The sequence below is a fragment of the Crinia signifera genome, chromosome 19, assembly GCF_055691185.1.
Source record: "Crinia signifera chromosome 19, ASM5569118v1, whole genome shotgun sequence".
NCBI lineage: Eukaryota > Metazoa > Chordata > Amphibia > Anura > Myobatrachidae > Crinia > Crinia signifera.
In genome coordinates this window covers 143,857,611-143,992,610 of record NC_139226.1, presented here as the reverse complement: position 1 = coordinate 143,992,610, position 135,000 = coordinate 143,857,611, and the positions used below count along the sequence as shown (strand labels likewise).

General features: G+C 48.1%; 2 protein-coding genes across 2 annotated transcripts in view; one reads left to right on the top strand and one right to left on the bottom strand.

Moving 5' to 3' along the window:
- The window catches only part of BSX (brain specific homeobox), a 20,162-nt gene extending 1,836 nt beyond the window's left edge, over positions 1–18,326 (top strand). Inside the window, exons 2-3 of the mRNA XM_083162140.1 lie at positions 15,516–15,706; positions 17,768–18,326. Of these exons, the coding sequence (XP_083018266.1) occupies positions 15,516–15,706; positions 17,768–18,004 (428 nt within the window). The 3' untranslated portion in view covers positions 18,005–18,326. The remainder of the gene's footprint in view (positions 1–15,515; positions 15,707–17,767) is intronic.
- A 46,068-nt stretch (positions 18,327–64,394) lies between these two features.
- JHY (junctional cadherin complex regulator) lies at positions 64,395–110,053 on the bottom strand. Its single transcript, XM_083161587.1, has 7 exons — positions 109,950–110,053; positions 103,388–103,832; positions 87,604–88,016; positions 80,450–80,705; positions 71,022–71,096; positions 66,624–66,749; positions 64,395–65,645 (listed from the first exon to the last, which is right to left on the bottom strand). Exons 1-7 carry the CDS (start codon positions 110,051–110,053, stop codon positions 65,445–65,447), a joined length of 1,620 nt encoding a protein of 539 aa, XP_083017713.1. The 3' UTR covers positions 64,395–65,444.
- Between the last annotated feature and the right edge of the window lie 24,947 nt (positions 110,054–135,000).

Below are 135,000 nucleotides of genomic sequence, written 5' to 3'. Positions count from 1 at the left end.
GCTGCTGCTGTTGTTATTATTATTATTATTATTATTATTATTATTATTATGCTGTATGTACTGTATATTACTACACTTCTATGTATTATTATTATTATTATTATTATTATTATTATTATACTGTATGTACTGTATATTACTACACTTCTATGTATTACTACACTTCTATGTATTATTATTATTATTATTATTATTATTATTATACTGTATGTACTGTATATTACTACACTTCTGTGTATTGTGTGCATGGTTTAGCTGTGTGCATAATAGTTTTGAAGTGCATCATTTTTAAAGTGCGGCATAATTTAAATATAACTGTGGCGTTATACTGGCGTTACACTGAAGTGAAACAGAAGGACAGAAGCAACAACTGAGAAAACCAAAGACTGCTTTGAGTGAGTTTAATTTATTCTCACAACATACTACCTGTGGCTGCTTAATCTGGCAATTCAACCATAATATCATCATTTTTACATCTGCAAACAACGTTTACTATCACTGTTAATGCTTGTATTTGCACTGTCAGTTTTGAAAATGCCAAGCTGTACCTCTAATGACCTCACCTCTCCTGCTCTTCCATTGATTTTAGGTGTCCCCCAAAATTTTATTCTTGGCCCTCTTCTTCTCTTTCTCTATACGTCCTCTCTGGGTGAGCTTATGTGCTCACTCGACTTCCACTATCACATCTATGCTGATAACACTGAAATCTACCACTCCTTTCCTCATCGCTCTCCCTCTATCCTCACTCATATCTCAAACTGTCTCTCTGCTGTCTACTCTTGGATGACCCAGCTCTTTTTTAGACTTAAAATATCAAGGACTAAGCTGACCCCTTCCCACCCTCCTGCATAAAACCTGACCATCTCTCATACTAACTTGTTTATGCCCACTTCTTTCCCTTCTGTGTCACCCCTGTCTGTCTAACCCTCCCCTTTAGAATGTAAGCTCTCACGGGCAGGGCCCTCTCTCCTCATGTGCCTTTCTTAGAATATATAAACCTCTGTCACCCTGATGATTGCTTCAGTGTCCTGTCCCCTGATGCAACTATCCATATTAACCATGTACTTGTCCTAAATGGTCTTGTGCTGTAATTTGTTATGTGTTTTTGCTAATAACTATGCTCTGTAAAGCGCTGCGGAATTTGTGTGCGCTATATAAGAAACTGTTAATAAATAAATAAATAATAAATATTATTATTATTATTATTATTATTATACTGTATGTACTGTATATTACTACACTTCTATGTATTATTATTATTATTATACTGTATGTACTGTATATTACTACACTTCTATGTATTATTGTTATTATTATTATTATTATACTGTATGTACTGTATATTACTACACTTCTATGTATTATTATTATTATTATTATTATTATTATTATTATTATTATTATTATTATTATTATGATTATTATTATTATACTGTATGTACTGTATATTACTACACTTCTGTGTATTATTATTATTATTATTATTATTATTATTATTATACTGTATGTACTGTATATTACTACACTTCTATGTATTATTATTATTATTATTATTATTATTATTATTATTATTATTATACTGTATGTACTGTATATTACTACACTTCTATGTATTATTATTATTATATAATTATTATTATTATTATTATTATTATTATTATTATTATTATTATACTGTATGTACTGTATATTACTACACTTCTATGTATTATTATTATTATTATTATTATTATTTTTATACTGTATGTACTGTATATTACTACACTTCTATGTATTATTATTATTATATAATTATTATTATTATTATACTGTATGTACTGTATATTACTACACTTCTATGTATTATTATTATTATTATATAATTATTATTATTATTATACTGTATGTACTGTATATTACTACACTTCTATGTATTATTATTATTATTATTATTATTATTATTATTATTATTATACTGTATGTACTGTATATTACTACACTTCTATGTATTATTATTATTATTATTATTATTATTATTATTATTATACTGTATGTACTGTATATTACTACACTTCTATGTATTATTATTATTATTAGATTAGATTAGATTAGATTAGATACAACTTTATTGTCATTATCCTAATTTAGGACAACAAAATTCAATTTAGCATCTATCCGTATACAGCCATATTATGAAAACCAAAGTCCATACAATTTATACAATGAATACTAAAAACCCAATAACCCCCCACCCAAGCTACGTTCCCTATTTAAATTAACAATAGCCCTTGGGAAAAAGCTATTCTTCATCCTAGTCGTCCTATTCCGTAGGCACCTAAACCGCCTACCTGACGGTAGTAATACAAATAATCCGTTTGCTGGATGAGTTAAATCTTTTAAAATGTTGTGTGCTCTACGTAAGCAGCGTTTACTCTGAATCTCCTCAGCAGACGGGAGTGTAGTGCTCATTATACGTTGGGCCGATTTAATCACCCTCTGTATAAGTTTCTTTTCTGCAGTGGTACAATTTCCATACCAAACAGAAATGCAGCTGGTCAATATGCTCTCAACTGCACATTGGTAAAAATTTAACAGTATACAATGTGACAGTTGATGTTTTTTCAACATTCTAAGGAAAAAAAGGCGTTGATGAGCCTTTTTCACCAAGCATTTAATATTAGTAGACCAGGTTAGGTCCTCAGAGATCTGAGTTCCTAAAAATTTAAAACTGGAAACACGTTCCACCCATACTCCATTAATTTGTATTGGCATGATTGGGGTAGATTTTTTCTTATGAAAATCCACCACAATCTCTTTGGTCTTACTAGCATTAAGGAAGAGATTATTTACTCCGCACCAGTCCGCCAGATGCTGGATCTCATTCCTATATGCTATTTCATTATTATTATCAATTAGCCCAATCAATGTCGTATCGTCATATAATTATTCATTATATTATATCGTTATTATTATATCGTTATATAATTATTATTATTATTATTATTATTATTATTATTATTATACTGTATGTACTGTATATTACTACACTTCTATGTATTATTATTATTATTATTATTATTATTATTATTATACTGTATGTACTGTATATTACTACACTTCTATGTATTATTATTATTATTATTATTATTATTATTATTATTATTATTATTATACTGTATGTACTGTATATTACTACACTTCTATGTATTATTATTATCATTATTATACTGTATGTACTGTATATTACTACACTTCTGTGTATTTTTATTATTACAGTATTTGCTAAATATTACTGATTGCTAATAGAATTGTTTCTGTAATTTCTGTACTATATTATTATAATTGCTAGTAATATTATTGTGCCGTATATTACTATCATTGCTAATAGTAGTAATAATATATATTATTATCATAGCTAGTATTATTACTCACTGTAATGTATGGACTGTACATTACTATAATTGCTAGTAGTGATACTACTGTACTGTACCGTGTTTCTCCTATATTATTGCTAATAGTATTATTACTGTACTGTATGTACTATATATTACTATCATGCATAATAGGATTAGTAATGTATATTAATGCTAATTTTATAAATGTACTGTATATTACTATTAGTGCTAGTAGTATTATTACAATACTGTATATTACGATAATTGCTAGTAGTGTTATTACTGTACTGTATATTATTATAATTGCTAGTACTATTACTGTACTATGCGTACTCTATATTACTATAATTTCTAGTATTATTACTGTACTTTATGTACTATATATTACTATCATGGCTTATAGTAGTGTTACTTTAAATCACTGCCACTATTATTATTGTACTGTATATTACTATAATTGCTATTATTACTGCACTGTATGTACTGTATATTACTATCATGGCTAATAGTATTATTACTGTAAATCACTGCTACTATTATTACTGTACTTTATATTACTATCATGGGTTATAGTGGTATTACTGTGTATTACTGCTAGCTACTATTGTTACTGTACTGCATATTACTATTATGGTTTATAGTGGTATTACTGTGTATTACTGCTAGCTACTATTGTTACTGTACTGTATATTACTATCATGGGTTATAGTGGTATTACTGTGTATTACTGCTAGCTACTATTGTTACTGTACTGCATATTGCTATTATGGTTTATAGTAGTAATACTGTGTATAGGACTGAGTATATCACTATCAGTAATACCAGTAGGCGTCGGATGTTACTTATCCTATATGTTTCTGCGCTGGATATAGCGGGATACTTCAGCGGACAGATTTATGTCCGTATTTACTGATAAGCCGGTGCCGGAGATAACGGCGTAGTGGGTAGTAAGAGGATAATAATACTCGCAAATCTGATGTGGCGATGTGTTAGGATGATAAAAGCAGAGGTGTGAGCGCATGTTACACACTGTATATACAATGGATACACCCTGTACTGTATATACCTGTTACACACTGTACTGTATATACCTGTTACACACTGTACTGTATATACTATGGACACACTGTACTTTATCTACAATGGACACACACTGTACTGTATATACTATGGACACACTGTACTGTATATACTATGGACACACACACTGTACTGTATATACTATGGACACACTGTACTGTATATACTATGGACACACTGTACTTTATCTACAATGGACACACACTGTACTGCATATACTATGGACACACTGTATTGTATATACTATGGACACACACTGTACTGTATATATTATGGACACACTGTACTGTATATACTATGGACACACACTGTACTGTATATACAATGGACACACTGTACTGCATATACCTGTTGCACACAACTTTATATACAATGGATACACACTGTACTGTATATACTATGGACACACACTGTACTGTATATACTATGGACACACTGTACTTTATATACAATGGACACACACTGTACTGTATATACAATGGACACACACTGTACTGTATATACAATGGACACACACTGTACTGTATATACAATGGACACACACTGTACTGTATATACAATGAATACACACTGTACTGTATATACTATGGAAACACTGTACTTTATATACTATGGACACACACTGTACTGTATATACTATGGACACACTGTACTGTATATACTATGGACACACTGTACTGTATATACAATGGACACACACTGTACTGTATATACTATGGACACACTGTACTGTATATACTATGGACACACACTGTACTGTATATACTATGGACACACTGTACTGTATATACTATGGACACACTGTACTTTATATACAATGGACACACACTGTACTGTATATACAATGGACACACACTGTACTTTATATACAATGGACACACACTGTACTGTATATACAATGGACACACACTGTACTTTATATACAATGGACACACACTGTACTGTATATACAATGGACACACACTGTACTGTATATACAATGGACACACACTGTACTGTATATACAATGGACACACACTGTACTGTATATACTATGGACACACTGTACTTTATATACAATGGACACACACTGTACTGTATATACAATGGACACACACTGTACTGTATATACAATGGACACACACTGTACTGTATATACAATGGATACACACTGTACTGTATATACTATGGACACACTGTACTTTATATACAATGGACACACACTGTACTGTATATACAATGGATACACACTGTACTGTATATACTATGGACACACTGTACTGTATATACAATGGATACACACTGTACTGTATATACTATGGACACACTGTACTTTATATACAATGGACACACACTGTACTGTATATACAATGGACACACACTGTACTGTATATACAATGGACACACACTGTACTGTATATACAATGGACACACACTGTACTGTATATACAATGGATACACACTGTACTGTATATACTATGGAAACACTGTACTTTATATACAATGGACACACACTGTACTGTATATACTATGGACACACTGTACTGTATATACTATGGACACACACTGTACTGTATATACTATGGACACACTGTACTGTATATACTATGGACACACACTGTACTGTATATACTATGGACACACTGTACTTTATATACAATGGACACACACTGTACTGTATATACTATGGACACACACTGTACTGTATATACTATGGACACACTGTACTGTATATACTATGGACACACACACTGTACTGTATATACTATGGACACACTGTACTGTATATACTATGGACACACTGTACTTTATATACAATGGACACACACTGTACTGCATATACCTGTTGCACACTACTTTACATACAATGGACAAACACTGTACTGTATATACTATGGACACACTGTACTTTATATACAATGGACAAACACTGTACTGTATATACTTGTTACACATTGTACTTTATATACAATGGACACACACTGTACTGCATATACCTGTTGCACACAACTTTATATACAATGGATACACACTGTACTGTATATACTATGGACACACTGTACTTTATATACAATGGACACACACTGTACTGTATATACTTGTTACACACTGTACTATGTATACAATGGACACACACTGTACTGTATATACTTGTTACACACTGTACTATGTATACAATGGGCACACCTTGTACTGTATATATTTGTTACACACTATACTGTACTGTATATACAATGAACACGCACTGTACTGTACATACAATGGACACACTGTACTGTACATACAATGGGCACACGCTGTACTGTATATACAATGGACACACACTGTATATACTTGTTAAACATTGTATATACCTATTACACACTGTACTGTATATATTTGTTACACACTGTACTGTATATACAATGGACACGAACCGTACTGTACATACAATGGGCACACACTACTGTACATACTTCTTACACACTGTACTGTATATACAATGGACACACACTGTACTGTATATACCTATTACACACTGTAGTGTACATTCAGAGAAATAGCGGCACCTTATTCGGTGCAAATATCATTAATAGCGAGTATTACAATTACTGTTCTGTATGACCTGAGATGCATATCAGTCACCCGTCAGTGTATGGCTAATACTGTACTGTGATGCCATACACCGGAGATACACATCATTAGGGTGCATTAATAGTACTGTACTGTATGACTATATACTTCAGGTACATATCAGTCACCCGTCAGTGTATGGCTAATACTGTACTGTGAGACCATACACCGGAGATACACATCATTAGGGTGCATTAATAGTACTGTACTGTATGACTATATACTTCAGGTACATATCAGTCACCCGTCAGTGTATGGCTAATACTGTACTGTGAGACCATACACCGGAGATACACATCATTAGAGTGCATTAATAGTACTGTACTGTATGACTATATACTTCAGGTACATATCAGTCACCCGTCAGTGTATGGCTAATACTGTACTGTGAGACCATACACCGGAGATACACATCATTAGGGTGCATTAATAGTACTGTACTGTATGACTATATACTTCAGGTACATATCAGTCACCCGTCAGTGTATGGCTAATACTGTACTGTGAGACCATACACCGGAGATACACATCATTAGGGTGCATTAATAGTACTGTACTGTATGACTATATACTTCAGGTACATATCAGTCACCCGTCAGTGTATGGATAATACTGTACTGTGAGACCATACACCGGAGATACACATCATTAGGGTGCATTATTAGTACTGTACTGTATGACCATATACTTCAGGTACATATCAGTCACCCGTCAGTGTATGGATAATACTGTACTGTGAGACCATACAGCGGAGATACACATCATTAGGGTGCATTAATAGTACTGTACTGTATGACTATATACTTCAGATACATATCAGTCACCCGTCAGTGTATGGCTAATACTGTACTGTGAGACCATACACCAGAGATACACATCATTAGGGTGCATTAATAGTACTGTACTGTATGACCATATACTTCAGGTACATATCAGTCACCCGTCAGTGTATGGCTAATACTGTACTGTGAGACCATACACCAGAGATACACATCATTAGGGTGCATTAATAGTACTGTACTGTATGACTATATACTTCAGGTACATATCAGTCACCCGTCAGTGTATGGCTAATACTGTACTGTGAGACCATACACCGGAGATACACATCATTAGGGTGCATTAATAGTACTGTACTGTATGACTATATACTTCAGGTACATATCAGTCACCCGTCAGTGTATGGCTAATACTGTACTGTGAGACCATACACCAGAGATACACATCATTAGGGTGCATTAATAGTACTGTACTGTATGACTATATACTTCAGGTACATATCAGTCACCCGTCAGTGTATGGCTAATACTGTACTGTGAGACCATACACCGGAGATACACATCATTAGGGTGCATTAATAGTACTGTACTGTATGACTATATACTTCAGGTACATATCAGTCACCCGTCAGTGTATGGCTAATACTGTACTGTGAGACCATACACCGGAGATACACATCATTAGGGTGCATTAATAGTACTGTACTGTATGACTATATACTTCAGGTACATATCAGTCACCCGTCAGTGTATGGCTAATACTGTACTGTGAGACCATACACCAGAGATACACATCATTAGGGTGCATTAATAGTACTGTACTGTATGACTATATACTTCAGGTACATATCAGTCACCCGTCAGTGTATGGCTAATACTGTACTGTGAGACCATACACCGGAGATACACATCATTAGGGTGCATTAATAGTACTGTACTGTATGACTATATACTTCAGGTACATATCAGTCACCCGTCAGTGTATGGCTAATACTGTACTGTGAGACCATACACCGGAGATACACATCATTAGGGTGCATTAATAGTACTGTACTGTATGACCATATACTTCAGGTACATATCAGTCACCCGTCAGTGTATGGCTAATACTGTACTGTGAGACCATACACCGGAGATACACATCATTAGGGTGCATTAATAGTACTGTACTGTATGACTATATACTTCAGGTACATATCAGTCACCCGTCAGTGTATGGCTAATACTGTACTGTGAGACCATACACCGGAGATACACATCATTAGGGTGCATTAATAGTACTGTACTATATGACTATATACTTCAGGTACATATCAGTCACCCGTCAGTGTATGGCTAATACTGTACTGTGAGGCCATACACTGGAGATACATATCATTAGGGTGCATTGATAGTACTGTACTGTATGACCATATACTTCAGATACATATCAGTCATCCCTCAGTGTATGGATAATACTGTACTGTGAGGCCATACACCGGAGATACACATCATTAGGGTGCATTAATAGTACTGTACTGTATGACTATATACTTCAGGTACATATCAGTCACCCGTCAGTGTATGGCTAATACTGTACTGTGAGACCATACACCGGAGATACACATCATTAGGGTGCATTAATAGTACTGTACTGTATGACTATATACTTCAGGTACATATCAGTCACCCGTCAGTGTATGGCTAATACTGTACTGTGAGACCATACACCGGAGATACACATCATTAGGGTGCATTAATAGTACTGTACTGTATGACTATATACTTCAGGTACATATCAGTCACCCGTCAGTGTATGGATAATACTGTACTGTGAGACCATACACCGGAGATACACATCATTAGGGTGCATTAATAGTACTGTACTGTATGACCATATACTTCAGATACATATCAGTCACCCGTCAGTGTATGGCTAATACTGTACTGTGAGACCATACACCGGAGATACACATCATTAGGGTGCATTAATAGTACTGTACTGTATGACTATATACTTCAGGTACATATCAGTCACCCGTCAGTGTATGGATAATACTGTACTGTGAGACCATACACCGGAGATACACATCATTAGGGTGCATTAATAGTACTGTACTGTATGACTATATACTTCAGGTACATATCAGTCACCCGTCAGTGTATGGCTAATACTGTACTGTGAGACCATACACCGGAGATACACATCATTAGGGTGCATTGATAGTACTGTACTATATGACTATATACTTCAGGTACATATCAGTCACCCGTCAGTGTAAGGCTAATACTGTACTGTGAGACCATACACCGGAGATACACATCATTAGGGTGCATTAATAGTACTGTACTGTATGACTATATACTTCAGGTACATATCAGTCAACCGTCAGTGTATGGCTAATACTGTACTGTGAGACCATACACCGGAGATACACATCATTAGGGTGCATTGATAGTACTGTACTGTATGACTATATACTTCAGGTACATATCAGTCACCCGTCAGTGTATGGCTAATACTGTACTGTGAGACCATACACCGGAGATACATATCATTAGGGTGCATTGATAGTACTGTACTGTATGACCATATACTTCAGATACATATCAGACACCCGTCAGTGTATGGCTAATACTGTACTGTGAGACCATACACCGGAGATACATATCATTAGGGTGCATTAATAGTACTGTACTGTATGACCATATACTTCAGATACATATCAGTCATCCCTCAGTGTATGTTTAATACTGTACTGTGAGACCATACACCAGAGATACACATCATTAGGGTGCATTAATAGTACTGTACTGTATGACTATATACTTCAGGTACATATCAGTCACCCGTCAGTGTATGGCTAATACTGTACTGTGAGACCATACACCGGAGATACATATCATTAGGGTGCATTGATAGTACTGTACTGTATGACTATATACTTCAGATACATATCAGTCATCCCTCAGTGTATGGATAATACTGTACTGTGAGGCCATACACCGGAGATACACATCATTAGGGTGCATTAATAGTACTGTACTGTATGACCATATACTTCAGGTACATATCAGTCACCCGTCAGTGTATGGCTAATACTGTACTGTGAGACCATACACCGGAGATACACATCATTAGGGTGCATTAATAGTACTGTACTGTATGACCATATACTTCAGGTACATATCAGTCACCCGTCAGTGTATGGCTAATACTGTACTGTGAGACCATACACCGGAGATACACATCATTAGGGTGCATTAATAGTACTGTACTGTATGACCATATACTTCAGATACATATCAGTCACCCGTCAGTGTATGGCTAATACTGTACTGTGAGGCCATACACCGGAGATACACATCATTAGGGTGCATTAATAGTACTGTACTGTATGACCATATACTTCAGGTACATATCAGTCACCCGTCAGTGTATGGCTAATACTGTACTGTGAGACCATACACCGGAGATACACATCATTAGGGTGCATTAATAGTACTGTACTGTATGACCATATACTTCAGGTACATATCAGTCACCCGTCAGTGTATGGCTAATACTGTACTGTGAGACCATACACCGGAGATACACATCATTAGGGTGCATTAATAGTACTGTACTGTAGGACTATATACTTCAGGTACATACCAGTCACCCGTCAGTGTATGGATAATACTGTACTGTGAGACCATACACCGGAGATACACATCATTAGGGTGCATTAATAGTACTGTACTGTATGACTATATACTTCAGATACATATCAGTCACCCGTCAGTGTATGGCTAATACTGTACTGTGAGACCATACACCGGAGATACACATCATTAGGGTGCATTAATAGTACTGTACTGTATGACTATATACTTTAGGTACATATCAGTCACCCGTCAGTGTATGGCTAATACTGTACTGTGAGACCATACACCGGAGATACACATCATTAGGGTGCGTTAATAGTACTGTACTGTATGACTATATACTTCAGGTACATATCAGTCACCCGTCAGTGTATGGCTAATACTGTACTGTGAGACCATACACCGGAGATACACATCATTAGGGTGCGTTAATAGTACTGTACTGTATGACCATATACTTCAGATACATATCAGTCACCCGTCAGTGTATGGCTAATACTGTACTGTGAGACCATACACCGGAGATACACATCATTAGGGTGCATTAATAGTACTGTACTGTATGACTATATACTTCAGGTACATATCAGTCACCCGTCAGTGTATGGCTAATACTGTACTGTGAGACCATACACCGGAGATACACATCATTAGGGTGCATTAATAGTACTGTACTGTATGACTATATACTTCAGGTACATATCAGTCACCCGTCAGTGTATGGCTAATACTGTACTGTGAGACCATACACCGGAGATACATATCATTAGGGTGCATTGATAGTACTGTACTGTATGACCATATACTTCAGATACATATCAGACACCCGTCAGTGTATGGCTAATACTGTACTGTGAGACCATACACCGGAGATACATATCATTAGGGTGCATTAATAGTACTGTACTGTATGACCATATACTTCAGATACATATCAGTCATCCCTCAGTGTATGTTTAATACTGTACTGTGAGACCATACACCAGAGATACACATCATTAGGGTGCATTAATAGTACTGTACTGTATGACTATATACTTCAGGTACATATCAGTCACCCGTCAGTGTATGGCTAATACTGTACTGTGAGACCATACACCGGAGATACACATCATTAGGGTGCATTAATAGTACTGTACTGTATGACTATATACTTCAGGTACATATCAGTCACCCGTCAGTGTATGGCTAATACTGTACTGTGAGACCATACACCGGAGATACATATCATTAGGGTGCATTGATAGTACTGTACTGTATGACTATATACTTCAGATACATATCAGTCATCCCTCAGTGTATGGATAATACTGTACTGTGAGGCCATACACCGGAGATACACATCATTAGGGTGCATTAATAGTACTGTACTGTATGACCATATACTTCAGGTACATATCAGTCACCCGTCAGTGTATGGCTAATACTGTACTGTGAGACCATACACCGGAGATACACATCATTAGGGTGCATTAATAGTACTGTACTGTATGACCATATACTTCAGGTACATATCAGTCACCCGTCAGTGTATGGCTAATACTGTACTGTGAGACCATACACCGGAGATACACATCATTAGGGTGCATTAATAGTACTGTACTGTATGACTATATACTTCAGGTACATATCAGTCACCCGTCAGTGTATGGCTAATACTGTACTGTGAGACCATACACCGGAGATACACATCATTAGGGTGCATTAATAGTACTGTACTATATGACTATATACTTCAGGTACATATCAGTCACCCGTCAGTGTATGGCTAATACTGTACTGTGAGGCCATACACTGGAGATACATATCATTAGGGTGCATTGATAGTACTGTACTGTATGACCATATACTTCAGATACATATCAGTCATCCCTCAGTGTATGGATAATACTGTACTGTGAGGCCATACACCGGAGATACACATCATTAGGGTGCATTAATAGTACTGTACTGTATGACCATATACTTCAGGTACATATCAGTCACCCGTCAGTGTATGGCTAATACTGTACTGTGAGACCATACACCGGAGATACATATCATTAGGGTGCATTAATAGTACTGTACTGTATGACTATATACTTCAGGTACATATCAGTCACCCGTCAGTGTATGGCTAATACTGTACTGTGAGACCATACACCGGAGATACACATCATTAGGGTGCATTAATAGTACTGTACTGTATGACTATATACCTCAGGTACATATCAGTCACCCGTCAGTGTATGGCTAATACTGTACTGTGAGACCATACACCGGAGATACACATCATTAGGGTGCATTAATAGTACTGTACTGTATGACCATATACTTCAGGTACATATCAGTCACCCGTCAGTGTATGGCTAATACTGTACTGTGAGACCATACACCGGAGATACACATCATTAGGGTGCATTAATAGTACTGTACTGTATGACCATATACTTCAGGTACATATCAGTCACCCGTCAGTGTATGGCTAATACTGTACTGTGAGACCATACACCGGAGATACACATCATTAGGGTTCATTAATAGTACTGTACTGTATGACCATATACTTCAGGTACATATCAGTCACCCGTCAGTGTATGGATAATACTGTACTGTGAGACCATACACCGGAGATACACATCATTAGGGTGCATTAATAGTACTGTACTGTATGACTATATACTTCAGATACATATCAGTCACCCGTCAGTGTATGGCTAATACTGTACTGTGAGACCATACACCGGAGATACACATCATTAGGGTGCATTGATAGTACTGTACTGTATGACTATATACTTCAGATACATATCAGTCATCCCTCAGTGTATGGATAATACTGTACTGTGAGGCCATACACCGGAGATACACATCATTAGGGTGCATTAATAGTACTGTACTGTATGACTATATACTTCAGATACATATCAGTCACCCGTCAGTGTATGGCTAATACTGTACTGTGAGACCATACACCGGAGATACACATCATTAGGGTGCATTGATAGTACTGTACTGTATGACTATATACTTCAGATACATATCAGTCATCCCTCAGTGTATGGATAATACTGTACTGTGAGGCCATACACCAGAGATACACATCATTAGGGTGCATTAATAGTACTGTACTGTATGACCATATACTTCAGGTACATATCAGTCATCCGTCAGTGTATGGCTAATACTGTACTGTGAGACCATACACCGGAGATACACATCATTAGGGTGCATTAATAGTACTGTACTGTATGACCATATACTTCAGGTACATATCAGTCACCCGTCAGTGTATGGCTAATACTGTACTGTGAGACCATACACCGGAGATACACATCATTAGGGTTCATTAATAGTACTGTACTGTATGACTATATACTTCAGGTACATACCAGTCACCCGTCAGTGTATGGCTAATACTGTACTGTGAGACCATACACCGGAGATAAACATCATTAGGGTGCATTAATAGTACTGTACTATATGACTATATACTTCAGGTACATATCAGTCACCCGTCAGTGTATGGCTAATACTGTACTGTGAGGCCATACACTGGAGATACATATCATTAGGGTGCATTGATAGTACTGTACTGTATGACTATATACTTCAGATACATATCAGTCACCCCTCAGTGTATGGCTAATACTGTACTGTGAGATCATACACCGGAGATACATATCATTAGGGTGCATTGATAGTACTGTACTGTATGACTATATACTTCAGATACATATCAGTCACCCCTCAGTGTATGGATAATACTGTACTGTGAGACCATACACTGGAGATACACATCATTAGGGTGCATTAATAGTACTGTACTGTATGACTATATACTTCAGATACATATCAGTCACCCCTCAGTGTATGGATAATACTGTACTGTGAGACCATACACCAGATATATACATCATTCAGGGTGCATTGATAGTTCTGTACTGTATGACCATATACCTGAGATACATAGATAATACTGTACTGTGAGACCATACACCGGACTGGAGATACATTTCATTCATGGAGTATTGAGAATACTTTGTCGCCATATAAATAAGGTTGTCATGCTCTTGGTCCCCAGGTTTGCCGATGCCAGCCCTGTTCCCCCATCACACAGACCTGCCCGGGAAGCACTGTCGGAGGAGGAAAGCCCGGACTGTGTTCTCGGACTCTCAGCTCTCAGGACTGGAGAAACGATTCGAGTTACAGCGCTATCTGTCCACCCCCGAGAGGGTAGAGCTAGCCACTGCCCTCAGTCTGTCAGAGACACAGGTAACGGGGACCCCTAAACTGAGAGTGCACCCTTACCAACCGAACCTGCACAGAACTGAGCACCCCAATAACAAACCCTACACAGGACTGACCACCCCAATACCCAAACCATACACAGGACTGTGAACCTCCATCAGCCAAACCTTACACAGGACTGAGCACCCCAACACCCAACACATTACTGATCACCTCTATAAAAAACCCTACACAGGACTGAGCACCCCAACACCCAAATCCTACACAGGACTGTGAACCTCCATCAGCCAAACCCTACACATTACTGATCACCCCAATAACAAACCCTACACAGGAATGACCACCCCAATACCCAAACCCTACACTGGACTGTGAACCCCAACACCCTACACAGGAGTGATCACCCCAATAAAAAACCCTACACAGGACTGAGCACCTCAATATCCAAACCCTACACAGGAAAGAGCAACCCCAACATCCAAACCATACACAGGACTGAGCCCCTTAACAGCTAAACACTACACAGGACACAGCACCCCAATACCCAAACTCTGCAATGGACTGTGTACCCCAACACCAAAACCCTACACAGGACACAGCACCCCAACATCCAAACCCTACACAAGACTGAGCCCCTTAACACCCAAACCCTACACAGGACTAAGCACCACAACACCAAAACCCTACACAGGACTAAGCACCCCAACATCCAAACCCTACACAGGACACAGCACCCCAATACCCAAACTCTGCAATGGACTGTGTACCCCAACACCCAAACCCTACACAGGACTGTACACACCCAGCATCTAAACCCTGCACAGGGTTGAGCCCCTTAACACCCAAACTCTGCAATGGACTGTGTACCCCAACACCCAAACCCTACACAGGACTGGTCACCCCCAACACCCAAACCCTGCAATGGACTGTGCACCCCAACACCCAAACTCTACACAGGACTGGTCACCCCCAAAACCAAAACCCTACAAAAGACTGAGCACCCCAATAACTAATGCTACACAGGACAGAGCACCCCAACACCCAAACCATACACAGGACAGAGCACCCCAATATCCAAACCCTACAAAGAACTGTGCACCCTCAACACCCAAACCCTACACAGTACTGATCATCCCCCAAAACCAAAACTCTATACAGGACTGATCACCCCAAAAACGTAAACCCTACAAAGGACTGAGCACCACAACACTCAAACCCTACATAAGACTGAGCCCCTTAACACCCAAACACTACACAGGACACAGCACCCCAATACCCAAACTCTGCAATGGACTGTGTACCCCAACACCCAAACCCTACAAAGGACTGAGCACCACAATACCCAAAACCTACACAGGACTGTGGACTGTACCCTGTTAGCGGTACTGACCCGCTCTCCTGTACCCTGTTAGCAGTACTGACCCGTTCTTCTGTACCCCTTTAGCAGTACTGACCCGCTCTCCTGTACCCTGTTAGCAGTACTGACCCGCTCTCCTGTACCCTGTTAGCAGTACTGACCCGCTCTCCTGTACCCTGTTAGCAGTACTGACCCGCTCTCCTGTACCCTGTTAGCAGTACTGACCCGCTCTCCTGTACCCTGTTAGCAGTACTGACCCGTTCTCCTGTACCCTGTTAGCAGTACTGACCCGCTCTCCTGTACTCTGTTAGCAGTACTGACCCGCTCTCCTGTACCCTGTTAGCAGTACTGACCCGCTCTCCTGTACCCTGTTAGCAGTACTGACCCGCTCTCCTGTACCCTGTTAGCAGTACTGACCCGTTCTCCTGTACCCTGTTAGCAGTACTGACCCGCTCTCCTGTACCCTGTTAGCAGTACTGACCCGCTCTCCTGTACCCTGATAGCAGTACTGACCCGCTCTCCTGTACCCTGTTAGCAGTCCTGACCCGTTCTCCTGTACCCTGTTAGCAGTACTGACCCGCTCTCCTGTACCCTGTTAGCAGTACTGACCCGCTCTCCTGTACCCTGTTAGCAGTACTGACCCGCTCTCCTGTACCCTGTTAGCAGTACTGACCCGTTCTCCTGTACCCTGTTAGCAGTACTGACCCGTTCTCCTGTACCCTGTGTAGGTAAAGACCTGGTTCCAAAACCGGAGGATGAAGCACAAGAAGCAGCTGAGGAAGAGCCAGGATGATAAGACCCCCAGTGAGGGCCACATGGACCCGGGCTCCAGTGACACGGACCCAGGGGACCCGACTGGGGCTGATCTGGAGAAGGGGGTCGGCCAGGGGCTGTACCTGCCGGAGGAGCAGGAGGATGATGTGGATATAATTGAGGATGACATTTGCCCCCCACACCTGGTATAGCCCCCGCTGGCCTCAACATTGCGAGACACTTCCACGGCCACGGCCACTTCTGCGTGGGCGGCCTCCTCTGTGACATATGGGGCCGTGTGATGAAAGTGGGGGGAGATCCACCATCTACTCCATTATGTGACAATGCTCTCAATCCCTCCTCAGACAATTATCATGAAATGTAATCGTCCCGACCAGATCGGATGTGGACAAAAGACGGACTTGGAGATTTTATTCTACTCCCATCCTGTGCTGCACTGTACTCCTATACACCCCACCCTGCCAGTGCTGCACTGTACTCCTATACACCCTACCCTGCCAGTGCTGCACTGTACTCCTATACACCCCACCCTGCCAGTGCTGCACTGTACTCCTATACACCCCACCCTGCCAGTGCTGCACTGTACTCCTATACACCCCACCCTGCCAGTGCTGCACTGTACTCCTATACACCCCACCCTGCCAGTGCTGCACTGTACTCCTATACACCCCACCCTGCCAGTGCTGCACTGTACTCCTATACACCCCACCCTGCCAGTGCTGCACTGTACGCCTATACAGCCCACCCTGCCAGTGCTGCACTGTACTCCTATACACCCCACCCTGCCAGTGCTGCACTGTACTCCTATACACCCCACCCTGCCAGTGCTGCACTGTACTCCTATACAGCCCACCCTGCCAGTGCTGCACTGTACTCCTATACAGCCCACCCTGCCAGTGCTGCACTGTACTCCTATACACCCCACCCTGCCAGTGCTGCACTGTACTACTATACACCCCACCCTGCCAGTGCTGCACTGTACTCCTATACACCCCTCCCTGCCAGTGCTGCACTGTACTCCTATACACCCCACCCTGCCAGTGTTTTACTGTACTCCTATACACCCTACCCTGCCAGTGCTGCACTGTACTCCTATACACCCCACTCTGGCAATGCTGCACTGTACTCCTATACACCCCACCCTGCCAGTGCTGCACTGTACTCCTATACACCCCACCCTGCCAGTGCTGCACTGTACTCCTATACACCCCACCCTGCCAGTGCTGCACTGTACTCCTATACACCCCACCCTGCCAGTGCTGCACTGTACTCCTATACACCCCACCCTGCCAGTGCTGCACTGTACTCCTATACACCCCACCCTGCCAGTGCTGCACTGTACTCCTATACACCCCACCCTGCCAGTGCTGCACTGTGCTCCTATACACCCCACCCTGCCAGTGCTGAACTGTACTCCTATACACCCCACCCTGCCAGTGCTGCACTGTACTCCTATACAGCCCACCCTGCCAGTGCTGCACTGTACTCCTATACACCCCACCCTGCCAGTGCTGCACTGTACTCCTATACACCCCACCCTGCCAGTGCTGCACTGTACTCCTATACACCCCACCCTGCCAGTGCTGCACTGTACTCCTATACACCCCACCCTGCCAGTGCTGCACTGTACTCCTATACACCCCACCCTGCCAGTGCTGCACTGTACTCCTATACACCCCACCCTGCCAGTGCTGCACTGTACTCCTATACACCCCACCCTGCCAGTGCTGCACTGTACTCCAATACACCCCACCCTGCCAGTGTTTTACTGTACTCCTATACACCCTACCCTGCCAGTGCTGCACTGTACTCCTATACACCCCACTCTGGCAATGCTGCACTGTACTCCTATACACCCCACCCTGCCAGTGCTGCACTGTACTCCTATACACCCCACCCTGCCAGTGCTGCACTGTACTCCTATACACCCACCCTGCCAGTGCTGCACTGTACTCCTATACACCCCACCCTGCCAGTGCTGCACTGTACTCCTATACACCCCACCCTGCCAGTGCTGCACCTCTCACCCGGGAGACTACAGATAACCATGTATTCATATGTACAGATATTCCTGGCAGGATATTGCTGTGGGCCGTATATACATGAATATATACATCATATAACGTGTCTCTATTACAGATCCTGGCGATAACTGGGGCATTTAGTGCAGCCCCCCTCTGGTGGGTGGGGGGGGGGGGGAGAAAGGGGGGCTATCTACAGTGACCGGATCATTGTGTGATTTTCCCACGGAGGGATTTTCCTTCACGGTGATTTGTATAAGAGGATTTCTCCATCTGGGACAAGGCAACTGAGTACCGGACACACGGTGATATATGGTAATGGCAGTGTATAACTAAGAGGATGTATTTCATCTCAATACATCGTTTTATTGGAATAAATCTATTTTGAAGTGATGGCTGTCTCCGTCTGCTCAGCTCAGTCATGATTTCGCAGGTTTGAAAAATATAAAGTAATATTATCGCGATATTAATAAATTACTGTGGTAGAACATTTCCCTTGTGACATGTAGACGAGGACACGGTGCGTGTGCCCTTGTGTAATGTGTGAGTGACAACAGAGGACACAAGATGCGAGATTACATTATATTCAGTATTATATACCATAATAGCAGCATATTCCTAACGCCGGCGGTCTCTGCCTCCCATAAAGAAACACCAGCAAATACTCAAATAATGTCAAATGTACAGCATAAGATCAGATACAAGAAGGATACAATACACGGATACAATACACGGATACAATATGCGATAAGTGTCAGGTATCATGAAATGCGTTCTAAACTAAATACATTAATACAATTGTATTATAGTGCAAAGAAGCAGCACAACACTTGTTACACAATACAGTATAATATAAACACGCTTTATATAATAATAATAAAACATAATAGCAACAATGCGAAACTACTAATAAAGCACAATAAAATACATTCCACATTACAAGAATATATATATATATATATATATATATATATATCCATTTACTATACAGTAATATAGTATATGATACACTGATAACGTTAATTCCAAAATTTAATAAATCTTAAATACACAATATACAGTGAAATGAAATACATAACATAAAAGTAAGATGAAATATAAATGATGCAATACGATATACAGTAATACAATACAAGAATGCACCAAAACAAAATACACAAGAAATGTGCAAAAAATGTACAACACAAAATACAATAATAATATTCCGAGTATACATTTCAATAAAATATAATACACACAATGAAATAAAATATACTGTTAGACCGTATATAAGGATATATATGCACTGAAATACCCAGTAATATAATAACTCCTACCATAAATATACAGTAATATAATAACTCCTACCAGAAATATACAGTAATATAATAACTCCTACCATAAATATACAGTAATATAACTCCTACCAGAAATATACAGTAACATAATAACTCCTACCAGAAATATACAGTAATATAATAACTCCTACCATAAATATACAGTAATATAATAACTCCTACCATAAATATACAGTAACATAATAGCTCCTACCAGAAATATACAGTAATATAATAACTCCTACCATAAATATACAGTAACATAATAACTCCTACCAGAAATATACAGTAATATAATAACTCCTACCATAAATATACAGTAATATAATAACTCCTACCATAAATATACAGTAACATAATAGCTCCTACCAGAAATATACAGTAATATAATAACTCCTACCAGAAATATCCAGTAACATAATAACTCCTACCATAAATATACAGTAACATAATAACTCCTACCAGAAATATACAGTAACATAATAACTCCTACCATAAATATACAGTAATATAATAACTCCTACCAGAAATATACAGTAACATAATAACTCCTACCAGAAATATACAGTAATATAATAACTCCTACCAGAAATATACAGTAATATAATAACTCCTACCAGAAATATACTGTAATGCAGTTTACAATAAAATAAACAAATTTACAACAGCAAATACAACTATACTATTTCAAGTATAAAATGAAATACAATATAATAAACAAAATATAATAAGAGATATCTATATAATTACGAATATACAAATCACAGTATGCAATAAGGTATATAAAACATTTTAGAATATCCAATAAATATACTGTAATATAATATGCAACAAAATACAATAATAATAGTAGTAATAATAATAATAATAATAATAATAATAATAATAATAATAAACAATATATATAAAATACACAGTAATTTTTTCCTTCTATACAGGAAGCAGAATTTTACACAATAATTATACACCACCACTATAATACAATAAAATAAAATGATCAGTGTACGGTAAAATACGGAGAGCGTGTGTGTGTGTGTCTGTGTGTGTGTGTGTGTGTGTGTGTGTCTGTGTGTGTTTGTCTGTGTGTGTGTGTGTCTGTGTGTGTGTCTGACTGTGTGTGTCTGTGTGTGTGTGTGTGTGTCTGTGTGTGTGTGTGTATGTGTGTCTGTGTGTGTGTGTGTGTGTGTCTGTCTGTCTGTGTGTCTGTATGTGTGTCTGTCTGTGTCTGTGTGTGTGTGTGTGTGTGTCTGTCTGTGTGTGTGTGTGTCTCTGTGTGTGTGTGTGTGTGTCTGTCTGTGTGTGTGTGTGTGTCTGTGTGTGTTTGTCTGTGTGTGTGTGTCTGTGTGTGTCTGACTGTGTCTGTCTGTGTGTGTGTGTGTGTGTCTGTCTGTGTGTGTGTGTCTGTGTGTGTGTCTGTGTGTGTGTGTGTGTGTGTCTGTCTGTCTGTGTGTGTGTGTGTGTGTGTGTCTGTCTGTGTGTGTCTCTGTGTGTGTGTGTGTGTGTGTCTGTCTGTGTGTCTGTGTGTCTGTCTGTGTGTGTGTGTGTGTGTCTGTATGTATGTGTGTGTGGGTGTGTCTGTCTGTCTGTGTGTGTGTGTGTGTGTCTCTGTGTGTGTGTGTGTCTGTGTGTGTCTCTGTGTGTGTATATCTGTGTGTGTGTGTCTCTGTGTGTGTGTGTCTGTCTGTGTGTCTCTGTGTGTGTCTGTGTGTGTGTGTGTGTGTCTGTCTGTCTGTGTGTGTCTGTGTGTGTGTGTGTGTGTGTGTGTCTGTGTGTGTGTGTGTGTGTGTCTGTGTGTGTGTGTCTCGGTGTGTCTGTGTGTCTGTGTGTGTGTGTCTGTGTGTGTGTCTGTGTGTGTGTGTGTCTGTGTGTCTGTGTCTGTGTGTGTCTCTGTGTGTGTGTGTGCATCTGTGTGTGTGTGTCTGTCTGTCTGTGTGTGTCTGTCTGTGTGTCTGTGTGTGTGTGTGTGTGTGTGTGTATGTGTGTGTGTCTGTGTGTCTGTGTGTGTGTCTGTCTGTGTGTGTGTGTGTGTGTTTCTGTGTGTCTGTGTGTGTGTGTCTGTGTGTGTGTGTGTGTGTGTGTGTCTGTGTGTGTGTGTATAGACAGATGATAGTTTATAGGCTGCAGAATGATATATTTAATGGTACTATGTTTAATGCCTATAATATATTATTTCTGTGCGATAGTTCCATCCCAGGAAGGGCCGTCACTGATTGTTGCCTGTAATACACACAATGAGAATTCCTGTAATTAGGGTATATACGTCTGTAATGTATCTCTATGTGCATCATATCCCACTGTCCCATCTATGTACAGTATGTATCCATGCACTGCCACAGTATAACATAACCTGGGCTTGTTACAGACCGATCCCTGCAGGTGTGTGGACACTGTACTGCTCGGCACTGAGCATCTGATAATTACCCATTACTACCTGTCCTTTAGCCACTGACCCCAGGAACTGACACTCTAGGAATCTGCAGAGACATCACTGGCCAGCACTGCAGCAGTTACACTACTCCAGACACAATGTAACACACAGGGTGTGTAATACCTGCAGCAGGAGCAGTGTATGTACTCACCCCAGGAGCTGACAGTCTGGAAACCTGCAAATACTGTACATCACTGGCAGGACTGCCATCAGAAATTGGGGGGGCCCGGGACTGACAAAATAGACAGTGCCCCTTTCCCCTTCTTGAAACCCCAGCGTGCCAGGTGAGCAGGGGCGAATCCAGGAGAAAATGACAGGGGGGGGGGGCACCATGATTTGGGAGGGGAAGGGGGGTGTTAGTGGTGCCAGTGTACATGCTAAGAGAGCAGCGAGAGAGAGGGAGGAGAGCAGAGAGAGGGCAGAAATGGGATTGAAATTAGGCCCTGGCGTTTAAAGTACACAGGCCCACCTTGGCGACAAAAGTGAAGGAGGTAGTTGTGCGCGCACCGAAGGCATTCTCTGGAAAAGGGGGTGTGGCCACTCAAAAGGGGCGTGTCCTTGAGTGTAGTGTACCACACCATATACCACTTCTATACATTATGCAAAATTCACAATATGCTTCATAAACAGGGACATTGTGCGCCAAAGGCACGCAATAAAAAAAGGGATTTTTGTAAGAACTTACCGTTCGAATCCCTTTCTCTGATATGGTCCTGGTGACACAGCTCAACACTGGTGACACAGCTCAACACTGGGATGTAGGAGGGTCCGAAGGAGCCAGGCACCTATCCTAAAGCTTTAGAGGGTAGGCTCCTCCCCTACTGCATCCCTGGACTCTTCAGTTCAACTTTCAAAGCCACTGGAATACATTAACTCAGTACAAACGCCTGCACATATTATATGCACATTTTATAACAGAAACTGTTAACTTTTAACCATTTTAACATGAACATCATGAAATTCTGGCATACTTACTGAGCGTAAGGGAGGGATCGCTGTGTCACCAGGACCATATCAGAGAAAGGGATTCGAACGGTAAGTTCTTACAAAAATCCCTTTTTCTCTTTCAATGGTCCTGGTGACACAGCTCAACACTGGGACGTTCCAGAGCCGGTCCTTTGGGAGGGTACGCTCAGGTCTGCAGCTCTCAGCACTGCTCGCCCGAATGATGCGTCCTCCGACGCGAACTCATGGAACCTATAGAATTTGGCAAATGTGTGAACAGATGACCAAGTGGCAGCTCTGCAAACCTGCTCCGCTGTGGCCCCATGTCGGACCGCCCAAGAGGTAGCAACTGACCTGGTGGTATGCGCATTAATTCTGGCCGGTACAGGCCTACCCACTTTGGTGTATGCAAAAGCTATCACAGATCGCAACCAACTAGCAATGGTCTGCTTAGATGCAGGCCAACCAATTTTATGTACGTCATACAATACCAATAAAGTGTCAGTCTTTCTAACACTCTTCACTCTGTCCACATATATGCGTAAGGCACGCACAACATCCAAAGTCTTCAACTTGTCCCTTTTCTTGGAACCCTCTGGGGGTTGAAACACAGGTAGAACTATCTCCTGATTTAAATGGAAGGCAGAGACTACCTTCGGTAAAAATTGCGGCACTGTTCTCAGAACAGCCCTGTCATCGTGAAAGATTAAGAAGGGAGATTTGCATGACAAGGCTCCCAACTCAGACACCCTCTTAGCAGATGCTACTGCTAACAAAAACACTAACTTCCACGTGAGAAACTTAAAGTCAGCCGACCTCAAAGGCTCAAAAGGTGCCTTCTGAAGGCAATCCAAAACCAGTGACAGGTCCCAAGGTGCTACTGGTTGCTTGTAAGGGGGTTTCAGTTTGGATACCCCTTGTAAAAAAGTTTGAATCTCCGGTAAAATGGCAATTCTTTTTTGAAAATAGATGGACAAGGCCGAAATCTGCACCTTCAACGACTGAAGGCCTAGGCCCGAAGAAAATCCATCTTGTAAAAAATCCAACATTTTTGATAATTTGAAGTGAGATGTGTGAGCTTTTTGCCTCTCACACCATCTAATATAAGTCTTCCAGACTCTATAATAATTTGCAGAAGAAACAGCCTTTCTGGCTTTTATCATAGTCTGCACTACTGCGTCAGAAAATCCTTTCTTTTTCAAAATGGCGGTTTCAATAACCAAGCCGTCAAAATCAATCGATCGGAATCCAGATGATTGAATGGGCCTTGTCTTAACAGGTCTGGTCTCAGAGGTAGACGCCATGAATCCACTGATAACCTCTGAAGCCTCGAATACCAAGACCTCCTTGGCCAATCTGGGGCCACAAGGATCACCGGGACCTTCTGGTCCTGTACCCTCTTTAACAGTCTTGCTAACATCGGAATAGGAGGGAATGCATAAAGAAGATCTCCCTGCCAATGGGTAGTCATGGCATCCACTGCCTCTGCTAGCGGATCTCTCGTTCTGGCATAGAACCTGGGCACCTGATGGTTGAACCTGGATGCCATTAGGTCCAAATCCGGAGTTCCCCACATTGCAGTGATCTGGTGAAACACCTGAGGGTGTAGGCTCCATTCTCCTTCCTTGAGCTCCTCCCTGCTCAGGAAGTCTGCTTCTATATTCTCCACTCCTGGAATGAATATAGCCGATACTGCAGGAACATTCTGTTCCGCCCATAGAAAGATTCTGGACACCTCCCACATGGCCAATCTGCTGCGTGTACCTCCCTGGTGATTCAGATACGCCACAGCTGTGGCATTGTCGGTCTGAATCCTCAAGGGGGAGTTCCTTAACCTGTCTCCCGCCAAGGAAATCACTTTCCAGACAGCTCTCAGCTCCAAGATGTTGATTGGCAACGCTGATTCCTCTGCCGTCCACAGGCCCTGCAGCCTGAGATCCAGGGCTACTGCCCCCCAGCCCCTGAGACTGGCATCGGTAGTTACTATCAACCAGTCCCAGGTCTGTAATGACCGACCCCACTGAAGGGAATCTACCTCTGTCCACCATTTCAAGGAGTCCCGAGTGTCTGCGGACAGCACTATCAACTCCGTCTTCATGGTCAAAGTGTTTCCTGACCAGGCTGACAAAATGTTCCATTGGAATACTCGAGAGTGGAACCTGGCAAATTGAAGCGTTTCGAATGACGCCACCATTTTCCCCAGGAGTTTGAGGCACCTCCATACTGACAAGCTCGGAGCACTGAGGATCTCCTGAACTAGATTGACCAGGTCCCTGGCCTTTATCTCCGGGAGGAATACCCGATGGAGATGGGTATCCAGTATGACTCCCAAGAACTGGATCCTCTGTGATGGTACCAACTGAGATTTTTGTAAGTTTAAAATCCAGCCGTGAGCCTGCAAAAAACTGATGGCCTCTTTTAAATGACTTTGAAGCAGTGTTGCTGATTCTGCTTTGAACAGGAGATCGTCCAAATAGGGTATTACTGTGATTCCCCTGAGCCTCAGCACTGCCGCCATCACAGACATTATTTTTGTAAATACCCTTGGCGCGGTTGCTAGGCCAAAGGGTAACGCCCGGAACTGTAAATGCAGGTCTCCTATGGCAAATCTCAACAGCATCTGATGTTCCGGGTGAATGGGAACGTGCAGATATGCGTCCTGGACATCCATGGACGCCAGAAATTCTCCCTGGTCCAGACTCAGGAGTACAGTTCTCAAAGACTCCATTTTGAAATGGTCTACCCAAAGGTGAACATTTAAGGACTTCAAATTTAGTATTGGTCTGAAAGACCCGTCTGGTTTGGGCACCAGGAACAGCGTGGAGTAAAATCCTTTCTTCCACTCTGCCCTGGGAACCGGGACTACCACCCCTTTTTCCAAAAGGGAATGAGCCGCTCTCATAAGAGCTGTGCGCAGGAGCGCCTGCTTTGGTATGGGTGTGGGGATGAACCTCTTTGGAGTCCGCCCTCTGAAAGGGATTTTGTAACCCTGGGTAATAATCTCTAAGACCCAGGTATCCTGGTCTAGAGAAGCCCAAGCGTCTCTGAAGTGTGTAAGACGCCCCCCCACCTTTATCCCTGCCGGGCTGATCCCCTGGCAGTCATGCGGAGGGTTTTTCCTCTCCTTTAGAGGCAGGCTTCTTATTGAAAGAGCCAAACTTGGACCTTTGGGATTTGCCCCTGGAGTTCTGGAACTTTCCCCTGAACGATTGTCCCCGAAAGGACGCACCACCTCTAGGGGAGGGCCGAAAGGACGGCCTAAAAGCAGCAAATCTGGATGACTGCTTTGTTGAGGAGGCCGGCAGAAACGTACTCTTGCCGCCTGTGGCTTGTTTTATAATCTCCTCAAGCTCAGAACCAAAAAGTAACTTTCCCTTGAAAGCTAACATTTCTAAGGCCTTTTTGGACTCATTGTCCGCTTCCCAGGCCTTAAGCCAGAGTACCCTCCTGGCATTTATGGAGACTGTGGATACTCTGGTAGCCATTTTAAGAGCTTCCTCTGCTTCCACCGCATATTCTGCAGCGGCCTTAATCTTTTCTGCTACCAGCAAAGCACCGTGGTCAGCCTGCAGCATGGTGCATAGCTCACCAGCCCACTCTATAATGGCCTTAGAGACCCAGGCTGAAGCAATAAGGGGACGCAGGGTAAACCCCACCCCTTCAAAAATAGCCTTGAGGTTTCCCTCTAGCTTTTTATCCACAGCATCTTTAAAAGCTGCACCACCCTGTACAGGTAATACCGTAGCTTTTGATAAGCGTGCCACAGAAGCATCCACAACAGGCACCTTTTCCCAGAGTTCAGAATGAGACTCCGGCATGGGGTACAGACTAAGGAATCTTTTAGGCATCTGTAGCCTCTTATCTGGGGTTTTCCAAGCCCCTTCCAATAGTTCCTGTAACCCCTCATCTGAGGGAAAAGTAACAGCCTCCTTTCGCTGTCGCTTAAAAACACCCTTAACAGGGGTCTTATCCTCAACAGACAGTTTTAACGCCTGTTTTACAGCCACAATAAGATCCTCTATACCAGCAGCAGAGGTCTCTTCAAAATCATCACCCTGGTCCCAGGGTGTGTCAGTATACTCTCCTTCCTCTTCCTCTAACACATTAGGCATAGCATAAGACCTTTTAGGGGTCCCTGTAACCTCATCCATTTTGTCCAGTATTTCACTGAATCTGTTGATCCCCTTAGCAGTATCCTGCATCACCTGAATAAGTGCAGGATCTGCCTGGGTAAGAGGTAAGGAGCCAGACGACTGCTGAGATGATGGCATAGGTCTCTGTGATTCTACCAGCACATCACTCTGCCTGTCCAGAAGCTGCACCAAAGCGTTTACCGACCTGCCTAGGGCACTGGCCCACGCAGGTTCACTCTGCTCTCCCCTATGGTGTTCACTGCCCATGGGTCTCACATCAGCGCAAGTAATACATAAGCCCCCCTTGGCCATCTGCTCAGGGACAAACTTTTGTGTGCAAACATTGCACGCGCTCAGTGCACTAAGGACTCCCTCCCCCAAAACCACAGCCTGATGCTCAGACATGATGCAAGTGAAGCGTATATATATATATCTCAATATACACAGTGCAAACAATTGTACAAGCGTTTATACAAAGTCAATGCACCCAATCACTTAGCTGTCTGTAGGTTTCAACTGCGGGGAAGCGATGCCCAGGAAATCCAAGTCACTCTGCCAGGATCAATAAGCCAGCTCAGCTCCGCTGCAAGCGTTCTGAAAGGCGCCAAAGTCAGAGTGAAGGAAGAGACCAAAGTCCCTGCTGCTGCGGGGTCCGTGACCTTTTGGCGCCAACCACCCCCAGCTAGCCGCTCCTTAGGTAGGATTTCCTTGTTCCAGTATCTCCCCCTCAAATGGGGACCACTTGGAACATGCCTGTCACAGCGCTGCTGTCCTCTCAGTCAGGAGCTCAGCGTGTAAGCTCCGCATAAAATGGCCGCCGCCATCACGGAGCGCCTGTCCCCCATGATCCCCACCTAAATGTGGAGCCGGTTTCAGGCTACTCCGGAGCCCAGGCAGCCTCTTAATAGAGGCTGTAAGCGCAGCACAGGGAGACCAGACAGAGTCTACCCTGTGCACAGAGAGCTGACAGGACGCGCTTCTGTCAGCTCCTGCTGCGCTAGCAGTGTGAGGATTCACTATGAAAATCCTCACACTGTGCCTACCTAGCTAGGGTAATAGTTAATAAAATAATAAAAAAACCCTAACTACTCTAATTCTTCGGCTGCTCCTGCAGCCCTTTAGAATAGCACCCACTCCAGTGGGCACCTAACACGAACTGGAGAGTCCAGGGATGCAGTAGGGGAGGAGCCTACCCTCTAAAGCTTTAGGATAGGTGCCTGGCTCCTTCGGACCCTCCTACATCCCAGTGTTGAGCTGTGTCACCAGTGTTGAGCTGTGTCACCAGGACCATTGAAAGAGAAATGTACACCATTATGTCCATTAAGTATTATGCCAAACACCATAATGCCTATTAAAAAGTATGCTACATAAGTGCTGCTTATCTACATGCTCATTGTCAGACTCCATGCTCGTTGCCATGTGGGATTAAATGCTCATTGCCAAGGGGAATACATGCTCGCGGTAACTGGAGGACAGCCGCTGCCGAATCAAGAAAGGTTTACCCCTCAATAGGTGTCTAGTGATATTAATTCATATGACAGGTGAGGGTGTGCTACCACAGGACATCAAACGGTTGCATATATGATTTTGGACAGAAAGAAATGTCACTGTGTGGTGCACCAAGTAAAGAGTTTATTAAAATGTAACCTTTATTAATGTCAGTTAAAAATATAGCGAAATAAAATGACACAAAACATAAATGACATACACATTTATTAAAAAAGGATATGTTATCCTTGCGACGTGGGGTCCCACACTCCTTATTCCCAATTTCCACTTGAATTGGAGTACATACACTGTCTAGTAGGTATATCAAGTATTATTATATATGTGGCGGATAATGAACACAGGGATCTCAATTGAGGTCAATTTTAAATTACCCCATTCATAGGGGAAAGGTTGGTGCGGCTTCAAATAGCCTGTCAGGGTAGATGTACCAATTTTTTAACTGGAGGATATAACGTGTATGGCGGCGTTAGAGTATAATTTCAAATGACCAGTGCTGGTATTCGGGGGCACTGGTGGCCGCTCTGAAATATTACTGATACGTTGTTGTGTATTTGTCAAATGATAGTACTAATCACACCTTAATTAATATTTTGGCAGCGTGAAAATACAATATTAGATTAGCCGGTGCTTATATCCAAGTGCACCGGTAATTGCTCAGTGTGTGGTACTCAAATGCTGACCGAGCGTATCGGTAGCAGCTAGTCACACGCTGACCGGGTGTATCAGTAGCAAACGTTAACCGCGTATAGCAATAGCACAGTCCCTGGAGTGCGGCGTGTTCTATTTGTGACACGCCGTCTCACAATAAGCAGGACTGGATGACAGTAGTTGCAGCGTTAAATCCACAGTCCCTGGAGTGCGGCGTGTTCTATGGTGACACGCCGTCTCGCAATTGACAGGACCGAGTAACAGTTAAATTTAGAAGTGCGCCCTTCAGCCAACGGGCTGTGTGTTCATGCGCCCGCTCTATATCACAATTTTAAGCTAAACAGATCAAAATTTGTACATTTCAATGGGGGTGGGGGAGTGGGGGTAGCCCACGAAGTGTACAGTCGGCGTACGCTTCGCTAATGAGCTTCGTCAGGACCAACCTGGGTGGTGCCTGAGAGCTCTTTAAATACCTGTGGGTTCATGAATATGGTAATGCGCAGGTGCGCTCATTGGATATCCTGACTGTCAATCAAGGATTACGTAATACACTGTATGAGACGTTCCGTTTACTAATTGCAGGTAAGATATCTGCTGCAAAGCGACGGAGTAGTTTACCGATGAGGATACGCATAGTATGTTGGGTATGACAGTGCGAGTAAATGAAGAATTTATATTGCCATTCATTAAAAAGGATGCCCGGATAGATCCAAAGCACAGTGCCGTGGTTGGCCATAGGAACCATTAGTCAAAATGCGTGTAACACTCTGATAGGTACCTCATATGTTGTTTACTGATCCATGGTCTCCATGGATACTACAGTCCAATTATCAAGAGGGGGACATGCGGTGATCAATATATTGGCCACTGTATTTGAATAAGGTAATACGTGAGTGCATTCATGGATTGGCATGGTTGTTAGTCAGATATTATATGATACGCTGTGTGGTAATCATCCACTGACTATGGATACGACCTTTCCTCAAAGCGGCGGTATCTTTATCGCTGGGGACATGTATAGTGCATGTGCACTTGATTGATAAGAAAAAAACACAAAAAGAAAAACATAAAAACCCTAAGATCGTCATAGCTTATAAATAAATGAATTTTAATATAGTAAGTTTATTGGCTCACCGAACCGTCAATCAAGAAGTGGCAGCCACTGACAGCTGGGCAGACAGAGGAGGGCTGCCCAGCTGTATTCAGAGCACTGCAGGTCCAGGCTATTTGAAATAATACCCCTTTCACACCAGAAAATGCAGGAATTTACCGGGAATATGGTCCGAGGATCATGCAGGGACATTCCCGGGCTGGCCTCTTTTACACCAGGCTAGTCCCTGCATTATCTGGTGTGAGAGGGAGAGAACTCCCCCTTGAACTGGCTATATCTCCGGAACCAACTGACCCATTTACATGAGACCAGTATCATATTGAAGAACCTTTGAGTGGGCTTTCAGTATTTTTGGTCCAGTGACACTGGGCCATTTGGTTGCAGAACAGCCATGAAATTATCTCCGGAACCAAATGACCCATATAGACCAGCCTTGTATCAAATTAAAGGCCCAACGATTTGGGTTCAAATGAGGTCAACCACGAGCTTTTGGGGAGGGAACTGGCAGCCATCAGAACTGGATGGGGGTCGGAATTAGCGAGTCCTATATTATCCTATCTAGTAAACCTTCCAGCTTTGCCCGGCGGTATTCCTGATTCCGCAAGGCCGGGCTTGTTGGAAAGCCCTTGTTCTCAGCTACAAAATGAGCTATGTCAGAAATGATGGGGGGCACGTGCCTGGGTGCCCCTCCCCTGAATCTGCCATGGCTGGTGAGACCTCCAGTGTCAGCAGCATTAACTGCACTACTCTTTCTCTACATTGCTTCAAGGGAAATGTGAACTTTGTTTATGACAAATTATACTTGATAGACTCCAGTCCTAGGCCCCCTTTCTCTCTGGGCCTGGGACTGGAGTCCCTGCAGTCCCCCCCAATGGCCGCCCTGATCACTGGCCATCACCCTATTCCCACTGTAACCTTTATTCTGTGTCCCCCTGTTACCTCTGCTCAGTGCCCGCTGTAACCCCTGCTCAGTGACCGCTGTAATCCCTGCTCAGTGACCACTGTAACCCCTGCTCAGTGCCCACTGTAACCCCTGCTCAGTGCATAGTGTAACATCTGCTCAGCGCCCACTGTAACCCTTGCTCAGTGCCCTGCTGTTACCCATGCTCAGTGCCCGCTGTAACCCATGCTCAGTGCCCAGTGTAACATCTGCTCAGTGCCCGCTTTAGCATCTACTCAGTACCAGCTGTACTTCTGCTCAGTGCCCGCTGTAACCCCTGCTCAATGCTCACTGTAAATCCTGCTCAGTGCCCACTGTAACCCATGCTCAGTGCATAGTGTAACATCTGCTCAGCGCCCACTGTAACCCTTGCTCAGTGCCCTGCTGTTACCCATGCTCATTGCCCGCTGTAACCCATGCTCAGTGCCCACTGTAACCCCTGCTCAGTGCCTGCTTTAACATCTGCTCAGTGCCCGCTGTAACCCATGCTCAGTGCCCGCTTTAACATCTGCTCAGTGACCGCTGTAACCCCTGCTCAGTGCCCACTGTAACCCATGCTCAGTGCCCAGTGTAACATCTGCTCAGTGCCTGCTTTAACATCTGCTCAGTGACCGCTGTAACCCCTGCTCAGTGCCCTGCTGTTACCCATGCTCAGTGCCCACTGTAACCCATGCTCAGTGCCCAGTGTAACATCTGCTCAGTGCCCGCTTTAACATCTGCTCAGTGCCCTGCTGTTACCCATGCTCAGTGCCCACTGTAACCCATGCTCAGTGCCCAGTGTAACATCTGCTCAGTGCCCGCTTTAACATCTGCTCAGTACCAGCTGTACTTCTGCTCAGTGCCCGCTGTAACCCATGCTCAGTGCCCAGTGTAACATCTGCTCAGTGCCCACTGTAACCCATGCTCAGTGCCTGCTTTAACATCTGCTAAGTCCCGCTGTAACCCCTGCTCAATGCCCACTGTAACCCATGCTCAGCGCCCACTGTAACCCATGCTCAGTGCCCGCTTTAACATCTGCTCAGTGCCCGCTGTAACCCCTGCTCAATGCTCACTGTAAGTCCTGCTCAGTTCCCTGCTGTAACCCCTGCTCAGTGCCTAGTGTAACCCCTGCTCAGCGCCCACTGTAACCCTTGCTCAGTGCCCTGCTGTTACCCATGCTCATTGCCCGCTGTAACCCATGCTCAGTGCTCACTGTAACCCCTGCTCAGTGCCCGCTGTAACCCCTGCTCAATGCTCACTGTAAGTCCTGCTCAGTGCCCACTGTAACCCATGCTCAGTGCCCACTGTAACCCATGCTCAGTGCCCAGTGTAACATCTGCTCAGTGCCCGCTGTAACCCCTGCTCAGTGCCCGCTGTAACCCCTGCTCAGTGCCCACTGTAACCCATGCTCAGTGCCCGCTTTAACACCTGCTCAGCGCCCACTGTAACCCTTGCTCAGTGCCCTGCTGTTACCCATGCTCATTGCCCGCTGTAACCCATGCTCAGTGCTCACTGTAACCCCTGCTCAGTGCCCGCTGTAACCCCTGCTCAATGCTCACTGTAAGTCCTGCTCAGTGCCCACTGTAACCCATGCTCAGTGCCCACTGTAACCCATGCTCAGTGCCCAGTGTAACATCTGCTCAGTGCCCGCTGTAACCCCTGCTCAGTGCCCGCTGTAACCCCTGCTCAGTGCCCACTGTAACCCATGCTCAGTGCCCGCTTTAACATCTGCTCAGTGACCGCTGTAACCCCTGCTCAGTGCCCACTGTAACCCATGCTCAGTGCCCACTTTAACACCTGCTCAGTGCCCGCTGTAACCCATGCTCAGTGCCCACTGTAACCCATGCTCAGTGCCCAGTGTAACATCTGCTCAGTGCCCGCTTTAACATCTGCTCAGTAACAGATGTACTAGTGGTCAGTGCCCGCTGTAACCCCTGCTCAGTGCCCACTGTAACCCCTGCTCAGTGACCGCTGTAACCCCTGCTCAGTGCCTAGTGTAACCCCTGCTCAGCGCCCACTGTAACCCTTGCTCAGTGCCCTTCTGTTACCCATGCTCATTGCCCGCTGTAACCCATGCTCAGTGCCCACTGTAACCCATGCTCAGTGCCCACTGTAACTCATGCTCAGTGCCCACTGTAACCCATGCTCAGTGCCCAGTGTAACATCTGCTCAGTGCCTGCTTTAACATCTGCTTAGTACCAGCTGTACTTCTGCTCAGTGCCCGCTGTAACCCCTGCTCAATGCTCACTGTAAGTCCTGCTCAGTGCCCACTGTAACCCATGCTCAGTGCCCGCTTTAACATCTGCTCAGTGCCCGCTGTAACCCCTGCTCAATGCTCACTGTAAGTCCTGCTCAGTGCCCTGCTGTTACCCCTGCTCAGTGCCCACTGTAGCCCCTGCTCAGTGCCCACTGTAGCTCCTGCTCAGTGCCCTGTGATGCCATGTAATATGTTGTTGCTACACCATACAGGCAGGAATCCACTTGCTCTGAGGGCACCAGAATGTGGCAGGTTGAGGCCTCTCCTATTCTGGGATTCAGTTCATGGACTGATCTTACTGACACCATATAAACACACAATCTCCTGAGCGAGGCCTGGGAGAGTCACAGCCAGTAAGTACCCAATTATCTGGAGAGATAATTCCCCTTCCAGAGAGGCTTCTAGATACTACATCTACACTGAAGTGGATGCATCAAGATCTGTGCTGCCTGCACTAATGACAGGGTGTCACCTATATATATATATAATTATTGTTATTATCCTGTCTGAAGGGGGAAATGTCTGTTTTCAGATATTAAACAATCGTGTATGCCACTTTCATGCTATAAAGTAGAAACCAAAGGGTTATTATTGGATAATAAAATACAGCATGAGTATTGAATGTACGAGGATGAGTCATAAGATCTCACACGTTGTAATTCCCCACCAGGCCAGAGCGGTAGGCAGCTGCTTCCCCTCACAGCAGCCATATTGTGAAAGATGTAGGGTTACCAACCCCCGTCCGGGATTACTCCGGACAATCCGGTAATTAGGACCGGAGTCCAGAGGAGTGGCATTCCCAGACTATAGAATGTCCGGGAATAGACAGCTGTCAGTGAGGCAGTGATGCTTTGCCGCATCTCATGCTTCCCTGTGTCTCTCCTAGGCTGGAAGCATGAGGCTGAAGATACAAAGGGGGCGCATGAAGGATGGAGATACGAAGGGGGAGCATGAGGCTGGAGAGACACAGGGGATGCATGAGGCTGAAGATACACAGGTGGAGCATGAGGATGGAGATACACAGGGGGAGCATTAGGCTAGAGACACAGGGGGAGCACGAGGCTGGAGACACACTGGGAGAGCATGAGGCTGGAGAGTCAAAGGGGGAGCATGAGGCTGGAGAGACACAGGGGGAGCACGAGGCTGGAGACATAGGGGGAGAATGAGGCTGGAGAACCACAGGGGGAACATGAGGCTGTATATACACAGGGGGAGCATGGGGCTGGAGACACACTGGGAGAGCATGAGGCTGGAGATACACAGGGGGAGCATTAGGCTAGAGACACAGGGGGAGCACGAGGCTGGAGACACACTGGGAGAGCATGAGGCTGGAGAGTCAAAGGGGGAGCATGAGGCTGGAGAGACACAGGGGGAGCATGAGGCTGGAGAGATGGGAGCATAAGGCTGGAGAGTAACAGGGGGAGCATGAGGCTGGAGACACACCGGGGGAGCATGAGGCTGGAGACACAGGGGGAGCACGAGGCTGGAGACACACTGGGAGAGCATGAGGCTGGAGAGTCAAAGGGGGAGCATGAGGCTGGAGAGACACAGGGGGAGCACGAGTCTGGAGACATAGGGGGAGAATGAGGCTGGAGAACCACATGGGGAGCATGAGGCTGTATATACACAGGGGGAGCATGGGACTGGAGACACACTGGGAGAGCATGAGGCTGGAGATACACAGGGGGAGCATGAGGCTGGAGACACACTGCAAGAGCATGAGGCTGGAGAGTCAAAGGGGGATCATGAGGCTGGAGAGACACAGGGGGAGCACGAGGCTGGAGACATAGGGGGAGAATGAGGCTGGAGAACCACAGGGGGAACATGAGGCTGTATATACACAGGGGGAGCATGGGGCTGGAGACACACTGGGAGAGCATGAGGCTGGAGATACACAGGGGGAGCATTAGGCTAGAGACACAGGGGGAGCACGAGGCTGGAGACACACTGGGAGAGCATGAGGCTGGAGAGTCAAAGGGGGAGCATGAGGCTGGAGAGACACAGGGGGAGCATGAGGCTGGAGAGATGGGAGCATAAGGCTGGAGAGACACAGGGGGAGCATGAGGCTGGAGACACACCGGGGGAGCATGAGGCTGGAGACACAGGGGGAGCACGAGGCTGGAGACACACTGGGAGAGCATGAGGCTAGAGAGTCAAAGGGGGAGCATGAGGCTGGAGAGACACAGGGGAAGCACGAGGCTGGAGACATAGGGGGAGAATGAGGCTGGAGAACCACATGGGGAGCATGAGGCTGTATATACACAGGGGGAGCATGGGACTGGAGACACACTGGGAGAGCATGAGGCTGGAGATACACAGGGGGAGCATGAGGCTGGAGACACACTGCGAGAGCATGAGGCTGGAGAGTCAAAGGGGGAGCATGAGGCTGGAGAGACACAGGGGGAGCATGAGGCTGGAGAGATGGGAGCATAAGGCTGGAGACACACCGGGGGAGCATGAGGCTGGAGACACAAGAGGAGCATGAGGCAGTAGATACACAGGGGGAGCATGAGGATGGAGATACAAGGGGGAGCATGAGGCTGGAGACACACTGGGAGAGTCTGAGGCTGGAGAGACAAAGGGGGTGGATGAGGCTGGAGAAACAAAGGGGGAGCATGAAGCTGGGGAGGCACAGGGGGAGCATAAGGCTGGAGAGATGGGAGCATAAGGCTGGAGACACACAGGGGGTGCATGAGGCTGGAGACACAGGAGGAGCATGAGGATGGAGATACACAGGGGGATCATGAGAATGGAGATACACAGGGGGCTCATGAGGCTGGAGATACACAGGGGGAGCATGTCAATGCAGATATACAGGGGGAGAATGAGGCTGAAGATACACAGGGGGGAGCATGAGGAAGGAGATACACAGGGGGAGCATGAGGCTGGAGACACAGGGGGGGCAAAAGGGTGAAGATACACAGGGGGAGCGTGAGGCTGTAGAGACACAGCGGGAGCATGAGGATGGAGATACACAGGGGAGCATGAGGCTGGAGATACACAGGGGGAGCATGAGGCTGTAGATACAGGGGGAGCATGAGGCTGGAGACACAGTGGGTGCATGAGGCTGAAGACACACTGAGGGAGCATGAGGCTGGGGAGACAAAGGGGGAGCATGAGGCTGAAGACACACTGGGGGAGCATGAGGTTGGAGAGGCACAGGGGGGCATGACACTGTAAAGACAAAGGTGGAACATGAGGCTGGAGAGACATGGGGGGAGCATAAGGCTGGAGAGACACAAGGGTGCATGATGCTGGAGACATAGGGGGAGCATGAGGCTGAAGACACACTGGGGGAGCATGAGGTTGGAGAGGCACAGGGGGGCATGACACTGTAAAGACAAAGGTGGAACATGAGGCTGGAGAGACACGGGGGGAGCATAAGGCTGGAGAGACACAAGGGTGCATGATGCTGGAGACATAGGGGGAGCATGAGGCTGGAGAGACACAGGGGGAGCATGAGGCTGGAGAGACAAAAGGGGAGCATGAGGCTGGAGAGAGACACAGGGGGAGCATGAGGCTGGAGAGACATAGGGGGAGCATGATAATGGAGAGACATGGGGGGAGAATGAGGCTGGAGCCACACAGGGGGAGAATGAGGCTGGAGAGACAGGAGGAGCATGAGGCTGGAGAGACATGAAGAGGCATGAGGCTGGAGTGATAAAGAGGGAGCATGAGGCTGGAGAGAGACAAGGGAGCATGAGGCTGGAGAGACAAAGGGGAGCATGGACTGGAGAGACATAGGGGGAGAATGAGGCTGGAGAGACAGGAGGAGCATGAGGCTGGAGAGACATAGCGGGAGCATGAGGATGGAGATACATAGGGGAGCATGAGGCTGGAGATACACAGGGGGGGCATGAGGCTGGAGAGACATAGCGGGAGCATGTGGATGGAGATACACAGGGGAGCATGAGGATGGAGATACACAGGGGGGCATGAGGCTGGAGAGACACAGGTGGAGCATGAGGATGGAGATACACAAGGGGAGCATGAGGCTGTAGATACACAGGGGAAGCATGAGGCTGGAGATACACAGGGGGAGCGTGAGGATGGAGATACACAGGGGGAGCGTGAGGCTGAAGATACACAGGGGGAGCATGGGGCTGGAGAGACACAAGGGTGCATGATGCTGGAGACATAGGGGGAGCATGAGGCTGGAGAGACACAGGGGGAGCATGAGGCTGGAGAGACAAAAGGGTAGCATGAGGCTGGAGAGAGACACAGGGGGAGCATGAGGCTGGAGAGACATAGGGGGAGCATGAGAATGGAGAGACATGGGGGGAGAATGAGGCTGGAGCCACACAGGGGGAGAATGAGGCTGGAGAGACAGGAGGAGCATGAGGCTGGAGAGACATGAAGAGGCATGAGGCTGGAGTGATAAAGAGGGAGCATGAGGATGGAGATACACAGGGGGAGCGTGAGGCTGAAGATACACAGGGGGAGCATGGGGCTGGAGATACACAGGGGGAGCATGTGGCTGGAGAGAAAAAGGGGGGAGCATGAGGATGGAGATACACAGGGGAGCATGAGGTTGGAGACATAGGAGGAGCATGAGGCTAGAGACACAAGGGGAGCATAAGGCTGGAGAGACAAAGGGGGAGCATGAGGCTGGAGAGACAAAGGTGTAACATGACGCTGGAGAATCAGGGGGAGCATGAGCATGGAAATACACAGGGGGAGCATGAGGCTGGAGATCCACAGGGGGAGCATAAGGCTGGAGATATACAGGGGGAGCATGAGGCTGGAGATACACAGGGGGAGCAAGAGGATGGAGATACACAGGGGGAGCATGAGGATGGAGATACACCTGGGGAGCATGAGGATGGAGATACACAGAGGGAGCATGAGGCTTGAGATACCCAGGGGGAGCATGAGGCTGGAGACACAGGGGGAGCATGAGGCTGTAGATACACAGGGGGAGCATGAGGCTGTAGATACATAGATGGAGCATGATGCTGGAGACACAGTGGGTGCATGAGGCTGAAGAAACACTGGGGGAGCATGACACTGGAGACACACAGGCTGGAGAGACATGAAGAGGCAGGAGGCTGGAGAGATAAAGAGGGAGCATGAGGCTGGAGAGAGACAGGGGGAGCATGAGGCTGGAGAGACAAATGGTCAGCATGAGGCTGTAGAGAGACAGGGGGAGCATGAGGCTCTAGAGAAGGGAGCATAAGGCTGGAGAGACGTTAGCATGGGGCTGGAGAGACGGGAGCATGCGGCTGGAGAGACAATTGGGGAGCATGTGGCTGGAGAGAGACACGGTGAGCATAAGGCTGGAGACACACAGGGGGAACATGAGACTTGAGGCTCACAGGGGGAGGAAGAGGCTTTAGACACAGGGGGAGCATGAGGATGGAGATACACAGGGGGGAGCATAAGGATAGAGATAAACACGGGGAGCATGAGAATGGAGATACACAGGGGGAGCATGAGGATGGAGATAAACAGGGGGAGCATGAGGCTGGAGACACAGGGGGAGCATGAGGCTGTAGATACACAGGGGAAGCATGAGGCTGGAGACACAGGGGGAGCATGAGGCTGAAGACACACTGGGGGAGCATGAGGCTGGAGAGGCACAGGGGTGCATGACACTGTAGAGACAAAGGTGGAAAATGAGACTGGAGAGACATGATGCTGGAGAGCATTGGCGAGCCATGAGGCTGGAGAGCAAAAGGCTGGAGAGACACAGGGGAGCATGAGGCTGGAGAGACAAAGGGGGGCATGAGGCTGGGGACATAGGGGGAGCATGAGGCTGGAGAGACACAGGGTGGGCATGATGCTGGAGACACACGGGGAGCATGAGGCTGGAGAGATATAGGGGGAGCATGAGGCTGGAGAGGCAAAGTGGGAGAATAAGGCTGGAAAGACATAGGGGGAGCATGAGGCTGGAGAGACAAAGGGGAGCATGAGACTGGAGAGACATACGGGGAGAATGAGGATGGAGCCACACAGGGGGAGAATGAGGCTGGAGAGACAGGAGGAGCATGAGGCTGGAGAGACATGAAGAGGCATGAGGCTGTAGCGATATAGAGGGCGCATGAGGCTGGAGAGCAGGGACGTGCGGTGAGGTAAATGGCTGGCAAGTACCAGAGCCAGATTTGCTCACAATTTATGAGCCATGGGGTGCATATGGGCATTATACACAAGTGCAGCTGTATACACTGCTGGAGATTCGCTGAGTTTTAAAAAGAGATGTGCAGAAAAGGTTGCCAGGTGAGGCACTGCAGGTGAGGCACTGTAGGTGAGGCACTGCAGGTGAGGCACTGCCTCACCTGCCATAGACTTTTTACTCCAGAGTTTTGACTATACAAATTATTAGAATAATAAAAATAAGATTTTTTAAATATATTATTTGTATTTTTGACATACTTTATATACTCAAAACTCCTGTGTATACTGTAGTATGACAGGAAAGGCTGTGCCTCACCTGCCTCACCCCCCAGCACGCCACTGCTGGAGAGAGACAGGGGGCGCATGAGGCTGGAGAGACAAAGGGGAGCGTGGACTGGAGAGACATAGGGGGAGAATGAGGCTGGAGCCACACAGGGGGAGCATGAGGCTGGAGAGACAGGAGGAGCATGAGGCTGGAGAGACATGAAGAGGCATGAGGCTGAAGAGATAAAGAGGGAGCATGAGGCTGGATAGAGACAGGGGGAGCATGAGGCTGGAGAGACAAAGGGGGAGCATGAGGCTGGAGAGACGGAAGCATGAGGCTGGAGAGACGGGAGCATGATACAGGAGAGACAATTGGGGAGCATGTGGCAGGAGAGACGGGAGCATGAGGCAGGAGAGACAATTGGGGAGCATGAGGCTGGAGAGACGGAAGCTTGAGGCTGGAGATACGCGAGCATGAGGCAGGAGAGACAATTGGGGAGCATGTGGCTGGCGAGAAACAGGGGGAGCATGAGGCTGGAGACACACAGGGGGAGCATGAGGCTGGAGACACACAGGGGGAGCAAGAGGCTGGAGACAAATGCAAGGCTGGATGCACATGGAGGGCTAGAAGCTAGAGAGACACCAGGGAACATGAGACTAAGGAGACACAGATGGGACATGAGACTGGAGGCACACAAAGAACTAGAGGCTGGGGAGAGACACAAGAGGCTCATGAGGCTGGATAGACACAAGGAGGCATGAGGCTGGACATATTAATGGGCAGCATAAGGACAGATGCACCCAAGGGGACATGAGCTGAGGACACACAGGTAGGTATAAGGCTAGAGAAACACATGGAAGGCTAGAGGTTGGAGGCACACAGAGAACTGAAGTATGGGGAGTAGGGAGGCAGATGAGACACGGGGGATAAGAGAACATGGTGGCCACACTATCTAGCACCCCAAAGAAGGACAGGTCAAAAATACAAGTATAATTTCTGTACTTCCAACCACGTGAAGGTCAAACAAAAGTCACTATTATTCTCCTGATTGTGCTATTGATTATAGACTGTCGCAGCGAATTTCTAACAATGTATTGTAAACATAAAGATGATGCTCCAACCATCCTAGTATATCTCTACTTAGCCAACCACTTTTAAAGGTCAAACAAAAGTCATCTCTTCAGAACTATCCATTCCCCTTTCATTTGCAAACTACCGCCAGGAAACTGCACAATTCTGCTTTCCCTAAGTGCTAAAGAACCACATTGAATCCATGACCATCCTACATGACCATTATCTGCCACATGAAGATTTATTTACCGCTCGGAACTAACTGTAGAACAATGCCGTGTATCAGAAACAGAAGGCCGGGACCAGGATGCGACCATTCCCAGAATGCACCTGATTCTTTTACATAAGCTCGATGTCCCCCTTCCAGTTCATAACTATTTTATTTCAATTTCCAAATGTCGACCTAATTACATGTTTCAAACGTATCGCCTCCATTAAACGCTAATTACTCTCCGTTCCCCAAGTGTTGGGTCCAACAAAATCTCTTGGAGGATATCAAAGACCCATTTACCGCCTTGTAATATTTTAATTAAATCATGAGCTCAATTTAACCCTTTCCCTTTCCTTTGATGAAGGACTTTATCTGCTCTTAGAATTTAGGCGCAGATGGAAGCCGGGATGAATATCGGGGCTATTGATTTAATGAGACATCATTCCTGCCAGACGGATCTCCCTATTATTTCGCCAGCTATAGAATTCGTTTAATTGAAGGCGTCTTTTAGTAAAACACATTAAAGAGGCCAAATTAGCAAACCCCTCTCCTGCTGTAAAATACAAGCGGACACGTTTCCCTTTGATGTGAGGAGCGGCGTAAAGTGGATACCTCGTCCCTGAAAATGAGCTGATGGGCCTATTATTCAGCTAAAATGAGAATAGTCCCATGTGCAGAGGCCACTTAATTTCTTAATTGATCACCTTTTACACTCATGTGCGCTCCCCCCCAATATATGTCACTGGGTATCATATGTTTCAATTAGGACGGTTGTTACAAAGGGCAACGCGGGACATTTACATTTTGTTAGGAGATTCTCCGAATTAAAGACCCTTTCCCCAAACAAAGATTCAAAAGACGCTTTCACAGGATGTACATGTGTTAATTGATTTATTTTTTCATTTGATCTCATTTAATATTTATGGTAATTATGGGAAAATAAAAAAGGGTTTAAATACAAAGAGAATTACGCGCGTGAATGACGAACATCCATCTGCTGGGCGATATAAATGCCGCCACGGACGTTGGTGCAACCCAACAAGTGTCTACATTGTGGACTCTTTCTATGGCTAGAATTTCCGGGATCCCCTTTGCGGCTCGTTAACACAAAGCTAACTGAGGGTTTTTTTTTTTTAAATAAAATGTTGATACGTAAGACAGCATCGCATCCCCATAGAAACTAATAGGGGATGCGGCTACCAGCGGGCAGGAGGGATTGCAGCTGGTATCAGAGATTCCTGCTGTGGTCCCTCCGTGATACATGCGGGGGTATATTTGCGGCTAACTCCTGAAAACGGGTGTTTTCGGGGAATAAGCCACAAATATTTCATAGTAAATGGGCTCCTTAGGGTGGTCCAGCAAATTGTATCGGAGACGATTGATCAATAAAGGTGCCCATACACTTCTGATCGCAGCCGGCCGAGCCTTGGCGGTGTGACATATCTATATTGTAGCACATGTGATCTGCAGGCTCCAATGCGATGCTCGCAGGACCGCGCATCGGATCAGACCTGATGTCAAACACATCCGAAAAGATGAAAATAGCCCAAATCACCCTGGAAATGTCCTAGTGTATGGGAACCTTTAGTAACATTGGGTTTGTGATATTCACAGTAAGTGGGGGCTGAACACGTCTATTCCCCATCAAGTCGCACCCATTGTATGCCAGATTAGGTGTAAACTCAGCAGGGGTGTGGTATTGTGGTATATTAGGTCGACAAAGTCTTAGTTGACCCAAAAAGAGTTGACATGCACAAGGTTAACACTAGAAAAAGCTCTAGACAAGCAAAAGTCCACAAGGAAAGGTTTGACATGAGGAGGTCCACATGAGTTTTTCACATCTTTTTCGGGTATCCATGGCGACGCTTGAGTACTTGTACCACCAATTAGTGTACTGCGTCCACCCTTCATGGTTCGGGCCAGGCTATAGCCGCTCTTGGCACACCTTACCTTTCACATTCAGAGACCATGTTGATTGTAAAGCATTAAAAAGTTCAAAAATGAACAGAAAAAATCATGTCAACTCCTCCGAGGAGTCAACCATACCAAGTCGACCTCCTGCCTCATTCATCAAGCCCAGGTAGATTGTAAGCCCCTTGGATCAGGTAATCTGCCCCTGACACTAACAGAATATCAGATGCTGGGTTATACTGATTGTTATGGTGGTGCAGGTATATAGCCAGGGTAGGATCAGGCAGAACCTGGAGCAAGAGGCCAGGTCACTCTGATTGGATCAGGCATCACTGGCGCCTTGTGTAGTGTGTAACAGGTTTGTCGTTCAGATAGGACACAGCAGGCAGTTTTCGGTACTTGTACATGTATTTAATGACATATAGGCCACAACTCCACTTTACAGCAACATTGGGTTCATACAAACAACAATAAAGGGTGTTTTGTTCAAGCAGCGCTCCTTGTGCGCAGGGCCTCTATGCCTCCAGGCACTGGCATTCCAAGTCCCTGGCGCTACAACACTTGTCCCTGATCATTGGCCCCCATCAGGCATCAGCGCAATGAGCAATAAACTGAACAAGTTTTTTATCCCTTCTCCAGGTCTGAAAACCTGGACTGGAGCCGTGTGCATGAAAGCCCACCCATCTTTCCTACAGGCACACATCAGAGACCCATTACTGGCTTTGCATGAGGCATGTGCACAGGTCATTTTTGGGGTTTTGGGTTTTGGATCTTCTTCGGGTTTTGGGTTTTGGATGGAAAAAAACATAAAAATGTTGAAATCGCTGAATTTGGTTATTGTTTGCTACTACACTATTATTAGCCTCAATAACACTCATTTCCAGACTATTCTGAACACATCACAATATTGTCTTTAGGCCAAAAGGTTGCACCGAGGTAGCTGGATGACTATGCTAAGCCACAGAAGTGGGCGTCACAAACACTTGGCTCATCTAGGATTGGCACTGCCATGGCAGACAGGGTGGCAGTTTGAAAAACTAGGCCCTAAAGAGCACATAATGCAAACAAAAAAAGAGGTGAAAGATGGAATTGTCCATCGGCCGTCCCACCCACTCTTCTGTTGTATAAACAGGACATGCACGGTTTAACAGACCAATCATTTCAGCGCCAGGGTCTGTCACACAACTGTGGCTGAAATGATTGGTTTGTTTGGACCCCCACAAAATAAGCTGTCAATGATCCAAAGAGCATATAATGCAAAGAAAAGAGGTGCAAGATGGAATTGTCCTTGGGCCTTCCCACCCACCTTATGTTGTATAAATAGGACATGCACACTTTAACAAACAATCATTTCAGCGCCAAGGTCTTCCACATGACTATGGCTGAAATGATTGGTTCGTTTGGGCCCCCACAAAATAAGCTGTCAATTAATCTGCACAAACTGGCTCTACTGCCGCAAGATGTTGTCCTCCTCCTCATCCACTGATTCCTCACCCCCTTCCTCATCCTCCTCACAGAGTATTAATTTATCTCCACTGGCATCCACCACCACAGGTCTCTATGTGCTTTGTGGATGCTGGTCTTCCTGTAAGAAATGATCATTAACTTTGATGAACGTCATCTTCTCCACATTTTGCGGAAGCAACCTCCTTCGCCGCTCACTGACCAGGTTCCCGGCTGCACTAAAAACTCTTTAGGAGTACACACTGGAAGAGGGGCAACAGAGGTAATATAGAGGCAGTTTGTACAGGGGCTTCCAAATTGCCTCTTTGATGCCACTACATGTATGGACTCTGACATACCTACTTGGATAATGTCACGCATACCATCCTCTACCATTCTGTCAATGGTGACTGCATCATTATGCAGTGATAAGGATCATTACATTGTTCATGCTTAACAACGTTATCCTTCTGAAACTGTAGGGCAGTGGTGTCAAACTCATGGGCCTCCAGCTGTTGTGGAAATGCATGGGCTGCCACAGTATTAGCAAGCCAATATCTAAATGTATGTGGCAGGTCATGCTGGGAAGTGTAGTTCCACAACACCTGGAGGCCTATGCTGCTGCGCCCGCCATCTTCACTCCAGTCTAGTAGTGGGTTGGGAAAGGGTGTGCTGGTGCTGCTGCTGGGGCTTAAACTTGAGCTTTAGCTTGAACGCAATATTTTTATTCGCTGGGGCTGTCTCTCAGTGCTGCTGTGTAGTCTAACTGTGTACCTGTAGTACTACTGTCTCCTCTGTGCGGTCTACCTCTGGTGCTGTGCTGTAGTTATTTTATTCGCTGGGGCTGTCTCTCAGTGCTGCTGTGTAGTCTAACTGTGTACCTGTAGTACTACTGTCTCCTCTGTGCGGTCTACCTCTGGTGCTGTGCTGTAGTTATTTTATTCGCTGGGGCTGTCTCTCAGTGCTGCTGTGTAGTCTAACCGTGTACTTGTAGTACTACTGTCTCCTCTGTGTGGTCTACCTCTGGTGCTGTGCTGTAGTTATTTTATTCGCTGGGGCTGTCTCTCAGTGCTGCTGTGTAGTCTAACTGTGTACCTGTAGTACTACTGTCTCCTCTGTGCGGTCTACCTCTGGTGCTGTGCTGTAGTTATTTTATTCGCTGGGGCTGTCTCTCAGTGCTGCTGTGTAGTCTAACCGTGTACTTGTAGTACTACTGTCTCCTCTGTGTGGTCTACCTCTGGTGCTGTGCTGTAGTTATTTTATTCGCTGGGGCTGTCTCTCAGTGCTGCTGTGTAGTCTAACTGTGTACTTGTAGTACTACTGTCTCCTCTGTGTGGTCTACCTCTGGTCAGAGCCGAATTTCCCATTAGGCACGTGAGGCACGTGCCTAGGGGCGGCACATGTTTGGGGGCGGCACTTAGGTGCCTGTGATAGTACTGTCAGCCCAAAATGTACCAATAACTGCAAAATATCCACTGTACTGTACTATATTCCATTTTAAATAGAGTGTAAATGGATAGGACATGCAGATACTGCCCCAATAAACTGTCCTACTTAGTAAACATTATTGTTGTGCCTAGGGGCGCCCTCATCCCTAAATCCGCCCCTGCCTCTGGTGCTGTGCTGTAGTTATTTTATTCGCTGGGGCTGTCTCTCAGTGCTGCTGTGTAGTCTAACCGTGTACTTGTAGTACTACTGTCTCCTCTGTGCGGTCTACCTCTGGTGTGCTGTGCTGTAATTATTTTATTTGCTGGGGCTGTCTCTCAGTGCTGCTGTGTAGTCTAACTGTGTACCTGTAGTACTACTGTCTCCTCTGTGCGGTCTACCTCTGGTGCTGTGCTGTAGTTATTTTATTTGCTGTGGCTGTCTCTCAGTGCTGCTGTGTAGTCTAACTGTGTACTTGTAGTACTACTGTCTCCTCTGTGCGGTCTACCTCTGGTGCTGTGCTGTAGTTATTTTATTCGCTGGGGCTGTCTCTCAGTGCTGCTGTGTAGTCTAACTGTGTACCTGTAGTACTACTGTCTCCTCTGTGCGGTCTACCTCTGGTGCTGTGCTGTAGTTATTTTATTCGCTGTGGCTGTCTCTCAGTGCTGCTGTGTAGTCTAACTGTGTACTTGTAGTACTACTGTCTCCTCTGTGCGGTCTACCTCTGGTGCTGTGCTGTAGTTATTTTATTCGCTGTGGCTGTCTCTCAGTGCTGCTGTGTAGTCTAACTGTGTACTTGTAGTACTACTGTCTCCTCTGTGCGGTCTACCTCTGGTGCTGTGCTGTAGTTATTTTATTCGCTGGGGCTGTCTCCCTCAGTGCTGCTGTGTACTCTGTTCTCCTCTCTGCTTAGGAGAACAGTCTAACTGTGTGTACCTGTAGCATACCTCCCAACTTGTGGCCGTGAGAAATAGGGACACTCGCGCGGCGAAGCCGCGCGAGTGCCCGAAAAGGGGGCGGGGCGTATGCAAATGAGGGCGCGGCTTATGCTAATTAGCCACGACCTCATTTTCATACGAGAATAGACACTGTGCGCATGCGCACAGCGTCTATTCTACTAGATTGGGGGGTCTCCCAACTGCCACCCCCCCGCAGCGGGACAATGCCTGCCGCGGGTGGGACGTCGGGACAGGACCCGAAAATCGGGACTGTCCCGACGGAATCGTGACAGTTGGGAGGTATGCTGTAGTCCTACTGTCTCCTCTGTGCTAGGGCCTACCTCTGGTGCTGTGCTGTAATATATATTATATGAATAATTAATTATACTATATATAGTCCACTGGTGCTGCCTGAACGACCAGACGGATGAAGTGCTGTCATTGGAGATCCCAAGACTAATCAACTTGGACCAGTGTAATAGAGGGGAACATAATACTTAATTAATTTAATTATATATAGTCCACTGGTGCTGCCTGCACTAAATACTGTGAATAGAGGTTGCCAGTATTATTTACGCCGTCCACTGTTGCCACTGGCAGTGTTACTGCCTAAGTGTACCTACCTAGTACAACTACATACTACGCTATATATAATTTAATTAAAAAATAATACTTGTGCTGCGTGGGACTGTAAAAAATAATTCCATGCTGCTGGTGCACTGACGTGTGCCACTGAGTGCCACTGCCAAGCAGTACCTAATAATACAATTAATTATTATAAATTCTGCTGGTGCACATACTAGTATTGCTGACGTATCTACCTGTCTGGTGCCTAGTACTGCCGTATCTACCTGTCTGGTGCCTAGTACTGCCGTGTCTACCTGTCTGGTGCCTAGTACTGCTGTATCTACCTATCTTGTGCCTAGTACTGCCTTATCTACCTGTCTGGTGCCTAGTACTGCCGTATCTACCTGTCTGGTGCCTAATACTGCCGTATCTACCTGTCTGGTGCCTAGTACTGCTGTATCTACCTGTCTGGTGCCTAGTACTGCCGTATCTACCTGTCTGGTGCCTAGTACTGCCATATCTACCTGTCTGGTGCCTAGTACTGCCGTATCTACCTGTCTGGTGCCTAGTATTGCCGCATCTACCTGTCTGGTGCCTAGTACTGCCGTATCTACCTGTCTGGTGCCTAGTACTGCCGTATCTACCTGCCTGGTGCCTAGTACTGCCGTATCTACCTGTCTGGTGCCTAGCACTGCCGTATCTACCTGTCTGGTGCCTAGTACTGCCGTATCTACCTGTCTGGTGCCTAGTACTGCCATATCTACCGCTGCAGTGCCACTCTTACATGAGCCCAGGGCCGGCGCCACCACTAGGCAGCTTTAGGCAGTTGCCTAGGGCGCCGGCCCTGGAGGGCGGCACCACACGCTGCTGGTGAATAATGCCATTTCTATTCAGATCCTCTGTTCCTTACGGAGAAGGAGCAGAGATGTCCTGGCCGCCTTAGTGTTATTATAAGCTGCCAGCGGCAGCCAAGTTGCCAGCACTGTGTGCTCCCCTCTATGCCTGCCTGGATTCCCCCGTGCAGCATGTGCTCCTTCCGTGATTAACCCCGCACATCATCCGCCCACTGTCTTCCTCTCCTCACCCTCCAATCCGCCCCCAGCACCCGTCAGATTCCTGCGATTGATCACCCCCTCTCCTCCGCATATTCCCGCGATCGCGCACCCCCCCTCCCTCACTGCGCGGCCTCTTTCTGCGGTTGGTCGCTGCTGCTGACACTGGGGAGCAGGAGAAGCAGCAGCCATAAGTCTGTCCATCAGGTGGCTGTTTGCCGACAGCCACCCACCAGTTCTGAGGAACGAGTTTTCAATGGACCAGGCATGCAGCCCCTCTAGACAACTAATACACCCCGGCTGAGGTGAGTCCCTCTGTGTCAATTTTGCAGTCATATATATGCACACTGTATGCATGTGTGCGTGTATGTATGTATGTGTATATATATATATATATTTATATATATATATATTACTGTATATATGTGTGTGTGTGTGTGTATATAATGTGTCTTGTTTCTCCCTCTCCATACTGTGTGCATGTGTGTATGTGTATATTAATATATATATATATATATATATATATATATATATATATATATATATACACACACACATATAGTGTGTGTATACCTGCCAAAGTACCCTTTGATGTGGCTATGTTGGAATGTCTTGTAAATATATAAATGTGTGTATGTCTAGGTAGGGGGGCTCTACATGTATTAGTGTACTAGGCCCCAATATTTATATATATGGCCCCCACACACCCTCAGAATCCCACCCCCGCCACCCAGCATATACCTGCAATTCATCCCACACCTTACCCGCTGCCTCGCTGCTCCCTCCATTGGGACCACAAATGATGCAAGCAGGCCATGGAGCTGCAGGACACTGGGGATGGCACCTTGGAACTTACAAGATGCTGTGTTCGCACTTTTTCACCTGATGGTCTTTTTTGGCTGGGGGGGGGGGGGGGGGGGGGGTCAGGCTGACAGATTGCCTAGAAACAATATTGTGAGGTGTTCATAATAGACTGGAAATGAATGTTATTGAGGTTAATATAGCGTAGGAGCAAAATAAAAACAAATTTTGCGATTTTAGCAGTTTTTATGCTTTTTAAAAAAAAATATCAGAACCCAAAACCCCAAAAATCCAAACACAAAACATTTAGGAGGTGTTTTGGCAAAACCCATTAGAACCCAAGGTAATCAGAACCCAAAACCCGAAAAGTGGCCGGTGCACATCCCTAGTACTTATCACCTAATGATACCTGCTCTGCTGTCCTTTTGGGTAAAGTGTGGTGTGGCATTTCTATCCGGATTGCAATATATCACTAAAACACAAAAAGACATATACAGAAACTCCCAAGTTCATATTAATTTAGGAATGAAACTTCAACACAGTTGGCCACACATTCAACTCAGCCTGTGTGTGATCTGTCGCATGCACACTTGCGTTAGGTCGGCGTAATTTACGCCGTATTTTCAGCGGGAGTTTCCTTTAAAAAAAAACTGAATATGGGAGGGATTTAACGTATATATATATATAGGTGACCGCCTAGAGGGAAAGGTTGCTGCAAACATGTCTGACTCCAGTTCTGACGGGGCCACCTCTGACCCTGAAGTCATTTTAGCCAAGTTGATGTCTATGACGGAACATGTACGCAGGATGGCAGCGGAGTGGAGGAGGAGGAAGAGAGAGAGGCGAGCCCAAAGGTCCCACTCAGACCAAGGGGCAGCCTCACACCCTGAGACAGCCCCAAGTTCTGAGGCTGAACAGGGGCCAAGCAACCAGGCAGAACAAGATGTGCCATTACTTGAAACATCTGAGACCCCAGCAATGGGTCTGCATCATCTAGGAAACGGCGTAGGCAGGATCCCAACAAAAAGAACAGGAACCAGAACAAGAACGCTGCATTTCAGGAGCGTGAACTAGATTTTGGTACCCCGAGAACGGGAATGGATCGAGTTAACCACCAGGAAGCTGACCCCCTCTGCGAAGGACAAGATTTGGGGCGAAATCGCACCTGAAATCAATAAGGTGGCACCACTGAACAGGGATGTGAAGTCTATGCGAAAAAGGCAAGTGTGTGCTTTTAACTGATATGTAGTTGTTTGTGTTACAAAGCAAACATTTTATAGGCCTTTTAGGATAAATGTGTGTTAGCTTATATGTCGTCAGTTCCTTTACACATGTGAGCACACTTATAGAGGGGAGTGCTGTCCAGGTGGTGTGATTGTGACACCTTGCACCATGGACTATCGTTTCAGCTGTCCAGGTGGTGGGATTATGACACCTTGCACCATGGACTATCATTTCAGGTGTCCAGGTGGTGGGATTCTGACACCTTGCACCATGGACTATCATTTCAGGTGTCCAGGTGGTGTGATTCTGACACCTTGCACCATGGACTATTATTTCAGCTGTCCAGGTGGTGGGATTCTGACACCTTGCACCGTGGACTATAATTTCAGCTGTCCAGGTGGTGGGATTCTGACACCTTGCACCGTGGACTATAATTTCAGATGTCCAGGTGGTGGGATTATGACACCTTGCACCGTGGACTATCATTTCAGCTGTCCAGGTGGTGTGATTCTGACACCTTGCACCATGGACTATCATTTCAGCTGTCCAGGTGGTGTGATTCTGACACCTTGCACCATGGACTATCATTTCAGCTGTCCAGGTGGTGTGATTCTGACACCTTGCACCATGGACTATCATTTCAGCTGTCCAGGTGGTGTGATTATGACACCTTGCACCGTGGACTATCATTTCAGCTGTCCAGGTGGTGTGATTATGACACCTTGCACCATGGACTATCATTTCAGGTGTCCAGGTGGTGGGATTATGACACCTTGCCCCGTGGACTATAATTTCAGATGTCCAGGTGGTGGGATTATGACACCTTGCACCATGGACTATCATTTCAGCTGTCCAGGTGGTGTAATTCTGACACCTTGCACCATGGACTATCATTTCAGCTGTCCAGGTGGTGTAATTCTGACACCTTGCACCATGGACTATCATTTCAGGTGTCCAGGTGGTGGGATTATGACACCTTGCACCGTGGACTATCATTTCAGCTGTCCAGGTGGTGGGATTATGACACCTTGCACCGTGGACTATCATTTCAGCTGTCCAGGTGGTGTGATTCCAGTAAAAATCTTTGAAAAAACAATTGAAGGTAGAGTATATACTGTATACCATTACTACTATAAATCTTTAGTGGGTGGAAAATTCTGTCCTTAAAAATACATACAAAAGAGTTGTATATTTTGATCTGTTAAACTAAAATTTCAAATGATGCTTTGCGAGTCTGTTCCTCATCCGTCTGTTCTTTACCATCTACTATGTTTTTTCTATACATTGTAAAGCCTATGTATAAAATTGTCTTTCCTACAGTATATTGGATATTTACTATTGTGTTCTACCATTTACAGCTTTATTTAATAAATTCATACCCCTGATGAAGTCTCGCAAGGAGACGAAACGCGACAGATCCCATTCTCATCAATAATCTAAAGAATACTTCTCCTTTGACAAGATATTCATATGGAAAACGGATTAAAATGATGCTATAATAAATGTTTTATGTATAAGAAGGAAACTTGCATATGTATGGATTTATGAAATAAGAAAAGACAGGAATCACCATAGACTATTATTTTGGGCACCTTATAACACTATTGTGGAGAGATTTGGAATGTGGAGGTCTCACTAGTAGGGGGCCGAGCGTTATTGGTGACAACTTTTTATATGATCAATCAGCGCAATTCTGGGCATTTGGTGTTTTATAAATATATATATATATATAAATACACATTTGTGTGTGTCGGCTATGCGTATTTATACTATATGCATTTGCGTGTCAGCATATATGTAATGTTTCAATCATATCTGAAGTTGGTTAATAAGCCGAAATGTTATATACTGCACTGATTCTTGTATATAAGTGGAATGGGATCATTCGTCAGACTGCATTTAGGTCTACAGTCATTAGGTCGACCCCACTAGGTTGACTGGCAGGAAGGTCGACCTGACTTAAGGTCGACATGGGCCAAGGTCAACATGACTTAAGGTCGAATTTGCATAAAGGTCGACATGAGGAAGGTCGACTGGTCATAAGGTCGACATGGGTTTTTCACTGTTTTTTTATCCGAATGTCGACACAGTCGACATGGACACAGTTGGCAATGAGAATCGGACCCTCGCATCGCTCGCTTCGCTCGCAATGCTTCGGGCACGGTGCCTCGCTGCGCTCGGCACACTATTTTATTCTCCCACCACGCCCTAGTGGATGGTAGGGCATGAAATACCGCCTGTCGGCTCAAAAAACAGTGAAAAACCCCATGTCGACCTTATGACCATTCGACCTTCCTCATGTCGACCTTTATGCAAATTCGACCTTAAGTCATGTCGACCTTGGCCCATGTCGACCTTAAGTCAGGTCGACCTTCGTGCCAGTCGACCTAGTGGGGTCGACCTAATGACTGTAGACCTAAATGCAGTCTGACGAATGACCGCATCCCATATAGGTGATGTAAGAGTATGTGAGTGCCGCTGATTTACATCTGCTAAACTAAATTCTCTGCATGGCAGTATGTATATATATATATATACTAGGCAACATGCTGTGATATGATTTCAGAATTATGTGTTTTTTGATGAGTGGTTGTGCAGAAACCCCCTCTCAAAAATCCTGCATTTGCCCATGGTATGGATAGATAGATAGATAGATAGATAGATAGATAGATAGATAGATAGATAGATAGATAGATCGATAGATAGATATCTGGAACAGACCAGTTAGCACTTGCGGCATGTTCCAATATTCCACCGCCACGTTTCACCATTGTCTTGCAATCCATGAAGAATGATACCTCCGTAGGGGCCAGATGCACCAAGCTTCAATAGTGATAAAATGGAGAGTGATAAACAACCAACCAATTAGCTCCTCCCTGACATTTTTCAAACACAGCCTGTGACATGGCAGGTAGGAGCTGATTGGCTGGCTGTTCTCTCCATTTTATCACTTTTGAAGCTTAGTGCATCTGGCCCTAGATGTGTAACTTGGAATTTCCCTTTACAGCCTATAAATAAACCCACGATGACTTTGCCCCATACGTTCAGCTTAGTGGTTGGATGAATCTGAGCAATTGGTGAAACGCGTGTCGTTTTTTGGCCGAATGTTTGCTGAGGACAATATTTGTGGAACAGTTTAGTAATTGTCATTCCACTCTAAATGAAGGTTCTATGAGCACAGATTGATGTAACCATTTCACCCCAGCACCTCAGGATAATATGTGACCTCCGACTCAGATAGATACTCAAAGAATTGTACACAATTGTGGTTCACGCATTCATTGATTTCTTCAGAAACCATCATTACAATTTGCTACAGTCATTATGATTCCATTGCCGATGTCTGTGTAATTCCTCAGCCGGCTGGATGAACTCACAAAGCTCCGTCTAGGAACATGGTCTCGGTCTGAGCGGCATTCTTGTACTGAGTGAGAAAACAAGTGTTCATACATAGATGCCTAATGGAGATTGCTCCTGACTCATTGCTGTGACATATTGATTATTGAAGAGCTTGATTAGAACAAACAGATGTTGTGTAATCAGTGCACTTACTTATCAAGTGTGTGTTATCCAGTTAATCCATATGGTGTAACCTGTGACAACAGAATTCTTGTAGTATGATTGTCAGCAAATGTATTCTCCATTACTATACAAAGAGAGACTGGGTCCCTGGTGCACGCAATGGGAGGGGCTAAGGTTATTCACAGGTATCTGAAGCTGATATGTAATTGGTAACTGGTATATTTAGGGAAAGTTTTTAAGTAGACTATGGGCGAGTTTTATTCTGCAGGTCAGTTATGACGAAGGGGTTAATACATTTGTGAGGGTTCATTTTCGTGATAGACTGAGGGAGCTGATCAGCAAATGCACAGATTGAGCGATTATCGAATGACGGTGCTTGTATCACAGCGTGCATTCACTATCCCGTACGGATTATAAACGCCATGTGGACGGAGGTTGACTGACGAAGTCGGCGTTTGGTGGCGGAAACCGTCTGTTTTCTGGGAGTGTCAAAAATACGCGTTTGCAGGGATGGTCTGCGACATTAGCGCTCTCCTCGAACAGCCTGTTGCAGTGTTGTTTATCCTTGAAAAAGTGCGCAGGACGCATGAAACGTGTTAGATACTAGAGGAGACCTGACACGCTTCTATACCGCCTGCTCCATAGTCTCTCCGACGGCCACAGACAACTTCCGGCCACTTCCGGTCTCGCTGACAAGCGGCGCATCCATTCGGACACCCTATAACTGGTGCCAAAACCCACTGAACTCACAGTAACACTAGCCCACTCCACACAGTCTCTCTGGCAGCCGCCAAAAACTTCCCGCCACTTCCGGTATCGCGGACAGTGATTGATCCATTGGACACACCAGCGTTTTCACCAACGGGACTCAGACCAGATGGTACCATCAGAGTAAGAGACCTAACCCAAGCTGTACTCATGTCTGCCTCATCACAGCCCTCCGCAAACGGTGTAACTTAGGGTGAGTCGGGGTAAGAAGCATCGGCATCTTCAATTCATTCTTAAAGAAAAATCCTAAAAAACTCCCCAAAGGGTGTAAACATTATTCCTAACTACCCCGTTTTTCCAGGTACCACTCTTATATTCCCCAGAGCTGTGACAGGGTCCGAGTTACTCACATTTGCACAGATTGGGAAAATAATTCCATTGTTTGGGAATTCCGCATGGATTAATGGCAGATCTGCAATAATCGCTAGGTTGCAAGTATAAGCAGGCTAGCGAGCAGGCCTGCATGATGCCCTAAATTTGATGATGGAATTTATTTGCACCGGAGAATAGAAACATTGTGTTTTGTTCTGCCAAAAGAAATCAAAAATCCATTTCCCCCAGTATATTGGTATAACACAATGATGCCAGGCCTCAGTCCTGCCGCGAGGGTACAGAAAATCACGTCCTCATGTGCGATCAGTGACAATGACACTTGCCATGTAACTATAGAGATGGCGATATTACTTGCAGAGTGTAATAAGAAGACATACAATAGCAGGAGCGGTGTTGACGAGTTTGCAACATAGCAGCGACAGGCTGGGCCCAGCCATTCCTAATTGTTAATGCATTTTGCATTAACCCTGGGAGATTTCAGCTCCCGCGGTTACAGGATTAAAAAATGCTTTCCAGCGTGTTGCTAAAATGGTTTCAGACCAGCAGGACGCCGTTCCCCTCTAAGTAATACACTGCCACTTAAATGGCAATTTAAAATTAGGCCATTAACAATTTGAGGCAATTACGCGGCTCTTTCAATAATATTATTTTACATTTCAAATTAACTATCAAAATGACATTAGATGTAAATACTCAGCAGATTGATACGGGATTTGTGTGACACAGATACAGCATTTTTAAGGTTTGTTGTATCATTTTTCTTTAATATACATAAATAAACTAAAATCAGTGTAAATGGAGATTTATAATTAAGGGCAGCTTTTGTTACTATGTTGCAGGGTTCCTCAAACTATTTTGCTCTGGGACCCCATCAGACAATAAAATGAAATTACAGGACCCCAGCAAGTTATTACAGAAGGTCATCACATCACACGTGTAGTCAGCAGACAGCACATACATGGTGGCAGCATTGAGCATGGAGGCCCAGAGTGATGGGTGGAGTCTGATATACCATAACCCATCACATCACACGTGTAGTCAGCAGACAGCACATACATGGCAGCATTGAGCATGGAGGCCCAGAGTGGTGGGAGGAGTCTGATTTACCAGAACCCATCACATAACACGTGTAGTCAGCAGACAGCATATACATGGCAGCATTGTGGGGGTACAGAGTGATGGGAGGAGTCTGATATACCATAACCAATCACATCACACGTGTAGTCAGCAGACAGCACATACATGGCAGCATTGTGGAGGCACAGAGGAGTCTAATATACCATAATCCATCACATCACATGTGTAGTCAGCAGACAGCACATACATGGCAGCATTGTGGGGGTACAGAGTGATGGGAGGAGTCTGATATACCATAACCCATCACATCACACGTGTAGTCAGCAGACAGCACATACATGGCAGCATTGTGGGGGTACAGAGTGATGGGAGGAGTCTGATATACCATAACCCATCACATCACACGTGTAGTCAGCAGACAGCACATACATGGCAGCATTGTGGGGGCACAGAGTGATGGGAGGAGTCTAATATACCATAACCCATCACATCACACGTGTAGTCAGCAGACAGCACATACATGGCAGCATTGTGGAGGCACAGAGTGATGGGAGGAGTCTAATATACCATAACCCATCACATCACACGTGTAGTCAGCAGACAGCACATACATGGCAGCATTGTGGGGGCACAGAGTGATGGGAGGAGTCTAATATACCATAACCCATCACATCACACGTGTAGTCAGCAGACAGCACATACATGGCAGCATTGTGGGGGCACAGAGTGATGGGAGGAGTCTAATATACCATAACCCATCACATCACACGGGTAGTCAGCAGACAGCACATACATGGCAGCATTGTGGGGGCACAGAGTGATGGGAGGAGTCTAATATACCATAACCCATCACATCACACATGTAGTCAGCAGACGGCACATACATGGCAGCATTGTGGGGGCACAGAGTGATAGGAGGAGTCTGATATACCATAACCCATCACATCACATGGGTAGTCAGCAGACAGCACACACATGGCAGCATTGTGGGGGCACAGAGTGATAGGAGGAGTCTGATATACCATAACCCATCACATCACACGTGTAGTCAGCAGACAGCACATACATGGCAGCATTGAGCATGGAGGCCCAGAGTGGTGGGAGGAGTCTGATTTACCATAACCCATCACATAACACGTGTAGTCAGCAGACAGCATATACATGGCAGCATTGTGGAGGCACAGAGTGATGGGAGGAGTCTGATATACCATAACCAATCACATCACACGTGTAGTCAGCAGACAGCACATACATGGCAGCATTGTGGAGGCACAGAGGAGTCTAATATACCATAATCCATCACATCACATGTGTAGTCAGCAGACAGCACATACATGGCAGCATTGTGGGGGTACAGAGTGATGGGAGGAGTCTGATATACCATAACCCATCACATCACACGTGTAGTCAGCAGACAGCACATACATGGCAGCATTGTGGGGGTACAGAGTGATGGGAGGAGTCTGATATACCATAACCCATCACATCACACGTGTAGTCAGCAGACAGCACATACATGGCAGCATTGTGGGGGCACAGAGTGATGGGAGGAGTCTGATATACCATAACCCATCACATCACACGTGTAGTCAGCAGACAGCACATACATGGCAGCATTGTGGAGGCACAGAGTGATGGGAGGAGTCTAATATACCATAACCCATCACATAACACGTGTAGTCAGCAGACAGCACCTACATGGCAGCATTGTGGAGGCACAGAGTGATGGGAGGAGTCTGATATACCATAACCCATCACATCACACGTGTAGTCAGCAGACAGCACATACGTGGCAGCATTGTGGGGGCACAGAGTGATGGGAGGAGTCTAATATACCATAACCCATCACATCACACGGGTAGTCAGCAGACAGCACATACATGGCAGTATTGTGGAGGCACAGAGTGATGGGAGGAGTCTGATACACCATAACCCATCACATCACACGTGTAGTCAGCAGACAGCACATACATGGCAGCATTGTGGGGGCACAGAGCGATGGAAGGAATCTGATATACCATAACCCATCACATCACACGTGTAGTCAGCAGACAGCACATACATGGCAGTATTGTGGGGGCACAGAGTGATGGGAGGAGTCTAATATACCATAACCCATCACATCACACGTGTAGTCCGCAGGCAGCACATACATGGCAGCATTGTGGAGGCACAGAGTGATGGGAGGAGTCTAATATACCATAACACATCACATGGGTAGTCAGCAGACAGCACATACATGGCAGCATTGTGGGGGCACAGAGTGATGGGAGGAGTCTAATATACCATAACCCAGTGATTTTCAACCTTTTTACCTTGCGGCACACTAAATAAGATTTTAAAATTGCCAAGGCACACCATGAGATCCCCAACGGGCAAAACACATTGGCCCACACAGGAAAAAACCAAACCTATTGCCCCCCATATAAAAAACAATCACACTGGTCCCCACAGGTTACACAAATAAAATACATTGGCCCTTTACATGAAAAGTAGAGACCAGTAAATAACAGTTGAACTGGTGGTGGCTGTAAACTAGGTTGGGCATCTCTAGATCTGGGGGCGCACTTGAGAACAGCTCAAGGCACACTAGTGTGCCACGGCACAGTGGTTGAAAACCACTGCCATAACCCATCACATCACACGTGTAGTCCGCAGGCAGCACATACATGGCAGCATTGTGGAGGCACAGAGTGATGGGAGGAGTCTAATATACCATAACCCATCACATAACACGTGTAGTCAGCAGACAGCACCTACATGGCAGCATTGTGGAGGCACAGAGTGATGGGAGGAGTCTAATATACCATAACCCATCACATCACACGGGTAGTCAGCAGACAGCACATACATGGCAGTATTGTGGAGGCACAGAGTGATGGGAGGAGTCTGATACACCATAACCCATCACATCACACGTGTAGTCAGCAGACAGCACATACATGGCAGCATTGTGGGGGCACAGAGCGATGGAAGGAATCTGATATACCATAACCCATCACATCACACGTGTAGTCAGCAGACAGCACATACATGGCAGTATTGTGGGGGCACAGAGTGATGGGAGGAGTCTAATATACCATAACCCATCACATCACACGTGTAGTCAGCAGACAGCACATACATGGCAGCATTGTGGGGGCACAGAGTGATGGGAGGAGTCTAATATACCATAACCCATCACATCACACGTGTAGTCCGCAGGCAGCACATACATGGCAGCATTGTGGAGGCACAGAGTGATGGGAGGAGTCTAATATACCATAACACATCACATGGGTAGTCAGCAGACAGCACATACATGGCAGCATTGTGGGGGCACAGAGTGATGGGAGGAGTCTAATATACCATAACCCAGTGATTTTCAACCTTTTTACCTTGCGGCACACTAAATAAGATTTTAAAATTGCCAAGGCACACCATGAGATCCCCAACGGGCAAAACACATTGGCCCACACAGGAAAAAACCAAACCTATTGCCCCCCATATAAAAAACAATCACACTGGTCCCCACAGGTTACACAAATAAAATACATTGGCCCTTTACATGAAAAGTAGAGACCAGTAAATAACAGTTGAACTGGTGGTGGCTGTAAACTAGGTTGGGCATCTCTAGATCTGGGGGCGCACTTGAGAACAGCTCAAGGCACACTAGTGTGCCACGGCACAGTGGTTGAAAACCACTGCCATAACCCATCACATCACACGTGTAGTCCGCAGGCAGCACATACATGGCAGCATTGTGGAGGCACAGAGCGATGGGAGGAGTCTAATATACCACAACCCATCACATCTCACGTGTAGTCAGCAGACAGCACATACATGGCAGCATTGTGGAGGCACAGAGTGATGGGAGGAGTCTAATATACCACAACCCATCACATCTCACGTGTAGTCAGCAGACAGCACATACATGGCAGCATTGTGGGGGCACAGAGCGATGGAAGGAATCTGATATACCATAACCCATCACATCACATCACACGTGTAGTCAGCAGACAGCACATACATGGCAGTATTGTGGGGGCACAGAGTGATGGGAGGAGTCTAATATACCATAACCCATCACATCACACGTGTAGTCAGCAGACAGCACATACATGGCAGCATTGTGGGGGCACAGAGTGATGGGAGGAGTCTAATATACCATAACCCATCACATCACACGTGTAGTCCGCAGGCAGCACATACATGGCAGCATTGTGGAGGCACAGAGTGATGGGAGGAGTCTAATATACCATAACACATCACATGGGTAGTCAGCAGACAGCACATACATGGCAGCATTGTGGGGGCACAGAGTGATGGGAGGAGTCTAATATACCATAACCCATCACATCACACGTGTAGTCAGCAGACAGCACATACATGGCAGCATTGTGGGGGCACAGAGTGATGGGAGGAGTCTAATATACCATAACCCAGTGATTTTCAACCTTTTTACCTTGCGGCACACTAAGTAAGATTTTAAAATTGCCAAGGCACACCATGAGATCCCCAACGGGCAAAACACATTGGCCCACACAGGAAAAAACCAAACCTATTGCCCCCCATATAAAAAACAATCACACTGGTCCCCACAGGTTACACAAATAAAATACATTGGCCCTTTACATGAAAAGTAGAGACCAGTAAATAACAGTTGAACTGGTGGTGGCTGTAAACTAGGTTGGGCATCTCTAGATCTGGGGGCGCACTTGAGAACAGCTCAAGGCACACTAGTGTGCCACGGCACAGTGGTTGAAAACCACTGCCATAACCCATCACATCACACGTGTAGTCCGCAGGCAGCACATACATGGCAGCATTGTGGAGGCACATAGTGATGGGAGGAGTCTGATATACCATAACCCATCACATCACACGTGTAGTCAGCAGACAGCACATACATGGCAGCATTGTGGAGGCACAGAGTGATGGGAGGAGTGTAAAATAACAGACAATTCAACAGATTTTTCTCCTTGAATCACTGACTGATATTAGAAAAATCATCAGCCTGATGGTCAGCAACATGGAGTTGCGACCCCATGCTGAGAAGGTCGGGACCCACTCTGGGGTCAGGACCCACAGTTTGAGAACCGCTGCTCTATTGTATATGAATTGTGTCTGCAGATCTCCTGTACGGCCGCGGGAGATCAGAGAGAGGCAAAGGGGGTGCGGTCATGTGGTCTACAGCATTATGGTAGACAGTCATTAGGTCGACACCATTAGGTTGACATGGGAAAAGGTCGACATGGTTCTAGGTCGACAGGTTGTTAGTTCGTCAGGACATTAGTTTGCCAGTGTCTAGGTCGACAGTCAAAAGGTCAACATGGGGTTTTTCACTGTTTTTTGAGCTGACGTGCTGACAGGCGGTATTTCCTGCCCTACCCTCCACAGCGTGGTGGGAGAATAAAATAGTGTGCCGACCGTAGCGAGTGCATGTGGTGCACTTTAAACTGTGTCCATGTCGACTGTGTTGACATTCAGGTAAAAAAACAGTGAAAAACCCCATGTGGACCTTTTCACTGTCGACCTAGTCATTGTCGAACTAATGACCTTTCGAACTAACGACCTGTCGAACTAATGACCTTTCGACCTAGACCCATGTCGACCTTTTCCCATGTCGTCCTAATGACTGTCGACCATCATGCTGTAGACCAAATGATCCCAACCCCACTTAAGGCCCCAATACACAAGAAGGACATAGGGGGTTATTCTGGTTCACTCGGAAAGGCACAATCACTCTCTAATGGACAAAACCATGTGCACTGCAGCTGGGGCAGATGTAACATGTGCAGAGAGAGTTAGATTTGAGTGTTTTATTTTCTCTGTGCACAGTAACTACTGACTGCTTTATTTTTACACTGCAATATAGATATCCACCCAAATCTAACTCTCTCTGCATGTGTTACATCTGCCCCACCTGCAGTGCAAACGAGCGATGTGTGGCCAAACAAGCGATTCAGCACATACCATCGCTCGTTCGCTGCTCCACAACCTGCGCATGACCTGGTCATATGCAGGTCCTCCTGATGAATGGCTAGCTTTCTAAGCGTATTCAAGGAACCGCAAGGTTTACTCCACGGCTTATTTTTGGGGGGTATATCAATCTAATCTAACTCTCCCTGCGCATGTTCATCTGCCCCACCTGCTGTGCACATGGTTTTGCCCATTTTGAGAACAAATGTGTACTACGATCAGATCTGAATTAGCTCGATTTGAGCTTGTCCATAATAATTGGCTGGGTGATTAATCAATCTGTTGTTAGATTGTGCTGTAACCAGTAATCTGCTGCAACATATGAATAAACATGAAGTTTAATAAAAGAGAGTGCCTATAGTAATAATATTGGGCGTGGTCATTTATATAGAATGTATCCAGTGCGGAAATCCTCCTCGGACTGCCGTAGGTACAGGTGATCGTCCCCAATCCCAAACCAGACCACTTGGGGATGCAGCCGGCTGGGAGTTACCAGCAGAGATCCACAGAGAGGTAAGTGCCCACAGAGTATACAGTATTGCTGCGTATATACAGGATCTGTAAATAACCAAATGGAAACATGTAACAAGTCAGTTTTTAATAATCGCTGATGATCTACAAAGTATAATAAGTTATAATGCATATGTATCTAAACCATGCAAGTAAGTAAATAACACTTTGACCGATGGGAGGATAATGTCCAGTTCAGCCCGTTCTCTGAGCACCCGTGGTGCCACCGATAGAAGAGTATCTGGCTTGCCCCCAATATCTCACCACCAATGGAGGAGTATCTGGCTTGCCCCCAATATCTCACCACCAATGGACGAGTCTCTGGCTTGCCCCCAATATCTCACCACCAATGGACGAGTCTCTGGCTTGCCCCCAATATCTCACCACCGGTGTGGACGAGTCTCTGGCTTGCCCCCAATATCTCACCACCGGTGTGGACGAGTCTCTGGCTTGCCCCCAATATCTCACCACCGGTGTGTACGAGTCTCTGGCTTGCCCCCAATATCTCACCACCAATGGACGAGTCTCTGGCTTGCCCCCAATATCTCACCACCGGTGTGGTCGAGTCTCTGGCTTGCCCCCAATATCTCACCACCGGTGTGGTCGAGTCTCTGGCTTGCCCCCAATATCTCACCACCGGTGTGGTCGAGTCTCTGGCTTGCCCCCAATATCTCACCACCAATGGACGAGTCTCTGGCTTGCCCCCAATATCTCACCACCGGTGTGGACGAGTCTCTGGCTTGCCCCCAATATCTCACCACCGGTGTGGTCGAGTCTCTGGCTTGCCCCCAATGTCTCACCACCGGTGTGGACGAGTCTCTGGCTTGCCCCCAATATCTCACCACCGGTGTGGTCGAGTCTCTGGCTTGCCCCCAATATCTCACCACCAATGGACGAGTCTCTGGCTTGCCCCCAATATCTCACCACCGGTGTGGACGAGTCTCTGGCTTGCCCCTAATATCTCACCACCGGTGTGGACGAGTCTCTGGCTTGCCCCCAATATCTCACCACCGGTGTGGTCGAGTCTCTGGCTTGCCCCCAATATCTCACCACCAATGGTCGAGTCTCTGGCTTTCTGAAAGGTCTCCGGTGTCAGCAGTTGGACAAGGCCAGGCTGCCACCATAAGCTCTATGCACACCTTGTATAGGAGCTATTTGATATGAAGGGCTCTGAGAGCAGCCACCGCCATCTTCTCCTTCTCGTGTCTGACCTGCAGCTCTTCCAGTAATTTAATCTGCGGGAAGAGGGAGTCGTAGCTCATGGCTCGCCTCTTCGGTACCTCTGCTTTCATTTCACCCGACACTTTAAGTGGAGGCAGTGGTCGTGGAACCTTCTTGGCATATTCCAGACTCTGTGAAGAGACAAACCCACAAGGATGATGAGAGAACTGTAAGAGATGCACAATCTGGTCCAAAAGTGTCATGGCTACGCTCAGGACCAACTCACTCCTCCCGCAGCCTAACCATAACTCACAACTCCTGCAACCCAACCTTAGATCACCCCTCCCACATCCGAACCCTACTGTAACTCACTCCTCCAGAAGCCTAACCCTAAATCTCGCCTCCCACAGCCTAACTCTAAATCACTCCTCCCACAGCCTAATCCTAACTCACCCCTCTCAGAGTCAAACCCTAATTTACCCCACCCACAGCTTAACCCTAACTCTCCATTTCTAAAGCCTAATCCTAACTAGGGATGGCCATCGTTGCCTTAGCCATCGATGGTTGCCATCGATGGCAAAAGTGCAACTGGCCATCGATGGTGTGTAAGTATGCAATGGATGACCATCGATATGTTTTCACATATCGATGGTCATCCATTTGCTTTGAAAGATTGGCATATGGGCCAATCAAAATGCGTGGGGCGGGGCTTCACAGGTGTTGGGGCAGAGCTCCGTGTCCCGGCCTCTTGATGAAAAAATAAAAATGAAACTATTCAGTTAAGCCTGACATCGATGGTGGAAAACCATCTGGTTCTCCCCCATCGATGTCAAAACTATTCGACATCGGCCATGAACCATCAATGTTTTGTAAACATCGATGGTCGATGGCCATCCCTAAACCTAACTCACCCTTCTACAGCCTAACCCTAAACATAACCCCAGTACTTATCTGTGGGATCCCAACCAGTGGGATATAAATTACACCTCAAACTGACACTGAGACTGGAAATGTGCAGGTCTGAGCGTTTACACCCCGGCCGGCTCGTATTGTGTCACAGAACAAGTTACTGTAGGCAGCCAGTTTGTTATACTGACTATACAGACATGACCGGAACACCAGTGGGAGTGGGATCTGATTGAGGAGGGACACTACCGTAGTAACCGTACCTTCTGCCGCTTTCCTTGATGCTTCTGCTCCTGTCCCTCTGGTATTTCGCGGGCCCTTATTGGCAGGCTCTTGTTACGCTCCTGGATCAGTTTTGCATATACCTTTTGCTGCCTGAGCTGTTCTTTCTGAATGCGGTACAGAAATGTAAAGTGATATTAGTGTGACCTGTGCTACACACGGCCCACACTGCTCAGGAACTCCAGCATAGCGTTTTATATATATATATATATATATATATATATATATATATATATATATATATATATATATATATATATATATATATATATATATATATATATATATATTAACCTGGGATCTACTACAGCCAAAGGCGCGGCACTCGCAACGTCTCTTCCCTGCATCTCAGACGGTTTTTGAATCCAATATGTCCGATGTGAAACTTCTGTATCCAAATATAGAGGCGGCTGAGATGCAGGGAGGAAACAAGAGCAGAGGGCCCTGCTCCCAGTGTTACACTCTATAGGAAATAGGAATGTGATACATAAGGATTGGTGCAGCCAGAGGGCAGGAGCCAGGCACATAGCAGTGATGATAGTCAGAGAACATCTGTAAGTCTGGGCTGCATGGAGGGAAAGTCATTAGGATTATTAATGCCTGTAATGTGGGTCGCTGTGGAATATATATAATCAGTCAGGTATATGGGGCTCGGGCGGAGCTATGTGCTGGAGGTAGTCAGGTATATATGGGGATGGGGCGGAGCTATGTGCTGGAGGTATATATGGGGATGGGGCGGAGCTATGTGCTGGAGGTAGTCAGGTATATGGAGATGGGGTGGAGCTATGTGCTGGAGGTAGTCAGGTATATGGAGATGGGGTGGAGCAATGTACTGGAGGTAGTCAGGTATATGGGGCTGGGATGGAGCAATGTGCTGGAGGTAGTTAGGTATATGGGGCTGGGGCGGAGCTATGTACTGGAGGTAGTTAGGTATATGGGGCTGGGATGGAGCAATGTACTGGAGGTAGTCAGGTATATGGGGCTGGGGCGGAGCAATGTGCTGGAGGTAGTCAGGTATATGGGGCTGGGGCGGAGCAATGTACTGGAGGTAGTCAGGTATATGGGGATGGGGCGGAGCAATGTACTGGAGGTAGTCAGGTATATGGGGCTGGGGCGGAGCAATGTGCTGGAGGTAGTCAGGTATATGGGGCTGGGATAGAGCAATGTGCTGGAGGTAGTCAGGTATATGGGGCTGGGATGGAGCAATGTACTGGAGGTAGTCAGGTATATGGGGCTGGGGCGGAGCAATGTGCTGGAGGTAGTCAGGTATATGGGGCTGGGATAGAGCAATGTGCTGGAGGTAGTCAGGTATATGGGGCTGGGATGGAGCAATGTGCTGGAGGTAGTCAGGTATATGGGGATGGGGCGGAGCAATGTACTGGAGGTAGTCAGGTATATGGGGCTGGGGTGGAGCAATGTACTGGAGGTAGTCAGGTATATGGGGCTGGGGCGGAGCAATGTTCTGGAGGTAGTCAGTTATATGGGGCTGGGGCGGAGCAATGTGCTGGAGGTAGTCAGCTATATGGGGATGGGGCGGAGCAATGTACTGGAGGTAGTCAGGTATATGGGGCTGGGATGGAGCAATGTGCTGGAGGTAGTCAGGTATATGGAGATGGGGCGGAGCAATGTACTGGAGGTAGTCAGGTATATGGGGATGGGGCGGAGCAATGTACTGGAGGTAGTCAGGTATATGGGGATGGGGCGGAGCAATGTACTGGAGGTAGTCAGGTATATGGGGATGGGGCGGAGCAATGTACTGGAGGTAGTCAGGTATATGGGGCTGGGGCGGAGCAATGTACTGGAGGTAGTCAGGCATATGGGGCTGGGGCGGAGCAATGTACTGGAGGTAGTCAGGTATATGGGGATGGGGCGGAGCAATGTACTGGAGGTAGTCAGGTATATGGGGATGGGGCGGAGCAATGTACTGGAGGTAGTCAGGCATATGGGGCTGGGGCGGAGCAATGTACTGGAGGTAGTCAGGTATATGGGGCTGGGGCGGAGCAATGTACTGGAGGTGGTCAGGTATATTGGGATGGGGCGGAGCAATGTACTGGAGGTGGTCAGGTATATGGAGATGGGGCGGAGCAATGTGCTGGAGGTAGTCAGGTATATGGAGATGGGGCGGAGCAATGTACTGGAGGTAGTCAGGTATATGGGGCTGGGATGGAGCAATGCGCTGGAGGTAGTCAGGTATATGGGGATGGGGCGGAGCAATGCACTGGAGGTAGTCAGGTATATGGGGCTGGGGCGGAGCAATGTGCTGGAGGTAGTCAGGTATATGGGGATGGGACGGAGCAATGTACTGGAAGTAGTCAGGTATATGGGGATGGGGCGGAGCAATGTACTGGAAGTAGTCAGGTATATGGGGATGGGGCGGAGCAATGTACTGGAGGTAGTCAGGTATATGGGGATGGGACGGAGCAATGTACTGGAAGTAGTCAGGTATATGGGGCTGGGGCGGAGCAATGTACTGGAAGTAGTCAGGTATATGGGGATGGGGTGGAGCAATGTACTGGAGGTAGTCAGGTATATGGGGATGGGGCGGAGCAATGTACTGGAGGTAGTCAGGTATATGGGGATGGGGCGGAGCAATGTACTGGAGGTAGTTAGGTATATGGGGCTGGGATGGAGCAATGTACTGGAGGTAGTCAGGTATATGGGGATGGGGCGGAGCAATGTACTGGAGGTAGTTAGGTATATGGGGCTGGGATGGAGCAATGTACTGGAGGTAGTCAGGTATATGTGGATGGGGCGGAGCAATGTACTGGAGGTAGTCAGGTATATGTGGATGGGGCGGAGCAATGTACTGGAGGTAGTCAGGTATATGGGGATGGGGCGGAGCAATGTGTTGAAGGTAGTCAGGTATATGGGGATGGGGCGGAGCAATGTACTGGAGGTAGTCAGGTATATGTGGCTGGGATGGAGCAATGTACTGGAGGTAGTCAGGTATATGGGGCAGGGGTGGAGCAATATACTGGAGGTAGTCAGGTATATGGGGATGGGGCGGAGCAATGTGCTGGAGGTAGTCAGGTATATGGGGCTGGGGCGGAGCAATGTGCTGGAGGTAGTCAGGTATATGGAGATGGGGCGGAGCAATGTACTGGAGGTAGTCAGGTATATGGGGCTGGGATGGAGCAATGTACTGGAGGTAGTCAGGTATATGTGGCTGGGGCGGAGCAATGTACTGGAGGTAGTCAGGTATATGGGGATGGGGTGGAGCAATGTACTGGAGGTAGTCAGGTATATGGGGCTGGGATGGAGCAATGTACTGGAGGTAGTCAGGTATATGGGGCTGGGGTGGAGCAATATACTGGAGGTAGTCAGGTATATGGGGCTGGGGCGGAGCAATGTACTGGAGGTAGTCAGGTATATGGGGCTGGGGTGGAGCAATATACTGGAGGTAGTCAGGTATATGGGGATGGGGCGGAGCAATGTACTGGAGGTGGTCAGGTATATGGGACTGGGGCGGAGCAATGTACTGGAGGTAGTCAGTTATATGGGGCTGGGGTGGAGCAATGTACTGGAGGTAGTCAGGTATATGTGGATGGGGCGGAGCAATGTACTGGAGGTGGTCAGTTATATGGGGCTGGGGTGGAGCAATGTACTGGAGGTAGTCAGGTATATGGGGATGGGGCGGAGCAATGCACTGGAGGTAGTCAGGTATATGGGGCTGGGGCGGAGCAATGTGCTGGAGGTAGTCAGGTATATGGGGCTGGGGCGGAGCAATGTGCTGGAGGTAGTCAGGTATATGGGGCTGGGGCGGAGCAATGTGCTGGAGGTAGTCAGGTATATGGAGATGGGGTGGAGCAATGTACTGGAGGTAGTCAGGTATATGGGGATGGGGCGGAGCAATGTGCTGGAGGTAGTCAGGTATATGGAGATGGGGTGGAGCAATGTACTGGAGGTAGTCAGGTATATGGGGATGGGGCGGAGCAATGTACTGGAGGTAGTCAGGTATATGGGGATGGGGCGGAGCAATGTGCTGGAGGTAGTCAGTTATATGGGGCTGGGGCGGAGCTATGTACTGGAGGTAGTCAGGTATATGGGGCTGGGGTGGAGCAATGTACTGGAGGTAGTCAGGTATTTGGGGCTGGGGCGGAGCAATGTACTGGAGGTAGTCAGGTATATGGGGCTGGGGTGGAGCAATGTACTGGAGGTAGTCAGGTATTTGGGGCTGGGGCGGAGCAATGTACTGGAGGTAGTCAGGTATATGGGGATGGGGCGGAGCAATGTACTGGAGGTAGTCAGGTATATGGGGATGGGGCGGAGCAATGTACTGGAGGTAGTCAGGTATATGGGGATGGGGCGGAGCAATGTACTGGAGGTAGTCAGGTATATATGGGTAGTATGGAGAAGAGAACTACAATGCCCATACTCACTTTCTCCTGGCTCATTGTATAAGTGGGTCCGATCCCTCCTAATTTGACCTCTTGTTTCAGATAACCTATTAACATCTAGAATAAATGAGATAAGAGACCATTACTGTGCTGTGTGATGTTGGAGGAAGTAGAACCGAGCAATATATGCATTGCTACTGTATAACGTGCTGCGTCACATACAATAAACCCTTCTGTCCCAGCGTCTCTGTCCTCCCTAGAACCGGACCGGGTAGAGCTCATGGCAGCAGGATTAATATCGAACATAATAACGTATAGAAATCCTATATTACGCCAAACCTCCGGCTTTCCAGTGCTCCAGAACACACAAATACAGCCTCTACCTTATAGTACAACTCCTGTGCGTAGAACGCAGTATTACAGGTTATTACATAACCATTTCTAGGTATCAGACCCACAAAAACAAATAGTGATTAATGGCTCAGTGAGTATAAAAATAAAATTAATTCTTTAATCATTTAATTTCAGCAAAACAGCATTTCCTGGCTCCCCGCGCACCGATACGGCCTCTCCTCTCATTAGCTTTACAAAAGCATTATGTTCGCTAAATGACATTTTATCTCAATGGGAACAGAGTATTTCCCCTCTTTACCAGGTTGTTCTGCAGATCTTCATGTTCGAACCTCAATCGTTTCCCATTAATTATTCCCAGCTCGGTTATTCGCTGCAGTCTCTACGACCAGAGCGTAAAAGGCTCACCGCCGTGCGGAACAAGCAATCTATTGAAAAGCAGCAACAATTTATAGCCCAGAACACGGTTCTCCGCCAGTGGCCAATCAATAGGTGGATAAAAGGCCTGTAGGCTGGGGCGCACACAGAGGAGTAATGCTGCAGACCTGCCTGTAATAGCATACTTCATCCAAATGCTACTGACACAGTGGAGCACTTACATCTGTTTAATGGGATACATTTTAATAAAGTGTAATTAATTAGGTGGGTGAGGGGGGGAGGGGGGGAGGTCTCGTCTAAATTCTCTGTTAGGAGAATTACAGAGAGACGCTGCCTCATTAAAGGGAAATAGTAATGTGTGTGGATAATAGGGTCGACAGAGTTTATGTTGACAGTCAATACTGTAGGTCGACATGAATGTTCGACAGGCCCAATGTCAAAATGTAACAGGTCGACATAGAGAAAAGGTGGACATGGAAAAGTTGATATGAGTTTTCCCATTTTTGGTGTCAATGTCGTAATCTGTCGACATGGATGACCAATCGGTGCAGGGCATAGTATATTGCTTACTGAATTGCAAGTGACAGGCAGACGTTCCTTATGGGGCACATATATATATATATATATATATATATATATATATATATATATATATACAAGCAGCGTAGAGGCGGCACACGATAACTGTAAATGACTCACACGGACCCCTAGGTCAGGTCAACGTTTCGAAGCTTTATTATGCTTCTTCCTCAGGACCAAATAATGCATTATTTGGTCCTGAGGAAGAAGCATAATAAAGCTTCGAAACGTTGACCTGACCTAGGGGTCCGTGTGAGTCATTTACAGTTATCGTGTGCCGCCTTTACGCTGCTTGTATATATACACCTGCTGGATGCAGGTTGTGGCGTGCACCGGATTTTGAATTCTGAGAGGAGTGCTACTCCAGACTGGAGACTTATATATATATATATATATATATATATATATATATATATATATATATATATATATAGCATAGGACTGGCACTTGGAACAATGGGGGTACAGCGGTAGAGGTGCCTTCCACAGGAGTGATATATAAACGAGTATCCAAATAGTTACACTAAATGAAGACAGGAGGCGGCACTCTCATAAATGGTGAAAACTGTATTCAAAACATCAAAGTGGGTAACGTGTCAGCAAAAATGGTGTCATTTTTGGACAATGTCCCTGTTTATGAAGTGTATTGTGAATTTTGGCTTAATCTGTGTGGCATTATGTGAATTCTAGCTCAATCCGCGTGGCATTATGTGAATTTTGTCTCAATCCGTGTGGCATTATGTGAATTTTTTCCCAATCCGTGTGGCATTATGTGAATTTTGGCTCAATCCGTGTGGCATTATGTGAATTTTGACACAATCCATTTGGCATTATGTGAATTTTGGCTCAATCCGTGTGTGTTATTATGTAAATTTTGGCTCAATCCATGTGGCATTATGTGAATTTTGACACAATCCATGTGGCATTATTTTAATTTTGGCTCAATCCGCGTGGCATTATGTCAATTTTGGCTCATTCCATTTGGCATCATGTGTAAGGGGCAAGTATAATGGGGTCTAGTATTTTGTTGCATGATGTGTAGAAGTTGTATATGTGTTGACACGCCTGTTGAGTGGCCACACACCCTTTTTCGAAACGCGCCTTTGGCGCGCGCACAACTACATCCTTCACATTTGTCGCCATGGTGGGCCTGCGTACTTTAAATGCCAGGGCCCATTTTTAATTCCATTCCCACCCTCTTCTGCCGCTCTCTTAGCATGTACACTGGCACCACTAACACTGCCCCTCCCCCACCCAAACCCTTTTATCATGGTGCCCCCCCTGTCATTTTATCCTGGATCCGCCCCTGTCCACCAGGTCTTGTACGACTATAGCGCCCCCCTTGTCCGCAGGACGGATGGTTACGTGGCGGTATGCCGATAATTGTTTGAGTGCATCTTGCTCCGCTCTTGACAGATTATGATGCACCCGTGGGGCTGCTGCATTGTACTTCACCACTGCTTGATCAACCAATCGTGTAAATGTGGGTAGCGATTTGTTGGTGGACACTTGGTCAAATGTAGATTTATTGCGGGACCGGATGAATTGGTCCAGGTTGTTAGGAACAGAAGCAGACTCATCATGGAATTGGAAGTGTTCTTTGAGCCGAAGGTTGCGAGAAAACCGGTGTTTGTCGATCTCCCATTGGATGTCACTATGGATGTTGGTGGGAATGAATGACAAGCCTATGTTTAATACAGAGGTTTCTGCTGGGGAGAGAATATGATGGGATAGATTATAAATCAGTTCCTCATAAGGGCTCTTAGCTCTCGCGACTCCAAACTGGCCCAGGCATTGAAGCAAAATCATCCCATTACACCACTCATATACTCAGTGCCTAAAATTCATAAAAATATCAATAGCCCCCCCAGACGCCCCATTATTTCTGCCAACAACTCTCTATACCAACCTGTGTCCAAAATTCTGGACATTATTCTGCAGCCATATATACAATCTCAGCCCTCCTTCATAAAAGACACCACAGCGTTCCTGCTACGCCTTCAGGAGTTTGACATCATCCCGGATAACACCGTACTAGTCACCATGGACGTTAGCAGCCTCTATACGTCAATTCCCCAACAAGCCGGGGTGGCTGCAGTGGCGGCCTTCTTAAGGAAGAACAACATCTGTGACTTGGACCACTCCCTATTTGCCAAGCTACTATCCTTGACCCTGGAGCGCAACTATTTCTTTTTCGATGGGGGCTTTTACCAGCAGAAGTGTGCGATGGGTAGCCCGGTGGCACCCAGTCTGGCTAACATCTTTATGTTCCAAGAAGAAGATGAAAAATTTCTCCACAACAGCCATATCAATCCACACATACTCATGTATGTCCGCTTTATTGATGACCTGTTCCTCATGTGGACAGGTCCAGTCAGTATATTAAATGAACATATAACCAGCATCAACGCCAGTACTTCACCTATCAAGTACACCATCAACATCCAGCCACAATCCATCAGCTTTCTGGATGTTCAAGTGAGCATTTGTGCTTCAAATATTATTACAGAAGTCTTCACCAAACCCACCGATCGCAATGTGCTTCTACTATCTTCCAGTCATCACCCCAAGGGCCTCAAACGAGGTCTCCCTAAGTCGCAGTTGATGCGTGTAGCCAGGATCTCGAGTACCCCAGAGGCAGCCAGAATCCGTACGAACCAGGTGGTGGACAGATTTGTGCAGCGAGGTTATGACCTATCCATCCTTCGGGCCACTCAAGCCGAGGTCCTTGCAATGCCTCGGTCCACACTCCTCACTTCCACCACCAGATCTCAAAGTAAGATCTTACCCTGGAAACAACGCTATTCGACATCAAGTCCAGTGGTCCAGAGAGCCACCACAGCTTTGTGGCCCATTGTCAAGTCCGATAAGTCCTTGCCATGTTTCCAAACCATTCGGCCCATGGCCTGCTACAGGCGTGGCCGTAACATTAAAGACCAAGTCATGCATGCCGACATCACTGGATTCTATATTGCTGCCAAACCTCATTTCCTGCAGAAACAACCTGGCTGCTACAGATGCCTCAAGTGCACTACATGTCGCAGCATGGTTGTCTGTAAAACCTTTCATCATCCACATTCTGACCGCACATTCCCAATCCGTCATGTGCTCACATGCCCTCACCACACATGTGGTTTATTTACTTTTTTGCCCGTGTCGACTGTTTTATGTCGGCAAGACTGTCAGAACCATCAGAGAACAGATGGCACTTCACCGTTCTGCTATCAACAGTGCCCTAACCAGCAAGAAATCTGATCAACCGGTGGCCAGACATTGTGTCGAGGCTGGTCATCTGGTAACGGACATTAAATTCATCCTTATCGACCATGTACCCGTGCTATCCCATGGTGGCGACCGTGATGGCATGTTGCTGAAGTTAGAGTCCAAATGGATCTACATACTTCAAACTGTGAAGCCCCATGGATTGAATGATCGTTTGAATTGGAATATATTTCTTTGACAGTTTACATCCATGCAGTGGTTTTCATTGTCTGGGTGTTCTGCCTCTCTGTTATTAGTAGTGCTGGGTTCTTGATGCTGCTGAAGTGTACTTTATTTTCATTTTGCATATTGAATCATATGTGTTGTGCCGCTTTTCTGTGGCACTTTCCTATTGTGTTCACTTCTGTTCATGGTATTTCACGCAGCATACTAATTCACTCTTGGTCTCGGCTTATGGGGTCCGTGCTGGTCGTCAAGGACGCGCTCCAGCCTGACTGCGTTGCTATGCAGCGGGCGGGGAGTGACGTCAGCAGCGTGCGCCCCGTCTCAGACGGGAGGGGGAATGCACGCTGTACTTGGCTGCCGGTCGGATTACATAGAGTTGTGTGTAAGTATATATGTGGTCCCGCCGCCGTGCGGGCTTATACCTTACTGCTTATGCTGTTACATGTTGTCTTGAAAACAATACCCACGGGTATCGAAACGTTGACCTCTATTCATGTAACCTGCTTTATTGCTTTATAAAATTCTATTGAAAAGTCCCCTGGAGTGACACGTCTCTTGCAAATTCGTATATATATATATATATATATATATATATATATATATATATATACATATATACACACGTAGCGATTCCTGGGCATTTTCTAAGCGATCTCGCTATGTGTGTGGGGGCCGTAGCGAATGCGATGTGCAGCCCGCGTGTCGCTATTGCTGGGCAATTAATATCCAGCATGCTGGATGGATCTATAATCACCAGTGTCAGGGTCAGTGTTCTCACAGGAGAACAGACCCTGACAGATCGCCCCGCACACAGTGCTGACACATCGCTATGTGATCGGAGTATTCTGAGCGATCTAGAAATCTCCCCATGTGTAGGCCCCAGAATTCCTATGGCTATCAGATGTATCAGGGCTGTTCCTATACCCTAGAATTAGATGTGTGTGATCACTGCTGCAGATTACCAGCTATCATCTCATTACTCCGGCCGGTGGTGAGCTAATAGCTGTAATGTTACAATGTGTCCTATTTATGTAATACACTGGATGGTAACGCAGGCAAGGCCACTCTTTATGGAACTACACATTCTGGGTTTCTGTTATTAGTTTTTTACAATATCAATGTATTCTCTTTGCCTAAAAATGCATCTTGGTAATTTACTAAATACAAAACCGTGCAAAGTATGCACAAATATGAAAGAAACTATCAGCAGAACACACATGTACGAATCAATAAACCATCGGTCATCAGTCAGAACTGCAGACGCATGCAGGGATCAGTCAGAACTGCAGACGCATGCAGGGATCAGTCAGAACTGTAGACGCATGCAGGGATCAGTCAGAACTGCAGACGCATACAGGGATCAGTCAGAACTGCAGACGCATACAGGGATCAGTCAGAACTGCAGACGCATGCAGGGATCAGTCAGAACTGCAGACGCATGCAGGGATCAGTCAGAACTATAGAACCATGCAGGGATCAGTCAGAACTGTAGACGCATGCAGGGATCAGTCAGAACTGTAGACGCATGCAGGGATCAGTCAGAACTGTAGACGCATGCAGGGATCAGTCAGAACTGTAGACGCATGCAGGGATCAGTCAGAACTGTAGACGCATGCAGGGATCAGTCAGAACTGCAGACGCATGCAGGGATCAGTCAGAACTGCAGACGCATGCAGGGATCAGTCGGAACTGCAGACGCATGCAGGGATCAGTCAGAACTGCAGACGCATGCAGGGATCAGTCAGAACTGCAGACGCATGCAGGGATCAGTCAGAACTGTAGACGCATGCAGGGATCAGTCAGAACTGTAGACGCATGCAGGGATCAGTCAGAACTGTAGAAGCGTGCAGGGATCGGTCAGATCTGTAGAAGCGTGCAGGGATCAGTCAGAACTGTAGAAGCGTGCAGGGATCGGTCAGAACTATAGAAGCGTGCAGGGATCGGTCAGAACTGTAGAAGCGTGCAGGGATCGGTCAGATCTGTAGAAGCGTGCAGGGATCAGTCAGAACTGTAGAAGCGTGCAGGGATCGGTCAGAACTGTAGAAGCGTGCAGGGATCAGTCAGATCTGTAGAAGCGTGCAGGGATCGGTCAGAACTGTAGAAGCGTGCAGGGATGGGTCAGAACTGTAGAAGCGTGCAGGGATCAGTCAGAACTGTAGAAGCGTGCAGGGATCGGTCAGAACTGTAGAAGCATGCAGGGATCAGTCAGATCTGTAGAAGCGTGCAGGGATCAGTCAGAACTGTAGAAGCGTGCAGGGATCAGTCAGATCTGTAGAAGCGTGCAGGGATCAGTCAGATCTGTAGAAGCGTGCAGGGATCGGTCAGAACTGTAGAAGCGTGCAGGGATCGGTCAGAACTGTAGAAGCGTGCAGGGATCGGTCAGAACTGTAGAAGCGTGCAGAGATCGGTCAGAACTGTAGAAGCGTGCAGGGACCGGTCAGAACTGTAGAAGCATGCAGGGATCAGTCAGATCTGTAGAAGCGTGCAGGGATCAGTCAGATCTGTAGAAGCGTGCAGGGATCAGTCAGATCTGTAGAAGCGTGCAGGGATCGGTCAGAACTGTAGAAGCGTGCAGGGATCAGTCAGATCTGTAGAAGCGTGCAGGGATCAGTCAGATCTGTAGAAGCGTGCAGGGATCAGTCAGAACTGTAGAAGCGTGCAGGGATCGGTCAGAACTGTAGAAGCGTGCAGGGATCGGTCAGATCTGTAGAAGCGTGCAGGGATCGGTCAGAACTGTAGAAGCGTGCAGGGATGGGTCAGAACTGTAGAAGCGTGCAGGGATCAGTCAGAACTGTAGAAGCGTGCAGGGATCGGTCAGAACTGTAGAAGCATGCAGGGATCAGTCAGATCTGTAGAAGCGTGCAGGGATCAGTCAGAACTGTAGAAGCATGCAGGGATCAGTCAGATCTGTAGAAGCGTGCAGGGATCAGTCAGAACTGTAGAAGCGTGCAGGGATCGGTCAGATCTGTAGAACCATGCAGGGATCGGTCAGAACTGTAGAAGTGTGCAGGGATCAGTCAGAACTGTAGAAGTGTGCAGGGATCAGTCAGAACTGTAGAATTGTGCAGGGATCAGTCAGATCTGTAGAAGCGTGCAGGGATCGGTCAGAACTGTAGAAGCGTGCAGGGATCGGTCAGAACTGTAGAAGCGTGCAGGGATCGGTCAGAACTGTAGAAGCGTGCAGAGATCGGTCAGAACTGTAGAAGCGTGCAGGGACCGGTCAGAACTGTAGAAGCATGCAGGGATCAGTCAGATCTGTAGAAGCGTGCAGGGATCAGTCAGATCTGTAGAAGCGTGCAGGGATCAGTCAGATCTGTAGAAGCGTGCAGGGATCGGTCAGAACTGTAGAAGCGTGCAGGGATCAGTCAGAACTGTAGAAGCGTGCAGGGATCGGTCAGAACTGTAGAAGCGTGCAGAGATCGGTCAGAACTGTAGAAGCGTGCAGGGACCGGTCAGAACTGTAGAAGCATGCAGGGATCAGTCAGATCTGTAGAAGCGTGCAGGGATCAGTCAGATCTGTAGAAGCGTGCAGGGATCAGTCAGATCTGTAGAAGCGTGCAGGGTTTGGTCAGAACTGTAGAAGCGTGCAGGGATCAGTCAGATCTGTAGAAGCGTGCAGGGATCAGTCAGATCTGTAGAAGCGTGCAGGGATCAGTTAGAACTGTAGAAGCGTGCAGGGATCGGTCAGAACTGTAGAAGCGTGCAGGGATCGGTCAGATCTGTAGAAGCGTGCAGGGATCGGTCAGAACTGTAGAAGCGTGCAGGGATGGGTCAGAACTGTAGAAGCGTGCAGGGATCAGTCAGAACTGTAGAAGCGTGCAGGGATCGGTCAGAACTGTAGAAGCATGCAGGGATCAGTCAGATCTGTAGAAGCGTGCAGGGATCCGTCAGAACTGTAGAAGCATGCAGGGATCAGTCAGATCTGTAGAAGCGTGCAGGGATCAGTCAGAACTGTAGAAGCGTGCAGGGATCGGTCAGATCTGTAGAACCATGCAGGGATCGGTCAGAACTGTAGAAGTGTGCAGGGATCAGTCAGAACTGTAGAAGTGTGCAGGGATCAGTCAGAACTGTAGAATTGTGCAGGGATCAGTCAGATCTGTAGAAGCGTGCAGGGATCGGTCAGAACTGTAGAAGCGTGCAGGGATCGGTCAGATCTGTGCAGTGCTTCTGTGTGTAAAAGAAAAGTGAATTTAAAAATAAATAAAACCTGTGTGGGGTCCTGGGCTGTCTGAGCCGGCGATGGTTATAGGAATATAGGGGGAAATTACTGAGGTCCAATCATCCACCAATCAGAGTGCTGACAGACAATCACTATCTGAAGAATGGATGGCATGTACAGAATGCTGCACTCTGAATGGTTATTAGCTCCAATCATCCACCAATCAGAGTGCTGACAGGATCCAGTAGTGATAGAAACTCCAGCTGCACCTGAATTACCCCCTATCTCCCTTCTTGAACCCTAGATGTTTATGGGTTCATCCTGTGGATATGCTGACCTCCTGGACCCCACTATCCCCCTGGTTTGCTGGCCTACAGACACACTGGGCTCCTTGGATGCCACTTGTACCGACTCAGCCGACCAGCCTGACTTGGCTGCCATAATCCCACCTGGGTTTTCTACCTTTCCATCAGGGACCAGCATATACTGTATATGTACTTAATATTTTAGAACCCCCACCGGTCGCTTAATATTAACTACAATAATAATATATTACCTTTTGATGTTTTTCATCCATTTGAGTATTCTTTATGACTTGCTTCTGAATCACCCCGGAATGACCGAGCCCACTGTCACCGTTATTTATATCATAGGAGGAGCTGTTGGTTGCGGCTTGGAAATCCCTGTTGGATTCTGTATACTCCACGTGTGCTGCATCTTTCAGCTGCATAATCTGGGTTGGCATGGTGATGTAATGGTCAGCGGTATATATTGGTGGCTCCTGCAGTGCCGGAACATCGCTCTGTGATAACCTTTATGCAGAAGTGACAACAATTAGTGCCTCAATCATCAAGCATGGATATCCTTAAAACCTGGACTGTTAGCGAGATTTGAAGTCCAAGTTTAGGAAACATACAGTCATGGCCACATTTCTTAGCATCTTATTGATACAAGGCTTCATTCCACCTAAGAAGTTATGAAATGCAAAGCCACTGCCTCACGTATCGCTGCACCTCTTTCCTATGGCATACAATAAAGCCAATATACTATAGTGTCACGGCTAAAGGGCTGGATGGAGTCGTGTGGTGCACAGGAACTGGAGACGGACCAGGAGGAGTAGGATTGAAACGTGCCGGTTTAATAACGGATTTCATAAATGATAAACTTCACTCAAATACTTCTTTAAGTGACAGTTGGATAACTTAAATAGAGTCCAGCACAATACTAATAACGGGCAGGTAAATCTGGAAACGTATACTTGATGAGCCAGAGTACATAGAGGAAGATCCGGAAAGAGGTTGATTTGATGATAGAAGAAATGGATCCGGATGACTGAAAGATGATGGAATGAATGAGTTGTATGAAGGAGGACAGCGGAAAGCTGTGCAGGGTAATTCTGGGACACAAGCAGGAACAAGCACTAGGTAGGACTTGCAGCATTGGTGTCAGGAGGAAACTTCCTTGTAGCAAGATGCAGGGAGCAAGGCACCAGAGTCAGGAGAGAAAGAGCTAGGGTCCAGGAAACAGCTAGGAGTTGTGAATGACTCCAAAGACTCATTGCACTGACACTGAACAGCCTAGGCAGATCCCCTATATCCCCAGGGGGCGGCTGCCATTGGCTGACAGCGCAGGAAGAGGAGGGAACCTCCACTCTGGGCCAATCTGTCTCCTGCCCTCAACCAAGATGGCGACGCCGGCCTCCCCTGCTGCCATCCCTACCTGGAGCTGCCCCTACTCGCACGCCGCAGCCTGGGACCTGCACACGCTAGCCGGCGGCGGGCGCGGACGGGTGAGTACTGTACCCGCCGCGCTCCGTCGCGGCTACGTGTGACAGTACCCCCCCTTTTCAGGGTGACCCCAGGGCGCCTATGGGCCTTGTGAGGATTTCTCTGAAGAAATTGCTTTATCAGCTTCGGAGCGTGAAGATCAATGGAATCCACCCAAGAGTTTTCTTCGGGACCAAACCCAACCCATTCCACCAGATACTGGGTACGAGATTTGCGGCAGCGAGAGTCTATAATGCGTCTTACCTCGAATTCAGCCCCACTCTCGGAGTTAATCTTGGGCGGTTTGGGAATCCTATTTTGATAAGAGTTCAACCTTAAAGGCTTGAGGAGGGACACATGGAAGGAATTCGAAATCCTTAGGGAAGGAGGAAGTTGAAGTCTATAAGCGACCGGATTAATGACTTGGATGATAGGGTATGGCCCAATGAACCGAGGAGCCAGCTTCATAGAGGGCAGACGGAGGCGTATATGGCGGGTAGACAGCCATACCCGGTCTCCGACTTTCAATCGGGGCGCTGCCCTTCTTTTTCTGTCTGACATCCTCTTGTATCGGGCGGAAGATTTAAGAAGAGCGGTGTGGACTTCTGACCAGATTTTAGCAAAGCGTTGTAATGAAGTGGTTGCTGCAGGAACTTCGGAAGAGGTTAATTCTGAGAAATCCGGAGACCGTGGATGTTTGCCGAATACTGTAAAGAAGGGAGTGGTTCCGGAGGAAGAGTGATAGGAGTTGTTATGCATATATTCTGCCCACGGGAGAAGATCCACCCAGTCATCTTGGGAAGACGAGACAAACAGTCGGATAAAGGCCTCCAAGTCTTGATTCACCCGTTCTGTCTGGCCGTTGGTCTGGGGGTGAAAGGCAGTGGAAAACTTGAGTTTGACCTGTACCGCGGCACAGAGAGCTCTCCAGAACTTTGCAACGAACTGTACTCCGCGGTCGGATACAATCTCTTTGGGCAGTCCGTGGAGTTTAAAAATGGTTGAGATAAACAGCTGGGCCAGTACTGGAGCAGAGGGGAGACCTTTTAGTGGGAAAAAATGGACCATTTTAGAGAATCGGTCAACCACTACCCAGATTGCAGTATGACCTTTTGAGGGAGGTAGTTCACAAATGAAGTCCATTGACAGATGGGTCCATGGTTCTGTGGGAATGGTTAGAGGGCGGAGAGGACCAGCGGGAGTTGTTCTGGGCACCTTATGCTGAGCACATCTCACACAAGAGGCGACGAAGTTGGTTACGTCGTGGCGGATGGTTGGCCACCAATAAGAACGTGACAGGAACATCAAGGTCTTTTGTGCTCCTGCGTGCCCTGCGAAGCGGGAAGAATGTGCCCATGTCAATATTTTCTTGCGGAGTTCGGGGGGAACAAACGTTTTACCTGGAGGAGGAGATGGCTGTATGGTTACTTGGGCGAAGACCACCGGATCGAGGATTGGACGAGGAGGTGTCTCTAGGTCAGAAGTCGTCTCAAAGGAGCGGGATAGAGCGTCCGCCTTAGTATTCGTGGTTCCAGGTCGGAATTTAATTTGGAAATCAAAGCGTTCAAAAAACATCGCCCAACGGGCTTGGCGGGCAGTAAGGCACTGAGCCTGTTTAAGAAAGGACAGATTTTTGTGGTCTGAATACACGGTGATCTTATGCCGTGCCCCCTCCAGAAGGTATCGCCACTCCTCTAACGCAGCCTTGACTGCAAGCAACTCCTGTTCCCCGATGGGGTAATTCCTCTCTGCCGGAAGGAATTTTTTGGAGAGGAAGGCACAAGGGTGTAATTCTTGATCCTCACCTTTTTGTGACAAGATGGCCCCGATCCCTTCCGAGGATGCGTCCACCTCGAGAATGAAGGGCCTGTCGAGGTCTGGTTGGAGGAGGATTGGTGCCGTCACGAATGCTCTTTTTAACTGCTGGAAGGCAGAGGATGCTTCGGGCGACCATCGGCTTGGATCAGCTCCTTTGCAAGTGAGAGCAGTGAGGGGAGCAGCGATAGTAGAGAAGTTCCGGATAAATCGCCGGTAATAGTTTGAGAACCCTAGGAATCTCTGAATTCCTTTGAGCGTTGTGGGGGCTGCCCAGTCTTGGATGGCTCTCACCTTCTCTGGGTCCATCTCTATCCCAGTGGCGGAGAGAATGTGACCCAAGAATGGAATGGACGTGACCTCAAAAACGCACTTCTCCAACTTACAGAACAGTTGATTTTGGCGAAGACGTCGTAGAACTTCGGACACTGTCTGTCTGTGAAGTTGAAGATTTGGAGAGAAGATGAGTATATCGTCTAGATAGACTACGATGGAGTGGTACAGCAAGTCCCGAAAGATATCATTTACAAACTGTTGGAAGACGGCGGGGGCGTTACAAAGGCCGAAGGGCATCACCAGGTATTCATAGTGACCGTCGCGCGTATTAAAAGCCGTCTTCCACTCGTCACCTGGACGGATCCGGATCAAATTGTAGGCCCCTCGCAGGTCCAATTTAGTAAAGATTGCCGCCCCTCTGATCTTGTCGAATAGTTCAGCGATAAGGGGTAAGGGATAGCGGTTTTTAATGGTGATGTCGTTCAGGCCCCTATAGTCGATACATGGCCGAAGACCGCCATCCTTCTTTTTCACAAAGAAAAACCCGGCCCCGGCCGGAGAAGTAGATGGTCGAATGAAACCTTTGTTTAAGTTCTCTTGAATGTACGAGGACATGGCCTCAGTCTCGGGTAGCGACAGAGGATAGATGCGGCCACGAGGAGGGAATTTCCCGGCCACCAGTTCTATCGGGCAGTCCCAAGGACGGTGAGGAGGCAGGGTGTCGGCACCTCCTTTACTGAAGACATCTGTAAATGAACGGTATGGTGCGGGTATAGACAAGGGTGGAGCTGAAGAGGATGAAGGACAGTTATCCTCATGTTGTGGACGGGTCTGGTAGACCGGAAGGATCTGAGGAATGCAGGTAGACTGGCAATCTGTTCCCCAGGCCTTGACCTCCATATTGGTCCAATCGATGTGTGGGTTATGTTTAGAGAGCCAGGGAAGGCCCAGGACCATTGGATGTGAGGACTGTGGAAGAATGAAGAATTCGAGGGTCTCTTGATGTAGAGCTCCTATGAGCAGTGTCACCGGGGTGGTCTGATGGGTGATTTGTCCACTACGAATTCGACTCCCATCCACTGCAGTGAGGACCAGCGAATGATCCAGGGGTTGCACCGGCAGGGCATGTTGGGTGACAAAAGAAGACGAAAGGAAATTTCCCGCTGCCCCAGAGTCCAATAGGGCCTGAACTCTTTTTCTCCCTTGGGGACACACAAGGGTAACCGGAATGGTGGAATCAGAAGAAGAGGGAGATGGAAGCAAGACTCCTAATCGGACCTCCCTCGTGGAGATTAGGAGCGGTCGTTTCCCGGCCGCAGCGGGCAGGAAGCCAACAGGTGAGCTGAGGAGCCACAGTACATGCACAGATTCTCTCGCCGTCTTCGGGACTTCTCTTCGAGAGAAAGACGAGAGCGGTTGATTTGCATGGGCTCATCTGTTGACACCGCAGGAGGCAGGGTTGGTCTGGAAGCGGGTGCGACATTGGAAGGGAATCGAGGGCGAAGGCGATCAGAGCGATTCCTCTCAAGTTGGCGTTCTTGGAGTCGCAGATCGACCTTGTTACATAATGAAATGAGTTCAGCCAGGGTGGAAGGAGAATCGCGAGTTGCTAACTCGTCCTTGATGCGGCCGGCTAGGCCGTTCCAGAAGGCAGAGACGAGAGCCTCTTCGTTCCATCTGAGTTCGGAAGCCAGGGTTTGAAATTGCACAACATATTGTCCCACTGGGCGACTGCCCTGACGAATTCTTAGGATCTCCGTGGCTGCGGAGGACACTCTGCCAGGCTCGTCGAAGATGCGACGGAAGGAAGCCACAAATTCTTCATAGTTGTTGAGGATGGGATCCGCACGCTCCCAGAGGGGGGACACCCACTCCAGGGCTGGGCCCGCCAGTAGGGACACGATGTAAGCCACCCGAGTCTTGGGAGAGGGGAAATTGGAAGGCTGGAGGGTAAAATGGACGTCACATTGATTCAGGAATCCTCGACACCCCCTTGGGGACCCGTCATATTTACTGGGGGTTGACAGCTGCAGATGGTGAGGAGCAGCTGGCCCCGGAGAAGCAGCAGAGGCCGAAGCTCCGGAGGTAGGTGCTGCCGAAACTGAGGGAGCCGCCTGAGGTGGTGACAAGGTCTGGAGGAATTGAGCCACTTGACGCTGGGTAGCCTCTACTTGTTCCAAGCGAGCCATAATGCCTTGAAGAACATCCGTCATGGAGGCCTGTGCTTCACCCGATTCCATCGGGTCAGTGCAAACTGTCACGGCTAAAGGGCTGGATGGAGTCGTGTGGTGCACAGGAACTGGAGACGGACCAGGAGGAGTAGGATTGAAACGTGCCGGTTTAATAACGGATTTCATAAATGATAAACTTCACTCAAATACTTCTTTAAGTGACAGTTGGATAACTTAAATAGAGTCCAGCACAATACTAATAACGGGCAGGTAAATCTGGAAACGTATACTTGATGAGCCAGAGTACATAGAGGAAGATCCGGAAAGAGGTTGATTTGATGATAGAAGAAATGGATCCGGATGACTGAAAGATGATGGAATGAATGAGTTGTATGAAGGAGGACAGCGGAAAGCTGTGCAGGGTAATTCTGGGACACAAGCAGGAACAAGCACTAGGTAGGACTTGCAGCATTGGTGTCAGGAGGAAACTTCCTTGTAGCAAGATGCAGGGAGCAAGGCACCAGAGTCAGGAGAGAAAGAGCCAGGGTCCAGGAAACAGCTAGGAGTTGTGAATGACTCCAAAGACTCATTGCACTGACACTGAACAGCCTAGGCAGATCCCCTATATCCCCAGGGGGCGGCTGCCATTGGCTGACAGCGCAGGAAGAGGAGGGAACCTCCACTCTGGGCCAATCTGTCTCCTGCCCTCAACCAAGATGGCGACGCCGGCCTCCCCTGCTGCCATCCCTACCTGGAGCTGCCCCTACTCGCACGCCGCAGCCTGGGACCTGCACACGCTAGCCGGCGGCGGGCGCGGACGGGTGAGTACTGTACCCGCCGCGCTCCGTCGCGGCTACGTGTGACATATAGATCAAGTAATGCTTATTCTCTAAGGATCTTCTAACATGGATGGAAAGGTTTTATTAATACATTTGAGAAAACATAATAAATCATTGGATTATTATAGCAATAGAACTGATTTCTTCGTTCTTCTAGTCAGTCAGTTAGCCTATTTAGAAAGAAATAGTATCATCGTGTGCACCACACGGAACATGGACCAGGGTATGTGAAGGTAAAATGGTACTTATATATTACTTGGGCACCCGCTAAGCTATTTGCTTAGTTTTACGCTCGCCACGCTTCAGGCTCGGTGGCTCGCTACGCTCGCCACACTATATAAAATCAACTCCACGCGGACGTGGATAGTGGGGGTATGAGCGTACTAACTATAGTGGGTGCCCAACTAACATATAAGTAACAAAAACATTGTCTGAGGAGACCAGCCTGGTACAGATAAAGGAACATATCCAAGCAGCTTATTTTTACCTGTTCCCCAGTCGGTGAGAATACACAGCCTAGCGCACTGGTCTGACGGGCATATAATGGAAACTGGGGGCATTGTGTGGTATTCAATGTGAACCAGGTGTACAGTGTGAACTGGGGGCACTGTGTGGTATACACTATTCACTGCAAGCTCTTTTCTGTATACCATGTGAACTGGGGCACTAGAAGCATTAGTTAATTTCCTATGTAGTCTTCATTTGAATGTTGTACCCATCAGGGAAGTATTGGGAGAATAAATATAAAAAATAATAATAATTCTATTTATATAGTGCTATTTTTTCAATAGGATACACAATGCTAAGATGCTAAACAGGTAATAGCACATGAACATACTGTACCATCTATTGTCCCACGTGTCTCCAACAGCTTCCATCTTCTTATTCTGGTCCTGTTCTAACCTTTGTGGTTTTATCTGGGGGTTAAATGCTGCCATGCTCGGAATCTGGGGTTCTTGTGCTGATAAATAAACGTTGTTTAATACTCGTGGAGAATAACCATGTCTGTCAGGATAGATAAGAGCTGGACATTCATTGGCTGTTGGTCCGGATGAGCCGCCCATTCTGTCCTGTGCTGTCACATTGCCTGCAGAACGATTTGCCATGTTTGTACTTTTTGATACTGTCTGTTTTACATAGTTGTTAGGAAAACCCATTTCTTGTATACTTCTCGGAATTACATGTGCATTATATTTCATTTCATTCAGTGGCTGTGATGCACTCGTGGCCAAAGTGGTATCGGACTTTCTACTGCCCTGAAAGAGATACCATGTTTTATCTTCAAACATACATCAACATAAACAACTGACCACAAAGTGTATCTCACACACATACATAACAGGCTGTATCAATATTAATACAAAAGACTATGCAGCCTATTACCCTGAGTTCACATTGTGTGAAGAAGCTTCCATAGCGTCTCAGAGAGAAGGGAGGAGAGCTTCCATAGTGTCTCAGAGAGAAGGGAGGAGGGCTTCCATAGTGTCTCAGAGAGAAGAGCTTCCATAGTGTCTCAGAGAGAAGAGAAGAGAGCTTCCATAGTGTCTCAGAGAGAAGGGAAGAGAGCTTCCATAGTGTCTCAGAGAGAAGGGAAGAGAGCTTCCATAGTGTCTCAGAGAGAAGGGAGGAGAGCTTCCATAGTGTCTCAGAGAGAAGGGAAGAGAGCTTCCATAGTGTCTCAGAGAGAAGAGCTTCCATAGTGTCTCAGAGAGAATAGCTTCCATAGTGTCTCAGAGAGAAGAGAAGAGAGCTTCCATAGTGTCTCAGAGAGAAGAGCTTCCATAGTGTCTCAGAGAGAAGAGCTTCCATAGTGTCTCAGAGAGAAGAGCTTCCATAGTGTCTCAGAGAGAATAGCTTCCATAGTGTCTCAGAGAGAAGAGAAGAGAGCTTCCATAGTGTCTCAGAGAGAAGAGAGCTTCCATAGTGTCTCAGAGAGAAGGGAAGAGAGCTTCCATAGTGTCTCAGAGAGAAGAGAAGAGAGCTTCCATAGTGTCTCAGAGAGAAGAGCTTCCATAGTGTCTCAGAGAGAAGAGAGCTTCCATAGTGTCTCAGAGAGAAGGGAAGAGAGCTTCCATAGTGTCTCAGAGAGAAGAGCTTCCATAGTGTCTCAGAGAGAAGAGCTTCCATAGTGTCTCAGAGAGAATAGCTTCCATAGTGTCTCAGAGAGAAGAGAAGAGAGCTTCCATAGTGTCTCAGAGAGAAGAGAAGAGAGCTTCCATAGTGTCTCAGAGAGAAGGGAAGAGAGCTTCCATAGTGTCTCAGAGAGAAGAGAAGAGAGCTTCCATAGTGTCTCAGAGAGAAGAGCTTCCATAGTGTCTCAGAGAGAAGAGCTTCCATAGTGTCTCAGAGAGAAGGGAAGAGAGCTTCCATAGTGTCTCAGAGAGAAGAGCTTTCATAGTGTCTCAGAGAGAAGGGAAGAGAGCTTCCATAGTGTCTCAGAGAGAAGGGAGGAGAGATTCCATAGTGTCTCAGAGAGAAGAGCTCCCATAGTGTCTCAGAGAGAAGGGAGGAGAGATTCCATAGTGTCTCAGAGAGAAGAGCTCCCATAGTGTCTCAGAGAGAAGAGCTCCCATAGTGTCTCAGAGAGAAGAGCTTCCATAGTGTCTCAGAGAGAAGAGCTTCCATAGTGTCTCAGAGAGAAGGGAGGAGAGCTTCCATAGTGTCTCAGAGAGAAGAGCTCCCATAGTGTCTCAGAGAGAAGAGCTTCCATAGTGTCTCAGAGAGAAGAGCTTCCATAGTGTCTCAGAGAGAAGAGAAGAGAGCTTCCATAGTGTCTCAGAGAGAAGGGAAGAGAGCTTCCATAGTGTCTCAGAGAGAAGAGCTTCCATAGTGTCTCAGAGAGAAGAGCTTCCATAGTGTCTCAGAGAGAAGGGAAGAGAGCTTCCATAGTGTCTCAGAGAGAAGAGCTTCCATAGTGTCTCAGAGAGAAGGGAAGAGAGCTTCCATAGTGTCTCAGAGAGAAGGGAGGAGAGATTCCATAGTGTCTCAGAGAGAAGAGCTCCCATAGTGTCTCAGAGAGAAGGGAGGAGAGATTCCATAGTGTCTCAGAGAGAAGAGCTCCCATAGTGTCTCAGAGAGAAGAGCTCCCATAGTGTCTCAGAGAGAAGAGCTTCCATAGTGTCTCAGAGAGAAGAGCTTCCATAGTGTCTCAGAGAGAAGGGAGGAGAGCTTCCATAGTGTCTCAGAGAGAAGAGCTCCCATAGTGTCTCAGAGAGAAGAGCTTCCATAGTGTCTCAGAGAGAAGAGCTTCCATAGTGTCTCAGAGAGGAGGGAAGAGAGCTTCCATAGTGTCTCAGAGAGAAGAGCTTCCATAGTGTTTCAGAGAGAAGAGCTTCCATAGTGTCTCAGAGAGAATAGCTTCCATAGTGTCTCAGAGAGAAGAGAAGAGAGCTTCCATAGTGTCTCAGAGAGAAGGGAAGAGAGCTTCCATAGTGTCTCAGAGAGAAGAGAAGAGAGCTTCCATAGTGTCTCAGAGAGAAGAGCTTCCATAGTGTCTCAGAGAGAAGAGAAGAGAGCTTCCATAGTGTCTCAGAGAGAAGGGAGGAGAGCTTCCATAGTGTCTCAGAGAGAAGGGAAGAGAGCTTCCATAGTGTCTCAGAGAGAAGGGAGGAGAGCTTCCATAGTGTCTCAGAGAGAATGGAAGAGAGCTTCCATAGTGTCTCAGAGAGAAGGGAAGAGAGCTTCCATAGTGTCTCAGAGAGAAGGGAAGAGAGCTTCCATAGTGTCTCAGAGAGAAGAGCTTCCATAGTGTCTCAGAGAGAAGAGCTTCCATAGTGTCTCAGAGAGAAGGGAAGAGAGCTTCCATAGTGTCTCAAAGAGAAGAGCTTCCATAGTGTCTCAGAGAGAAGAGCTTCCATAGTGTCTCAGAGAGAAGGGAAGAGAGCTTCCATAGTGTCTCAGAGAGAAGGGAGGAGAGATTCCATAGTGTCTCAGAGAGAAGAGCTTCCATAGTGTCTCAGAGAGAAGGGAAGAGAGCTTCCATAGTGTCTCAGAGAGAAGGGAGGAGAGATTCCATAGTGTCTCAGAGAGAAGAGCTCCCATAGTGTCTCAGAGAGAAGAGCTTCCATAGTGTCTCAGCGAGAAGAGCTTCCATAGTGTCTCAGAGAGAAGGGAGGAGAGATTCCATAGTGTCTCAGAGAGAAGAGCTCCCATAGTGTCTCAGAGAGAAGAGCTTCCATAGTGTCTCAGCGAGAAGAGCTTCCATAGTGTCTCAGAGAGAAGAGCTTCCATAGTGTCTCAGAGAGAAGAGCTTCCATAGTGTCTCAGAGAGGGAAGAGAGCTTCCATAGTGTCTCAGAGAGAAGGGAGGAGAGCTTCCATAGTGTCTCAGAGAGAAGAGCTCCCATAGTGTCTCAGAGAGAAGAGCTTCCATAGTGTCTCAGAGAGAATGGAAGAGAGCTTCCATAGTGTCTCAGAGAGAAGAGAGCTTCCATAGTGTCTCAGAGAGAAGGGAAGAGAGCTTCCATAGTGTCTCAGAGAGAAGGGAAGAGAGCTTCCATAGTGTCTCAGAGAGAAGAGAAGAGAGCTTCCATAGTGTCTCAGAGAGAAGGGAAGAGAGCTTCCATAGTGTCTCAGAGAGAAGAGCTTCCATAGTGTCTCAGAGAGAAGAGCTTCCATAGTGTCTCAGAGAGAAGGGAAGAGAGCTTCCATAGTGTCTCAGAGAGAAGGGAGGAGAGCTTCCATAGTGTCTCAGAGAGAAGAGCTTCCATAGTGTCTCAGAGAGGAGGGAAGAGAGCTTCCATCGTGTCTCAGAGAGAAGGGAGGAGAGCTTCCATAGTGTCTCAGAGAGAAGAGCTCCCATATTGTCTCAGAGAGAAGAGCTTCCATAGTGTCTCAGAGAGGAGGGAAGAGAGCTTCCATAGTGTCTCAGAGAGAAGAGCTTCCATAGTGTTTCAGAGAGAAGAGCTTCCATAGTGTCTCAGAGAGAATAGCTTCCATAGTGTCTCAGAGAGAAGAGAAGAGAGCTTCCATAGTGTCTCAGAGAGAAGAGAAGAGAGCTTCCATAGTGTCTCAGAGAGAAGGGAAGAGAGCTTCCATAGTGTCTCAGAGAGAAGAGAAGAGAAGAGAGCTTCCATAGTGTCTCAGAGAGAAGAGCTTCCATAGTGTCTCAGAGAGAAGAGAAGAGAGCTTCCATAGTGTCTCAGAGAGAAGGGAGGAGAGCTTCCATAGTGTCTCAGAGAGAAGGGAAGAGAGCTTCCATAGTGTCTCAGAGAGAAGGGAGGAGAGCTTCCATAGTGTCTCAGAGAGAAGGGAAGAGAGCTTCCATAGTGTCTCAGAGAAGGGAAGAGAGCTTCCATAGTGTCTCAGAGAGAAGGGAAGAGAGCTTCCATAGTGTCTCAGAGAGAAGAGCTTCCACAGTGTCTCAGAGAGAAGAGCTTCCATAGTGTCTCAGAGAGAAGGGAAGAGAGCTTCCATAGTGTCTCAAAGAGAAGAGCTTCCATAGTGTCTCAGAGAGAAGAGCTTCCATAGTGTCTCAGAGAGAAGGGAAGAGAGCTTCCATAGTGTCTCAGAGAGAAGGGAGGAGAGATTCCATAGTGTCTCAGAGACAAGAGCTCCCATAGTGTCTCAGAGAGAAGAGCTTCCATAGTGTCTCAGAGAGAAGAGCTTCCATAGTGTCTCAGAGAGAAGAGCTTCCATAGTGTCTCAGAGAGAAGAGCTTCCATAGTGTCTCAGAGAGGGAAGAGAGCTTCCATAGTGTCTCAGAGAGAAGGGAGGAGAGCTTCCATAGTGTCTCAGAGAGAAGAGCTCCCATAGTGTCTCAGAGAGAAGAGCTTCCATAGTGTCTCAGAGAGAAGGGAAGAGAGCTTCCATAGTGTCTCAGAGAGAAGAGAGCTTCCATAGTGTCTCAGAGAGAAGGGAAGAGAGCTTCCATAGTGTCTCAGAGAGAAGGGAAGAGAGCTTCCATAGTGTCTCAGAGAGAAGAGCTTCCATAGTGTCTCAGAGAGAAGGGAAGAGAGCTTCCATAGTGTCTCAGAGAGAAGGGAGGAGAGCTTCCATAGTGTCTCAGAGAGAAGAGCTTCCATAGTGTCTCAGAGAGGAGGGAAGAGAGCTTCCATCGTGTCTCAGAGAGAAGGGAGGAGAGCTTCCATAGTGTCTCAGAGAGAAGAGCTCCCATAGTGTCTCAGAGAGAAGAGCTTCCATAGTGTCTCAGAGAGAAGAGCTTCCATAGTGTCTCAGAGAGAAGGGAAGAGAGCTTCCATAGTGTCTCAGAGAGAAGGGAGGAGAGCTTCCATAGTGTCTCAGAGAGAAGAGCTTCCATAGTGTCTCAGAGAGGAGGGAAGAGAGCTTCCATAGTGTCTCAGAGAGAAGGGAGGAGAGCTTCCATAGTGTCTCAGAGAGACCTCCCATAGTGTCTCAGAGAGAAGAGCTTCCATAGTGTCTCAGAGAGAAGAGCTTCCATAGTGTCTCAGAGAGAAGGGAAGAGAGCTTCCATAGTGTCTCAGAGAGAAGGGAAGAGAGCTCCCATAGTGTCTCAGAGAGAAGAGCTTCCATAGTGTCTCAGAGAGAAGAGCTTCCATAGTGTCTCAGAGAGAAGGGAAGAGAGCTTCCATCGTGTCTCAGAGAGAAGGGAGGAGAGCTTCCATAGTGTCTCAGAGGGAAGAGCTTCCATAGTGTCTCAGAGAGAAGAGAAGAGAGCTTCCATAGTGTCTCAGAGAGAAGAGCTTCCATAGTGTCTCAGAGAGAAGGGAAGAGAGCTTCCATAGTGTCTCAGAGAGAAGAGCTTCCATAGTGTCTCAGAGAGAAGAGCTTCCATAGTGTCTCAGAGAGAAGGGAAGAGAGCTTCCATCGTGTCTCAGAGAGAAGGGAGGAGAGCTTCCATAGTGTCTCAGAGAGAAGAGCTTCCATAGTGTCTCAGAGAGAAGAGAGCTTCCATAGTGTCTCAGAGAGAAGGGAAGAGAGCTTCCATAGTGTCTCAGAGAGAAGGGAGGAGAGCTTCCATAGTGTCTCAGAGAGAAGAGAGCTTCCATAGTGTCTCAGAGAGAAGGGAAGAGAGCTTCCATAGTGTCTCAGAGAGAAGGGAGGAGAGCTTCCATAGTGTCTCAGAGAGAAGAGCTTCCATAGTGTCTCAGAGAGGAGGGAAGAGAGCTTCCATAGTGTCTCAGAGAGAAGGGAGGAGAGCTTCCATAGTGTCTCAGAGAGAAGAGCTCCCATAGTGTCTCAGAGAGAAGAGCTTCCATAGTGTCTCAGAGAGAAGGGAAGAGAGCTTCCATAGTGTCTCAGAGAGAAGGGAGGAGAGCTTCCATAGTGTCTCAGAGAGAAGAGCTTCCATAGTGTCTCAGAGAGAAGAGAAGAGAGCTTCCATCCTGTCTCAGAGAGAAGGGAAGAGAGCTTCCATAGTGTCTCAGAGAGAAGGGAGGAGAGCTTCCATAGTGTCTCAGAGAGAAGAGCTTCCATAGTGTCTCAGAGAGAAGAGCTTCCATAGTGTATCAGAGAGAAGGGAAGAGAGCTTCCATAGTGTCTCAGAGAGAAGGGAGGAGAGCTTCCATAGTGTCTCAGAGAGAAGGGAAGAGAGCTTCCATAGTGTCTCAGAGAGAAGGGAAGAGAGCTTCCATAGTGTCTCGGAGAGAAGGGAAGAGAGCTTCCATAGTGCTTCAGAGAGAAGGGAAGAGAGCTTCCATAGTGTCTCAGAGAGAAGAGAGCTTCCATAGTGTCTCAGAGAGAAGAGAGCTTCCATAGTGTCTCAGGGAGAAGAGAGCTTCCATAGTGTCTCAGAGAGAAGGGAAGAGAGCTTCCATCGTGTCTCAGAGAGAAGGGAAGAGAGCTTCCATAGTGTCTCAGAGAGAAGGGTAGATAGCTTCCATAATATCTCAGAGAGAATGGAAGAGAGCTTTTATAATGTGTCAGAGAGAAAGGAGGAGAGCTTCCATAGTGTCTCAGAGAGAAGGGAGGAGAGCTTCCATAGTGTCTCAGAGAGAAGAGAAGAGAGGTTCCATAGTGTCTCAGAGAGGAGGGAAGAGAGCTTCCATAGTGTCTCAGAGAGAATGGAAGAGAGCTTGCATCGTGTCTCAGAGAGAAGGGAAGAGAGCTTCCATAGTGTCTCAGAGAGAAGGGAAGAGAGCTTCCATAGTGTCTCAGAGAGAAGAGAAGAGAGCTTCCATAGTGTCTCAGAGAGAAGGGAAGAGAGCTTCCATAGTGTCTCAGAGAGAAGAGAAGAGAGCTTCCATCCTGTCTCAGACAGAAGGGAAGAGAGCTTCCATAGTGTCTCAGAGAGAAGGGAGGAGAGCTTCCATAGTGTCTCAGAGAGAAGAGCTTCCATAGTGTCTCAGAGAGAAGAGCTTCCATAGTGTATCAGAGAGAAGGGAAGAGAGCTTCCATAGTGTCTCAGAGAGAAGGGAGGAGAGCTTCCATAGTGTCTCAGAGAGAAGGGAAGAGAGCTTCCATAGTGTCTCAGAGAGAAGGGAAGAGAGCTTCCATAGTGTCTCGGAGAGAAGGGAAGAGAGCTTCCATAGTGCTTCAGAGAGAAGGGAAGAGAGCTTCCATAGTGTCTCAGAGAGAAAAGAGCTTCCATAGTGTCTCAGAGAGAAGAGAGCTTCCATAGTGTCTCAGAGAGAAGAGAGCTTCCATAGTGTCTCAGAGAGAAGGGAAGAGAGCTTCCATCGTGTCTCAGAGAGAAGGGAAGAGAGCTTCCATAGTGTCTCAGAGAGAAGGGTAGATAGCTTCCATAGTATCTCAGAGAGAATGGAAGAGAGCTTTTATAATGTGTCAGAGAGAAAGGAGGAGAGCTTCCATAGTGTCTCAGAGAGAAGGGAGGAGAGCTTCCATAGTGTCTCAGAGAGAAGAGAAGAGAGGTTCCATAGTGTCTCAGAGAGGAGGGAAGAGAGCTTCCATAGTGTCTCAGAGAGAATGGAAGAGAGCTTGCATTGTGTCTCAGAGAGAAGGGAAGAGAGCTTCCATAGTGTCTCAGAGAGAAGGGAAGAGAGCTTCCATAGTGTCTCAGAGAGAAGAGAAGAGAGCTTCCATAGTGTCTCAGAGAGAAGGGAAGAGAGATTCCATAGTGCTTCAGAGAGAAGGGAGTAGAGCTTCCATAGTGTCTCAGAGAGAAGAGAGCTTCCATATTGTCTCAGAGAGAAGAGAGCTTCCATAGTGTCTCAGAGAGAAGGGAAGAGAGCTTCCATAGTGTCTCAGAGAGAAGGGAAGATAGCTTCCATAGTATCTCTAGATGGGCCAAGTGGTTCTCATCTGCCGTCAAATTCTATGTTTCTATGTTTCTATCTCAGAGAGAATGGAAGACAGCTGTTATAGTGTGTCAGAGAGAAAGGCGAGAGCTTCCATAGTGTCTCAGAGAGAAGAGAAGAGATCTCCATAGTGTCTCAGAGAGAAGGGAGGAGAGATTCCACATTGTCTCAGAGAGAAGAGAAGAGAGCTTCCATAGTGTCTCAGATAGAAGGGAAGAGAGCTTCCATAGTGTCTCAGAGAGAAGGGAGGAGAGATTCCACATTGTCTCAGAGAGAAGAGAAGAGAGCTTCCATAGTGTCTCAGAGAGAAGGGAAGAGAGCTTCCATAGTGTCTCAGATAGAAGGGAAGAGAGCTTCCATAGTGTCTCAGAGAGAAGGGAGGAGAGATTCCACATTGTCTCAGAGAGAAGAGAGCTTCCATAGTGTCTCAGAAAAAAGGGAGGAGAGCTTCCATAGTGTCTCAGAGAGAAGGGAGGAGAGCTTCCATAGTGTCTCAGAGAGAAGGGAAGAGAGCTTCCATAGTGTCTCAGAAAGAAGGGAAGAGAACTTCCATCGTGTCTCAGAGAGAAGGGAAGAAAGCTTCCATAGTGTCTCAGAGAGAAGGGAGGAGAGCTTCCATAGTGTCCCAGAGAGAAGGGAGGAGAGATTCCATAGTGTCTCCGAGAGAAGGGAAGAGAGCTTCCATAGTGTCTCCGAGAGAAGGGAAGAGAGCTTCCATAGTGTCTCAGAGAGAAGGGAGGAGAGCTTCCATAGTGTATCAGAGAGAAGGGAGGAGAGCTTCCATAGTGTCTCAGAGAGAATGGAAGAGAGCTTTTATAATGTGTCAGAGAGAAAGGAGGAGAGCTTCCATAGTGTCTCAGAAAGAAGGGAAGAGAGCTTCCATCCTGTCTCAGAGAGAAGGGAAGAGGGTTTATTGGCAATACTATAGTATCAGTGAACATGTCTTACTTTACATGTGGACTATAAACCCTATCCTCAGGGGGATAAAATGAGGGGGAATGGGGTGGAACTGAGTTCCACCACCTCTAATGGTGAGGTGGAATATTTTAACCTCCACATTGGCCCTACACAGAAAAGCATTCTAGTTTGCAGGGGGTTGCCAAAAACCGTACCACTTTCCCTGTCTCTGCCTAATTGAGGGAAGGGAGAGGGGGAAATTAGGTGGCATAGAGAATGAGATCCACCACCTTTGCATGACCACTTTAAGCCCTGCCCATCCTACACTGAGAATCCCTTAGAAGAGTGAAACAAGCAGGGTTGATCTGACCATGAGGCAAGGTCAGAATCTAGAAAAAGGCGCAGTCTGATCTGTGACAGAGACCATGATGTCACCTGGCCTGCTGACACCTGCCAGCTGCTGAGTTCCTCCTACAATGGCTGCAGGAGTAGCTGCACCATGATCCACAGCATCCCAAGTCTTCTTCTACAGGAAGCTTCTCTGGGTCACTTACTCTCCTACCTCCTTACTTTGTCTTTGTCGCACTCTTCACATGCCAAATGCAAGATGACGCATAGGGTTGACTCTACATGTCACTGACACTTTGGAAACTCATGTATGAGGTTACGAAAAGTGGGGAAGGGGTCAGGGTTAGCGGCAGTAAAGAACCTTCAGTCAGCCGATCAAACTTAGCCTAAAAATCCCACATATATTACTCCTTTGAATATGGATGACTTCATTACCGAACTCTGTGATTAAGGTTAATCTTTTTGGATGTTTGGAAGCTGATTTTGTAAATGAGCCCCCACCAGTCTTCATCAAGTCTCTGCAGTAGACTCAGACACCAGCACCCTGAATGGGCTGCGTTTCCCTGCAGAAGCAGGTGGGCTTCACAAGAGACACGGGTAATTAGATGGTACTCATTATACATTAAGTGATTCCAATATGCTCTGGAAAACACAATATATTTACCTGGAATAAAAAGAAAATCTCCCCACATTGTTTGCCTGGGTCTGTCAATGGGTATGTTGTTTGGCAGTGCACATTGTGCGTGAACAGATAAGAGTTACCGGGCCAGCGAAACATGCTTCTGTATTACCCCTTAGAAAGAGGAACAGGACACAACCTTCTGGCTGCCTGTTTGGTGAACTATTCTATTAATACCAATCAAATTGAGAAAATGATCAAATGGAATTGCATTTTGAGCATCATAAGCTGTGTAATGTCTATTCTGTTAAATTGAGGCGTATAATTGCTTCTCTACAGAAAAGGTACAACAAAGACAGCAATCATGTCTTGTCATTATCCCAGACTAGGAAACGGCCTCAGCAGCCGCAACATCAAAGACTTGTGCTTTCTCGAATTGCATTTGCTGCTATTGGCGAAGCGCAGACAATCCTGATTAGGTGTTTATACTGAGGCAAGCCTAGTGCACGGCCAGTCTGAGTGCCCTGGTCTAGAGCCATTAAAAAATTGTACATTATGTCCCTGCCTTTGAAGTGATGGTTGTAGGCAGGAAAGCGACTCACATGGAGTGCGGCTGAGTGAGATTGCTCCTCTACTTGTGATTCTCGCTCGGAGACACATAGAAGGTTCTTGGACAATGCGAAAACACTAAAAAGTTCACATTATGGGGAATGTTAGGAGCTACAAAACAAACCCACAAATACACTGAGCCTCTGAGAAGCGCAAAGTGACCGAAGCAATGATGCTTTTGTGGAATTTGCGTAATCTCGTTATTAGCCAATATTAAAGCAATGGTAAAACTCGGAGGGAGAGAGAGAGCCTTGGTGTTGGGATTCATGAGGCAGCTGCGCACTGGGGTTCAGTATTTTCTGTCTACACTCATTGTGCCAACATGAGAATGCCGTCATGGTCCTACTGTCGACGTGCATCACATCCAGCCTAACCCTAATGTCAGCATTTTGCAGAAAGTCATTGACACGTTGACATGAAAAATGTGTCAACAGTATGCAGCTGTCGATGTTTTTCAACATTTCAACAGTGTTAAGTTGAATGTTATGTCGACACTGTGACTGCGTCCTCTAAAGAGGGTTTAGCGCACCGGCTGTAATATATATTATATTATATATAGTCCGATGTGAGCCGTGTAATTAGGCATACTGTATTCCTACACTAACACCTTATGTTATGTTCCTTGTATCTATCACCTGTGATGTAAGGTATTGCCTCTGATGTCATCATACGATGAGGCCTGACATTCACCAATCACTGAGTCCCCAGAATAAAGGCCATAATGATAGAGCCCTGACTCTGCTGACTTAGGCAGGCTGCCCCTATTCTATCCCAACATCCCATCTGTCAGGACCAGGGGCGGGCTGGGCCGGGGGGCAGAGTGCCATATGCCCCCCGGGCCGCTTACCCACCCACTGGCTGCGGGCCGTGCTGCGGCTGGATCAGCTTCTCCAGCCCTCCTGCACTGGCCGCGGCTTACAGAACACGGCCGCGGCTACAGGAAAATGGCCGCCGGCCCCCTGCACTGAGGACATGTTCTCAGTGCAGGAGGCCGGCGGCCATTTTCCTGTAGCCGCGGCCGTGTTCTGGAAGCCGCGGCCAGCGCAGGAGGGCTGGAGAACCCTGATCCAGCCGCAGCACGGCCCGCAGCTAGCGAGTGGGTAAGCGCTCTCCCCCCCCCCCCCCCCCCCATCCCTCACCCCAGCATATGTGTTTCTGTCACTGTGGGGGCATATCTGGCACTGTGTGGGGGCATATCTGGCACTGTGTGGGGGCATATCTGGCACTGTGTGGGGGCATATGTGTATCTGGCACTGTGGGGGGCATATCTGGCACTGTGGGGGCATATATGTATTTGGCACTGTGGGGGCATATGTGTATCTGGCACAGTGGGGCATATGTGTATTTGGCACTGTGGGGGCATATGTGTATCTGGCACTGTGGGGGCATATGTGTATTTGGCACTGTGGGGGCATATGTGTATCTGGCACTGTGGGGCATATGTGTATTTGGCACTGTGGGGGCATATCTGGCACTGTGGGGGCATATGTGTATCTGGCACTGTGGGGGCATATGTGTATCTGGCACTGTGGGGACATATGTGTATCTGGCACTGTGGGGGCATATGTGTATTTGGCACTGTGGGGGCATATGTGTCTCTGGCACTGTGGGGGCATATGTGTCTCTGGCACTGTGGGGGCATATCTGGCACTGTGGGGGCATATGTGTCTTTGGCACTGTGGGGGAATATGTGTCTCTGGCACTGAGGGGGCATATGTGTCTCTGGCACTGTGGGGGCATATGTGTCTCTGGCACTGTGGGGGCATATCTGGCACTGTGGGGGCATATGTGTCTTTGGCACTGTGGGGGAATATGTGTCTCTGGCACTGTGGGGGCATATGTGTCTCTGGCACTGTGGGGGCATATGTGTCTCTGGCACTCTGGGGGCATATCTGGCACTGTGGAGGAATATGCGTATTTGGCACTGTGGCAGAATATCTGGCACTGTGGCGGCATTTGTGTCTGGCACTGTGGGGGCATATGTGTATTTGGCACTGTGGGGGCATATCTGGCACTGTGGGGGCATATGTGTATCTGGCACTGTGGGGGCATATGTGTATCTGGCACTGTGGGGACATATGTGTATCTGGCACTGTGGGGGCATATCTGGCACTGTGGGGGAATATGTGTCTCTGGCACTGAGGGGGCATATGTGTCTCTGGCACTGTGGGGGCATATGTGTCTCTGGCACTGTGGGGGCATATCTGGCACTGTGGGGGAATATGTGTCTCTGGCACTGTGGGGGCATATGTGTCTCTGGCACTGTGGGGGCATATGTGTCTCTGGCACTCTGGGGGCATATCTGGCACTGTGGAGGAATATGCGTATTTGGCACTGTGGCAGAATATCTGGCACTGTGGCGGCATTTGTGTCTGGCACTGTGGGGGCATATGTGTATTTGGTACTGTGGCGGAATATCTTGCACTGTGGGGGCATATCTGGCACTGTGGACATCACATTGTGCGGTGTAATGGGCATCATGGTATGGGGCGTAATGGACATTACGGTGTGGGGAGCATTGGGTAATTGCCATCACAGTATGGGGTGTAATGGGCATCAAGGTGTGCAGCATAATGTGTAATTAGCATCACAGTGTGCGGTGTATTGAGTAATTAGCATCGCAGTGTTGGGCGTAATGTGTAACTGGCATCATGGTGTTCAGCATAATGTGTAATTGGCATTACGGCATGTGGCTTTATGTGTAATGGGTATTACAAGGTTCGCTAAAATGTGCAATCTGCAGGTACACAATACAATCATGGTACAGGCAACGCCCCTTATGATAGGCCACGCCCCTAATTTTTCGGCGCGCCTGCGGCGCGCAAAAGCATTCCTTCCGACGGTGACTTGGCTGATTATGGGCCAGTGCTCTGGACTTGCCCCCTAGGCTAAAAGTTGCCAGCCAGCCCCTGGTCAGGACAATGGTCTCAGTCTGTGCCAGAGATGTACTAAGAACTAGCAGCAGGTGAGCAGCATTAAAGGGTGGTCTACAGAGGAGAGGGGGACACGGATGAGAGGGGGACACGGATGAGAGGGGGGCACGGATGAGAGGGGGGCACGGATGAGAGGGGGACACGGATGAGAGGGGGGCACGGATGAGAGGGGGGCACGGATGAGAGGGGGACACGGATGAGAGGGGGACACGGTCGCCAGGTTGATCCTATGAAGGTAGACATGCATTAAGTTGACCGCTGAAGGTTGACATGAGTATTTCATGTTTCTTTCAGCCGACATGCGCCGACAGGCGGTATTTCATACCATCCACTACGGCGTGGTGGGATAATAAGCATAGCGAGGCACCGTGCCCGAAACATGACAACCTTTTGACTGTTGACCTTTCCATTGTTCAACTAATGCTTGTGTCGACCTTCCGACCCTGTTGATCTTACCCATGTCGACCTACGATGAGAGGAAGACCGGGTATGCCTAGGGGTAAATTAGATAGGAGTTCTATAGAAGATGGGATGTTTCCCATAGCAACCAATCAGAATCTATCTATCTTCTAGAAGGTGCTCAATAAATAAGAAGTAGAATCTGATTGGTTGCTATGGTAACGTCCCATCTTAGTAAATTGAGCCGGTTGTCTCCTTCCAGTTTGGCCCATCCGCACCTCATCTCACTGTCCCAGGCCACCAGCATTGGAGAGTGTGCTACAGGCTACATGTTCTCCAGGTGGAAACTGAGGAAATGCTGAGCAACGTCGGGGTCACGTCTTATAATTAGCGCAAATCCCAACAGGTCAGTCGCTCTAGGTGGAGCTGAGCCGCTCGGATTCACTTGGGTATTTGGACTAGTGCAAGTCCGGATTTATCCTATTGGCTATCCAAGACACCTGTTAGGTATTGGGTGTTACCCCGCAGCCACGACTGCTGTTCAGGACAGCCACGGCAAAACCCTATTCTGACTCTGTTTTACCCCCCAGGCTGGGTGACCGACTCCTGCAGGTGTTCTAGTCCTCGCCTGTAGCCGTCATGTTTGGAAGGGCGAGTTAAGCCCGCCCTAACTCCGGTACAGCCAGGTGTTACGTATAAACAAGGAGCTGGGGACCCCCCCAGGGTACAGTAAACAGGAAAAACTAACTAATGAGCTTAACTAAAGTTTAACCAAATGGCGAGTAGCCAGGCCCTGGCTAACGCTACTATGCGCCAGCGACCTAGTTGCTACGACTTTGTGATACCTGTCGCAAACACAATAACCAAACAGCAAAAACACAGTAAAGAAGAACCAGGGAAGGAATGTCCCGTGGGAATGGGGGCACGAAGGAAAAGCCTGCTAGGCCCGAAAAATAAACAAGACTAGCCTGACCGGCTGCGAATAAATAGGAATGAATACAGGAACTAAGGATAACCCCCTGCTGGGGTAACTCACGAAACCAGGGGTATCGAGGGAACAGCGTTCCATGGGGAAGATCCACAAGGAACACAGAGAAGGACACCGGCAGGTGGATAGAGTCAGGCAGAAGCTATCACCGGCGGGGTACTGCTGGGGTGGCTCCCTTAAATGACCCTGAGGGACCAATGAGAACGGGGAGTCCAGCCCCACCTACATTAATTGCCCCCTCCGGACACCTGTGGTCCATTTGTGATTAGGCCGAATAGAGGCCGCCCTATTACTCTGCCCGGCGGCGTCATCCGTTGCTAAGCAACGGCGCCGCGGTGAGCAGGAAGTCTCTCCGGCGGCTGACAGCGTCCCAGGTTGCTGGGAGACGCTGGGTTGAAGGGTGGGCATTGCGTCCTGCCGCTGCGTCCTCCGGCGTCCCTGGTTGCCTAGCAACCGGACGTCAGACCCGGAAGGACAGGCAGCTGAACGGACGCGTCGCCCTGTCCTTCTGCCGCCCGTAACGATTCCGATACACCCATCTCTAGTTCTATGGGGAAAACTTTCCAAACCAGCAACAATGGGTCAGTTCCAGGGCCAACAGCATCATTGAGCTCTGCCTGATGAGACAAAGACACGGATGAAAGGAACAAAGGACCTACCTGATCTGGCTGACTCTCATCCAAGTTCCTTCTGTGCATGTGAAGATAAGAATGAGTTTTATGGGTGCGTACCCCCAAAGTAACTTTGTTCTTCTCTATGAAGTCGTTTGGCGCTGCCTCTTGCTGTGCCCGGCTTCCGGCCTTGTTTGTGTCACTGGCATAGCCCCTCACACCTTTGCTGTAGGCAGGTTTCGTGGTAGCTGGGTTCCTCTTGGGTTTGAGGGGGACATCACTGAGAGGTCCCAGCTTTTGGGGAAAACTAACAAGCTCTTCCCGTTCTGCTGACTTGTTGGGTATAATTACATCTGGTGACAGACGACCTGAGATGCTTAAGGACACGTCTGCGAAATCATCGCCCAGGTGAGATCTATGTAGTATGGTCTGGTGTGTTCTCCAGTTTGGATCGTACCGTAATTCTGAGTAAGTGCTGAGTATGTCCTGAGACCTACAGACAAATACAACAAAGACATTAGTATGCCTCCTGCTTCAATACTGATCTGAATTGCATCCTAGGACATAATGTTGGATCATCTATGACACCATTGTTGTGACCCATGAGATTCCGCAAGCCAGCCACCGCTGCTGCTAGAAAGCGGCCAGGAAATCTTCATTCGGAGATCCCTGTTCCACAATGGTAGAGGCCATGTCTATCCCTTTTCCCACACCCAAATGTCGGTGACTGTAGTGCGCAGACCGTACTGCACATGCACACACAAGTCAGGCTACTCAGTCCGCATCTGAATGATGGAAATTGCTCCATCAAACTTCTGAGCAGACCTTGCCGGGGTCATGAAGCAGCATCCGAAGGTGCAGCACACCCAGAAAACCTGGCCAGTTTTGCTGGAATTGCTCCTGAACGTCATCCACAGACACCAGCGCTATGCCGATCATACTGTGGCTATGGCACTATGATTAGGATTGGACAGGCCATCTGGCACTTCTGGTAATCGGGGATCAGGGAAGGCTGCAGCACAATTTAAAATTCAAATAGGGGAACCACACCAACTGCCACCAACTGCCATTCCAAACTGACTCACTAGCAGGTGGTATTTCTCCCCTATACCCCTTTCACATCACAAAGCCGGGATTTGTACACGGGTCTATCCCGGGAGTCCCCTGGCATTTGCGATGATAGTCTCCCACAGCGACCTGGCAATAAGCTGATGTCATAAAGGGGCAGAGCAGCGGCGCATCGTTGTGTGTGTGTGTGTGGGGGGGAGACGAAGGAGGAGGCAGTGCTTGGAGCTGGTGCTGCCTCCTCCCTATAGTGTGAACAGGACCTGGGTTACCTGTTCACACTGCACAGCCAGGTGGCTGGACCTAGGTAATTTGACAAGTCTCTTTCAAACCGCACGTCAACCCGGGTCAACCCGGCAACAACCAGGTCGGACCCGGGGTAATTTGTGCAAAGTGAAAGGGGTACTATTTGAATTTTGGATTGTACTGCAGCCCCACCTCTGGAGCCGTCACTGGATGGGGCAATGATCCGGCCACCCAGCACTCATCTGTGATGAAGCCTGGATATCAGGAAAACCTGGCCCGTCAGTGTGCCTTGAGGACCGTGGTAGGGAATGCCTGGCTCAGAGGGAACAGTGAATTTGCACCCAATAGTGCATCTTAGTACACCCCACAAGGGAATAGCACCACAGTCAGTGGGAGTATCCGTGTGCTGTGAATCAGCCCCAGCATTACCATAACGAGGCATATAGACCCGGTTCTGTCACCTGCACGTCAGATCATGAATCAGCCCCAGCATTAGCATAACGAGGCACATAGACCCAGTTCTGTCACCTGCACGTCAGACCCTGAATCAGCCCCAGCATTAGCATAACGAGGCATATAGACCCGGTTCTGTCACCTGCACGTCAGACCCTGAATCAGCCCCAGCATTAGCATAACGAGGCACATAGACCCGGTTCTGTCACCTGCATGTCAGACCCTGAATCAGCCCCAGCATTAGCATAACGAGGCATATAGACCCGGTTCTGTCACCTGCAAGTCAGACCCTGAATCAGCCCCAGCATTAGCATAACGAGGCATATAGGCCCGGTTCTGTCACCTGCACATCAGACCCTGAATCAGCCCCAGCATTAGCATAACGAGGCATATAGACCCGGTTCTGTCACCTGCACGTCAGACCCTAAATCAGCCCCAGCATTAGCATAACGAGGCATATAGACCCGGTTCTGTCACCTGCACGTCAGACCCTGAATCAGCCCCAGCATTAGAATAACGAGGCACATAGACCCGGTTCTGTCACCTGCACGTCAGACCCTGAATCAGCCTCAGCATCAGCGTAACGAGGCATATAGACCCGGTTCTGTCACCTGCATGTCAGACCGTGAATCAGCCCCAGCATTAGCATAACGAGGCATATAGACCCGGTTCTGTCACCTGCACGTCAGACCCTGAATCAGCCCCAGCATCAGCGTAACGAGGCATACAGACCCGGTTCTGTCACCTGCACGTCAGACCCTGAATCAGCCCCAGCATTAGCATAACGACGCATACAGACCCGGTTCTGTCACCTGCACATCAGACCCTGAATCAGCCCCAGCATTAGCATAACGAGGCATATAGACCCGGTTCCGTCACCTGCACGTCAGACCCTGAATCAGCCACAGCATTAGCATAACGAGGCATATAGACCCGGTTCCGTCACCTGCACGTCAGACCCTGAATCAGCCCCAGCATTAGCATAACGACGCATACAGACCCGGTTCTGTCACCTGCACATCAGACCCTGAATCAGCCCCAGCATTAGCATAACGAGGCATATAGAACCGGTTCTGTCACCTGCACGTCAGACCCTGAATCAGCCCCAGCATCAGCATAAAGAGGCATATAGACCCGGTTCTGTCACCTGCACGTCAGACCCTGAATCAGCCACAGCATTAGCATAACGAGGCATATAGACTGGGTTCTGTCACCTGCAGGTCAGACCCTGAATCAGCCCCAGCATTAGCATAACGAGGCATATAGACCCGGTTCTGTCACCTGCATGTCAGACCGTGAATCAGCCCCAGCATTAGCATAACGAGGCATATAGACCCGGTTCTGTCACCTGCACGTCAGACCCTGAATCAGCCCCAGCATCAGCGTAACGAGGCATACAGACCCGGTTCTGTCACCTGCACGTCAGACCCTGAATCAGCCCCAGCATTAGCATAACGACGCATACAGACCCGGTTCTGTCACCTGCACATCAGACCCTGAATCAGCCCCAGCATTAGCATAACGAGGCATATAGACCCGGTTCCGTCACCTGCACGTCAGACCCTGAATCAGCCACAGCATTAGCATAACGAGGCATATAGACCCGGTTCCGTCACCTGCACGTCAGACCCTGAATCAGCCCCAGCATTAGCATAACGACGCATACAGACCCGGTTCTGTCACCTGCACATCAGACCCTGAATCAGCCCCAGCATTAGCATAACGAGGCATATAGAACCGGTTCTGTCACCTGCACGTCAGACCCTGAATCAGCCCCAGCATCAGCATAAAGAGGCATATAGACCCGGTTCTGTCACCTGCACGTCAGACCCTGAATCAGCCCCAGCATTAGCATAACGAGGCATATAGACCCGGTTCTGTCACCTGCAGGTCAGACCCTGAATCAGCCCCAGCATTAGCATAACGAGGCATATAGACCTGGTTCTGTCACCTGCACGTCAGACCCTGAATCAGCCCCAGCATCAGCATAACGAGGCATATAGACCCGGTTCTGTCACCTGCAGGTCAGACCCTGAATCAGCCTCAGCATTAGCATAACGAGGCATATAGACCCGGTTCTGTCACCTGCATGTCAGACCCTGAATCAGCCCTAGCATCAGCGTAATGAAGCATATAGGCCCGGTTCTATCACCTGCACGTCAGACCCTGAATCAGCCCCAGCATCAGCGTAACGAGGCATATAGGCCCGGTTCTGTCACCTGCACGTCAGACCCTGAATCAGCCCCAGCATTAGCATAACGAGGCATTTAGACCCGGTTCTGTTACCTGCACGTCAGACCCTGAATCAGCCCCAGCATTAGCATAACGAGGCATATAGGCCCGGTTCTGTCACCTGCACGTCAGACCCTGAATCAGCCCCAGCATTAGCATAACGAGGCATATAGACCCGGTTCTGTCACCTGCACGTCAGACCCTGAATCAGCCCCAGCATTAGCATAACGAGGCATATAGACCCGGTTCTGTCACCTGCACGTCAGACCCTGAATCAGCCCCAGCATTAGCATAACGAGGCATATAGACCCGGTTCTGTCACCTGCAGGTCAGACCCTGAATCAGCCCCAGCATTAGCATAACGAGGCATATAGACCCGGTTCTGTCACCTGCAGGTCAGACCGTGAATCAGCCCCAGCATTAGCATAACGAGGCATATAGACTGGGTTCTGTCACCTGCACGTCAGACCCTGAATCAGCCCCAGCATTAGCATAATGAGGCATATAGACCGGGTTCTGTCACCTGCACGTCAGACCCTGAATCAGCCCCAGCATCAGCATAATGAGGCATATAGACTCGGTTCTGTCACCTGCAGGTCAGACCGTGAATCAGCCCCAGCATTAGCATAACGAGGCATATAGACCCGGTTCTGTCACCTGCATGTCAGACCGTGAATCAGCCCCAGCATTAGCATAACGAGGCATATAGACCCGGTTCTGTCACCTGCACGTCAGACCCTGAATCAGCCCCAGCATTAGCATAACGAGGCACATAGACCCGGTTCTGTCACCTGCACGTCAGACCCTGAATCAGCCCCAGCATCAGCATAATGAGGCATATAGACCCGGTTCTGTCACCTGCACGTCAGACCCTGAATCAGCCCCAGCATTAGCATAACGAGGCATATAGACCCGGTTCTGTCACCTGCACGTCAGACCCTGAATCAGCCCCAGCATTAGCATAATGAGGCATATAGACCCGGTTCTGTCACCTGCACGTCAGACCCTGAATCAGCCCCAGCATTAGCATAACGAGGCAAATAGACCCGGTTCTGTCACCTGCACGTCAGACCCTGAATCAGCCCCAGCATTAGCATAACGAGGCATATAGACCCGGTTCCGTCACCTGCACGTCAGACCCTGAATCAGCCCCAGCATTAGCATAACGAGGCATACAGACCCTGTTCTGTCACCTGCACGTCAGACCCTGAATCAGCCCCAGAATTAGCATTACGAGGCATACAGGCCCGGTTCTGTCACCTGCACGTCAGACCCTGAATCAGCCCCAGCATTAGCATAACGAGGCATACAGACCCGGTTCTGTCACCTGCACGTCAGACCCTGAATCAGCCCCAGCATCAGCATAACGAGGCATATAGACCCGGTTCTGTCACCTGCACGTCAGACCCTGAATCAGCCCCAGCATTAGCATAACGAGGCATATAGACCCGGTTCTGTCACCTGCACGTCAGACCGTGAATCAGCCCCAGCATTAGCATAACGAGGCATATAGGCCCGGTTCTGTCACCTGCACGTCAGACCCTGAATCAGCCCCAGCATTAGCATAACGAGGCATATAGACCCGGTTCTGTCACCTGCACGTCAGACCCGGAATCAGCCCCAGCATCAGCATAACGAGGCACATAGACCCGGTTCTGTCACCTGCACGTCAGACCCTGAATCAGCCCCAGCATTAGCATGACGAGGCATATAGGCCCGGTTCTGTCACCTGCACGTCAGACCCTGAATCAGCCCCAGCATCAGCATAACGAGGCACATAGACCCGGTTCTGTCACCTGCACGTCAGACCCTGAATCAGCCCCAGCATTAGCATAACGAAGCATATAGACCCGGTTCTGTCACCTGCACGTCAGACCCTCTCTGTTCTGTGTGAGCACGTGGCTGCAGCTGTCGGCACACTCACATCCAGTCTCACTTTCTAATTGTCCATTGTTGTAATGTGAGTGAGCGGAACCTGCGTGGGGCTGAGGCCATTAGGGGAAATTAGCGTTTAATTAAAGTGAAGAAATGGTTTGGATGCAATGTGAGGAATATTGGATTAGGACGTGTCACGCTGCTTCCTCTCAATCACTCAGAAATCCATTTTCTTCTTAATAACCGTATAGATTTTATACCTTTCTCTTATATTCTTTGGTAACCCACACACTGCTGTATATTGGATGTTTCATGGATACAGGATAATAACAGGGATTGTTTTATACCGTAGGGTGATATCCTGACATGGTGCATTCACAGCACCCGGAGCTCGTACACTGACTTGGTGCATTCACAGCACCCGGAGCTCGTACACTGACCTAGTGCATTCACACAGCCCCCCCCCCCCCCCAGTCCCTACACTGCCCTAGTGCAATACACAGCACCCTCAGCACCTACAATGACCTAGTGCTTTCACCCAGCACCCCGATATCCTGCACTGACCTAGGGCATTCACACAGCACCCTGAGCCTCTCTAGTGATAGGTAGGCAGGCAAGGGGTGGTATCTACCTCCTCCTGTCTTTGCATTGCAAGCCATTATGAGCATAAGGCATGAGACACAGTGTCTGTGGGAGAATTCAACACCTTCAACAAAACAGGGCACAGCCTTAAAAATACCAGTCATTGAGCCTCATACACGAACAGTGGATGGTGGCAAGCTCCAGGCACTGCTGAGAGTCAGCTGAATGAGGGTCAGGCTGGTCGGACAGGCTTTCAGCCATTCGGTCAGCTGCTTTGCGCAATCACCATGCAAAGTTTGCCATCTAGTCTAGAGCCTACATGGATGTCGGCAGTTCTTAGCATGTTCCTGCGCTGGAATAATGGGACATTTTGGACAGGAGTGACAGATACTTCTATGTATTACTATGATGCAAAAAAGTGAGATAAGAAAATTACCAGATGGTTTTACCGACAGCATCTGCCGCCCCCGGATGAGAATCATCTTCAAGGGCCGCAGTAAATAGGAGTAAGCAGTTGCAAGGCAGGCCTGCCAGATGCTACAAAGGACAGACCCGGCCTTTCTTTGCCAAACTATTGAAGAATCCTATTAAAACATTTAGTGTGATTTAATGTTTATGTGTTTGGCATCGGATCGGATGCATTTATATCACTTGTCTATCATTTGTTCCTTGTTATTGCTCATTTCTGTCTGGGGAATCACATACATGATTCTTTCTAGATGATCAAGACATTGGTCATCTGATGATATGTGAATGCACTAGGTCAGTGTAGTAGTATTGGGTGCTGTATAAATGCACTAGGTCAGTGTAGTAGTATTGGGTGCTGTGTAAATGCACTAGGTCAGTGTAGTAGTATTGGGTGCTGCGTAAATGTAGGAGCCGGACTGGAGGCAAAGCCTGGGGGTAGGCTCCCCTGACAGGGTTTGTAGGGAGCTGACTAGCTGGACAGTCATAGAAGGGGTGTCTAAGGAGAGGGTCATAGGGGGAGGGGCTTAACGGGGTGTAGTAAGGGTATATAAGCAGAGTGCAGGCAGGAAATAGGGGTCACTGGGAGATTTTTCTGAACAGCTAAGCAGCACTGCATCTCCCATGGCTTCCCCAAACGCTGATGCTGAGGTATCTGCAGCGCTGGCTGCCCTCAGTGAGGCAGCAGGCACCAGAGGGACAGAGTGGCTGCAGCAGCAGATGTCAGGTCTGCTGGGGGGACTGGGAGCAGCAACGCAGGAGGCTGCTCCAGCGGGCGCACGGCCTCGGAGGTCCAGGCCTCCGGAGCGCTTCAGCCCATCCGTGTCCCTCAGGGTTCAGCGCCGTTCTAGGAGCCCCGTCAGGGACCCTCCAGGCCAGGCTGCGGGCCGGGCACCTTTCGCCCGTAGGACCAGGTCTGGGAGGAATCCAACATGCAGGCGGAACCCTCCGCGCGGGGGGAACCCCCCCCCACGTGCAAGAAGATCCGGCGTCACGTGGGTCTGGACCTGGAGCGGCGGGGCATGCGGGGCATGCTGCTGCCCAGCGCGGGGTGAGTCGTGCCAGGGGGGCAGAAGTATAGGCTGCGGACCGCAGGCCTGGTACACGGAGCGAGAGACGCACAGCTGGCTCTGCCTCCAACGCGGTCACGCCGGCTGGTGCTATAACTGAAGGTCGGGAGGACAGGAGAAGAGAGATGGCAGCGTCAGCAGACGATGGAGAGATACCTGGTCCTTCTTCATCTGGGACTCGTCAGGACACTGGACCTGCGGCTGCTGGGTTCACAGCCCCCAGGCAGCCTGGTGAGTCTGTCTCTATGTCTATTAATGCTTTAGCACAAAGTCAGGGGGGGGGAGGGTTAGCCCCCCAGGGGGAAATGAGTAGGGGCTTTACTGAATTATTGTGTGGTTTTGCAGATTGGCTGGTGGGATTGCGGCAGGGGGCGGGGCCGTCCCCGGCGGCAGCATGGGCACCGCAGAATTCGGGCACACCAGCTAGCATTAGTGTGCCGGTCAGTAATAGTGTGCCTGTTAGCAGTGGGGTGCCGGTTAGCAGTGGGGTGACGGTTAGCAGTGGGGTGCCGGTTAGCAGTGGGGTGCCGGGGAGCAGCGTGGTGCTGGTATCCGGCGGGGAGCAAAGCAGCAGCAGGGCAGGGGCTGAAGGGGGCAGTGTGGTGACGCAGGATGAGAGTGGGAGGCTTAGTGACACTGCGAAAGGGGAGGTGTATGTATGTTTTGAGGGGCCATTGGGGGCCCACCTGAAGCAGGAGGTGAGGGAGAAGATTTGGAAAGGGGAATATGTGGATATATTTTCATTACTACCCTTAGAGCGTTTTAACCTGGATAGGCCCCGCAAGGAGGAGAAAAAGGAGGAGGAGGAACGGCGGCGGTATCGGCTGATACCGCGGTCATTCACAAATTGGTTACAGGCATTTGCTTTGTTAGCTAGTGTGATTGGGGAGAAGGCACCTGACAATTGTTCAGGCTTATTCTGTTACATGGATGCGATAGGAGAGGCGTACCGTGTGTACGGGGGCATGGCCTGGCTCAGGTATGATGAGCAGTTTAGGCAGAGGAAGGCGGTTCGCCCCAACATTCGTTGGGATCATAAGGATATTGCTTTATGGTGAAAGGTAACGGCCCCCATAAAAAGTGGGCAGCCCTTTCGTGGGGATGGGGGGGGGGGCCGAGAGAGGCCACAAGCGGGACGGCCATGCAGAAGGGACTCTGCTTTGCCTTCAACGACGGGTCATGCCGGTTTGGAGCAAAATGCAAATTCAAGCATGAATGTTCATCATGTGGAGGGAACCATGGGGCAAATAAATGCTTCAGAGGGAAGTCCCGAGACAGTAGTTAAAAAGGGGGCGACACCAGTTCGCCTGGAAAGGATGCTGGGTTATCTGCGTAGGTATCCTGACCAGCGGACAGCCGCCTTGTTGGAGGAGGGGTTTAGGGAAGGTTTTAAGATACCTTCTGACGTGCAGGTGTCAGGAAGTTTTAGGAGGAATTTGAAGTCTGCTAGGGAGCATCCTGAAGTGGTGCAGGATAAACTGTTTAAGGAGGTTCAGCTGGGTCGTATGGCTGGTCCGTTTAGGGCGGCCCCGTGGCCAGATTTGATAGTCTCTCCATTGGGGGTGGTGCCAAAAAAGGAGGCGAACAAGTTTCGTCTGATACACCATTTATCCTTCCCAAAAGGGGCGTCGGTCAATGATGGCATTGACCCCGACATCTGCTCGGTGGTTTATACATCCTTTGATGCGGCCGTTAAGTGGGTGAAGCGGTTTGGGAAAGGGGCCATGTTGGCAAAGACTGATATTGAATCGGCATTCCGGTTGCTGCCTGTTCATCCAACCAGTTTGCGCTTGTTGGGATGTTGTTGGGATGGGGAGTTTTTTGTTGATCGTTGTTTACCGATGGGGTGCTCCTTGTCGTGTGCTTATTTTGAGGCCTTTAGTTCCTTTTTGGAGTGGGTGGTTAAGGATGTCTCTGGGTGCAGTTCAGTTATTCATTACCTAGATGATTTTTTATGTATTGGTCCCGGGGGGACCGGTGTATGTGATTTATTGTTGAGGACTGTTGAAAGGGTGTCGGCAGACTTTGGGGTCCCGCTTGCTCCGGGAAAGACGGAGGGCCCTGCGACTGTGATCAGTTTTTTGGGTATTGTCATTGATACTGTGAATATGGAGTGTCGCTTGCCTGAAGAAAAGTTACTGGGTTTGAAGGCCGAGGTAGGGAGGGCGTTGCTGTTGAAGAAAATCAGATTGAGGGAATTACAGTCCTTGCTGGGTAAGTTGAATTTTGCGTGTCGCATTATGCCGATGGGCCGCATTTTCAGCAGGAGGCTGGCAGCAGCGACAGCAGGGGTGGTTCTTCCTCATCATTTTGTCAGATTAGGTAGTGAGTTGAAAGGGGACTTGCGGGTGTGGGCATCTTTTCTGGAAACCTTTAATGGCAGGGCGTTGTGGATGTCAGACACGTGCGTGGCTACAGAACTAGACCTTTTCACAGACGCCGCTGGGAGTGGCGGTTTTGGGGCTTATTGCCAGGGACATTGGTGTGTGGGCCGGTGGCCGGAGTCTTGGGTGCAGAGAGGCTTGGTTAAAAATTTAGCATTGTTGGAATTGTTTCCTATTTTGGTTGCAGTTGTTGTTTGGGGTGAGCTGTTCCGCGATAGGAAGATTTGTTTTTACTGCGATAATTTGGGGGTGGTCATGGCTATTAATCAATTGTCGGCATCTTCACCTCCGGTGGTTACTATTTTGCAGCAGTTGGTATTGGAATGTCTGGCTTTGAATTTGTGGGTTGTGGCTAGGCACGTTCCCGGTGTCTCTAACGGCATTGCGGATTCTTTATCTCGTTCACAGTGGGAACGATTCCAGGAGTTGGCTCCAGAGGCGGACAGGGAGGGGACCGGGTTCCCGAGTCGGCTCTGGGCTCTGCTGGACGGGTAGTCGAACAGCTCATCAGGGAATCCTTGGCCCCAAATACATGGTCGGCATACAACCAGGAATGGCGGAGCTGGTTAGAATGGCGTGAGGTAGTAGGTTTGAAAGAGGATGATGACGAGTTGGCTGTCTTGCTATATATAGGCCATTGTAAGGAGATTGGTTGGTCAGTGGCTAAGATCACGCGCTGTATGGCGGGCTTAGCTTTTGGGTTTCGTGCAGGTGGGAGGCCTGATGTCACAAAGAATTTCCTGATTGCGCAGGCTTTAAAAGGCTGGAGAAAAGGACATGTAGTACAGGATCAGAGAAGGCCGGTGTCCTTCCAGTTGTTGCAGAATATGGGCAGGAAGTTGGGTGAGGTCTGTAGTTCCAATTTCGAGGAAAGGTTGTTCGGGGTAGCCTTTTCGCTTGCCTTCTTCGGGGCACTGCGGATTTGTGAACTCGTGAGTCCAAGCGTCTCCAGGCCGGGAGGTTTGTTAGGGGAGGATGTGGATTTATACTCGGATAGGGTGGAGCTAGTGGTGAGGAGGTCTAAGACGGATCAATTAGGGAGGGGGAAGAAGGTAGTTCTCTTCTCTGTACCGGGCTCAGATATGTGCCCGGTAGCACGGCTGAGGATATTTAAGGAAGTCAGAGTGGGCAGAGAAAGGGATCCTTTGCTGATGCATGCGAATGGGTCCTTTTTATCACGGTTCCAGTTCACAAGCGTGTTTAGAGCAGTCCTGCGGACGTTGGGCCTCAAGGGGGAGGAATACGCGGGTCACTCTTTCCGCATCGGGGCCGCAACTGAGGCTGCTAGGATGGGTTTGGGAGATGAGCTGATTAAGCGCATTGGGCGATGGGAATCGTCTCGTTTTCGTTCATATGTTCGTTTAGGGGATTGTTGAGGCTGATTGTGTTCTTTCTAATTTTAGGGCATCCCCCGTGCCTGATTTGGATTTTAGGACATTCATATGTCTTTTGGGGAGCTTTGCGGGCTGATGTCAGACCGAACGGCCGCCAGCTAGGTTTGGATAGAGAGGAGGCAGTGGTTCGATGGCTGGGGAAGCGCGGTATGGTATGGAGTGGAATGTTACAGGAATTTCACCGTTTTGTTCGGCTCGATAGGGCTCCCGACATATTAGTGTTGCACGTGGGAGGGAATGACCTTGGGAGCAGACCATTTAGGGAGTTGATACGGGATATCAAGTTTGATCTCCTACGTTTATGGGCAATGTTTCCAGAGGTGATCACAGTTTGGTCGGATATTGTGCCGCGCCGTTATTGGAGGGATGCAAGGTCGGCTGACAAGATCAATAAGGCACGGATAAAAGTCAACAGGGCAATTGGGCGTTTTATGGCTAGAAACGGCGCGGTGGTGGTGAGGCACAGGGAACTTGAGTCTGGTGCCGGTGCTTTTTGGAGAGGAGACGGTGTGCATTTGAACGCTGTAGGGATCGATGTTTGGTCCTTGGGACTACAGGAAGGGATAGAAACAGCGTTCCGGATGTGGGGGGGTCGCCCGGGGTCAAGGGCTTAACCCCGTGCTTGGTGGCGGAGGGGGGTCCTCGAGGTTGGTGGCATTGAGGCTTAATTATGCGGCGGGGAGGGCCCCATGAGGGGGCTGGACTCCCCTGGGTGAGGCTAATTAATGAGCACTGGGTGTTGACAATTGGTGCCCTCGAGCCAATCGCTATCGGCTGGGGGTAACAACTCCTGGAAGTGCTTAGAGGTGTGGATTGATTTATTGAGGGCCTCGGGGACCACCTTCCGTGGGGAATGTTTTTGATTATTGTTAATTTTGTATTGTTTCAATAAAGATGGCTGCTGTGGCCAATTTTATCCAACAAGAGAGTTATGTCATTTGTGGGGGGATAATTGGGCACAGCGATTAGACAATACCCTGTCATGTAGGAGCCGGACTGGAGGCAAAGCCTGGGGGTAGGCTCCCCTGACAGGGTTTGTAGGGAGCTGACTAGCTGGACAGTCATAGAAGGGGTGTCTAAGGAGAGGGTCATAGGGGGAGGGGCTTAACGGGGTGTAGTAAGGGTATATAAGCAGAGTGCAGGCAGGAAATAGGGGTCACTGGGAGATTTTTCTGAACAGCTCCCACCCACCCTCCCTAATTTTATAATTTTTAGGAAGAATTATTGATAGGTTGTCTTTTGTCACAGTGGCCTGTGCGGAGGGGGGTCCTCGAGGTTGGTGGCATTGAGGCTTAATTATGCGGCGGGGAGGGCCCCATGAGGGGGCTGGACTCCCCTGGGTGAGGCTAATTAATGAGCACTGGGTGTTGACAATTGGTGCCCTCGAGCCAATTGCTATCGGCTGGGGGTAACAACTCCTGGAAGTGCTTAGAGGTGTGGATTGATTTATTGAGGGCCTCGGGGACCACCTTCCGTGGGGAATGTTTTTGATTATTGTTAATTTTGTATTGTTTCAATAAAGATGGCTGCTGTGGCCAATTTTATCCAACAAGAGAGTTATGTCATTTGTGGGGGGATAATTGGGCACAGCGATTAGACAATACCCTGTCATGCACTAGGTCAGTGTAGTAGTATTGGGTGCTGTGTGAATGCACTAGGTCAGTGTAGTAGTATTGGGTGCATTGTGAATGCACTAGGTCAGTGTAGTAGTATCGGGTGCTGTGTGAATGCACTAGGTCAGTGTAGTAGTATAGGGTGCTGTGTGAATGCACTAGGTCAGTGTAGGAGACAGGGGTGCATTGTGATTTCACTAGGTCAGTGTAGCGGCTCGGGGTGCTGTGTGAATGCACTAGGTCAGTGTAGCAACTCGGGGTGCTATGTGAATGCACTAGGTCAGCGTAGTAGTATTGGGTGCTGTGTGAATGCACTAGGTCAGTGTAGGAGATAGGGGTGCATTGTGATTTCACTAGGTCAGTGTAGTAGTATTGGGTGCTGTGTAAATGCACTAGGTCAGTGTAGTAGTATAGGGTGCTGTGTGAATGCACTAGGTCAGTGTAGGAGATAGGGGTGCATTGTGATTTCACTAGGTCAGTGTAGCGGCTCGGGGTGCTGTGTGAATGCATTTGGTCAGTGTAGCAGCCCGGGGTGCTGTGTGAATGCACTAGGTCAGCGTAGTAGTATTGGGTGCTGTGTGAATGCACTAGGTCAGTGTAGGATACCGGGGTGCTGTGTGAATGCACTAGGTCAGTGTAGTAGTATTGGGTGCTGTGTAAATGCACTAGGTCAGTGTAGTAGTATAGGGTGCTGTGTGAATGCACTAGGTCAGTGTAGGAGATTGGGGTGCATTGTGATTTCACTAGGTCAGTGTAGCGGCTCGGGGTGCTGTGTGAATGCACTAGGTCAGTGTAGTAGTATTGGGTGCTATGTGAATGCACTAGGTCAGCGTAGTAGTATTGGGTGCTGTGTGAATGCACTAGGTCAGTGTAGGAGATAGGGGTGCATTGTGATTTCACAAGGTCAGTGTAGCGGCTCGGGTGCTGTGTGAATGCACTAGGTCAGTGTAGTAGTATTGGGTGCTATGTGAATGCACTAGGTCAGTGTAGTAGTATTGGGTGCTGTGTGAATGCACTAGGTCAGTGTAGGAGTATCGGGTGCTGTGTGAATGCACTAGGTCAGTGTAGGAGTATCGGGTGCTGTGTGAATGCACTAGGTCAGAGTAGGATACCGGGGTGCTGTGTGAATGCACTAGGTCAGTGTAGTAGTATTGGGTGCTGTGTGAATGCACTAGGTCAGTGTAGGAGATAGGGGTGCAGTGTGAATGCACTCGGTGTAGTGGCTAGGGGTGCATTGTGATTTCACTAGGTCAGTGTAGCGGCTCGGGGTCCTGTGTGAATGCACTAGGTCAGTGTAGCGGCTCGGGGTGCTGTGTGAATGCACTAGGTCAGTGTAGTAGTATTGAGTGCTGTGTGAATGCACTAGGTCAGTGTAGTAGTATTGGGTGCTGTGTGAATGCACTAGGTCAGTGTAGGAGATAGGGGTGCTGTGTGAATGCACTAGGTCAGTGTAGGATATAGGGGTGCATTGTGATTTCACTAGGTCAGTGTAGCAGCTCAGGGTCCTGTGTGAATGCACTAGGTCAGTGTAGCGGCTTGGGGTGCTGTGTGAATGCACTAGGTCAGTGTAGTAGTATCGGGTGCTGTGTGAATGCACTAGGTCAGTGTAGGAGTATCGGGTGCTGTGTGAATGCACTAGGTCAGTGTAGGAGTATCGGGTGCTGTGTGAATGCACTAGGTCAGAGTAGGATACCGGGGTGCTGTGTGAATGCACTAGGTCAGTGTAGTAGTATTGGGTGCTGTGTGAATGCACTAGGTCAGTGTAGGAGATAGGGGTGCAGTGTGAATGCACTCGGTGTAGTGGCTAGGGGTGCATTGTGATTTCACTAGGTCAGTGTAGCGGCTCGGTGTCCTGTGTGAATGCACTAGGTCAGTGTAGCGGCTCGGGGTGCTGAGTGAATGCACTAGGTCAGTGTAGTAGTATTGAGTGCTGTGTGAATGCACTAGGTCAGTGTAGTAGTATTGGGTGCTGTGTGAATGCACTAGGTCAGTGTAGGAGATAGGGGTGTTGTGTGAATGCACTAGGTCAGTGTAGGATATAGGGGTGCATTGTGATTTCACTAGGTCAGTGTAGCAGCTCAGGGTCCTGTGTGAATGCACTAGGTCAGTGTAGCGGCTTGGGGTGCTGTGTGAATGCACTAGGTCAGTGTAGTAGTATCGGGTGCTGTGTGAATGCACTAGGTCAGTGTAGTAGTATTGGGTGCTGTGTGAATGCACTAGGTCAGTGTAGTAGTATCGGGTGCTGTGTGAATGCACTAGGTCAGTGTAGTAGTATTGGGTGCTGTGTGAATGCACTAGGTCAGTGTAGTAGTATCGGGTGCTGTGTGAATGCACTAGGTCAGTGTAGTAGTATTGGGTGCTGTGTGAATGCACTAGGTCAGTGTAGTAGTATTGGGTGCTGTGTGAATGCACTAGGTCAGTGTAGGAGATAGGGGTGTTGTGTGAATGCACTAGGTCAGTGTAGGATATAGGGGTGCATTGTGATTTCACTAGGTCAGTGTAGCAGCTCAGGGTCCTGTGTGAATGCACTAGGTCAGTGTAGCGGCTTGGGGTGCTGTGTGAATGCACTAGGTCAGTGTAGTAGTATCGGGTGCTGTGTGAATGCACTAGGTCAGTGTAGTAGTATCGGGTGCTGTGTGAATGCACTAGGTCAGTGTAGTAGTATTGGGTGCTGTGTGAATGCACTAGGTCAGTGTAGGAGATTGGGGTGCTGTGTGAATGCACTAGGTCAGTGTAGTAGTATTGGGTGCTGTGTGAATGCACTAGGTCAGTGTAGTAGTATCGGGTGCTGTGTGAATGCACTAGGTCAGTGTAGTAGTATTGGGTGCTGTGTGAATGCACTAGGTCAGTGTAGTAGTATCGGGTGCTGTGTGAATGCACTAGGTCAGTGTAGTAGTATTGGGTGCTGTGTGAATGCACTAGGTCAGTGTAGGAGATTGGGGTGCTGTGTGAATGCAATAGGTCAGTGTATGGGCTCAGGGTGCTGTGTAAATGCACTAGGTCATTGTAGGAGCTAGGGTGCTGGGTGGGGTTGGGATTATTTCGTCTACAGCATGATGGTCGACAGTCATTAGGTCGACACCATTAAGACGACATGGGAATAGGTCGACATGGGAAAAGGGTCGACATGGTTGTAGGTCGAAAGGTCATTAGTTCAACAGGTCGTTATTTCGACAGGTCATTAGTTCGGCAATGTCTATGTCGACAGTCAAAAGGTCAACATGGGTTTTTCAATGTTTTTTTTTTACCTGAATGTCAACACAGTCGACTTGGACATAGTTTCAATTGCATCGGGCACTGGAGGGTAGGGCATGAAATACCGCCTGTCGGCACATGTCAGCTCAAAAAACTGTGAAAATTCCCATGTCGACCTTTTGATTGTCGACCTAAACATTGTCGAACTAATGACCTTTCGACCTAGAACCATGTCGACCTTTTCCTTTGTCAATCTAGACCCATGTCGACCCTTTCCCATGTCGAACTAATGGTGTCGACCATCATGCTGTAGACCAAATGGGGTGCTTGGAGATTGCACTAGGTCATTGTAGGGGTTTGGGGTGCTGTGTGTGAATGCACTAGGTCAGTGTAGGGGCGTGGGGTGCAATGTGTGAATGCACTAGGTCAGGTGTAGGGGCGTGGGGTGCTGTGTGAATACACTAGGTCAGTGTAGGAGATCGGGGTGCTGTGTTTATGCACTAGGTCAGTGTAGTGGCTCAGGGTGCTGTGTAAATGCACTAGGTCAGTGTAGTTGTATTAGGTGCTGTGTGAATGCACTAGGTCACTGTAGGAACTCGGGGTGCTGTGTGAATGCACTAGGTCACTGTAGGAACTCGGGGTGCTGGGTCAATGCCCTAGATCAGTGTAGGAGCTAGGGTGGTGGGTGAATGCCCTAGATCAGTGTAGAGGCTCAGGGTGCTGTGTGAATGCACTAGGTCACTGTAGGAACTCGGGGTGCTGGGTCAATGCCCTAGATCAGTGTAGGAGCTAGGGTGCTATGTGAATGCCCTAGATCAGTGTAGAGGCTCAGGGTGCTATGTGAATGCACTAGGTCAGTGTACGGGCTCAGGGAGCTGTGTGAACGTTCTAGATCAGTGTAGAGGCTCAGGGTGCTATGTGAATGCACTAGGTCAGTGTACGGGCTCGGGGTGCTGTGTGAATGCACTAGGTCAGTGTAGGGGCTCGGGGTGCTGTGTAAATGTTCTAGGTCAGTGTAGCAGCTTGTGTATAATCTAATTGTTTTGTGTTATTGTTCGCACTTAGCCCTTTAGCCCGTTAGTTGGACAGGTCATTAGTTCGACAATGTCTATGTCGACAGTCAAAAGGTTGACATGGGGTTTTTCACTGTTTTTTTACCTGAATGTCAACACAGTCGACATGGACACAGTTTAAAGTGCACCGCATCCCCTCGCTGCGCTCGCTATGCGTCGGGCACGGTGCCTCGCTACGCTCGGCACACTATTTTATTCTCCCACCATGCCTTAGTGGATGGTAGGGCATGAAATACCCCCTGTCAGCACATGTCGGCTCAAAAAACTGTGAAAATCCCAATGTCGGCCTTTTGACTGTTGACCTAGACATTGTCGAACTAATGACCTGTCGAACTAATGACCTTTCGACCTAGAACCATGTCGACCTTTTCCTATGTGAACCTAGACCCATGTCAACCTTTTTCAATGTCGACATAATGGTGTCGACCACAGGTACTATGTGAAAGCACTAGGTCTGTGTAGGGGCTCAGGTGCTGAGTGAATGCACTAGGTCAGTGTAGGGTTTGGGGTGCTGTGTGAATGCACTAGGTCAGTGTACAGGCTCGGGGTGCTGTGTGAATGCACTAGGTCAGTGTACAGGCTCGGGGTGCTGTGTGAATGCTCTAGGTCTGTGTAAGGGTTCGGATTGCTGTGTGAATGCAATAGGTCAGTGTAGGGTTCAGGTTGCTGTGTGAATGCACTAGGTCAGTGTACGGGCTTGGGGTGCTGTGTGAATGCACTAGGTCAGTGTAGTGGCTTGTGTGCTGTGTGAATGCACTAGGACAGTGTAGGGGCTTGTGTGCTGTGTGAATGCACTAGGTCAGTGTAGGGGCTGGGGGTGCTGTGTGAATGCACTAGGTCAGTGTAGATGCTTGTGTGCTGTGTGAATGCACTGGGTCAGTGTAGGGGATGGGGTGCTGTGTGAATGCACTGATCAGTGTAGGGGCTCGGGGTGCTGTGTGAATGCAGTAGGTCAGTGTAGGGGCTCAGGGTGCTGCGTGATTACACTAGGACTGTGTAGGAGCTTGGGGTTCTTGGTGATTGCACTAGGTCAGTGTAGGGGCTCGGGATGCTGTTTGAAAGCACTAGGTCAGATATAGGGTCTCCAGGTGCTGTCTGAATGCACTCGGTGTAGTGGCTAGGGGTGCTGTGTGAATGCACTAGGTCAGTGTAGGGGCTTGGGTGCTGTGTGAATGCACTAGGTCAGTGTGGGGGTTTAGGGTGCTGTGTGAATGCACTAGGTCAGTGTAGGGATTAGGGTGCTATGTGTGAATGCACTAGGTCAGTGTAGGGATTAGGGTGCTATGTGTGAATGCACTAGGTCAGTGTAGGGATTAGGGTGCTATGTGTGAATGCACTAGGTCAGTGTAGGAGATAGGCGTGCTATGTGAATGCACTAGGTCAGTGTAGGGGCTCAGGGTGCTGAGTGAATGCACTAGGTCAGTGTAGGGGCTCAGGGTGCTGTGTGAATGCACTAGGTCAGTGTAGGGGCTCAGGGTGCTGTGTGAATGGACTAGGTCAGTGTAGGAGATAGGCGTGCTATGTGAATGCACCAGGTCAGTGTAGGGGCTCAGGGTGCTGTGTGAATGGACTAGGTCGAACTAATGTCGATAGGCGTGCTAGGTCAGTGTAGGGGCTCAGGGTGCTGAGTGAATGCACTAGGTCAGTGTAGGGGCTCAGGGTGCTGTGTGAATGCACTAGGTCAGTGTAGGGGCTCTGGGTGCTATGTGTGAATGCACTAGGTCAGTGTAGGAGATAGGCGTGCTATGTTATTGCACTAGGTCAGTGTAGGGGCTCAGGGTGCTGAGTGAATGCACTAGGTCAGTGTAGGGGCTCAGGGTGCTGAGTGAATGCACTAGGTCAGTGTAGGGGCTCTGGGTGCTATGTGAATGCACCAGGTCAGTGTAGGGGCTCAGGGTGCTGAGTGAATGCACTAGGTCAGTGTAGGGGCTCAGGGTGCTGTGTGAATGCACTAGGTCAGTGTAGGGGCTCCGGGTGCTATGTGAATGCACCAGGTCAGTGTAGGGGCTCAGGGTGCTGTGTGAATGGAATAGGTCAGTGTACGGGCTGGGGGTGCTGTGTGAATGCACTAGGTCAGTGTACGGGCTCGGGGTGCTGTGTGAATGGACTAGGTCAGTGTAGGAGATAGGCGTGCTATGTGAATGCACTAGGTCAGTGTAGGGGCTCAGGGTGCTGAGTGAATGCACTAGGTCAGTGTAGGGGCTCAGGGTGCTGTGTGAATGCACTAGGTCAGTGTAGGGGCTCAGGGTGCTGTGTGAATGGACTAGGTCGAACTAATGTCGATAGGCGTGCTAGGTCAGTGTAGGGGCTCAGGGTGCTGAGTGAATGCACTAGGTCAGTGTAGGGGCTCAGGGTGCTGTGTGAATGCACTAGGTCAGTGTAGGGGCTCTGGGTGCTATGTGTGAATGCACTAGGTCAGTGTAGGAGATAGGCGTGCTATGTTATTGCACTAGGTCAGTGTAGGGGCTCAGGGTGCTGAGTGAATGCACTAGGTCAGTGTAGGGGCTCAGGGTGCTGAGTGAATGCACTAGGTCAGTGTAGGGGCTCAGGGTGCTGAGTGAATGCACTAGGTCAGTGTAGGGGCTCTGGGTGCTATGTGAATGCACCAGGTCAGTGTAGGGGCTCAGGGTGCTGAGTGAATGCACTAGGTCAGTGTAGGGGCTCAGGGTGCTGTGTGAATGCACTAGGTCAGTGTAGGGGCTCCGGGTGCTATGTGAATGCACCAGGTCAGTGTAGGGGCTCAGGGTGCTGTGTGAATGGAATAGGTCAGTGTACGGGCTGGGGGTGCTGTGTGAATGCACTAGGTCAGTGTACGGGCTCGGGGTGCTGTGTGAATGGACTAGGTCAGTGTAGGGGCTCGGGGTGCTGTGTGAATGGACTAGGTCAGTGTACGGGCTCGGGTGCTGTGTGAATGCACTAGGTCAGTGTACGGGCTGGGGGTGCTGTGTGAATGGACTAGGTCAGTGTAGGGGCTCGGGGTGCTGTGTGAATGGACTAGGTCAGTGTACGGGTTTGGGTGCTGTGTGAATGCACTAGGTCAGTGTACGGGCTGGGGGTGCTGTGTGAATGCACTAGGTCAGTGTACGGGCTGGGGGTGCTGTGTGAATGCACTAGGTCAGTGTAGGGCTCGGGGTGCTGTGTGAATGGACTAGGTCAGTGTAGGGGCTCTGGGTGCTGTGTGAATGCACTAGGTCAGTGTACGGGCTCGGGTGCTGTGTGAATGCACTAGGTCAGTGTACGGGCTCGGGGTGCTGTGTGAATGCACTAGGTCAGTGTACGGGCTGGGGGTGCTGTGTGAATGCACTAGGTCAGTGTAGGGCTCGGGGTGCTGTGTGAATGGACTAGGTCAGTGTAGGGGCTCGGGGTGCTGTGTGAATGCACTAGGTCAGTGTAGGGCTCGAGGTGCTGTGTGAATGGACTAGGTCAGTGTAGGGGCTCGGGGTGCTGTGTGAATGCACTAGGTCAGTGTACGGGCTCGGGGTGCTGTGTGAATGGAATTGGTCAGTGTAGGGTTTAGGGTGCTGTGTGAATGCACTAGGTCAGTGTACGGGCTCGGGTGCTGTGTGAATGCACTAGGTCAGTGTACGGGCTCGGGGTGCTGTGTGAATGCACTAGGTCAGTGTACGGGCTCGGGTGCTGTGTGAATGCACTAGGTCAGTGTACGGGCTCGGGGTGCTGTGTGAATGCACTAGGTTAGTGTACGGGCTCGGGGTGCTGTGTGAATGAACTAGGTCAGTGTAGGGGCTCGGGGTGCTGTGTGAATGGACTAGGTCAGTGTAGGGCTCGAGGTGCTGTGTGAATGGAATATGTCTGTGTAGCAGCTCGTGTATAATCTAACTGTTTTGTATTATTGTTCACACTTAGCCCCTAATTAAATCATTTACATGCACTCCATAAATGTACATAAGCTTTCATACAGAAACAATTGGCCATTTTATTTAATACAATAAACATTGGTTAGGTAATAATTAGCAATCAGCATCTTTGCTTAACAAGCAGGCATACTAATCACTAAATTGAATTCTGTCTTCGCTATTCCTAATTGCCTTGTGCAGCGTGGCTTGGCGTCTGCTGATTGCTCTCCATATGCTCTCCATTTACTATTCCCCATTTACACTTTGTACATAATTATTATTTTTATTATACATTTTGTTTTCCAGCTACTAAAACAAAAATCATCAACTTGCACCCAATAGTCCTCATTCTATAAAGAACAAGGAGAACGACATATTGTAACATACAGGACTATGGGGAGAGAATGGCACCACCCCCACCCCCCTGTATGCGCCACTAGAAATGAGGCCATTTTCCATGGTACTCAGGTCAGACATGACAAACCAGACAATAAAAACATTTACTCAGATGGGAGTTCTATGTGATGTTGCTATGGGCAACCAATCAGTTTCTACTTCTTATTTGTTTAGCACCTTCTCAGAAGATAATACATAGTATCTGATTGGTTGCCTATAGCAACATCCCATGTGACATAGAAACGCCCATCTTTGAGTGTTAAATGTTGTGGATAAAGTGAGGAAATGTTGTTATACATGGGCCGTAATCTGAAAACGCAGTCAGCATCCAGGAGGTGAGGATGCCGACATCCCGACTGCCTTTAGTAGGCCAGCGTCGGAACTTTGAAAGTTTCAAAATGCCGACGCCGGAATACTGATCAGTGAGGGGTCGGGCCAGAAAAGGGGAGATTAAGTTTAGGCTCTTGTGGGGGGACTTAGGGCCTAATTCATAATGACTACGCATGCGCACGGTACGCTGTGCACATGTGCGATCCTTCTGTATGAAGCCTTCGCTATCCGTATCCAGGGTGACCCTGCAGCCATTTGGGGGTGGTAACGCAGATTTCTCTGGGCGTGCCCTAGAAAACGCAGACATTCAACGACTGATGACATCATGAGCAGCCTCCTTTTCCCAAAGGACATCCCAGCATTAAGTGAGTCTAGACTTACTCAGCACTGCGAAAAGAGGGGGAAACCATTCTAAGGTCATTCGCAGCTGTGCATATGGGTGGGATTTATCTCGGGTAGGGCGGTCTTTATCTGGTCACTGGGCTCCGAAAACTCGCAGCTCAGCGAGCAGGTCTGAATCAGGATATAAGGGTTAGGCTGCGTGGATGGAATTAGGATTAGGGACTGTAACAGTGTAATGTGGGCTAGGTGACATGAGGGAGATTGCTATACTAATGAGGGAGAGAGGGAGATTGCTGTTATTTCAGGGAGTCACCTGCAGAATGCAGGAGGGGAGGTAACTATGATGTAACAGTGTAATGTGGGCTAGGTGACATGAGGGAGATTGCTATACTAATGAGGGAGAGAGGGAGATTGCTGTTATTTCAGGGAGTCACCTGCAGAATGCAGGGGGGAGGTAACTATGGTGTAACAGTGTAATGTGGGCTAGGTGACCTGAGGGAGATTGCTAGACTAATGAGGGAGAGAGGGAGATTGCTGCTATGTCAGGGAGTCTCCTGCAGAATGCAGGAGGGGAGGTAACTATGATGTAACAGTGTAATGTGGGCTAGGTGACCTGAGGGAGATTGCTAGACTAATGAGGGAGAGAGGGAGATTGCTGCTATGTCAGGGAGTCACCTACAGAATGCAGGGGGGAGGTAACTATGATGTAACAGTGTAATGTGTTCTAGGTGACATGAGGGAGATTGCTAGACTAATGAGGGAGAGAGGGAGATGGCTGCTATGTCAGGGAGCCTCCTGCAGAATGCAGGAGGGGAGGTAACTATGATGTAACAGTGTAATGTGGGCTAGGTGACATGAGGGAGATTGCTAGACTATAGAGCAGTGTTTTTCAACCACTGTGCCGTGGCACACTAGTGTGCCTTGAGCTGTTCTCAAGTGTGCCCCCAGATCTAGAGATGCCCAAACCAGTTTACAGCCACCACCAGTTCAACTGTTTTTTACTAGTCTCTTCCTTTCATGTAAAGGGCCAATGTATTTTATTTTTGTTGGACCAGTGTGATTGTTTTTTATATAGGGGCCTTTAGGGTTTTTTTTCCCTGTGGGGGCCAATGTGTTTTGCCCTGTGGGGATCTCATGGTGTGCCTCGGCAACTTTAAAATCTTATTTAGTGTGCCACATGGTAAAAAGGTTGAAAATCACTGCTATAGAGGGAGAGAGGGAGATTGCTGCTATGTCAGGGAGCCTCCTGCAGAATGAAGGAGGGGAGGTAACTGTGCACTTACTTGACCCTATCGCCTATATATTTGGCTACATCTGTCACTCAAAGTGGGTGTCTGTGTCTATAACGCTCTGTTCCTGGACTTTCCTCTTAATGTGTGATTGCCTTCATCTGTGCTGAACACCTTTCTGAGAAATTAACCTGTTTAAAACAGGTGATGGCAATCATACATTAAGGGGAAGTCTAGAAACAGAGCATTGTGTCCCTCCTGGAGAGGGTCATGTTGGGAGGTATGTGACAGAGAACCAGCCCAGTGAGCCCACAGACAGTGCCAGACACCCACTGCCTTCCCATGTTGCCCAGCACTGCTACTCCACAGCCACCAGGTGAGCGCCCCCCTCCCGCGATTTGCGGCAAAACCTCCCCCCCGCGCGCCCCCCCCTCCCACGATTCGCGGCAAAAACACCCGCTCCCCCGCGACCCCCCCCTACCGCGATTCGCAGCAAAAACACCCCCGCGACCCCCCCTCCCGCGATTCGCTGCAAAAAGAACCCCCCCACGACCCCTCCCGCAATTCGCGGCATAACCACCACCCCGCGACCCCCCCTCCCGCGAATCGCGGCAAACCCTCCTCCGTGACCCCCCCCGATTCGCGGAAAAAACACCCCCCCCGCGACCTCCCTCCCGCGATTCGCGGCAAAAAGAACCCGCCCGCGACTCCCCCTTGCACGATTGGCGGCACCCCCCCTGCGACCCCCCCTCCCGCGATTCGCGGCACCCCCCCCCCGCAATTCGCAGCAGCCCCAGGATTAAATGGCACATGCAAAACACTGACATGGCTATGGTCGACAATGAAAAAGGTTGACATGAGTTTTTGAAGATTTATTTTTAATTTTTTTAATTTTTTCATATTCATTGTCATGTGTCGACATGGACACCAATGAAGTGGCACACTTATGTCAACATTTACATGTGTTGACCTTTCTGTGTTGATTTTTTCTTGTGGCGATTCGCGTCACACCCCCCCGCAACCCCCCCTCCCACGATTCGCGGCACCCCCCGTGACCCCCCACCTCCCGCAATTCGCGGCAACCCCCCACCGGAACCCCTGTGAACCCCGCCCTCCCGCAATTCGCGGCACCCACCCCCGCGACCCCCCCTCCCGCAATTCGCGGCACCCCCCCCCCCCCCCCCCCCGTGATTCGCGGCAGCTCCAGAATTAAATTGCACATGGAAAACACTGACATGGCTATGGTCGACAATGAAAAAGGTTGACATGAGTTTTTGAAGTTTTTTTGTCATTTTTTGAATATTTTCATATTCATTCTCATGTGTCGACATGGACACCAATGAAGTGCCACACTTATGTCAACATTTACATGTGTTGACCTTTCTGTGTTGATTTTTTTCTTGTGGCGATTCACGTCACACCCCCCGCAACCCCCCCTCCGGCGATTCCCGGCACCCCCCCGCGACCCCCCCCCCGCAATTCGCGGCAACCCCCCACCGGAACCCCCATGAACCCCGCTCTCCCGCGATTCGCGGCACCCACCCCCCGCAACCCCCCCCCCTCCCGCAAATCGCGGCACCCCCAGGATTAAATGGCACATGCAAAACACTGGCACGGCTATGGTCGACAATGAAAAAGGTTGACATGAGTTTTTGAAGATTTATTTCATTTTTTGAATGTTTTCATATTCATTCTCATGTGTCGACATGGACACCAATGAAGTGGCACACTTATGTCAACATTTACATGTGTTGACCTTTCTGTGTTGATTTTTTCTTGTGGCGATTCGCGTCACACCCCCCCCCGCAACCCCCCCTCCCGCGATTCGCGGCACCCCCCGTGACCCCCCACCTCCCGCAATTCGCGGCAACCCCCCACCGGAACCCCTGTGAACCCCGCCCTCCCGCGATTCGCGGCACCCAACCCCGCGACCCCCCCCTCCCGCAATTCGCGGCACCCCCCGTGATTCGCGGCAGCTCCAGAATTAAATTGCACATGGAAAACACTGACATGGCTATGGTCGACAATGAAAAAGGTTGACATGAGTTTTTGAAGATTTATTTTTCTTTTTTGAATGTTTTCATATTCATTCTCATGTGTCGACATGGACACCAATGAAGTGCCACACTTATGTCAACATTTACATGTGTTGACCTTTCTGTGTTGATTTTTTCTTGTGGCGATTCGCGTCACACCCCCCCCACCCCCCCCCCCCCGCAACCCCCACTCCCGCGATTCACGGCACACACACACACCCCCGCGATTCTCGGCACCCCACCCCGTGACCCCCCCTCCCGTGATTCACGACACACCCCCGCGACCCCCCCTACCATGATTCGCCGCAACCCCCGCCCCCGTAACCCCCCTCCCGCGATTTGCGGCAACCCACCCCGCGACCCCCCTCCCGCGATTCTCTGCAATCCCTCCCCTCCCGCGATTCGCAGCATCCAACCCCCCACAACCCCCCCTCCTGCAATTCGCGGCACCCCCCGCCTGCAATTCGCAGCACCCTCCGCGACCCCCCCTCCCGCGATTCGCGGACACCTAAGTTGCAATACAGGGCATCTTTCATACAATTCTAACCATATTTCTCATATACAAACGTTCACAAATTAAGGGGGCGCAGCCCCTTACGACGGTGTGAAGAGCGCCCGTAGGGCGCGATGAATCACCTAGTATTTCCCATAAAAGGACCTAGTTGCAAGAAAGTAGACATACCCTACAGCCGCTGGGACATTCTCAGTGCTCTCTTTGCAGGATTATTAACCTTTAAATGTCCATTACCAATGATATCTTCTTGACTTGGCAAACAACTAATTTAAAATCCACCTTTTTAAATCCCCCCCCCCCTCCCAGTGAAGAACGACGGCCTCATTTGCATATTTCCCAGAGGTCACCGGTACCACACAATGCATACTGACTTCTATTCAGAACATAGCTGTCAGACAAGTGTCCCCACGCTGCGCACAGGCCGCGTATCATAAGTCTTCCATTTGCTCTTCTAATACCTGGTAGCAAACATCGTTTAATGCAGAATATGTGATTAATGTCCTGTCCGAGGCCTTTCACAGATTATGTAATAGCTCAGCAGGCAGAGAAAATGGATGCGTAAGTGATCATTGCGAGATGGGCGCCCTGACGATATTTTTATTATTCCCTTCCATTAGTTTTCATGAGAGCAATGGCGCCCTGCGGGGGTCCTTACAGCTGACGTCTTTATTTTACACTTACAGAGCTCTGGCGAGAACAGAAATCTATTCAGCTCGAACCCACTGAACAAAGATTTATTTATTCCTCTGCCGAGATAAAGCGCTAAAGTCTTATCCGGCGTACTGCGTCTCACAAATCAACTTTACCTCTCCACACATCTGTAGAACATTACTTCTCTCCAATGTACCCCCCTGATACTATATACTATACCTGTCTCCTATTAAACACCACTAATAGCCAGTTAGCCTGGCTATTAGTCTGTGATGTGGGCAAATAGACCTAGGGGACTAATTCTGAATTCTATTATTATACAGTGTATAAATCTGGTTATTGATAGGGATGTGCACGGCCACTTTTCGCGTTTTGGGTTCTAATGGGTTTGTTTGTTTTTTGCTCCTATGCTATTATTGATCTCAATAACATTAATTTCCAATAATTTCCAGTCTATTCTTAACACATCACAATATTGTTTTTAGGCCAAAAGGTTGCACCGAGGTAGCTGGATGACTATTCTAAGCGACACAAGTGGGCGGCACAAACACGTGGCTCATCTAGGATTGGCACTGCCGTGGCAGACAGGGTGACAGTTTGAAAAACTAGGCCCCAAAGAGCACATAATGGCAAAGAAAAAAAAGAGGTGCAAGATGGAATTGTCCTTGAGCCCTCCGATCCACCCTTACAAAACCTGCCGGGAAATGAGAGAGCCTGATCTACCTGCACCGCATGGGATGCATGACAGTCAGTGGCTTAACTATAGCCCCGCAGACCCCGCGGTGGCAGGGAGGTGCTTAGAAGGTGTTTGTGGCGAGGGGGGGGGGGGGGGCCTGCGGGGCTATGGTTACCCGCTGCCGTCTGCCCCTGCTTCTGTCTGCGGGTTTCGGCTCCTGCTGCTAATAAAAAACATTAGGAGGTGGCCTCCTCTAGCAACCTTAAAATCTACGGGTGGGGGTTGTTTTTTATTAGCAGCAGGAGCCGGGACCCACAGACAGAAGCGCCAACGGCAGGAGGTACGGACCCACGGGGTGGGGAGGGGGGGTTGCCCAAATTTGCATCTTAATAGTTACGCCACTGATGGCAGTATCCTACAGGCCATTATGAGGATGAAGCTACAGACTATGTTGTGATAGACCAGTTTCAGCCTATGCTCGGTCCTGCAATTGGACATCTTCAGAGGCAGAAAGTCCTGAGCTTAGGTCCAGTGGGACTGAACTTGTGTCGCCATGGAAAGTTGTGCTGGCTGCAGGTGGCTACGAAAAGATGCGTTTATCTTTTTGATGTCCTTCTCTTGGGGCCTGGAGTTTTCAGAAATGGCTACAAATGGTGCCTGAAGACAAAAGGTGGTCCATGACTGTCGCTGGATGGCCCACCAATATGGGGTGGTTCTTATCAATGTCTTTTATACACAGGTAGGAGATGTATACCTGTTATTCATGGAAACCGGGGGCTTCCATCCTAATCATACGTGTTCACTTTAGGAATGTACAGCAGAGCTAGGCAGTGGGCACCAGTGGTCCATACAGAACAGGTGGGCACCAGCGGATATACAGCAGACGTAGGCAGTGGGCACCAGTGGTCCATACAGAACAGGTGGGCACCAGCGGATATACAGCAGAGCTAGGCAGTGGGCACCAGTGGTCAATACAGAACAGGTGGGCACCAGCGGATATACAGCAGAGCTAGGCAGTGGGCACCAGTGGATATACAGCAGAGGTAGGCAGTGCACCAGCGGATATACAGCAGAGGTGGGCAGTGCACCAGCGGATATACAGCAGAGCTAGGCAGTGGGCACCAGCGGATATACAGCAGAGGTAGCAGTGCACCAGCGGATATACAGCAGAGGTGGGTAGTGCACCAGCGGATATACAGCAGAGGTAGGCAGTGCACCAGCGGATATACAGCAGAGGTAGGCAGTGCACCAGCGGATATACAGCAGAGGTAGGCAGTGCACCAGCGGATATACAGCAGAGGTAGGCAGTGCACCAGCGGATATACAGCAGAGGTAGGCAGTGCACCAGGCGATATACAGCAGAGCTAGGCAGTGGGCACCAGCGGATATACAGCAGAGGTAGGCAGTGCACCAGCGGATATACAGCAGAGCTAGGCAGTGGGCACCAGTGGATATACAGCAGAGGTAGGCAGTGCACCAGCGGATATACAGCAGAGGTAGGCAGTGCACCAGCGGATATACAGCAGAGGTAGGCAGTGGGCACCAGCGGATATACAGCAGAGGTGGGTCGTGCACCAGCAGTTATACAGCAGAGGTAGGCAGTGCACCAGCGGATATACAGCAGAGGTAGGCAGTGCACCAGCGGATATACAGCAGAGGTAGGCAGTGCACCAGCAGAGGTAGGCAGTGGGCACCAGCGGATATACAGCAGAGGTGGGTCGTGCACCAGCAGTTATACAGCAGAGGTAGGCAGTGCACCAGCGGATATACAGCAGAGGTAGGCAGTGCACCAGCGGATATACAGCAGAGGTAGGCAGTGCACCAGCGGATATACAGCAGAGGTAGGCAGGGCACCAGCGGATATACAGCAGAGGTAGGCAGTGCACCAGCGGATATACAGCAGAGGTAGGCAGTGCACCAGCGGATATACAGCAGAGGTAGGCAGTGCACCAGCGGATATACAGCAGAGGTGGGCAGTGCACCAGCGGATATACAGCAGAGCTAGGCAGTGGGCACCAGCGGATATACAGCAGAGGTGGGCAGTGCACCAGCGGATATACAGCAGAGGTGGGTAGTGCACCAGCGGATATACAGCAGAGGTGGGCAGTGCACCAGCGGATATACAGCAGAGGTAGGCAGTGCACCAGCGGATATACAGCAGAGGTAGGCAGTGCACCAGCGGATATACAGCAGAGGTAGGCAGTGCACCAGCGGATATACAGCAGAGGTAGGCAGTGCACCAGCGGATATACAGCAGAGCTAGGCAGTGGGCACCAGCGGATATACAGCAGAGGTAGGCAGTGCACCAGCGGATATACAGCAGAGCTAGGCAGTGGGCACCAGTGGATATACAGCAGAGGTAGGCAGTGCACCAGCGGATATACAGCAGAGGTAGGCAGTGCACCAGCGGATATACAGCAGAGGTGGGCACCAGCGGATATACAGCAGAGGTGGGTTGTGCACCAGCAGTTATACAGCAGAGGTAGGCAGTGCACCAGCGGATATACAGCAGAGGTAGGCAGTGCACCAGCGGATATACAGCAGAGGTAGGCAGTGCACCAGCGGATATACAGCAGAGGTAGGCAGTGCACCAGCGGATATACAGCAGAGGTAGGCAGTGGGCACCAGCGGATATACAGCAGAGGTGGGTCGTGCACCAGCAGTTATACAGCAGAGGTAGGCAGTGCACCAGCGGATATACAGCAGAGGTAGGCAGTGCACCAGCGGATATACAGCAGAGGTAGGCAGTGCACCAGCGGATATACAGCAGAGGTAGGCAGGGCACCAGCGGATATACAGCAGAGGTAGGCAGGGCACCAGCGGATATACAGCAGAGGTAGGCAGTGCACCAGCGGATATACAGCAGAGGTAGGCAGTGCACCAGCGGATATACAGCAGAGGTAGGCAGTGCACCAGCGGATATACAGCAGAGGTAGGCAGTGCACCAGCGGATATACAGCAGAGGTAGGCAGTGCACCAGCGGATATACAGCAGAGGTAGGCAGTGGGCAGCAGCGGATATACAGCAGAGGTGGGTCGTGCACCAGCAGTTATACAGCAGAGCTAGGCAGTGCACCAGCGGATATACAGCAGAGGTAGGCAGTGCACCAGCGGATATACAGCAGAGGTAGGCAGTGCACCAGTGGATATACAGCAGAGGTGGGCAGTGCACCAGCGGATATACAGCAGAGGTAGGCAGTGCACCAGCGGATATACAGCAGAGGTAGGCAGTGCACCAGCGGATATACAGCAGAGGTAGGCAGTGCACCAGCGGACATACAGCAGAGGTAGGCCCCAACTTGCAGAGGAGAGACACACACAACACAACCATCCCACCCAACTTCCAAGACTGGAATGAAGATGGCGGTGCGGGGCGCGGTATTTATGTATATCCAGATCTCGCAGGACATTTTGCCCATGCGCGCAGGTCCAAATTTAGGCGGAAAGCTCCCAAACGCTGCTCGATCCAGCCTCGGGGGTGCGTTTGGGTCGCGGACGTATTTCAGAAATCCGAACCCGCACATCCCTAGTTACTGATATCACTCAGTGTGCTGGGGGAGACCATGTATTTTTCTCTTACTCAGTATTACCCCGCCCTTTCATGCACCTGAGTGACATCACCAAATCTGCCAGTATATATGCATAACACAGTATCCCCAGACACCATACCAAAGCTTAGGCTAAACCTCCCCTCTCACAGACTAAAATTTCCCTGCCTCAGCTAAAACATAAGCCCCCCCTTTACACACCCAGGTTTTAATACTTACCCCTCCGGAGTCCCATGCCAGGCACTGCACTCGCTGCAAAAATCACCATCAAAATGGCTGCAACGCATGTGCAGTACTGAATTTTAGACTTCGGACCATGGCGGGCACCATGTTTTCTGAGACCCACACAAGTGCAGTAGGCTTTGGCTGTTTTAATGGCAATTATTATTATTATTATTATTAATTATCGAGGTAACACACATTTCTGCACCACAGATCA

Bases quoted from the DNA above. Each gene is read 5' to 3' on its own strand.
- JHY (XM_083161587.1), bottom strand. From the start codon at position 110,053: ATGGCTGAAAGCCTGTCCGACCAGCCTGACCCTCATTCAGCTGACTCT. The intron at 103,833-109,949 runs GTATTTTTAAGG...ATTTGTCTGTAG, and splicing joins TGTATGAGGCTCAATGACTG to GTCTCAGGACATACTCAGCA. The intron at 66,750-71,021 runs GTGAGTATGGGC...TACCGCATTCAG, and splicing joins ATACAATGAGCCAGGAGAAA to AAAGAACAGCTCAGGCAGCA.